Source organism: Akebia trifoliata, chromosome 8 (genome assembly GCF_017979445.1).
Source record: "Akebia trifoliata isolate Shusen 1 chromosome 8, ASM1797944v1, whole genome shotgun sequence".
NCBI lineage: Eukaryota > Viridiplantae > Streptophyta > Magnoliopsida > Ranunculales > Lardizabalaceae > Akebia > Akebia trifoliata.
Genome location: NC_141382.1, coordinates 52,121,601 through 52,238,005, shown reverse-complemented (window position 1 = coordinate 52,238,005; position 116,405 = coordinate 52,121,601). Strand labels below are relative to the sequence as shown.

Sequence of the window (116,405 nt, the reverse complement as noted above, 5' to 3'; positions counted from 1 at the left end):
CAACTAGACAAGTTGTTACATCAAGCTTTTAGTCGATCTTTCCATGTGTTTTTAGGACATAAAATGGGATGGGTTTTATCCGGAATCCGAATGCACTGAATCCAAATTTAACAGGTTTGGTCCCATCAAGTATATCCAAATTAAAATATGGTTCGAATATGGGTTGATGTCCTTTGATCCGAGTCAGACATAGATTCATTCATATATCTGTCAAAATCGGAATGATATATTACTTTGCAAGTTTTATTTTTATATTTTTCAAGTTATCGTTCATCTGCCAACAATAGTTTAGTGTAGTGGTCACAACTTTTCTTTAAAATAGAGAGGTCTTGAGTTTTAGTTACCATTCGATCATATTTTAGAAATTTTATTTAAAATAATCTTAAATGATTTGATATTATTTGATCAGAATCAATTACTTTGATCGGATTGGATCTGGATATGGATTTGATAAAAGTAAAATGGTTTTGATATGATTTTAACTATTAAGATCCAAGTCACATCTGAATATGAATCCAAATGAAATTTTTGAATATGAATATAGACATACTCATATCTAGATCGTATTCAACTTGTGTTTAAGTCGTATGCATTTTAGTTATAAAAAAAACTCGGAAAACAAAAATAGGTGAATTTTAGTTCAACAATAAATAAAAAGGAGTAAGCTCAACAATAAATAAATAAAAGTTGACCTCGACATGAAAATACTGATCTCGACAATAAAAAAAAGTGGTGAGCTCAAAAATAATGATAGATCATTAAGAAATAAAAAATTTACTAAATAGACTATCGAGCCACCATCCAAAATTCAAAGACTATTTAGAAAGAAATCCCTCTGTCAGGGTCTTTTTTAAGTAATTTTTTCGGAAATATATATATATTCCCATATCAAACTGTTTCTGCGGCCACCAATTATTCTGCCTCAAACGTTGAAGAAAATAAGAAATGCTTAGGGCACAGTTGGGATTTAATTGATTTTTAAGGAACTGGGAACGGGAACAAAGAAGTAAGAAGTGAAGCAGTGAAGATTCGATTAGGTCACCAAACAATGTCACGTTATCCACGTGTCCCTACTTTCCCCTCATTTCAGCACTCAACATTTACGTCAACCCTACTATAAAAAAATGCTGATTTAGACTTACCTCTCCACATTTTGCTCTATATTGGAAGAAACCCCAGAAATTGGGTATGATCAAACCTATGACATGACCCCTTTTGACCTAGGTTTTGTATGTAACACTAATGTAAAATGACCTAACTGCACTTGTCGATGTCTATATCTAACATTCAATCCGTCACAATTAACATGTTGAAAACCTCTGGATTTTCTATCCAAAAGTCCATCATTCTACTTATTCAAAATATTATTTTATCTTTGAGATTTGAATATGATAGAATCTTATAATTGAAGACTATTGACCTCTATAATAATTTGTTTTAGTTTATTCAGCTTATCTTCAATCCCCCCACCGTTTTTATTGTTACGCAGGAACCTTCAATTATTATTTTTTAATCCAAATCAATGATTCTTCTTCAAAATTTATTTTTTAAACCTTGGAGAGAAAATCAAGGGGGGCATTTAGGTAATTACATTGATTTGACATATTGCAAAGCAATTTTAAAAACTTTGAAGTTTGAAACACAGGGATGTCTCCAATATTAATCAAAACGTGGAGGGGTTTGTCTAAATCAACCAAAAATAAAGAGAAAAAATCAGACGTCTAAACGCTCGTCAAAATATTCGCAGGTCGGGAAAGACACTGCCCCCACTCTCTATTATTTCCGCATCTGTCATCTGTCATCTGTCATCTGTGTCTCCACCAAACGTCCCCTCGTTTCTTCCGCTGGACTCAGATCTCCGATTTTTTCCCCGAAGCGCACAATAGCATCACCAATCATGGAAGACGAAGAAGAGATCCAATCCCATCCACCACCAAATAAAAAAGGCCGCATATTCATGACGGCCCAACCGGTCACCGTAGCCGCAGCACCACCACCACACACCCTAACCCTAGCCCTCCCAATACAGCAACCCAGAACAGCCGGTGGAGGTGGTGGTGGTGGTGGTGGTCGTGAGGATTGTTGGAGCAAAGGTGCCACGTCAACGCTAATTGACGCCTGGGGTGAACGTTACTTAGAATTAAGTAGAGGAAACCTGAAGCAACAACACTGGAAGGATGTGGCCGATGTCGTTAGCAGCCGTGAAGATAACACCAAGACCCCCAAGACAGACGTACAGTGCAAGAACCGGATCGACACCTTGAAGAAGAAGTACAAGCTCGAAAAGGCCAAGATGATAGCTTCTTCGGGCGAAGTTTCCAGTGATTGGCCCTTTTTTCATCGCCTTGATCTCCTCATCGGTACCAATTCTAAGATCACTGCCCCAACTACTACTAATGCCCCCATGCCCACCATGCCCGTGCCTGGCGCAAAGCTCCCCATGGCAATTCCAGTTGGCGCCCGAAGGCTCCACAAACCCCAACAACAGCAGCAGCAGCAGCAGCAGCAGCAGAAGCAGCAACTGAAGCGGAGGAGACCAGGATCAATGGACTCAATGAACTTGTCTGGATCAGACCCAGCAGCTTCACCAGACTCTACTGATAGCTTCCCACCTGTTACCTTCAATAGAAAGAGGCCACGGTTCGATAATGCCAAGAACCCAATCAGGCCTCAAGGGACGTTTGGAAGGAAGAGATTTGGAAGTGGTGGTTGGGAGAATTCAATTAGGGAGCTAACTGGAGCAATTCTAGAATTTGGAGAGGCGTATGAAAGAGCAAAGACATCGAAGCTGCAACTGGTGGTGGAAATGGAGACGCAGCGGATGAGGTTCGTGAAGGATCTTGAATTGCAGAGAATGCAGTTCTTGATGAAGACTCAATTGGAGCTTACTCAGCTGAAGCATGGGAGGAGGGTTGGAAATAGCCATCACCATAACAATAATAACAGAAATAATAGTGCTTAGCTTTCTCTGTTCAAGGTGTGAAATAACTCCAGATGAGAATTTATAATAAATTAAGATTTGGTAGATATTTGTTTTCTTCTTTTAGGCCCTTTTAAATGTAATTGGGTCCTGAGAGAATTTTTAATTTGGAATCTTGTGAGATATTTGGCTCTGGATTAAGAAATGTTTAATAACAGTTGGGTGTTGGGTGTTCCTATTGCAAGCAAAGTATCTTTTTCTTCTTTTGTTTGTTGACAAAGTAATCAAGAATGACTTCTTTATGATACATAAGCAATTGTGACACTATTTCCATCTTAGAGAAGACCAATTTATAACTACAGATAAAGATAACCAACCTAAGCAAGACAAGAAGCATTATTAGAAGTTAAATCTAAAGAACCACATCTTGCTGATCCTTTGGATCAACTAAATTTCAAAGCTAATTGGACCAGGCTTTGTAATGGTGTAGATATCACTAGGGTCACTCCTAGTAGAAGAGAGCAGTGCATCTTCAAAAGCTTATCTTACAGTGCTATGGATCCTTGACAGAACTTCCATTCTATCCTGACGGCTAATATGGAGATTGAGATCGTTCAAACAAATCTTTGCAACACAATGCACCTTCAAATTATGATGTTGCTCATGTTGATTGTAACTGCACAAACTGTAATATAGCTTCATTAGATCAGGAGAACCATTAAGGAAAACATACCTATACTGAATATCGATGCAGGAGGAAACATATGGTAAATAATACATATGTTGCACAAAAAGCAGCTTCAGATGAATGCCTTCGTCATATGCATCTCATGTACAACAACAGACCCACAGTAATTATAACACTAAAGTATCATTCCCTGCCCTCAATAAATAATAGCACATGGATTAAGAAACAGAGATTAGTGGCTCATGTAAATATATGTCAGGTTTGCACTCTGTAGGAAATAAAAAAGTTAACCAGATTTTTTTCTCATGGATGTTATCATCTATATCGATCATAAGAATATGTAGTTCTTAAGGTTAAACACTCATAAATGCTGCGAGATTGTGCATAAGATTTAAAAAATGTTAGATTATTTAATTTGATCAATGCATCTGGATCACAGCATAAATGACCTGTGCATGAGACGATCATTTAGTACTATCACCTTGACCACCATCCTTCACGCCCTGAGCCAATGGAGGGTGATGAAGGTAATAGTGATGGTGTTTTTTAGTAAACGATAATGGGACTGTTTAAAGGCACTGCAATACGATAATAATTTGCTACACTGAAGAAAACTTTGCTCAACCATCCAGGGCTGAGTAAGTCAGAACTTGACATATGCATCGCCAAACTCAACACTATTGGGTTGGGCCACTTCCTCCGAGAATACCAACCAAAATCCTCTCCAAAAATGTCAACAGTACATCTAAAGGCTGCCAAATACAAGAAAACTGAAAATGAATTTGGCTAACAGAATGCGGCGGTTGCCAATTTTGATGGGCATTCCATAAAGAGAACGGAGACCACTTGAATAAAACTAAACCAGATGTCATGAGCACAACCATCTTTTTCTATTCAAAATCTTTAGAAAGCCATAAGAAATCTAGGAAATAGTCCAAAGGGAAGTTTGTTGCAAGCATTGTTACCATCATAGTGTTGACATTTGACCAAAAATATTTCTTGAGACCTAACAAATACAGACCACCAAATGCTACATGTGGGCCACGTGCACTAATATGCTGATTATAGATAGATATTTCCATCTAAACATGTTCAGAACATTAGATCACCCTTCAACAAGATCATAGGTGTGACATAGGAAGTAGAATAAATCATTAACTCCTATAACATAGCTGAGATTAAAGAATTATGTTTCTTACACAGTACCAATAATCCAACATCTCAATGAGCTAAATTGATCCGGGCATAAACTGATACGGTGGTTACTGACTCATTGTTCTTGTTATTGAAAAGCTTATTGTAGAGGTGGAATCGAGTTTTACCTTGATCGACCCTGCTTTATTGAGCTGAAGTAGCTCCTAAGTCCTTCCTGTAAGCACCGATATGGTACTTGCCAATGATCCTCCGACGCCCAAGTTAGAGTTGTAGAGAAAAACAGTATTTCAATCAAACAGTAATTTTAGCCTTTGTTCACTTAGCCTAAAAGATCCCCTTGTCTTTGTTGATTCCCCTATTTATAGGTTCTCCTCTTAAATCAGGGTTTCTCCCTCAATCGGGATGTGATCATGGCGAATCCCCCGATTGCAAGGATTCTAAATAGAATTGGGATCTCTGAGATTGAGTCCAAGATTTCTAGGAGATCCCTTTTGAGATCTTGTGACTCAATATGCGTGATCCAAAACCATGCTGATATCCGGACTAGGCTTACCCTACTAAGCAAACCTGATCTCTTCTAAAGTTGTATTGCCCCATCAGTCAGACCAGGTGTTACTAACTTGGTCTGCCTTACTGTTGGGGGCAAAATCGGTGTTGTAGTATGTGGCTCATATTGAATGGAACACTTACATAGAGAAAGCAAGTGGATGCAGAAATGAAGTGGAGTGGAGAGAGGGAAGTGTAGCATTCCGAACGGAGTGGAGTGAAACAACAGCATCTGTCTTTTGGGATGTAATTGACTGTTTTATTGTCAGGAATTATTAATATGTTAGGGTTGCGGGGGCAACACTCCCGCAGTACAGTACAAGGGTATTATTGGAGTTCTCTAATATTTATTGTACGGTTAGGGTTTACTATAAATTCATATGATGAAACCCTAATTTGACATATAGTGAAAATTCAGCTCCTCGCTCCTGTGGATGTAGGCACACCGCCGAACCACATTAAATTTGTGTGTTTTTATTTCTTTCTTGTTTTTCTTTTTTCGTACTATTCATCATAATTGCTGTACGTAACACAACAACTGGCTAACTCCATGTACCACTTAATTTGCTAGGACACGTGCACGGTCTAGATAACATACCATTGTTACCCTCTACACTTATAATTACCTTACAGGGCTGATATTCACGAAGTACATACTTTTCTTGGTATGAGTCAATAACACAATTGACAAGAACAATCAATTTCATAGTTAAATAAAAGCAATGTTATCAAAATCGAATTGTTTTATAAAATCATAAAAGTGGGATTAGTATCAATAAAATAGGATTCATAAATGTTTTCTTTGTGGGACAAAATTTTAAGTAATACATGTAGAGGGTAAAAACAGTAAATGATCTGAGCCCTACATATATCTGGATCTGAACATGAGTCAAAGCAGATTAGAGGAGAATCTGTTTAGAGTTAGTAGTGCTTAAACTGGATCTCCAGCTCAGTACCGACTAAGTCCAAATATTAGCTCCGCCCAGATGCAAGTCGGAGTTAATATTGACACCTACCCTACCTGTAGGGCAAACCAAGGTTGAGTGCGTGCATATTCAAGTCTATCTCTTACTCTGCTGGAATAAGGGATAGATCCCAAGAATCTAGGAGTGTTTGGTACGATCAATTTCATTCCTTCTAAATCGGTTTAATTACCTTCCTGGTGAGGAGTTTCCATTATTTGATCCTTGGATAGAAGGGATCAATGAGAAAATCCCTAAAATAAAGGGATCAAAGGGAAATCCTATATAAGGGGGGAAAATCAATAGAGAAAGGACCTTTTTGGCAAGATTAGAGTTTTACTTATAGAAGAGTTTATCTTGGTTCTTGTCTAACTTGGGCGTCAAAGGATTCTTGGCAGGTACCACACCAGTACTACCAGACGGCTGGAGGAGCGTGGTGCCACTATCAGAGCTGCAAATTGAGTAGTTAAAGGTAAGCTCAAAATTACCTCTACAATACCTAAAAAAATAAAAATATATTATATACCTAGTTACTCCATAACTCATCATATATTAAAAGCATTTGTACACAAATAATAATAAAAGCAATCTAACTGTCAATCCTGGTATACATATAGAGACATCACTCTAATCTACCAGCTATGTTTTATGAAGCCAACCAACTCCAATAGATGATAAACTAAGAAAATTCATAATTCACTAAAGTTGGACAAACTCAAACATTACTGAGTCAATGCTCCGTTGATTTAAATGATACCTTGTACATTATACCAATAGCTCATGAACATAGCTAATTCATCTCAGATTTTTCTCAAACCAATTATTTCTTGAACCAAACAACTCAATAGCATTTGAAATTACAATATTTCACTGCTACAGAAAGACAACCTTGACCTAACAATCTAACCAAATGCAAGTTCGTCATTGATATATTTGAGACTTGAGAGGGAAATTGTGGTCTAAAATTTCTCAAAAAATAAACCAATATCACAGATTCCGCCCAACACAATTGGATTTAACTCTGTCAATACACAAGTATGGCTTAAGATGGCAATACACATCCAGTGTAGAACACCAATGAATCAAAGCTAGCCCTTAGATCCAATATTTATCATCATTCATAGACTTTAAGCGGACTTTCAATGAGAAGTGATAGATGTGCAGGCAGAACTATTGCATCCCAGTACCAAATATCATTCCCAAATTCAAATTTTAATCCAAACAACATTAAGGAATACAGTAACTCTCAAATAAAATCCCGATTACTATCAAAGGAAACCATTAACATCAATTACATTATCAGAAAAACAACTATCCTAATATACAATCTGAAGCATAATTATATTATCTACAAATAATGCCAGTAACAGATTACTCCTTAAAACTTACTGCTACCAATTTGAAGACAAAATGCCCGCAATTAATTAAGTTTTCAGAAAAGAAAATCCAAAAAACCTAACAACAGGACCAATTCCTACAAATTCTTCATTGCTCAATGGAAAATTTCGAAACAAAATGGAATTATGCTAAACAAGGAACAATCAAACACTAGAACTGACCACAGTTCACCAGTAATCGATTCCAATTATAAGAAATCAGGTTGAATTGAATTCGAAAACAAAAAGAAAAACACACACACCTGGACCTGAAAATTACTGATTTTTTCTTGAACTTTTGAGAAATCACGGCGACACATCTTCTGCGAACCCTTGATTTCTCGCTGCTCAAGCTTCTCGAACACTGAAAACAAATGAGCTTCGTAGCAGATAATACAACTATAATGGACGTCGAAGAAGTATATCAGTTAGGGTTAGGGTAGTTTCTCGTCTCGCCGTAGCAAGTTGGCAACAAAGGAGAAGAAAAGAAAAACACTTCTCTTTCCATCTTCTACTCTCCGAATGATTTTTGCTCACAGAGTGCTGGGAAAAATTTTGCCCAAAGCCCAACAGACGTTTCACATGTAGAGAAAATGACGTAAGCAATAGAGAGAGAATTTCTCTCTTTTCCGCACGCAAATTTTAATTTTAAGTTTTAGTTGGCCCAAATGGATTAAAATTTATATTAAAAAAAAAATTAGAAAAAAAAAAAAAATTTCAACCTTGACACTAGATGTTGAAAATTGACGGCACCAAAATTTAAAATTCAAATTTAACGGTGAAAAATAATCTTTTTTTTTTTTCTTTTTGGAAGTTCGTAGAATTTTGTCATCTACAACATGTGACGTTAAATTATGTTTTTGAATGCCACAAAGTCATGTTATCAGAAAATTTTGTTTTTCCATGTAGGATAGGAAAGGGAAGTTTTCTCTTTTATTGCTTAGGTCATTTACACCACATGTCAAACTGTTATTAGGTTGCAAGAAAAAATCACTCCCTACTCTCGTATACGATCTTTTTAGGGAGACGGTATGTCAGATTTCAGGATGTGTGTATTTAACTTCTTATCATATGGTAGTATGATTGTAAATGCTTTGAAACTATTGGAGATGACGGTGACGTACGGTAAAACGTTACATGACTTTAAGAACTGGATTTTGGGATAGGATCGATGTTCACCAAGTCCATTGACTTGGTTGATCCGATAAAGTGTGATGAGACTAGGGGTGTCAATGAGTATCCATTTAATCGAAATCGAACCAAAAGTAGAATCGAAAATCTTGATTCCAATTTTCTTTTTTTAGAACATATTATAGTCAAATCTAAAATGGAATTGAATTCATAAAAATCAAAACCATTAGATTCTATTCGATGGGTGTCACAGATACTCAAAATGATTTATTTTGCCATTATACTATACACGATTAAAGGTATTCATTTATTTCAAAATTAATGCATGCTATATAAAGCTCTTCAATTTTTTCACATAAACTATGGATTAGAGCTTAAAATGAGTTATTTCTTCTAAAGATTTATTACTTTTAAAGACAATAAATTTTGATTTTTGAAAAAAATCATTAATGTACATCTTTAGTATAATAAATTATGACTAAGTTAATAATTTTATAGATAATATGTTAATATTTTGAAATGATTTTTTTTTATTAGAATGATTTGAAATAAAATAAAAAATTCTCATTCAATTTTTGAGAATCAAAATCGATGGATACCAATGTTTTTTGGATGTTCTGATTCGAGTTCATGTCCACTTTCAATGATAAGGTTGAATATGTTAGAAATAATTAATCCTAGAGGTACAATAGGTGGGAGATTGCAAAAAAAATTATTGAAATGAGGGAGAGGGGTAGGCTAAAGGTTTTATTAGGTTATTTAGGTCATTCTCTATTAAGTATTCTAATATACATTGTGGTCAAGTGACTTATAAAATTGGTTTGAAAACACGTGGCGATCTCAAATATATTAGCAAAACATGGAGATGGGTTTTTTATATTTCGAAATAAGTTAAAGTTGTTTCAAGGAAAGATGATGTTGCAATTGTGGTAAATATGACAAAATTGTTTTCCTACAAACACAAGAAACCTCGCGTGGGAGAGATGGTTTTCTTGTTAACTCGAGAAAATAAGAAAATAACCTGAAGACCAACCACCCAAAAGTAAATTATTTGACAAGATAGACAATTTCGAATGGTCATGTGGCACATAAGCCTGCTTATCTTTTCAAAGACACATCCTCATGAGTCAATCACTCTCTTCGTATGTTTGAATCACTTTTTGATGGTCTCATGGGCATCATCACCGTTTATACTTTATCTCATTTGATAGCCAGCTGGGTAAGCAACATTAATCATATTTCACCATTTAACTCTATATGAATCATATCTTAATTTTACCATATATAAATATTCTTAGGTTGATAATGCAAGCCTAATTCACGCATAAGTGGAGTTCTAATTAGCTATTATTTGAAAACATATAATGAATATCACTCCAACTTATTATTATTACATTCAATTTATTGTTAAGCTTGCTTTTAATGAGTTCAATAAATTAGTATTGGTATGCGATTCAAATCCAAGTTTATGTGATCTTCATTTAAAGATTTTGCCAACTAAACTAGTTGGCACTTATTATTATTATATTTTAATCACGTACCTTTTCGTTTCTCTTCACTCAGAGTATTATTTTAGGATTTTTCTTGAAGAAGAAGTCGGGGAAAATATATATGGGGTATGTTCAACACCTTACTCTTTACCTTACGCTTTGCCCTGCATGGGTTAAAAGTTTTTGAATGGACTAATTTTTGGCGAGGATGATCTCTATGGTGAAGAGATCATCCTCGTAAAAAATCAGCCCATTCTGAAATTTCTAGCCCCATGTGTATAAGTTGAAGAATTGTGGACCATCCATTTTTTGTAAATCATTTTTTATGGGATTAGAAATTTTAGAATTTGCTGATTTTTGACGAGAATGATCTCCTTACCATAGAGATCATCTTCACCAAAAATTAACCCATTCTAATCGGCCACCATACCTTAGATGCCCTGGTAACTACAAAACCCTTAACAACTACCCCACAACCACTACTAGATGTATCAACATCCAAATCTGCATCTGAAATATATTCAAATACTAAATAATTATCTGAATTCAATCGAATTTTCGACTCTCCATTGACAAACCTATCATTTTCGTCCTAAAAAAAATGGATTTTCGACATCCTAGTCGAGTTTCGGAGACTCCATTATGATGGAAATGATTTGAGATGGAGAGAGAAGCAATTTTCAAGAATTAAAAAATGTACGTAAAAAGTTATAGATTTATTATTATTATTATGAAAATTGACCAAAGATGGTTCTTTTGGCTTGAAATTTTCTACCCAAGTTATGTCAAATTTTTAGTAGATCTTTTTATGTATTTTAGTAAAAAAAATTCGAAAACCCAAAGCGGGTGGGTTTTACCAACGTCAAGCTCACCACTTTTTATTTTCAGGTTCAACATTAAAAAAAAAAAATATTATCGAATTCAACGATAAAAGTGGTGAGCTCGACAATATAAATGTTGAACTCAACAATAAATAAAAAATGGTGAGTTTAATAATAAAAAAGTCGTGAGATAGACATTGCGTGTGTGTATATACATATATATATATATATTTTTTAAATCTTAGTTTCGTTCTTCATTTTTTTTAATAAATCATGGAAATATATATATATATATATATATATCTAAATGTTTATAATTAGAAATATATCATTTTCATTTGTCATTCACGATAATTTATTTTTTTTAGAAAATTATTGATATCATGGTTGGAAAATCTAAGTATGTGAAGAGATGAAAAAGAAGTAACATTTTAAAAATATTATAAACTGGGATGAGATTGAGGGAATGTTAAGAAATAAAAAAAGTATACTAAATGGACTATCAAACAACCGTCCAAAACTCATGAATTAATTATAAAAAAAATCCCTCCGTAGGGCCCTTTAATTAATTTTCGCTATTTTGATAGGTGATCTTTTGGCGTGGAACAATTTTCATGGACTTGAAACCTAAGTAACGCCACGCATGACGCATGAGCTTGGCTTATTATAAAAAATGATAAAAATAGTGCTCAATCAGGTAGATTTTTGTTGGGTGGGCCCAAAAGCATTTGATACATGGTTCGTGTGAGCTATGCTGCGCACGATTCATTTCCACGTGCCTTTAAACTGCACGATCTCACTACGAATTTATTAAAAAGCCCCGCTAAAATCAAAATTTGATTTCGTCGGCTACGTTTTTAGAAGGGAATTTAATTAAACAGCTCAAAAGTACATCTCACTCATTTGAAAATTACCACCCCCTCTCTCAAATTCAAAGGACTTTGTTAGTTAATTGTGCCACAAGGCTATTATTGGACCAAAATGCCCTTCTATAATCATAAATCCCTCCCTCTTAGCATGATTTCTAGATCTACCTAAAAAGTCTTCTCAAGATGATCCTAGTTTGATTTTCCTTTAAATCACAAATATACCTAAAAACCTGTTTGAATACCCTTAAAAAAATTAAAAAAATTAAAAAAAAGCCTGACTTTTAAGAATTGAAGAGTTAAAAAATCTGTTTGAGTTAATTTTAAAAAATAATTTTTACAATATAACAAATATCAAAATTTTAAGATGCAAAATGAAATTACTCTCTCTCTCTCAGATATATGTGTCTCCCATAGTTATTTTTTACTTTGTATCCAAACAAAATCTTAGTTTGCATCACAACAAGATTTTAGGATTTTATTACTTGTTCGTAAGTAATCTTGACATACAAACATCCTGAGTAGTCTTGGAGTTATAAAGTTAGTGCCATGGCTAATTTTCAATGACTTAACCTTATATCGTTTTGTCTTGAAATCCCATAACTAGTGCCTTGGTCTATTTTTAGGGTGTTATTATCCTTCATTTGATTTCCCTTGAGGTTTCATAATTAACATTTGCATGGGTAAAATCTTGAATTTCATTGATTCATCGAGATTTACCCCTAATGATCAATCTTTAATATCCTTCATGTGCACGAATGATCAAAATCGTAAAGAAAGATAATCAAAGGAAAAAAAAAAAGATAAGACAAAATGTAAGATTTGTTCATGGAGTTCGTCTCGAAATTGGATTAAGTCCTCAAGCTCTGAAGAGTCATTCCACTATTCTTGAAGTCTTCTCAAATTTACAAAAATCTCTTTCAAATTTATATGATAGCCCACTCTCTTTATATAGAAAAAAGATGAAACTAAATCATTATGAAATGACTCAATCTCCCCCTCCCCCCTCTCTCAATAAAGAGATTATCAATTAACTATTTAAATCTATCATTGTCAAAAAACACAGATTTCATGTTTTATATTTATAGATAAATTACATTTTTAATTAAATAAAATCTAATTCACAATATACAAATTAACGTCTCGAGATATATATTAAATATAACATGTGATCAATCATTGATATTCACTTTATTTATGTTATGCATCCTGTATCTCTTTTTACCCACACAGTATCTTAATTAATTGCTCAGGGATGTGTCGCCCTCTTCCCAAGTATTTTAGGTGCATCTCAACATGTATTTTGGATAAAGATTTAAGGATTTAACATCCTATCCTCAAGTATTTTCAAGGGCATCTCAACTTGCATTGACGCATTCCTGTTTCTTACCTACACTTAGTATATGATGATAATTAAACTCCAATATATAATATTTTTGTTAATTATTTCATGAAATCATATATTGGATATTTTAGAGTTTAGTATTTAAAATTAGGTAAACAATTAAGTACATCTTACTCAGGGTGTCAAGGGATACCTATTTAACATAACCAAAACTAAAAACCCCAATTCTGATTCACTTGTAATGGGAACGAGTTAGAGTTGGGTCTAAAATGGAACTGAATTAATAGGAATCAAAACTGTTAGGTTATAGTTGATGGATACTTGTAGGTATCCAAAATTGAATTATTTCATCATTTTTAACTATTATATATGATTTAAGATTTTTTTTTTTTAACATTTTAAAAGTAACACATTTTACATTAAAAAAATTCATTTTTTTTTTGTGTGTGTATAAACTATGTATTAAAACTTAAAATGGGTCATTTCTTCTAAAAGTTTATCATCTGTAAAGAAAATAAATTTTGATTTTTGAAGAAATCATTAACTTTTATATCTTTAGCGAAAAAATCAAAATTAAATTGATATGGTCGTAGATTAATGTTAAATCTTTGAAAGGAAAGAAGTTTTACAATGATTTGAAATTAAAATTTTTTATTTGATTCTTGAGAATCAGAATCGACAGGTACGGGCATTTCTTGGTGGTTTTCGTTTTACTTATTTTTAGAATCGGACCAAAAATAATAAAATAATGATTCCAGTTTTAAATACCTTAGGAACCGAACCAGAATCAACCCATGGACACCCCTAATCTTTATTCAACGAACCCCACAAAACTTCACTTGCAAGTTGGGTTGGGTTTGGGTTAACCTCTCCAAAGAGGTTCTCAGGTTGGAGTCCGATTATGTGTTTTTTAGTCATTTCCAACCAAAAATCAGGTAGGTACTCGTAAGTCGTAACTCGTACCGTAGCCAATCTTAATTTACAAATATTTTTAAATGTCTGAAACACCACTCGACAATCGACATCCATTTCTTTCTCTATCTACTGTATCTCAGAGAGAGAGAGAGAGAGAGAGAGAGAGAGAGTAAAGCGATTGCCATTGACAGCTATGACTCCAAGGTAGGGTTCTGTAGAAAAACGAGAGAGCGAGAGAGAACCAAATCGCCCCCTAAAACCATAACTAACGCCCAGAACAAAGACAGAAATACGGAAACCAACCAACAAAGGAACCAGTTTTGGGTGCAGAAGAAATGCAATCGGAGATCTGATCTGAAATCGAAGATCTTGACAGGTAGGTTGAAATCTCAACCGATCCGACTCTCTAACATTTCTAAATCACGCATTTTGTTTTATTTCTGCAACGAATTCGTATTAATGGATGGGGTTTTAAAGCATTCGAGCTCGGAAATTAATGATTTGAGTTCCTCTCATTGAGATTGGCAGATATGGTGAGATTTTTGTCTATTTTGTTCCAATGCTTCTTAGAATCCTCCATTTTTTTTTTGGAGTTCGTAGAGAAACAGTCAAGTTTTGATGCATTTGGTGAGTGTTTCGAATCATCAAACGTCAACATGTTCCCCTTCATCTATGAGTTTCTAGTGTGGGTATTATTTGGGATTTGGAAATAGTAGTTTTTTTTTGTTGTTGGGGGGAGGGGGGGGGGTTTGAAATCAGATCAGAAGCTTTTGAATTTGAAGATTTTCCACACTCTATTAAGATTTCGATACAAAACTTTATAAAATTTGGGGTTTAGCTTGGTTTTGAGATGCAATCTATGGCCAAGTTTATGTGCATTTGGTCAAAATCGAAGTTTTTACCAGCCCATTACTAGGATCCATCTATTTTGTCTTTCTAATTGTGTGATGTAAAATGTGGAGCGTTACAGGAAAATTCTCTGCTATTTGATTCATATTTTCAGAGTATCAGGCACCACATTTCGATATTTCCCTATAATAATTAATATTGATTCTGTCCAAACATCAAAGCTTCAACACACTCCATCTACGAGTTTCTAGTGTGCATGCTAGTTGAGTTTTGATAGTAGTCATTTTTATATTTATATTTATTTTTTTGCATTAGATTGGAAAGCTTTGAATTTGAAGATTTTTTGGAATCATACTAGATTTCGACGCAAATGGTAAGAAGTTATGGTCTTCTATTTCTTTTGAGGCAATGTGTGATCAACTTTATGAAACTTAAAATTTATGTGCATTTGTTCAGAATCGAAGTTTTTACCTTCCTTTCACTGTGAATCTATCTGTTTGTCTTTTTGTTCATCTGATGTAAAATGTGGAGAGGTGTATGAAAATTCTCTGCTTTTTTTGTTTATATTTCTTGAGTATGGGCACAGCTTTTCGGTATTTACCTGGAATAATTAATATCGATTCTGTTCAAACATCAAGGCTTCATCATTTTGAGCATCCTTTACGAGTTTCTAGTGTGCATTCTATTGAGGTTTTAAAGTAGACTTTTTTCTCGTTGCGTTAGATAAGAAGCCTTTGTATTTGAAGATTTTCTAGAATTGCTTTAGATTTTGATGCACATCGTTGACAAAACTTGAATTTATGTGCATTTGGTAAAAATCAAACTTTTTACCTATACTCTATAGGGGATCTTTTATTTATTTATTTTATACTTCCATTCTTATGATCTAAAATGTGGGCATTCATATTTTTTTGCATCTCGGGCATTTCATTTCAGTATTTATGTGGTTCAGTTAGTACTGAGTCTGTCCTAACATCAAAGCTTCATCATTTTGGTGGCATTAGATCTGAAGCATTTGTTTTTCTATATTTTCCAGAATCACTCTAGATTTAGATACACACTTAAAATTATGGGTTTCTCTTGGTTTTGAGTTCAATCTGTGTTTAAGTTTAAGAACTTGAAATTTGTGTGCTTGGTCAAAATCGAAGTTATTTTTTAATTGTGCAACACTAATCATATATTGTAAAATGTGGACCGATTACTGAAAATTCGCTGCTATTTGAATTATGTTTTCAGTGTATCAGGCATTTTTTTTTCTCAGCAGAGTATGGGAAATTGCGTTTCAGTAATTATCTGGAATAATTAGTGTTGCAGAATTAGCATGATAACTTTGTTTGTTGAGATTTTTTTTTTGATAAGCTGTTTGCTGAGATTTTAATGCTTTAATTGTTTCAGATTGTGAGTAGTTGAGTTCTGAACTTTTGTGATCAATCGAGTTGGTCTGAAAAGTTCAAAGAGGAGATAGTGTTTCTATAATTAGCAGAACATGAGATCGGACACTCCTCTTGATAATGCTGTGTTTCAACTGTCACCAAAGTGTTCTCGGTGAGAAAATTATCTAATGTTTTAAGGGTTTTGGTAATCATTCATGTTCCATGCCTGGTTCTTAATATTACTTTCCTTTTCCAGGTGTGAATTGTTTGTTTCAGGCGATGGAAAGACTGAGAAACTTGCTTCAGGACTGCTAAAGCCATTTGTGACTCATTTAACTTTTGCAAAAGAACAGGTTGCTAAAGCGGTTCAATCAATTAAGCTAGAAGTCGAGAAACGTAAAAATGAGGGAACATGGTTCACGAAAGGAACTATTGAAAGGTCAGGTGACATTTTTATTATTTATTTTAATTTTTACCATTTGTATCCTCATTGCAGCCTAAGACCTATGTTTCACCTTTCGATAGCTCAAGTCCATGTCCATGTCAGTTGAAACAATGCTCTTATTGTTTCCTCTAAAAGTGTATTGTCTCAACTCTTCGGTCTTAACTGTGCCATCTGGTTGCAGGTTTGTTCGGTTTGTTAGTACACCTGAGGTGCTGGAACTGGTTGTTACGTTTGACGCAGAGATGTCTCAGTTGGAAGCGGCCCGAAGAATTTATTTGCAGGTATTGGGTTCTATTCTGTTGTTTGTTTCTAGTTTCTGTATTAGTAATGAATAGGCAGCGGAACTTCTTTTAGCATTTACTAAGATCGAAATGCCATGTAATTCAGGGAACAGGAAATCAGCTTTCCAGTGCTTTGGGTATGTTTGATCATCTCACCTTTGTTTTCTTTGAGTAGTTGTCTTCTTACTTCATATGGAAAACTAAAGTAAGAGGATTCACACGTATATTTTATTATTTTTCCTATTTGAAGCTTGAAGCAGTGCATATGACTGATTCTGATGTATGTTTTCCTGGAGGTATTAGTGTTGTCAGTTTTGACATCCCTGATGTTTCCCACTCTTAATTGAGAGTCTTTTCATGGCCTGAGAAGGACTCTTGATCATTTTCAAAGTTCATCATCATCATTGAAATCTTATCCCAAAAATTTGGTGCAAGCTGAATGAAAATGATCAGAAGGTTGACCAAAACAACAAATGAGATCTAATCAGTTGTGCCCATATAATATTGAGAATAAAGTTTACGGTTAACCAACTGAATTTCTGATCCTTCAACTCATAACTCAAGCTCCCCCTGATAGGCTACTTGTACGTGTAATAATGACAAAAAAATGTATCTGCGAACACTTCACAACTTGTGAGTTTTATGTTTGACACCTCCATTACCCAAACTTAGCCTAGATGGTCTGGCCTTGACCTGTCGTATTTGAATGGTGAGGGAGGAAGGAATACAGAAAAAATTGAAATTATGAATGGTTCGTCGGGTAACATGTTTGACTCTTTTTTTCTTTTTAATCTGTATGCATGATTGGATCCTCAAAGCTTGCAATGATGACAATGATGGTGATGATGATGAGGATGATGCATACTGGATCTTCAAAGCTCACTTCTCTCCTGTTATGCATCCCTCATTTGCACCTTGGATCACCAAGACACCTAAAAAACTCCTAACTTTGTCTGTGCCTCATATTTTTTTATTTCAAGGGTGCAGAACTGGATTAATGGGCCAGACCTGGACAGAGGCTTCTTCCTCAAAGGGCCCTTGGAAGCAGTGTTAGGCACATTATAATCACCTGTTGCATGCCCCACCATTTGTCTAGTGAACTATAGCAGATGTATCCACTAGATAGTCTACATAATTGCTAGGAAATTAAATGGCATACTGAATTAAGGAACAATTAAGTGTATTTGGACGAGGATTCTTCATGTTTACCTTCCCTCTTTTATAATAGATTTATACTTACCGAAACAAAACAAAAAAAAAATCTGGATATTTACCTCATTTTGAGTATGCTTAGTTTGACGTTAGTCATTGTTCATGACTGATAGAGCTTCTTATGTTTAGTTTTCTTGTAAATATTCATCTTACCTTTTCTAGACAAAAGCATCCTTTTTTCAGTGATATAATGATAACCATTGTAACTCTAGTATTATGCCCTTGGGCTTCTCAAACTTCTGTTAATACAATTTGAATGCCTTCTTTAGCTGTTAATGTTTGTTAAAGCATTCATTCAACATTGTTTTCTTTATAATTATGCCTCTCTTTATACTTGTATATTCTAGCTTGAAATTTGTTGCATTATGTTATATTACCCAACTATACGTAGCTGGTAGAGCTGAAATATTCCTTGTTTATGTGAAAATGCTTCTTATTTGAACTCAAAATTTGCTCACAAGATACTAAGACGGAACATCTACCAATGAAATAAGCGAAGAAAGAGTGGACACTGTAGGACCAAAGGTCTCCAATTGATATACATCCATCTGTTCTCTAGTCTGTGTTTGAGTTCTGACTTGTGGTTGTTTTGGAGATAAATCAACTTGTATGACATATAAATCAGTAGACCAAGTTTACTACTTGGCCATTTATCTGGAAAATTGAAATAGGGCATGACTGAGGATTTGGCTCCCCCCCGCCCCTTTTTTTTTATTTATTATAAATTTCTGCCTTTACACTGATGCTTCCTCCGCGTTTTGGGTGCCTTGACCATCCAGCTTATGCTACTATTAGTCCATCTAGTCTTTATTTGTTCCATTTCAATCTGCATTTGCACTTGTTGGAGATTGGAGAAAAGCCATAGATCCGTTTGGTGTTCTTGATAAGACATATCTACTAATCCTATGTTCAGAGTGATGTATGTATTGTTACTAGTAAGCTGAAATGACACCATTATACATCTGTAATTTGATGCAGGTGGAGATGAAACAGGAGCTGCAACATCAGCAGACATGACAAAGTACTCTCTCTGTTCTATCCATGACTTTGATTGCTTAACCTATCTTGTCTGGTTCAATTTAATAGTGACTAGTTTATTGAGTTATTTTTGAAAACTTGCATATGTTGTGCCTATTTGTTTTGTAGATATCATAAATGTACCTGAAGGTCTGGAACTTGGGACTCAATTAGGTCAAGTCTGTGTTGACTCAGAACTCAGTTGAGTTTGCTGAGTTTAAAAATCTTATTACTTAAAGTTAATTTTTGAAGTTTCTAATGACCCATGAACAAGTTAACTGACCAAAATTTGTTAATACAAAATCAGAGTTTCTGAGGTTTTGAGTAAACTGGTTTATCCACTTAACCAGCGTTTTGATTAACTCGACATTTTCTATTTTGTAGTATTCATAAGTCTTTTAGACTTTTGTATGAATTGCATTCTTATGAAAAGTCACCATTGCTTATATGTAGTCAAAGTGGCAATAGATACACTGGAAACAATATTTGGTCATCCTAGAAATTGATTGAACAAACGTTATGACAACAAAGAATGTCAGAGAATTTATTTGGTTTTATTCCAGGTAGATCAACCATTGAAGCAATCTTTCCACTTAGAAAAATGATAGAGTAACATACAGAAAAGAGGAAGAATCTTCATATGGTTGTTTTTGACTTAGAGAAAACATAGGAAAAAGTACTTAGAGAGCTAATTTGGTGGGTATTGAAAAAGAAAGGAGTCCTGAATGGTTGTATTAATGTAATTAAGGACATTTACGAGAGGGTCGTGATTAGTATTAGAGCAAATGGAGAGGAGACAATGAGTTCCTAATTGTAATTAGTTTACAACAGGGATTGGCTTTGAGTTCGTATTTGTTTGCCCTAGTTATAGATTTAGTAATAACTCATATTCAAGAGCATGTACCTTGGTCTAATTTCAGATGATGTAGCATTAATTGATGAGATTGGAGGAGTCAACACAAAAATAGAATTATGGAGAGAGTTAGAGTCTAAGGACTTAAGAATAAGTAGAACCAAGACCAATTATGTGGAGTGGAATTCGTTATCTCAGGTCTATTATACATAAAGATGGAGAGATTGAGGAAGATGTTACCGATAGAATTAGAGCTAGGTAGTTACAATAGAGGTGCACTTCTGGACTGCTACGGGCCAGACACATACCAATCAAGTTAAAAGGAAAATTTTATAAGACGTTAACAAGATCAACTATGCTTTATGGAGTTGAGTATTGGGTGATCACGAAGCAACATTTTTTAATAAATGGAGCGTAGTAGAGATGAGGATGTTGAGATGGATGGGTGGAAAGACTAGGAAAGATAATATTAGAAATGAAAAAATTTGAGAAAATGTAGAAGTAGCTCCAATAGGAGATAAACTAAGAGAACATCGACTAAGATGGTTTAGGCATGTTTAATGAGGGCCGATTACAGACCCAATTAGTAGAAATATTCAAGTTGAAGTCCTAAAAGAGCTAAAGGATGACCCAAAAGAACATTGATGGATGCAGTGGGAGCAGATATGAACTCACTTACAATGACAAAAGGCATGGCTCTGGACATAGTGGAATGGAGGAACAATATTTATTTAGCCGACCCTAAATCTTTGGGTAAGGCTTTCTTGTTGTTGTTGTTGGAGGAATATGATTTGTTTAGCCAACCCCAAATATTTGGGATACGGCTTTATTTTTGTGAGGGAACCATGATTTGACACCTGTTAAACAACAGATGTGGTAAACTTTGGACTTACCGCTATTGTGGTAAATGAGAAATACTTCTACAGTGTAAATGAATATGGTGAATTTAATATATGGGCTATTTTATCTGTTAGTATTTTGTTTTGTTTGGTTGTTTTCTAATGTAATTTTTGTTTACCATTTTGTCTGTCTAATCAGAAAAGAACTTCTGAGGGCTATTGATGTGCGGCTTGTTGCTGTTAAGCAAGACCTGACTACTGCTTGTGCCCGTGCATTGGCTGCTGGTTTTACCATTGATACTGTGACAGAACTCCAACTCTTTGCTGATCGTTTTGGTGCTCATCGCTTGAAGTAAGAAATTAGGACAAATGTCATTCAAATACCTCAATTTATTTTCAACGTGTAGAATTCATTGTCAGCCCAGTCCAGAAAATGCACATGTGACAGACTGACAATCTGACTAGTAATAGCAGTTCAAAGGCTGTCTTTGACTAGCTTCTAAGTTGTGTACTCTGGCTTGTGGGTCAGCCTTCTCGACCGCCCTCTTTTTTAATAAAATCTTTTACTCATAAAAAAGAAGGTTGCCTTCAATTACATTTAGTACTCTCACTTTGAGGCTTTGACTATAAAATATATTCCAATGAAATAATGATTGAATTTTCTCTGCAGTGAAGCCTGCACCAAGTTCATCTCTCTAACTCAGAGACGGCCGGACCTGATAAAGCTGTGGAAGGTCAGTGATGACGACCGGGCCATTCGATCCTCTTCTGAGTCTGACATGTCTATAGATGACCCAACCGAAGAAAATGCCCCTGTACCTAGTGGACCCCACCAATCCCAATCCCATTATCATTATCATTATCAGAAAAATCAGCTACAGGGAAGCCAAGAACATGGTGCAAGCCAACATCTTGAGCAACTAAAACCATCTCCGAGTCAACAAACCAAGTCCTTCATTACCTTCCCAATGCAACATTCCTCAAGGGAATCAAGCAGTGATAAGGATGATGGCAGGGAAAGTGATGGGACTGTTGAAAAGGACAGGGAGAAAGCAACTTTGTCATCTCATTCAAGTCAGCCTGCGAGGCGGCTCAGTGTGCAGGACCGGATCAATCTGTTTGAGAACAAACAGAAGGAGCAGTCCCGAAGTGGAGGCAGTAAGGTCGTGGTTGGTAAGTCCGTGGAACTCCGGCGACTGTCTTCCGATGTGTCATTGGCCGGCCAAGCTATGGAGAAGGCTGTATTGAGGAGATGGAGTGACATGAGTGTAGATTTGAGTAGTGAGAGGAAGGAAACTGAGAGCTCTGCATCGACTCCTTGTTCTACTTCAAATTCTCAAATCCCATCCGGCACATTCCCGAGTGTGTCTGAGGAGAAAGATATTGGGGGATTGAAGGATACAATCTCATCTTCTAAGGTCGAGTTCATGGGTCTTCCAGGTGCATTGGAGGATTCGGGATTGAAAGATCAATCTGTTTCTCAGACCCGGGCTGGGGGTTTTTCTGGCAGAGAAGAGGCTCTTGGGTCGAAGGATCGAACATTTTCTGAAATGCATTCAATGGACTTTTCTGGCAAGTTAGAAGGTGTTGGATGGAAGGATCGAACAGATTCTGAAACTCAATCGAGAGGCTCTTTTGGCAGTTCAGAGAGGGTTAGGTTGAAAGATCAACCAACTCCTCAACATCAATTAAACACTTTTTCAGGCAGATCAGAAGACGTTGGGTGGAAAGATCAAGTCCCTTCCGAGACTCAGAACACGTTTAAATTTTCTTCGGGCAGGGCTGAGGCTCTTGATGTGAAGGTTCAAGCAGCTCCTCAGTCCCAATTCCGATCATTTCCATGTGAACCAGAACAGGTAGGTTTGAAAGATCAAGCTGCATGCCAAACCTTGTTTAGAGTTTCTTCAGGTGGGACAGCGCCTGCTGGAATCAAAGAACAAGAATCTTCTCAGGAAAGATCCAGAGATCCTTTGGGCCACGCAGAGGATGTTGGACCGAATGACCGGACTGCTTCTCATACCCATTTAAAACCTTCTGTTGACAGGGCGGGTGGTATTGGATCAGCAGATGAACCTTTTCCAGGGCCATCCAAAGTTTTTCCTAGCAGATTGGAGACTGTTAGATTGAGAGATCAACCGCCTAATCAAGTCCCATTCAGGACTTGCCCGAGTCCTGCACCGGATGTTGGATCAGATTCAAAAGACCAATCGGTCTCTCAGCTTCAGTCCAAAGCATTCAAAGGAAAGTTGGAAGATGACACTGGAACAGAAGACCAGGCAGTCTCTCAGGCACAATACAGAGGTTTTGAAGGTGATTTGTCGGCTTCTCAGTCCAGGTGGAGTTCCTCCCAAGGGAAAATAGAGGAAGTAGGGAAGAAAGAAACATTGTTTTCCCAGATGCAAGTTGAAGGTTTTTCAGGCAGAGAGAAAGATTCTGGCCTCCAGGGAATGAAATTGCAGCGGCAGAGTTCTGCCTCTGAACAGAGCAATAAGTTTCCTGGTGGGAGGAGTGAGACCAACCCCACTTATGGAAATGCTGAGCCAGTTTTTACTTGGAGAAAGGTTATTGCAAGTCCAGAGATTGATTCTGCCTCATCAGCTCCAATCGAGCAAGTTCAGAAGGTTAGGTTGTCAAAAGGAAATCAGGAGCTCAACAACGAGCTGCAGATGAAGGCAAATGAATTGGAAAAGCTTTTTGCTGCTCACAAGCGTCGGGTTCCTGGAGATCAGTCAGGTACTGCTTGGAGAAGCAAGCCAGCTGAATTGCAGGTGGAGCAAGTTGCAAGTGCCCCACACGGGAAACCAGTGGAAGTTACTACTGTTCAATTTCCTGAAAAAACCTCCATAAGGGAGACATTTGGGTCTTCCAGTAATGTGGCTGAGTTTGATGCTAATTCATTATTGAGAGTGGTAGATAATCGGGACTACGGTAATACTCTGCAGCTGAACATTGCTGACCTTGGGTTTTCAGATGATTCCAAAGGAAAATTCTATGATAGGTATATGCAGAAACGTGATGCAAAACTGAGGGAAGAATGGAGCTCGACAAGGGCTCAAAAGGAAGCCAAGATGAAGGCCATGCAGGATAGCCTCGAACGTAGTACAGCCGAACTGAATGCCACATTTTCAGGGTCTGTAGACAGACAGGGTTCAGCTCTTTATGCTCGTCGGCATGCAGAGAAGATGAGATCTTTCAATATTCATTCGGCCACAAAGAACAGAGAGCAGGTATCTTTGACTTTAGTTATGCCATGTGGAAGTAATTGTAATTATTGTCACTAAGAATAGGTGGATTGGAATTTTCATGTTGATAATATGGAAATTAGCAGTCAGAGATTTAATGCTTGAATCAAAATTTTTAGTTAATCCTGTTAAGGTTTTCTTCTTTGGTAACAGCCAATAGAGTCTGTCCAGATAGGAGAGGACGAAGATTTATCTGAAATTCTTGAACAAACTCGATATGGACAAGAGGGATCCTTCAGTGAGACATTTTTGGTGGATGGTTCTTCTAGAAGCATCCAATCCAAGAGGATTTTACCCAATAAAAGCTTAACTTCCTCCTCCCCTCGTACCTCAGCCCCACCGATTCCACGATTATCTGTCAAACCTTCCAACTCCAGTTATGGGAGACGACGGACACAGCCTGAAAATCCTCTTGCGCAGTCGGTTCCCAACTTCTCTGATTTCAGAAAGGAAAACACAAAGCCTTCGTCGGGAATCAGCAAAACAACAACCCGCTCACAGCTTAGGAGCTCTGTCCGCAGTAAGAGCACCAGTGAAGAGTTACCCCTTGTCAAGGAAGATAAGCCACGTCGGTCTCATTCCATGAGAAAGAGCTCCACTGGTCCTGGTGAATCGAGGGACTTATCACCTCTCAATTCTGATGGTGACATTTTGACATCATCAAAATTTGATAAAGAGCAACCTGAGCAGAGCCTCTATAACAAAATTCCGAAGAATGGTGAGTCAAAGCCATTCCTCAGGAAAGGTAATGGTATAGGCCCTGGTGCTGGAGTTGGTGTTGCTAAGCTTAAAGCTTCAATGGCATATGAGAACTTGAAAACAGAAGAAGAATCTGATGAATTGGCAGACCAGCTAGAAGAGTCAGTGGACATGGTTATAGAGGCAGAAGAAGAAGAAGAAGAATATGAGCCAGTGATGGTTGAAGATGATCTTAAGGCTGTAGATTATCCTGCTGATTCCGATGATGAGAAGCCAGGAATAAGCAAGGAATCAGAAAAATCTGGTGATCCTGAGTCGGAAAATGGCGAGGTATTGAAATCGATTTGTCAAGTGGACCCTGACTCAATAGATGAAGTGGCTGCAGCGGTGCCTTCCATGTTCCACTCTTCTATTGGTCCGGTGCAGGATTCACCCGGAGAAAGCCCTGCTTCGTGGAACTCACGCGGGCATCAACCGTTCTCCTATACACAAGAGACTTCTGATATTGATGCCTTTGTGGACTCTCCAATGGGGAGCCCTGCGTCATGGAACTCCCACTCTCTTACTCAGATGGAGGCTGATGCAGCTCGTATGAGGAAGAAATGGGGTAGTACTCAGAAACCAATTCTTGTAGCTAACGTCTCTCAGCATCAATCACGCAAGGATGTCACGAAAGGATTTAAGCGATTATTGAAGTTTGGGAGGAAAAGTAGGGGGACCGAGAGTCTTGTAGACTGGATCTCTGCAACAACTTCTGAAGGGGATGATGATACTGAAGATGGAAGAGATTTGGCAAATCGATCATCAGAGGATCTGAGGAAATCAAGAATGGGGTTCTCACAGGATTCCTACAATGATGGCGAGTTGTTCAACGAACAAGGTACCTTGCTTGTTTCATTCGTTGTGGTGTTAAATTTTTTGCATTATGCTTTACTAGAGAATCCAGTTGGACCAGTTTGCTGCATGGATTATTTTGTTAAATTAAGTTTCTTGGGCATGCTTTTATTATTGAAATTCCATTGCAAAACTTCTGCTAGCTATGAAATCTGATTCTGATAGCGCGTCTAATGAAATCCCTTACCCCTCAGTCTGCCAATTACTTTATTCCTTTATTTATTTGTTATTTATTTCTCATTTCCTTTCTTGGAATGTGAATGCTCATTGATCTTGCCCCCCTGGTTTTTATGTATTGATTAACGGAGGTTTTCTCTGATGACAGCCTACAAGGCAACTTGAGAGAAAAATCTGAGGATAGTATTGTTCTGAAATTATGTTGTCGACTTCTTACACATGTGATCTTATATAACCCCTCCAAAACAATGATGCATATGCTATATATAATAAATGGCTCAGGATCCCTTGACTCCTAAGAACAACTCATGAAAAAAACACATGTTCCCAACCCTTTAAATGCAAAATCCAATGGTTGAGATTTATCCTCGGGATAAGTATCTCCGAGATTTGTGTTATCAATGGTTGAGATGCTCATAAATCTGAACCATTGGATTTTGTGTTTAAAGGGTTGGGATCATGGGTTTTTTTCATGAGTCATTCTTAGGAGTCAACGGATCGCAACCCATAATATATTCTGGGGAGATGGGTGTCAGATATGTGATGAGGTCCAAACACTGGAAACTGACTGCCTCATTTCTGTTGCCCTCTTCCACTTTGAGGGTGAGTTACAATTGATATTGGACTTCTTTCATTATCAATGAATTGGTGGATATAAATGTTTAAGAGTTTGCCTTCTCCATTCTGATGTACTACCTTGTTTGCTAGAGCCCATGTACAAAAGGGACTCATATCTATGACACGGGTTAACCGAGGGGTGCAGCAAAAATCCATAGGGTCAGTGGGTGAAAATGTCTGTCATATGGCATCAAAACATAAACATGTTTTCTATTGCTTGAAGTTTAGGTTTTTGGGTGGGTTCTATGAATTTGAGCATTATAATTCCATAATAGGTGTTTGGAGAATGCAGAGTTAAAAATTTAGGCAGAGATGTATGTCTGAACAACTCTAATTTTCGACCTGTCTTGATTTGGAAATCCAGGACTCAAATTGATTTCGTTTCATTTCCTGGTTTGTTGAACATAATTTGAAATTTACCGACTCTCGAGTTAGTGTTTATTCCCAGATGGATTGACCATCAAAGGCTTTTCTATGCAATCCATGAGTTGACTAGGGAAACTAACCCTCAAATGATCTCACCTTCTTCTTTTCACCTTTTGGGACTTTTGCATTCTCTGTAAAATGAGCTGGGACACTTGGACATCTACATGTGCATCTGGTTTCTCAATTTGATGACAGGGATACCTCTTGTCTCTTGTAGTTCAAGCCTTAGGTAGCTCAATCCCAGCAGCTCCGGCAAACTTCAAACTGAGGGAGGATCATTTATCGGGAAGCTCTCTAAAAGGTAAATTATGCTTTTATCCCTTTATTTTTTATTTCCCTGCAAGTGCAATAGCTCAATAAACTGCCTACACCTAAACATTTGTACTTCTGGATGTGAGTATGCAAAGAAACAATTCCCTTTGCCTGTGGCACTATATGGAGGGGGTTTCACATTGGAGATCTAACAAAGATTGACATTATTGGATGACCCTAGCCATCTAAACTATTAAACTTTTATTCCCCTTCTGCTGGAATATTCTCTGCATCCTTTTTTATTGTAAGGAATAACGCTATTCACTGGATAGGATTTTTTTAAATACTTTTTGGATAAGTACATAGATCTTTTTGGACTATCCCCTAGATGGCACTCATACTTCCAACCATTTGCATCATTGCAAGTGTGCCACTTCTTGGTGTAATTATGTTTTTTGTACTTGCTGTTTTCTTTTTCTCCATGTTTTGCTGTATTCTAGTTTCTGGTTTGGCCCTCTCAGGCATTCCTTTTATCAATAAATTCTTTTACTTATAAAAAAAAATGATCATTTTGAGGCATTTTCTGGCCATTAATTTTGACGGGCCTTTCCTATTATAGATGCCATTACTAAATTTGCACCCCGTATACTCTCTTGGTTCTACTTATTTTAAAGCCTTTGATTTCAAAGTATCTCTCTAGAGTACTAGTTCTTCGTTAGCTAACAGTACATCTTCTACAAATGACAAGACACTTGACTACTCGTAGCTAATTCATCTATAACTATAGCAAACATAAATGGGCTAAGAGCCAATCATTTATGTAAACTGATTGTAATTGGGAACTCATTTGTCTCCTCCCGGTTTATTCTCACACTAATCACAACTTTTTAGAACATGACCTTAATTATGTCAAATATATATACTTGAGAATTCTCTCTTCCCTAATACCCACCAAATTAATTCTACAGATAAGTACTTTATCATATGCTTTCTTTAAATTAAAAAAAAAAATTCATTTGGAGATTTCTCCTCTTCTCCCTAAATATCTTTATCATTTGTTTAATAAAAAGATTGTCTCATTGGCTGTTCTCCTTAGCATAAAACCAAATCCGTTATTTAATATCTTCTTTTTTTTCTTTCATTCTTATCTTTGTTTCATGACTTTTCTGTCAACTTCGTAGTGTGACTCATAAGTTTGACCCTATGATAATGTAACTCAATATCATTTATTTGTTCTTTTATATATAGGTTCTTTGGTACTATTCTCAATTCAGCCAGCATTTTTTTGGTCTGCAAAATAATATTCAACAACTTACTTACCCAATTAAATGTTGGGTAAAATTCTCATAAATGGATGTCTGAGGGTTGTACAATTAGTGTGATTCTAGAAACTCCCAATGTCGGATGTTGGTAGGTCTTTTGTATGTTTGAAACAAAAACCTTTGTTTTAGAGATAAAACACTCGTCATGTTTTCAACCTTAACGATTTGTTCTGTCTTAAATTTGCAGCCCCTCGGTCATCATTCTTTTCACTTTCATCTTTTCGAAGCAAGGGAAGTGAGTCGAAGCCTAGATGACTACCTCTCCTAGAAGCCCACAGCCCAACTTTCGGAATTCTCCAGTAAAATGGTAATAAAGATTACTATATAAATGGTCAGTGATCAATTTGAAATTAGAGGTAGATGTCGGTAGATGTCATACATGCATTCATGCATCAAGATGGGTATATATACAGTTAATGTATTCTTGCATTGCCTATGCGAACTTGTGAGGTTTTCCATAGTATGTATTCTTTCTTACATTACATATCTTTTTGTGATTTAATCTGTTTTTTCTGTTATTAGTGTTGATATCTGTAGTATATGTATTGTGCCAAAAGTAGGCATTACCTTGGTTTTGTTAGAATCAGAATCAAAAGCATTTATATATTTAGAGAGTGATTTGATGTTTCGGATAAAGACTCAATAGCACAAGCCATGTTCTTGTTATTCTTTTTCTGCTTTTGTTCTTTGCTAAGGCTGCAAGCATGGTTCCGAAGGAAAGCAACAAGTCTGCAGCGAGGGACTTTGTTTGGAGCAGTATAATTCAGGCTCATCTATTATTCAATTGTTTGTCAAACCATGGTTTTAAAGATTGGTGATTGTCATTGAATCCTGGCCATAGATTCCCCTGTTTGGATTAGTTCCGAAATGAGCTTCTGGTTTTGACTTGTGGCTGGTAGTCAGAAGCTTGTTTGGCTTTTTGATATAGGCGTCCAGCTCCCCATCTGAGTTGGAGCTCATTTTTATGTAGTAACCCAAGGCTACTTCGAGCTTCCATCTTCGATGAGTAGCTCCTCACCAGAGTCAAAACCCGGAGCTAATCCAAACACGAGGAGCTATAACCAATTTGGTTCAAAATTTGCCTTTATTTTTGAGTCACTGACTGATCTTGTTAAAGATAGAAGCACATTGTCGCAATACCAGAATTTTTTTGCAAGACATGGAATTGGTTATTACTCAATTGCAGTATCAGCATATTCAGAATCAATGGGTTCCATTCTGACTTGATCGAATCAACTAGTCCTTTGAACCTCTTGCTGGGCCTATACATACATAAAAAATCAGCATGATTGGTGATTTCTTGTATTTTTCAAGTGTTTTTCATCGCGTTGGTTAGGCTCTTGAGTAAAACCTAGGGTTCTTTGTCCTACCTGAAAAATGCTGAGGTGATATAAACCAACCTGACACATAATGTAACACCAAGTTCACTTCACTCTTCTTTTTGCCCCCTGGCAACCCTTTCTTTAAGTCATCCTTTCCTGATGATGCCAAATGCTAAATGATATGCATCCAACAATTGCACTAAAAAATATGGGGGCGTTACAATTGTAGTGTTAAGCCATATCTCTCTGGGATCATAATACAAAGGTTGTGTTAAATAAAGATCATTGGGTGGTAAGAGTGTCATGTGGCATTTTGGTACTGTAAAGACCATCCAAGAGTCATGAAACCATAGCCCATAAGCTGTTTTATTTGCTGTGACTATCATACTACTTGGTGTCGTCGATGTTTGGAAGATATTAGCTTAAAGTAAGGAAGGGATACACCAGTGAAGCATTATTGTTGAGGAAAGCGTTCAGCCAAGCGAAGGTGCATAAATAATTAAAACTCTCAGAGGATGGTTTAAGATCAAAAAATTAAATAATTTTTTTCCCCTAAAGCATATTGGAGAATCTTATGTGAACATCACATTCAAAAAATCAAATTTTCTTCTAACTTCAAACGAATATTGATCTATTGTTATATAATTCGAAAACCCACTACAATAGTAATAGCCATTCATCCACTATTTGGCTCATTTCAAGATGAACAATTTTCCAAAAAAGGGGTAGAATTCACCATTTGGTGAGTCCCATCCAAGGGATCTCTTAAGAAAACCAATTATATAAATAGAATTTATAAAATAATTCGTCCTTCATCTTCTATGTATCATGGTATTAAAAGGCGATCCAGTTTTCGGGATGTTTTGTGGTTGTAGCTTATGATATGTGTTAAAAAAAAGAAGACTTAAATTTCAAATTGAAAATCAATTTATGATAATTGATGTGAAATCTCTATGAACCGGTTTAGGAGGGATTGACTGGGCTGGTCCTTACCGGAATGGGCACCGACAGAATCAATCCCAAAACCCTGAGATTGGGATTTGGGACCATGATATGCGTATGCTACTTATTCCACATAATGAAAGGTGACCTTACGTCCTTCATGGCCCCTAATGGACCAAAATACCCATTTGAATAAGTAATACAATCATATATAGAGTAGGGGTAAGTTAGACAAAATGGTGTTAACATACATGATGTCTTGGCTTGAAAGCCAAGAGAACTATGATGTTTACGTGCCTTGAAATGCAAAGCTAAGTGGGAGAGATGTCGAGTTCTCATCTCTAACAAAAGGTCGTACTTCACTATTCCCTCAATTTTTTTTTTTTTTTTTGTTGTCTTTCTTCTCTACCACATTCATTGTTTGTAGCATTTGAGCTTATTCTATCTTCCTCTCTCCCTCTCATGTATTTCTCATTCATTCATAATTTCATATCCCACCTCTCAAATGAAACGTCTTCATCTCTTTACTGACTTCTAAGATTTTATTGCTTTTATGGTAAGATCTTTTGAGTTCATTTCTGGGTTTTCTTTTAATTTTGCATTTATTATTCCAAGTAACTAGTTTTTGTGTGTGTGTGTGTGTGTGTGTGTGTGAGGGAGAGAGGGGTTTGAAAGAAAGGCAACTTATGAAATCTTACTTCATTTTATTGTGGGATTTTTTTTTCAAATAGGGAGATTGGGAAGCCAACATTACCGTGCAAGATATATGTTGTTATTGCATTTAATTTATACTCAAAAGAGTATAGAAGTAAATTTATATAAATGCTAGTAAAACATGTATTTTGTTTGGAAAAAATATTTCATTACCATTCGTGATATGTATTTTGGCTCCTTGGGTGCCCTTTTTAGTACAGTTACATTGTTGAAACGTACAATTCATAACAAAAATGAGTATCATGGTAATTTTATTTTGTTGGTTTTAAAAAATTTGGACCATTTCTCTGTATAGTTCTAATTTTATCAGATGTTTACGAAGAGACGAGGATTATGGTCCATTAAATTCTACGAAGAGACGAGGATTATGGTCCATTAAATTCTGGGGTATAGAAGATAGAGAGAAGATCTTTTATAAGGAATTGGGATCATCATTTCCAGGGATCTGAGATTGGTTTCATTGGGTGATCATTTAAAGGTTGTGAGTTAAGGATTTTGAAGGACAAAAATTGGATTCTTTTATAATTTGATCATTTATATGGTGAATTTCTCGATTTTGATGGTGTCGGCTTGCTACGTTGATAAGGTCTCTGAGTGCTTATAACACCACCTGGGTTCAAAACCCGCCTTCACCTACTAATTTCTGACCATTAACCTGCTTTGCCTATCAAATAAAAATATAATTAAATCTCGATTTTTGACACCCACAAATGTAGCTTCTAATAGTGAACAAGTTATGTATCATGTCCTGTTTTTCGGTTTGTTGATTTTCAAATTCTCTTTTATTTTGCTAGCAAGTGTTGTTGTGGATTACTTGTATTATTCCATTGTAATAGATAAACTCTACTTCAAAAACTCGTATCTGAGCGTGGATGAAATGGTTCTCGAATCTAACAACCAATATTTTTCAGAATTTGATGTAGTACATGACTTTCCTTGATTTGGAGGATCACAACTATATGCTTCTAAACTTCATATTCTGAAGAAGAAAAAGAGGTAAAAAATATGGCATCCCTCACACCAGGAGTTCTATTGAAGCTTCTTCAAAGCATGAATTCCGACGTAAGGGTACGTGGTGAATATCGATCAGTTCTTCTACAAGTGATCAGCATTGTTCCTGCCTTAACAGGATCCGAGTTATTTCCAGACCATGGATTCTTCATAAAGGTCTCAGACTCCTCACATTCAACCTATGTCTCATTGTCTAAGGATGATAACGAGCTTATCTTAACAAATAAATTACAACTTGGTCAATTTATTTACGTTGATCGAGTAGAAGCAGGGACTCCGGTACCTATTCTTGTTGGGGTACGACCCGTTCCTGGACGAAATCCATTTGTCGGGAATCCCAAGGATTTAATGAATATGTTAGTGCCTTCTGATACTCCGGCATCTAATGATCATGAAGGAAGTAATTCTACATTGAGTGAGTTACTAGAAACAAAGGTGGAGAGCCCAAGGCAGAAAATTGTTATCAAAGAGGAGAAAGTGGTTGTTGCATCTAGATACATGCAAAGTGTTACTGTTTCGAATTCGAATTCGAAAAGAAATGGAACCGATTCCACAAACATTGGGAAGATCAATGGGATTGAAAATGGTGGGTCTAGTAAGAAGGTTGGATCATCAAAAACCGTGGAAGAAGCTAAAGGGCAGGTATGATTCTAGCCTGATACATAAATACATTAAATATTTACAAATTTTGTTAGAAAATTTTACATTTATAAGTGTAAACATGATTTAACAATGATACTTAGTATTGCGTGTCACAGACACGGCCAACAACTCCTGTCCGCAATCAATCTGATGCCACCACTAGAACAAAGGTAGACGTCGTTGGAGCCAACATCAAAGAGACATCGATCCTTTCAAAGGGCTTAACTCCCAAGCAAATCACAACGAAACAGGAGAACCTCAACTTGGGTTGTTTCTCAGATAATGGAAACAAAAATAGAACACAAGATACTCTTTCCTGGGGTTCTCTACCTGCCAACCTTGTGAAGCCTGGGAAGGTATGTTGTCTCTTTTCCCATTCTTCATAATTGCAAGGTTAGTTTGTTTACTTGATTTGTTTTATTTTCTTGTTCTAAACCATGATTTGTTCTCTTGACTGAGTGGAAAGATTAGGAAAAATAGAAATAGAATTGAAGCATTTCGGAAAATGTAGGAGTAGCTCCAATATCCAAGTCGATTGAGATGGTTTGGGTAGATGCGACAAAGGCCAACTACAGCCCCATTAAGAAGAAATATTTAAGTTGAACGTTCTAGAAGAGCGAGAGTAAGACCTAAAAGAACATAAATGAAGATAGTAAAAGCAGATATATAATAAACACTCTTTCAATAAATATAACACAGGACTTTAGATAGAGGATTGGGATAACAAGCCTTGGGTTAACCAATCTCAAATCTCTAGGATAAGGCTTTGAGAAGTAAAAATGACCTCTTCCTCCCCTCCCCTCCCTCTCTCTCACACGCACCACCGTACCCACATTTAGTCATGATTCAATTAATTTTCTAATGGTTTAAGTCCATAGTGTTTTGGTATCAAGTGATATTATGAAATGTAACATTTTCAAAATGAAAGAAATAAGAAGAAATCACATAGAAAGAAAAATAAATCTACTCTCACCTTTTCTAATGTATCTTCTTATTATGTCACTAGGGGATGCTTAGAAGAAGAAATTTATCTTCTTTGGTAGTAATGGAAGCTCAGAAAGAAGCATCTACAGCTGCAGCTCTAGTCAGATGCCTTAGGTAAGCACATCTCTTGGATTCAAACACAAAATGCCACTCTTACACATCCTTGAATTCATCAAACACGCATCCTCCTCTGTTTTTTATGACAGATGTCTTTATTAACTTGTATCATCTCTTCCAGACAATTTTCTCATTGTAAGTTTATTTCAGTATGTTTGCAGATCTCTGCACGTCTGCATCAACGGATGAACCCCACCTTTGTCTCACCAAGTTCTTTGCACTTCATAGACTCATTGACCAACCTAACATTACCACAATAATGAAGGACACATCACCTCATCTATCAATTAACTCAATCCCTTCAGAGAAGTCCAGTAAAAGGACTCCTCTAGCTTATAATAAAAATGTACTAAAGTCTCCAAAGCCTTCAATAGAGCTTAGTGTGACTGGAAAACTAGAATGGGCAAGAGGGGATGGTTCAAAAGAGATTCAAGAACTAAGAGAAATTCTCTTCAAGGAATCACAATCTTGGTTTCTAAAATTCTTGGAGAGTGCTTTGGATTCTGGATTTCGCATAGATACCCAAGATAAGAAACTGAAGGACGGTATCAGAGGACGAAGAATGGAATCAGACAATCAGATTGCAGTCACATTATCACAGCTTAAGCATGCTAGTGTTTGGTTGGATCAGCTACGTAGCAAGGTGGTCTTGGATAATGATGGGTTGGCAGAGACCATTGATCGATTGAAGCAGAAGATTTATGCTTGCTTGCTCAGTCATGTGGACTCAGCTGCATCAGCTCTAGAGAATCGATCTGATCGCGTTTGATTAATAGCCTAAGATGTATTTTCTTAAGATTTATTTGATATTTATGAGTAATTTATAAGATTCAAGGTAATGTAAATGGATGGCCAAATTGGATAATTGGAGCTAAACAAGTTGAGAGTTTGGCCAAATATAAGTCTGAATGGGGATTTTGAATCCAAGTTGTGGAATCAAACAAAAGAAATAAGAAAACATTTGAGGGTTCCTTAAAAGAAAAGATTGATGGCTAGAGAGCTTCTTTACTAAATCTGCATCTACTCAATTTGAAATTGTGAAGTATCTTGATGACTGTCTTCTTCGTGTTGCGAAGCTTCCATTGATTGACTGTCTTCTTCGTGGTATGGGTAGCGTTCAATGGCAAACTTTTTGGCAAAACATGAGTTAGAGGTTTTGGAATGAGCTGATTTTTGGTGAGGATGATCTCTATGGTGAGTAGATCATCCTCACCAAAAATCAGACCATTCCAAAACTTCTGACCCATGTTTACAAGCTGAAAAATCGTGGACCGTCCATTTTTTGTAAACTGTTTTTGATGGGGTTAGAAGTTTTGGAATGGGCTGATTTTTGGTGATGATGATCTCCTCACTCACCGTAGAGATCATCCTCACCATAGAGATCATCCTCACCAAAAATCAGCCCATTCGAAAACCTCTAACTCATGTTTTGAAAAATGTTTTGCCAAAAAGTTGGCCCTTGAACGCCCCCCTATATATATATATATATATATATATATATATATAGGGGACGGTTCGGCAGCCCTAAAGTTTGCCAAGTTTGGTGCCAAACATTTTTCAAACTATGGGTTAGAAGCTTTGGAATGAGCTGATTTTTTGTGAGGATGATCTCTATGATGAGGAGATCATCCTCACCAAAAATCAGCCCATTCCAAAACTTCTAACCCCATCAAAAACAGTTTACAAAAAAATGGACGGTCCACAATTTTTCAGCTTGTAAACATGGGTTAGAAGTTTTGGAATGGGCTGATTTTTGGTGAGGATGATCTCCTCACCGTAGAGATCATCCTTAGAAAAAATCAGCCTATTCCAAAACTTCTAACTCCATCAAAAGTGATTTACAAAAAATGTTTGGCACCAAACTTGGCAAACTTTAGGGCTGCCGAACCGCTCCCATATATATATATATATATATATATATATATATATATAGGGTCCCGTTATTTGGCCAACATTTTGGCAAACACTTTTTCAAAACATGGGTTAGAGGTCTTGGAATGGGCTGATTTTTGGTGAGGATGATTTCTACGGTGAGGAGATCATCCTCACCAAAAATCAGCTCATTCCAAAACTTCTAGCCCCAATTTACAAGTTGAAAAATCGTGAACCGTCCATTTTTTGTAAAGCACTTTTGATGGGGTTAGAAGTTTTGGAATGGGCTGATTTTTGGTGAGGATGATCTCCTCACCGCAGAGATCATCCTCACCAAAAATCAGCCCATTCCAAGACCTCTAACCCATGTTTTGAAAAATGTGTTTGCCAAACTGTTGGCCAAATAACGCTACCCTATATATATATATATATATATATAGGGTCAGGTTCCTGCGACACACACATAGACAACGTGTTTGTCTTATATGGGCAAAAATGTTTGGAATGGGCTGATTTTTTGTGAGGATGATCTCTGTGATGAGAGGATCATCTTGGCAAAAAATCATCCCATTCCAAAACTTGTAACCCCATCAAAATTGATTTACAAAAATTGGACGGTCTATAATTTTTCAATAAAAATTGGACGGTCTAGAAGTTTCATAATGAGCTGATTTTTGGCAAGGATGATCTCCTCACAACAGAGATCATCCTCACAAAAAATCAGTCCATTCCAAACATTTTTTCCCATATAAGACAAAACACATTGTCTATATGTGTGTTGAAATGGTTGTCGTTTGAACCTGACCCATATATATATATATATATAGGGTCACGTTCCTAAGACTCATATTGAGACTCACATTGCGACACACCGTTTTGTCTTATATGGGCAAAAATGTTTGGAATGAGCTGATTTTTTGTGAGGATGATCTCTGTGATGAGGGGATCATCCTGGCAAAAAATCATCTCATTCCAAAACTTCTAACCCCATCAAAATTGATTTACAAAAATTGGACGGTTTATAATTTTTCAACAAAAATTGGACGGTCTAGAAGTTTCATAATGAGCTGATTTTTGGCAAGGATGATCTCCTCACCATAGAGATCATCCTCACAAAAAATCAGCCCATTCCAAATATTTTTGCCCATATAAGACAAAATGGTGTGTTGCAATGTGAGTCCCAATATGAGTCTTAGGAACGCTGTTCATATATATATATATATTTGAATATGAGTCTTTTTCATGAAATTTATAAGGATATTGTGTTGGATTTCTAATGGTAATAATCCATCCAACAATCCTTAGTAAGATTTGAAAACTTACTCAGTAAGGCTAGCCTGATTCTTTAATTAATAACTTTTCTTAAATATGTCTCTATCGAAATTCGTAAAAATATAACTAGTGTTTTAAAAGCTGGACCGATTAGGTCCAATTGGAAACTTTAAAGATGTTGGTTTGATTTAATGAGAATCGGACAATGATAGAGAATGGTCGATTTACAAAAATAAAGATTCAACTGTTCAAACGGATTGTTCAAAACACACAATCTTTTCTCTTCCACTAATGGTCCTCACCTTGTGACATAAAAAAAACGTGATCCGATGCTTTACAAATTCTAAGGACTTTAAAAAGAAGAAAGTAATTTTTCGTTATTGAATTTTAATTTTAAAATGTGGAGTTAGGTGGAAGTTTGATAGTCGTTCGTTTGCCAAACCTTTGATTAAGTTCCAAAAAAAAGTTTTTGAAAAATATATATTTTTCAGAGGGCTGTGGACCTATGGTGTTAGATCGCTAAAGTAGTTATCCATTTTACCAAAACAACCTTTAGTAAGAAGGCTTAAAATCTTTACCAAGTTAGTAAAGGAAGTGTTGAAACCTTTAGATCCTTCATTTTTTTTTAAGGAGGTTCAAAACTTGTAAAAATATGGTAGATTTTCTTATGTAAGCCTTTATAAATTAAACATTAATTTTTCAAAATAAAAAATCATTGAATATTTTCTTTCTTGATTGATGTTTATTAGTTTTTAATCTAATTATTATTTATTAAAATAATATCAAAAATTTAAACATTATGTTACTTAGAAAAAAAGTGCAATTCCTTAAATCTTTTTTATTTTTATATATAACAAATATAATTATTATTTAAAAAATAAAAATCATTCCGTCTGAATTGAATCCTGATTAGACTTTGGTTCGGCCTATTAAACAAAAAAAATTTATTTGATTATCGATCTGATTTTTAAAATATTGAATATAACTCATCGATTTTGAAAGATTGACAACTTGATAGAGATAACAATCATACAAGTCTTGATTTGTGGGTCATAAAAGAAATTGATCATTCAATAACTTTATTTTAAAGTTCTGAATGAACTCACAACGTGGGTTTTATAAACTAAAAAGTCAAGTGAACTTTGATGAAAAAATTAATGTGAACCGCGTGGTCACATCTTCCATCAACCTAAAAAGATTCCTTATCCACGGCTTCCCACATTTCACACCGTCCAGGTTCCAAAATGCATGAAAGCCTAATAACTGAGAGACAATGTGATTAGGTAGGACTAAAGTTCATCAAACTTTGATACCATACCCAAAATCAACCAATCAACCCCATTGATCTAAACTGTCAATTAGATCTAAGAGTTGACTGTTTGCCAGCTGATCGATGGTGTGGATGTCATTGGGTGGTGAGGCAACATGGAGGATGATGGACGCTGTGTTTTAACTTATAAGAGAGCATCCAAAACGTGTAATGCACCGTACTTATCTAAAACTGGTTGGAATCTCTAGGAAAAGTTTCTTTATTTTTTTCCTTCCAGCTCAGCCGTACGAACCTTTTCATACATAACCACGTGATTAACGTGAAATCTGTATTATATTCTTCCACCAATGTCAATAGATACGTGTCCGCACAGTAACCACTCCAAAGTCCCCAAAAAACAAACCCACATCATTTATAAATTCCGCATAAATTGAAGATAAACTAGACCAACATTTTCTCTCCTCTAGGTTCCCAGCCATCCCCACAGATCCCATTCTCATCAAGTGATCCAAGGGTCAAGATTTTCCTATCTCTTCAAGCTTTCCTCTTTAAGTTATCCAGTACTCTCAGTTGCAGTACCAAGGCAAAGAAACATGCGTCACAGCTGCATTTGAGAGCTCTCATCTCATCAACCATGGACATCTTGAAGACTCCACTCGAAGCTCTTATCTTCAAATACCTGAGTTTTGGTTTCTTGACTACCATTAACGGTTTGTGGACGTGGGTTGCTGTTATAACTGCTGTAATTAGTTTCTGGAGAATCAGAGCCGTTTGTTTCCACTTCCGTCCCCACAAATCAGATGGTCCACCTTTGTTTGATGAACAGATAACAGATGAGTCTCACGCTACGGAAGATTTAAGACTATGTGAGTCTTCAGAGAAGCCAACTAGAAAGTGTTCGTGCACTTCTTCTGTTCCTGCCGTTGAAGATAACGGAACGGTGAAAGGGAAGTTCACGCTGTATTATTCAGATGACGCTGATGATCACGGTGAGTCAACGTTAATAGAAGGTTGGGTCAACCGGGGTTGCTCTGTTAGGGAGTTTGGGGAGGAAATGATGGCGAGGAGAAGGGCGGATTTGGGTTGGTACCGTGATCAGGATTTAACGGTGCTTAACGGCAGCGTTGTTAGGTTATGGGACGGAGTCAGACGGAGAAGCTCGCAGCGTCACGTGGGGGTTAGATGGTAGATCATGTAGGGGTATTTTGGAAATTTTATAATTAATGTATATATTGTTCTAATCTAACCTTAAGAGTAGGACTATTAAAGTTGCATCTGCATTGTTAAATTTCGATTGTTTAATGTTTATTTTGATCTAAAACTGAAACTATTTAACCAAAATTAATATTTTTGTTTGAGAATAAGTACAAGTATTAGAAATGATAAAAATATTGTGAAAATGTTAATTGGAAAGTTTGAAACTCTACAAATTATAAAAGGGCCGTGAGCGGTGTCCTGTTCGAATAAAATAAACGTATCGACCTCCACGTCATGTCGATAGTGGCTCGGCTAGGAGCCCAATGTGTTTTAAACTTCTACCAAAACATGACACTTAGACACCGTACCTACTCTATTGGAATGGGACATCGAATAATAAAGAATCATCAACATGCAAATGGTTGGGGAGATGGAAGGATCAGGCCTCTCATGATCTGATGGTCTTGAATTTGAATCACCCTTTCCAGACCACACTCAGGGACTTATCTAAGAAACTGTGAATTCAAGGATTAGTTGGTTGCTTTAAGATACTTGGATACCTCTATGCATTATCATGTTAGAGAGCGTACAAAGAGCGTCAATTTATCATTAGGTTAAAGTTTAATATTTGCTTTAGCTCTTTAATTCATTAACTTTCCCTCCTTTTTTAAATAAATAAATTTCATATCAAAAGAGAAATATGAAGATCCCCTCGGAACGAGATGGACTATTAGATATTTAAGAGAGGTCACCGTGTTTGTTTGGTTAAATGAACTAATCTACCATAGGGCCGACTACAATATATTGGGCCAATCATACATGTTCGTTTGGTTTGAGCTGACTTAATCGTCAGCGTCAAATTGCAGGTATACCATTGTAGTTCAGGGGGAAGAACTTGATCATTTCATTATTGATGGTTGGCTAAAAAATTCTTATCACGATTAATTATATATAAATAAAAATCAAAATGATCTTAGCCATCAATTGAAACCCCAGGCTAGAAAGATGACTCATACACTTGGAAAAGAAACACAGATTAAACCAAAGTTTTATTTAGTAGTACTAGCTGGTACATTAGTACTAAGAAAGAGATTAATTAATTAGGTTACTAAAGTATAAGGGCCTGCAATGCAAGTAAGTAGGTTTCCCAGCAGCGACCCAAGTAGGGCTTGAACCACATTAAGCACCACAAGAGGTGCCCTAAGGTTGGCAGTGGGCACAGCGAGATTACAAGCAGTAGGACGTATCTTAACTCGAATGTAACATGTCGAAGGGCCAAAAGTAAGGTGTCGATCAGATTTATGACCAATAAGTAAGTTTCAGATACATCGGTTAACACTGTTTTAATCAGTGTGTCAGTGGTGCCACTCCCACATCGGAGCTCAACAAGTGCCCCCTTCAACCACTTTACACGTCGCATTGATTGGTAAGTTCTGGTTTATGCAGAATACGACTCCCCCTCTCTTAGCACTGGAAATTGTCTACCCATCGAATATAAGGCCGAGTGCCGATGGCAGAGTGGACCAAAAGGAGGATAGAAAAAATGTTGAGGAGTCTAGAGGGAAAGGCCATGGCTACAATTAACTTCTTTTTCTTGTTTTTGTTCTTGTTCTTGTTCTTCCAACGTCTTTGAAATGGTACATTTATGGTATAAGGGAAGAAAACGACTGTCCTTAATGATCTTATGAATAATGACAAGCATGTCCCTGTGGCATTTGCAAGATATATTACTCGGATGGGATGAAAGTTTTGAGTTAAGACTTAAGAGTATGATATAGAGGCCGTTATAACTGAAATTCTCTCACTTCAAATTATTTGACTTTTGGTAATGTAGGACAAAAAAAAAAAGAGTTAACAAAGCAGTGAATTGATGATTCTAATATGTCGAATTGGTAGGATAGCAGTGGGACCCTCGTTCAATTTCCTAGAACCGATTTGCATTTTTACAAGAATATAATTTCTTTATTCTGAAGCAAACAAGCCTTTGATTATATAATATTTATGGGGCTTTCTTCCATCTATCTTTTCTATAGACGTCTATTGGACACATTGGCTCATTGTATTCACTTAAGTGACTTTTGTTAAACAAAAAAAGAGTTAATTGTCATTTTACCATTTCATTTTGGCTCATTGCACACACCACCACTTACTGAAACAAAATGCAAACCCCATTTTCTCTTTCTTCTTCTTCTTCTTCTTCATTTTGTTCTGAATTTTATGAGATGTTGAATAAATGAAGATTAAGTTTTAGGGTTTTTTTTCTTTCTTTCAAGTTATCTTATTTCTTTTACTTTTTTTTACATTTAATCATTAAGGATGATGAAAAAAAAAATACTATTAAAATCTCAAAACGATGATTTTGAATCAAAGAAGTGAAAGATTTTTTGACAATTCTATTTAATAGGTTCAAATCGAACTTGTTTTAACAAATTCCATAGGTGTAGTATCTATTGAATATTACTGAACAGATTCGGTAAGTACCTATCAAACAAAACTTTCAATCGACCATTATAAAATCGATTTGGTAGATATCTACCAAATCTTACAAAACAGTTTTAATAGGTACTTATCGAACATAATTTTCTCATGTGAACAACTTCGAGTTAATTGAAAGTGTTAGAGGTAAAAAAGACAAGAAAGATCAAAACTTAAATCCTCATTGAAATCTTTTAAGATGCAAAGAGAAAAAGAAGAAATGAAAAGGGACATTTTAAAGTTAAGGTGGGTATTGCAAACAAGTGGGTGAAATGAGCACATGATGTAAGAAATATATAAGCTTATATCTTCTTGGTAGATATATAAAATACCCTTTTTACCCCTACTTGCAATTGTTTTTACCTTACGTTCCTCCAGTTTGGAATAGTCCCCCATTAAAAAACGAGGGAGTTAGGAAGCAACTTGTACATAAAAATTGGTCCCAGTAGTCTTACAAGCTTAAGAAAGATGGTGAGGCATGCTCTAATACGCCTGGGGCCCATAGGGAAAATCCAAAGGTTTTTTTTATGGAATTTGGGTCCAAGCCCTGAAAATCAAAGCCCTGTAAAACACACGCACCTCAAATTGTGCCAGGCTTGAGTCTTAATAGCCTGCTATTACTTTAAAAAAAAAATTAATAAATGTTAATAATTGTTTGAGAAATTTATCAAAACTTGATCAACTTTTGACGAAATTAATGCTCACTTTAATTCCCAAACATGAATAATGACAATCTTGGAGGTTTAAAAGTGACAATTTAGCAGGTTTAAAGTGAGAATCTTGAAGGTATCAAGTGACAATCTCGCAGGTTCACTACTTTTGGCGAGATCGTCACTATATAAACCAGCAAGATTAATGTCACTTTATACATGTGATCTTGTTACTTAAAAAACTCGTGATCTCGCACGTTCACGTTTTGGAAATTAAAATGAACAGTTAGCCGGAATGGGAATTTTGGCGTATTAGACTCATTAAATGGTAAGTCACCCTATTTGTTCTCTCCGTTGGATATTTTTTCTTTAAAGAACTCATTGATGTCTCCTTTGTTGAGTCTCTTTTGTTTGTGTCTTTGAACCAATGTAATAGAGGAGCACAAACTTGGGATTTGGTGTCTGGTTGGACAGCCTCATTCTCTCCTATTTAATTCTCTTGAATCATGATCAACTCAAGAACACTGTTTAACCATTTTAGTAAGAATAATGATGACTGCACACGGTTGAATACATGACTGATGAGGCAAGGGCACAGAACCGTGCATCTTTTTCTTGTGTATCCCAATGAAAACGATCTATGGTTCTGTGCCCTTGCCACGTCAGCCGAGTACATAACTGTGTGCATTCATCACGACTCTTTTAGTAAAGTTACTATACATTACTCTTGTGAAAGTTCGTTGTGACATACCAATAGGAAAAATCAGATGTTTCTAGATCATGAGATGAAGAAGATTCCATCGTTATATCTTGGAAAGCAAACACCCAAAGATCTGTGGTACCATAGACGGGGCAGATATTTGTTTTAGGACAATGCACTGGCCTCAACCTTTCTAACAGATAATTAAGCATTTTCTTTTCATACTTAAGAGTTCTCTCTATCTTCGTTAATCACTTTTTCGTAGTAACTAGTGTAGTTTTCTATCACCTAAAAGGGATTAATCGGTTTTGGGTTCACTATTTCTCGGTTCGGTTCTGGATAACCATCGATAAGAATTACATCTCTTTGGCTTGCTAGTAGATTTATTTTCTTTTTAATTATTTATAGAACGTAGTTCTGATTGAATATTAATCAAGAGGTATCTAAATAAAGCAAATGTAATTTTGACTAAAAATTAGAATCAAAAGAGAATGTGTATCTTTATTTCTTACTTTCTTTATACATAAATGTCCGTTAATACCAATAATACAATTGCATCTAATTATCAACCAAATTCAACACCAATTCATCCATATTTTCCTTTCTGATCAAAAACAAAACAAAAGATGAGAAACTCAAGCTGCACCCCACACGAAAGAGCTGGCATGGAAGAAGGCTTGTGCACCTTCAGTAGTACGCGCAATGGTTTCCTCGATGATATATGCTTGAAGGATTCCTCTCTGTGGCAGACCAGCGACCACTGGAAGCTTGAAAATGACACCACAAGTAGAAGGACTAAATTGAGGAACCTCAATTATCTTGAAGTAAAAATCGAAACAACCCAAGTTGTTCATAGTTGTACTCGACACCACCATTCTATTGATATCGCATTGCAGCTCAACAACAACATTACTGAATCTAGGTGTGTCCACACCAATATCCACAATATTCTTATCGAACAAGTACCCTAGTGATCCATTAAGACTAACAGTATTGATGTCGATACCATGCAATGTTAGGCCATGGGTTGATAACCCAGTTATTGCCAAAACTGCAAGAAAGATGAGGAAGCCCTTGTAGAGAACCATGACTTTTTTCCTCTAATGGAGTAACTGAGAATAATGGGATGGCACTCTTTGAGAGCTATATGTGGTTTAAGATAACTTTAAAATTTTGAAGTAAGTTGGAGACTTCTTGGCATGTTAATGACATTTAATAAGCCATGTTCAAAGTCATAAATGTATATTAAAAAACACTAATTTTTTTAGGAGAATTATAGTATATAACATAGTTGGAGACACTGCGTCCTACGAATGCCTAAGATGGAATGACATTCCCTTGAGATACTCAAGCAATTGAATCATGTACTTTGCTGTCCATCTCCAACGACGTTGGACCTTAGAAAAGTCCTCTAAAAAAAATTTGAGAAGTAGATTTAGAGGGATTGTTATGAATACTTGCACATCAAATGAGATCAGATCTGTAATTGAGAATAAACTTCATTTCTTTAATTGTTCAACTTGCTTTCCCCCATTAACAAGAAATAATCTAGGGATTCACCATGGTCAACCATATATTGCAACGTTAAGCATCAGTTTGTAGGGTTAGGCCTTTGTGGTAGACAACTAGACATATGAAATGATGTCACGGGATGTGTGTGGTGTGTTAGTTATCGCAACTTAACTCAATAATTTAATGATATAATGAAGTTCAAGAAGTAGGGATCTGTCAATCTCTTGCTAATCTATTACAAATTTGTTTGGAAAGTTTCGGTATATTTCCCAACAATATTATTGCACATCTATTGATGGGTAAGACAATCTTGGAAGATTATGATAGAAATTCTAGATGATTTTTGCTAAATAGAAAAATGAAGAATTTATCAGTTTAAATAGATGATTGACAAATGGATTGCAATTAATGTCCTTAAAACCAAATTCCATAAGCTCTAGGATGATCTCCTTGATACAACAGGACTTCCAATGCAAGATTTCTATGGGATTCAACAGCTAGACTATTGAAAAGAGACAAAAGACATTTTCTGTTTTTTTAAAAGGAGGAGCAAATTAATTATTGTGGGTTGTGTGTATTTTAATAGATTGGCATCTATTATTATAAATATAAAATATCAATAGGTCACAATGCAACCAACATGATTATTGAGCATCATTAAGCCAAATGAATAAATCTAACTAGTAAACTATCCAAAATTAAAGAAATTTAATGGATTGTTACAAAAAATGAATCCGGTTCTCCCTTGCAACAGATTAAAGACCAAACAAGAAATTTAGAAGAACAACTTTAAATCAAAATTGAGTGACTTAAAGTTAAACGCCCCTCATCTGTAATATCCTTATTATTTCAAATTTGATAAATCCTAGTTTTTACCTGTAGAAAGGATCTTAAGGTCATTTATGTGTTTCGCCATATAAAACTGTTCCTGGCAGTTGCACATCCTTTTATATATATATATATAAGCAAGCAAGATTTTATAAAACTATAAGAAATAATGTATAAAATTTATGATAGGGTCATTTCCCCATTTTTTATTCCCAATATTAAAAAATAATGTGTGTAAGTTTGGCAAAGTTATGGGATCCTTATCTATATATACATACTGAAATATAAAGAAAACATACCATGCTTTCCTCCTCGGGTTATCAAGATCGATATTTGGTTGGATCCACTCTGTAATTATGGCCTACAAATGAAAGGTTCAGAGTCACAGAAAACAAAATATAAAAAGAAAGAAATGCATCAAGTTGGTGCAAATTTGTATTCAAATGTCGATATTATATGAAAGCAAACAAATACAAAACAAAACGAAAAATGAGCCATGTATCATTGAAGATACACCCTTGAATCAGAGCTTTCCAATCAATGGAGACTTGTTAAACGAACATGTGCACATGCCCTGAATATAAAATATCTCCACAGATTATTTGAACTCCCTTCATTTTTTTTTTTCTTCTTGTTTTGGCAAGTGAAGATTCGTGCTCCTTTAATCCAAGATTATCCTGTGCGTTGGGTCTTTCTTTCAATATTGTGTATTCCAATGGATTTTTGCCTCATTTGAACAAAGAGTTCAAGATGGATGGCATGTTGTGTTACTACTTCTAATACATTATTTAAGTGTGATAATTTATAATATAAAAGGGACATATTGAATAAAAATTGTGAGATTTTAGTATTTCCTTCCTTCTAGGGAAGATAATATTGATACGGAGTCGATTCCAATGGACTTATTGGATTGTTTCCATTGGTGTGCATTTGAAAGGAATTGAACGTATAAAATTGCCCATTCTGCCATGGATGCGTAACATGGATCAGTGTACATCGTAAATAACCATTCACTCAAGAATTTGCAAAAAATTGTGAACTAATGAATCTCAATTAATATGGGAATAATTCACATCAAATGTATTGAACTCAAAGTTGCAATGCAATCACGAATCATCCAACTCTTCATTGATGATCTTTCACCAGTAGTTTGACTTGCACCCATCAATTACAGTTCTTAATGGATATGTCTACATGTTCCAAAAAAAGAAAAAAAATTGGAGCCATCCGTTGTCCATCATCAATAGAGAACGTACAGACCATAAAATTTCTCTTTCTAATAAAAAAGTTTTGCAATTCTTGTTCTTATAGTCACGAGTCTGCATATTGGTTAATTCAGCCATCCATTTGAGTTGTTATTTAATCGATGTTTTGTTTGTGAACTATATTTTGACTCAAACTATTATTATATTATATTATATATATATATATATATATATATATATATATATATATATATATATATATATATATATATTTTGCGTTCTTTACTTTTTTTGCCATAACTTATTATGTTGCTAGAGTTTTCCCGTGCCTGTGGTACGGGCATCCTCTTTGGGGTTAAAGGAGTAAAAGATGAAAGATATTAAAATTGGAAGAATGTCATTGAAAAAAAAAAGGGAACAAAAAATGAAAGATAAGTAAACTTTGAGGAATATTTTGTAAAAATGGGGAGAAATAAGAGAGGAAAGACAATAAATTCAAAGGGGTGAAGAGGAAAAGAATAAAGTAGGGTAGTGTCGATCCTATTCTATTGTAGTTAGAGAGGACATTTATCCCCCCCTAAAATTATAATAAAATGGGGTTCACCGTTGTGTTTTATTATATAGATTTAATATGCACTCTAAGGCTCATTAAAATCAAAACTTAGATCTTTACCCTATTAATTCATTTGAAGTAAATAGTATTTACCGTTCAAAATAAAGGCCTTTTCTTTGGATAGAGATTTCTTGTTTTGAAATTTATATGCTAAGCTTATGACCCAATGGCATAACATGTATTAAAAAAGCAAACAAAATCAAGTACTTAAATTTGGAAATTTTTTCTCTACTAACTAATCACTCTTATTTTTTTTTATAATAAACGTGAGGTAATGCCATTGGATCATCAACTTAGCATAGGGCTGTGAATGGGCAGGTTTGGGCCGGGTTTCATTGAGTCCTAGCCCAGTCTTAACAGGCTCGGGCTTGATTCAAGTTGGGTTGGGCCAAATTAAAATGTCTAGAAATCAATTATTTTAGTGGAAGAAAGGTACTTTTTTACAATAATATATTTTGCGTTTGAAAATTATCCAATTGAATTTGCAATTAATATCTTATTAATATATAATTTTAGTAAAAGATGAGAACTAAATTCTAATTACACATGTTTTACTTTTATTATAGGCTCTATGAACATGAATGTGGGTGGATTTGGGCCATTTATGTGAAAATGCCCGGAATTAAATGGATCGGGTAAAAAAACATAAAAAATAAAACAAGCTCTTTCATGGCTTGGAGGTCCAAATAGGTTGGCTAAACTATCATGGATTGTAGGTCCAAAAAAGAGAGCTACGTGATCATATCTTACCTAACAACTGCGTACTAAGGGTCCCACTTTAAAGCCTCGCCAATTATGAACCATCTCTCTCTCTCTCTCTCTCTCTCTGTTTTTTTATCGATCATCCAAAACCTCGATATCAAGACTCGAGAGTGATAGTTTTCCCTCTCCTAGCTCTCCAATTCTCCAGGTACGTTGTTTTCCTCTCAATTTTTTGAATTTTTTAGATTATCGTTGAAATTCTGTTATTCCTAGTGTTCGATATGGCAGATTGAATTCATATCTTCTTCACTATCGAAATGGGTAAAATGCTTCTTTTATACGTGCCAGAGTGCTGTAAAGTTTAGATGGCAAAACTCAACCCTTTGGACGTGCCATGTCATTTATAATGTATAAGTAAATGGTATTTTAGAAACACCGCCTGTTAAATTGGTTATATTAGGTTTACCCCCTTCACCGTAAGTTAACGTTGCTATTTCTAGATGATTTAATGGTGGGATTTTTTTTTTTTTTTTTCAAAATGCTCTTAAAATACTTAAATTACTAAATCAAAATTGTTGAAGAAAAAAACACAATTTCACCGTTCAATCATCAAGAAAAAAAAATAGTGGGGTAAACCTAATATTACCAATTTAACAGGGGGTATTTCTAAAATACCAATAAATAAATGAGTCGTCCTAGAGTTACTACACTGAGTTCGACACTGATCTGATGTGGAGGTGTGCATACTATGCTTCTCTGCAGACTTCCACGTCAGCTCAGTGTTGAATGCAGTGTCCTGCACCGTCACTTTAGCATTTTGCTAAATTAAAAGGCTCATTCCCATCTTTTCTGCCAATTGAGAATTGAGACAATGCTTCAAGGTGGGTAGGTATAGAGTATTGCTTTTGAAAGTTGAAAGCCAATCTACATAATGGAATATACTTATAGGAGAATATTCTATAGGAGGTGAGAGGAGAGATGATGAGAAGCGGATAATGTCTCGTAGTTTTGACAAGGTGGTGCAGACCTTTTGCCTAAACCAAGTCAAAGGCCGTTCTACAATATTGTTGTAGAGGGAAAATAAGAAGTGGAAATGAGCTAGAGAAAGGGGGATTATGGTCTAATCGTTGCAACTTGATGTGTAAATTACAGAAATAAATATTTAAGATATGGACTTTGGGTAAGTCAGATTCGTTCCACGGGGACAATGAAGACTCAAATGTTCATTAGAATTGAGAACTAAAACAGAGTTGAAAATAAATTAGTTTAAAAACAAAACAGATTTGTAACACAATAGAAAATGGAAATTAACTTGTAATTGAAATTAAAACAAAAAATAGAGATTGAAGATATAAGAAAGGGGGCTCAGAGAAGTCAATTCAGCCTTTGCAAATTATCCATAATGCAGATTAATTCTAAGAATAACTCAATCCATTTAGCAAGTCATTGCTCATGGATTGGAAGGTGGAGCAGTTTAATCATCAAAGGTAACCAAAGGTTATTCATGAAAATTCTGATTTAATTGAGATTGCCTAACTTATATTTAAATTCTTAACAGAGCATAGCCATTCTTGAACTTATCTAAGCAATGGTTATCAAAGTTTGAATCAGAAATATAAGTTAGATTATCTAATCATAGAAGAATTTTCAGAATAATTAACATGTAAAACAAGAATATGGAATTAAAACTACATTAGAGGGATGAATTTGCTTTGGCATTCTTGACCTCTCTAAGGAGAGTCTAGCCACTCATTGCAAGGTTCATAGTTGCAGCAATACAAAATGAAGAAGATGATGTAGAATGAAGCTGCACTTTTGATTCCTTCTTTGAATGGTTCTCCAGAGAATTACAAAAATATCTAATGGAGAAAAACTAACACAATCACTCTTGATGTTCTCATTACAATCAAGAGTTCTTTCAAAGAACCAAAGAAACTACAGAAAATTGCAGAGAATTTACACTAAGAGAAAACAGAGATGATCCCCTTCTTTGAAATCAACCCTCTAATTTATAACATTGGTAACCGGGTTATTGGGTCGAATTTTTGGATGATTCGATTCGAGAGGATCAGTTATTTACAACGGCTGAAGCATCTGGAGTATTCAGTGCGAATCTCGAGGCAAGATGGCTCTAGATCACCACGACGCACTAGGGAGACACTGCGGCAGGTGACATGGCAGCTTTTGCTGCTCATTTTCGATCAGATTTCTCCTTTTTGCTCGCACATTGTAACTGACATTGTTACGTCGTTTGGTATGCTTTTTATTTATCTGCAATTAGTAATAATATCTCATTAGCTTCATTAATTTGGAGAAACAATTTAATTTTGGAATTATTTACAGGAACTAACATTTAAAATGTGATAGAATTTGTGACATTATGGTCCCAAAATCAAATTATTGGGATCTTATCATGATCCTTATTTTTTCGTTAGGGATAGAGTTGGAAAATGCTTCAGGAAAGAAAATTTAAAATCATTGAAGGAAAAGGTAAAAGTGTGGAACAAAATAATAAGTAGATCTTGGTGGAGTTCAAGAAGGTGGATGGAAAAGAGGAATATATGGTACTTTTGTGGAAGATAAATTTATGTGAAAATGCCAAAAAATACCAAATATAAGTGGTTGAAGGATGGGGATGATAATACTAAGTTCTTTCATAAAGTGACTAATACACACAAAAGAACAACCATGATCCCTAGGAGTATGACTATGGTAATTTTTAGCAAGAAGTGTGTTAGAAGGTGTGGAAGTTTTTGATTTTTTGCTTTGTTATGCCACGTAGGGGTGGGGGGTGGTCAGGTAGAGACTGAAGTCAGTTTGGGTTTATAATTGTTGAAAAGGTTGATAGAAGATTGGCGATTTGGATGAGTAAATATCTCCCAAAAGGACTTTGATTAATATTAACTAACAGTGTTGTAGCTAGTATTTGGGTGTACATTTTTTGCTTTGTTTATGATGTTGTTGTAAGTAGTTAAAGTCCTGGAAAGGAAAAGTTAGGAATTACTATTGAATGATAAAGTGGAGTTTTTGAAATAGCACCTAGTCAAATGGGAGAAGGTTTGTACCCCCAAAAGAGACATGGGTTGGGGATGATGTGCTAGAGCTCCCTATTGTATTGTCAAGGAGTATGTAATGGGGGTATAGCCCCCCTCTTCCATTCAATAGAAAAGGATCAGTCCGTTTTAGCATGGTTGGAGAATAAGGGATGTGCAAAACTAGAACCTCGGCCTTAGGCAAAACTTGAATGACTGGGAGATGGAGTTGGTATAACTTGATTGTTGGAGAAAATTTTAGCACTTCTGTTATCTTCTACGATGGAAGATAAGCGAAATTGAATTAAGAGTTGGGATGGAAAATTTTGTTTCAAAGCTTTTTATTTGTTTTTATGCCATTCTACATGTCAATCCTTGCCATGAGCATACTCAATTAAATTTTACATCGACGATCTCATTGTTCAGTGAGAATACAATATACATTAGAAATTTAAATGATGGGATTAATGGTCACATACCTTCCTATAGAAGGTTAACAGTGGAATGGTAATTTTCGATAGATTTCACACTGTGGCTATGAAGCAGTTAATTCCTTGAGTGAAATAGTAGAACGGACATCAAATAGTTGAGAGGCTTGGATGAGGCTTTGGTTTATTAACTGAAATTATTGAATTGTCACGCTTTTCAGGAAAATGGCCATTGAACCAGTTAACATAAGGGAATATCAAGAATTGGCTAGGCAAGCTCTTCCAAAGATGTACTACGACTTCTTTGCGGGAGGAGCGGAGGATCAGCACACACTGAGAGAAAACATGGAAGCATTTCATAGAATTACGTAATTTGTCAAATCTATCTTGCTTAACGTAACAAATGGGGCTCACCATTTTAATTTTAGGTTATGTTTGTTCTCAGGTTTCAGCCAAGGGTTCTTGTAGATGTAAGCAGAATAAATCTATCAACTACCCTATTGGGTTACAACATCTCGTCTCCCATCATTATTGCCCCCACTGCATTGCATAAGTTAGCACATCCCGAAGGTCTGGATCTCCTTCAAAGTGTTGCTACGTGAGTTATACGTGTAATTTTGATCATCAATTGCAGTTTTGTGTTCCAGGGGAGATTGCGACGGCCAGAGCTGCAGCAGCATGTAATGTAATCATGGTAATAAGAAAATATAATTTTTTAGGTAATTTATTATTATGCCTGCTTGAATACCAAGGCTGTTTTGTTTGTAGGTATTATCTTTTACGTCTACTTGCACTTTGGAGGAGGTTGCTTCTAGCTGCAATGCTATTCGTTTCTTTCAGTTATATGTATGCTATCCTTGACATTCTCATATTTAATTTATTTTTATTTTTCGGTTTGCTTCATAATATGTTTTATTTTTCTAGACCAATTTTTTTATCTAATGATTTATGTTTTAACGAGTAAGAATGAACTCAGTGGTTTCTTGTCTCTTAATTGATAGGTATTCAAAAGAAGGGATATTTCCGCTCAGCTAGTGCAGAGAGCTGAAAGAAATGGATACAAGGCTATTGTTCTAACAGTTGACACTCCCAGGCTTGGTAGAAGAGAGGCAGACATAAAGAACAAGTGAGATAGATCTATACCATCTTCTATTCTATTTTCATAATTGCCAAATATACGCTCCTATTATCTTCACAGTTTAATTGTATGCTTAATCTTTTTTTCCATCTGACGCTAATGCACAAACATAAGTATAAGAAGGTCAGATTTTAGGCATCAATTTAAGACAGTACACTGGTACTTTCTGCAGAATGATTTCACCTCAATTGAAGAACCTTGAAGGTCTTTTGTCAACTGAAGTTGTTTCCGTGAGTAATTTTCCTCTTTTTCCCATCTATTCAAGCCCATATTATAAATTCCCATGGAATAAGTATTATGAGTTAAGTTGCCTCTAATTCTAATGTAATGTGCTTTTTTGCCAAAAAATTTTATTGCTTGCAAAGCATCTAGTTTTAGTAGAAAACTTTCTCACCTTATTCACCTTCCACAGCTCAAATCAAATAAAAAACCAGTCCACACATTTGGAGTTGTTTTGGTCAAGCAAGGATTCATAGCAAAGTTGAACATACACACCACTCACAGATCTGACCAAGTTGACACCCACTAAAATATTTGGTGTTTCCACCATGTTCAACAATTTTAGAGATTTCCTTAAAATGTTATTGTGACACCTCCTTTTGCTGATATTTTGAGTTTATTCTGATGACGAATGGAAGGCAAAGAAAGGCACTACTTTGAATTGTTGGTTCTTGTCAATTCCATTCTTTTATTTATATGAACTAATATCCATATTGGAAATTATAGTCAATAATTTCAATTAACTGCTTATGAAATTTTTCTTTATTGTCATCAATTCATGAAAGAAACCGGAGCAACCACTTTGAGTTGTTGTTACTTGTCCTAAATATCATTGAGAAAACATAAATTGATACTTTCCTTCTATTGCATTTCTTTTATTTTTGCAGGATAATGGTTCTAACCTTGAAGCTTTTGCCTCTCAAACTCTCGACCGTTCTTTGAGTTGGAAGGTATGAAACTATCAACAACCTTTGTTATCTTTTATAATATCACTTTCACAAAAACTGTTGCCAACTCAGAGCTAGCTTACCTTTGAAGGTTGTTTTTCAATGGTGAAGTGGTGATTTTCGTTTACAGCAATGACAAAAATGCCTAATCCCAAAGTATAGAATGAAACAGTTGTTGTACCAAACAATGCATACTGGGGTCAGTCTAGAATTATCAGACTAGTGTGATGTTATAGATTTTCATGTTTGACTGAATTGCACACTGAAACTACAGTTTAAAACTGCAAGTTATTAAAACCTAAATCCAAGTGACTCTTCAACCATCTTCCTCTCTGAAGTGGCATAGCTAAGGAGCTGAAAGTAGATCTTGTTTTAGAGAGTAATTGTGCAAAACTAATATAAAATGCAGCTCAAGAATATTGTATTGGTTGACAACCTGTGAAACCTCTTCTTCCTGATCCTTTACCAAGGTTAACTTACACCAAAGCCATCTTTTTTACTTGCCAATTCTGTGCAATTTTTAAAGGACATTGGATGGTTGCAATCTCTAACAAGCTTGCCAATTCTGATCAAGGGGGTGCTCACTGCAGAAGATGGTAAGTTTAAGGCTCCTGTTGCTCCATTTTGACTTTATTCTTTTCCTCTTCTTTTAAAAACATTTATTGAATTAAAAATGACCCTCTTTGAAATACTTTTTGAAACAATGTTTAAGGGAATAACAAAAGAAGCCTCAATATCTTAGAGGAGGTCCTTTGTTTATTGAAGTTTTTTTCTTTTTTTGTCTTCTTAATGATTCTTCATTTGTCCCTATAAAACTTTTTTCGTAATTCCTTTCTAATTTTGGAATTGGAAGATACTCTTCATTTGGTTATTTTTATGTGGCCTTTCTCTGTTTTTTTGCTTCATCTCTAATGTTTCTCTATTCTTTTAAATCCAAGTTGTATAAAACGTGACTAGCTCCAACACTGAATTGTTGAGTTGCTGATGACTTGATGTCCTTACTATTGGCAGCTATAAAAGCTGTGGAAGCAGGGATTGCTGGGGTAATTGTATCAAACCATGGGGGTCGCCAGCTTGATTATGTTCCGGCCACTATTTCTGTTCTGGAGGAGGTGATGCTTTGCTCCCTCCCTACTTAAACCTCATAGTTTCTTAAACTAGTCCTCACTAATTCCATTTGATTTTCTGTTGATCAACGTCTATCTATAACTTGGTTTGGGTGTAAAACATGCCACCTTCGATGTGTGGATATAGCCAAAGTCCAAGCTATCGCATTTAAATAAACTATCGACATTTTGTTCAAAACATAGCACCATTAGTTTTCATAAAAAGGGTAATATATATGAAGGTTATCAAAGAGTGAGAAGATCCAAAAGAACGTGGATTGAGATGATGAAAGTAACATAAGATCTCAGGACAAAATTGAATGGAGGAACAGGATTCGTTTGTACATTGAACATACATCATTTCGATCTTTCCTATGACTTTTCTGTTATACTATGTCAACTTTTAAAATTGCTTTTGAACTTTAGTTATTTGTGCTGTTATAAACAGTGAACATGTGTAAGTATAATTTGTTTACGTATGGAACTTGAGATTTAAACTCACATATTGTGGTTAAGACCATGAAGAGATCACTGTTTAATTATAAATAATAGTTGAAAACTAGAAGAAAAGAATGTCTTGGCATAGGCCTGTCACAGTAGGAAAACTTTTCTTTTACTTAAAACTGCCATACTTATGTTCCTCAATTGCATGTAACGGAGTTTTTCGCTTTGAAACATTTTGATTATTACAGTCATTGTCAAGAAAAAATTCCTAAGGATTGAAAACATACCTTAATGAGCAATTTTTGTGGATGCTTGAGTTGCAGGTGGTTCAAGCTGTTAGAGGAAGAGTTCCTGTCCTCTTTGACGGAGGAATCCGGCGTGGAACAGATGTTTTCAAAGCCTTAGCTCTTGGTGCCCAAGCTGTTCTTGTAAGCTATCTTCTATATTTTTTGGGTAATTTAGACATGTCTTTTGCTTTCAAACTGATCACTTGCCCCCTTGACTAACTGAAAATAACCATATACCCCCACGCTCAATGTTTTGCGAAAAATCCTTGAATTTCAAACTGTGTGAACATCTTATGAGTAAAAGGTGAAAAGAAGTACAGTGGAGTATCCCGTTGTCTCTTATTGTATGCACAAAGCTTTCGAGTGATATTCAGTTCCATATAAATGGGCCACTAGTTTTCTTTCCGTTACATGTAGTGCGATACACTTACTGGGTCACATTGTGCTAACTGATTATGTAATTTCTATGTAGAAACATTGAATCTTCTTTTTTTGTTACTTCCTTTCCTTCCCACTTAACATTTAGTTATGTTTACTTTTTATTGCAGATTGGAAGGCCAGTGATCTATGGCCTAGCAGCGAAAGGAGAATATGGGGCAACACATGTCATCAAGATGCTGAAAGATGAGCTTGAGCTCACCATGGCCCTTTGTGGGTGTTGTTCCGTGAAGGATATTACTAGGAGCAATGTACGGACAGAGCGTGACAGATTACGATCCTTGCTCTAGTTTCGGTTAAAAACTTACATGATTGGGATACAGTTTGTTGTCTTGTATTTGTTTTAGAGTATCCTAAGTGTATTTTCATAAGATCGGATGGTTACAATCTTCTGTTAAAGTACATGTGTGTGCAACTTCTTTTAAGGGATTGTGTTGGACCTGGATCTGATTCAATAAGAATTGCATTGGACACTTTCAGGATTGGATATTTTTATCAGATCTTAATACCCATGTCTTCAACTTATGATAAAATACTGTGAATTTTCTGTCCAAACTCAGTAATCTTAAAGATTTTCAAAATCTATGGTGAATGATTTTTAATCGATTAAACCTTGTCTTTCAGTACGTCATTTTCAATCTCATCATATTCCTTGTAGATTATTTATTTTCATTTTCTAGGACAATTTCATCATAGTCTCTTTCAAAAATTCTATCTCGTATGTTGGATTTGAAATAGATAATATCTTGAGGTCAAAGAGCAACTCCTAAGCAACTAGACATATCTGCTAGGCATTTTATTGTTGAGAGTCATTTTGCCTTTTTAAGGATCTTCACTCCAACCATTTAGCCAAAAATGACTCCTCAAATTCAGTTACAATAAAATGTTTTGCAATGCCATCATTTTTACTGTTGATATGTTGAGAAAGAGAAACTCATAGGGCTTAAAATGGTATGGATTTTAATCCGAAATTTGAGTGATCCAAATTTGAATTTAGTAGGTTTGATTTCATCAAGTATATCCGAATTAAAATATGATTCGGATATGGATTGATGTCCCTTGACTCGAATCGGATCTAGGATCAGTATGGTTCCATCCCTATATCTATCAAGACTTGAATGATATATTACTTTGCAAGTTGTATTGTTATATTTTTTTTTAAGTCATCTTTCAACAAGTAACAACAGTTGAGTATATTAGTCAAGGTCCCTCTTTTAAAATAGAGAGGTCTGGAGTTTAAATCACCATTTAGTTACATTTTAGTAAAAATAATTTGACATTATCCGACTTGATCGACTCGAATCAATTAATTCAATCGGATCAAATTCGGATATGATTTTAATGGAAGTAAAATGATTCAAATATGGTCTTAGAGTAAAATGATTCAAATATGGTCTTAGTTAATATGATTTGAGTCAGATTCAGATATAGATATGTACACACTCATATTCGGCATGAACCCGACCCGTTTTATGTCCTACAAATTCACTCTCTTTCTTTGCCTCTCATATTTTCTCTGTCTAAAAAACATTTCAAATTAGAGAACCCCAACTTGAATGCATTGGAGTGTTTTCGAAGAGCTCTAACTATGTAAAATGGCATTTAGGAGAGGATATGGAATCCTAACCCAAGTGCATTGGAGTTGATAGTATAGTAAGGAATTTTAAATGTTACTAGAGACGTTGAAGATGACCAGTTTTAGGTAGAAAAAATTAAGAGGTTTTAATCAATGATGATTGTTGACGAGGGTATTTATTATGTTTATAAGAGAGAGGAGACAGGTAAGGGGTATGGGTATGCCATCAGTTTGAAAATACAAGGATAACTTAAGTATCAACCAAAACATACATAGAGGGCTATGTTTAATAGTTTAAAAATTATAAGGCAATCTGAGCTGGCAGCCCTATGGCTGTCAATGGATCGGGTCTGAATTAGATCAAGGTTGATTTGATATCAATCCAATAAAGTTTGGATTGGATCTAGTACTGTTCTGATAAGTATCGGATCAGATGCTTATCGGATCAGATTTATTTTTGAAACTCAATAATAACCCAATCATTAATAATTGGATTGGATCCGGATCGGGTCAAGTCCAACTTTATATACAAAATCTAAATAAACCTCACACATCTCAACAAAAGTAAAAATTCTAAAATATTATCAGATTGGGACATGGTTGGTCCTATCCAATCCAATAAGATATCAGATTGAAACCTTATCGGAATCCAAACATCGATCCAAACCCGAAGTTAGAGGATTGGATTTCGGGTCTGATCCGATCCATGACCCAATCATCTCTCTCTTTGTCTTCTCGGTCTTTCATAACCATTCCATACCACAAAAACTTTTCCGATCTTCGCAGTGATATTTTTCATCTCCAGCCAGGTAAATTTTTTTTATTTTTTTTGGTTGATTTATTTAATATTATTGTTGAAAAATCTGTTTTCCTATTGTTGCAAATGCCTATTTTTCTCCACGTCTCATTTTCCTTTTTTTTTTTTTTTGTTTCCAATTTATTTCTGGCTCTGCTAGCTAGGAGAGGAAAAAAAAACATGATGGTGTGTCACATGCATGTAGGGCATAAAATTTTATTATTTATAAATAAAAAATTGGATTTCAACAAATTTTTGCAAAAAGAGTATTTTTTTTTTTAATAATTAAGAGTGTCTTAGCTAGTATTCCAGTGTACATTTTTTTTGTTTTTTTTGTTTATAAGGTTGAAGCAGCAGATGTTTTAAGTCTTAGAAAGGAAAGTGAGAAATTTCTTATGAAATGCTAAGAAATATCACTTGTCAAATGAGAAAAAGGTTTGCACCATCAAAAGGGATGTTGGGTTGGGGATAAGCGCTTCCTATGGTCAAGGAGTATTTTAAATGCTAGAAATGTTTTTAATAATGGCGTTGGCGTTAAGGTTGTGAGGGGTATGGGGTACTATTTTGAGGAGTCGTGATAATCTGACTCCGTTTTTGTATGCTCTTTGTACTCTCCCTTCACGGAACCATATATCTTTTGCTTCGGGACACCTAAGTTCAGATCTTTATGGTTTTGTATATTCTGTGAAGAGAGCATACAAAAAAAGAGAATCAGATTATCAGGACTCTATTTTGAGTCATAACTTTTTATTTGTTTTATCGCATTCTACATATTAATACTTGGCATGAGCTCTATCTAGGGAGCAATTTTTTTTAATTTATTTTTTTCAAAACTGGTATTTTGATTTGTATTCTTGATTAAATTTTAATTATCAACCATTTCAATGTCTAGAGAAAATTCATTGTTGGTTTCTTTGTCATGTGTGAGGAGAGTGGTGAGAATGTCAATCATAACTTTTTATTGTCCTGGATGGGGCTTTATTTGTTCAAATGTTGCATTTAAAACTAGAGAATTCCTTTGTGGTCTTCCTTCATTTGCAATTTAGGAAGGGAATGCCATAGTTTTATTGGTTAAGGAGAGAGGGGGTGGGGGTACAATGTTGGATCTTAAAGCAAGAGGACTTTAAGGGGGTCTTATTTGAATACTTTGTGTTTTAGATGAATTTCTGACATCTTGTGAGAGTGAGTGAGGTGGTCCCTTTTGTATCTTTGGTGGTAATCTCATTTTGGTGGTTTTTCATGTTTTTCCTTTGTTGCATTCTTTGGATTGCTACTTTGATGGTCTTCTTGACATCCATTTATGATCCCTTTTTTTTTTGTTGGGCAAGCATATGTGGCTAGTAGTCAAAGTAAAGGTAAGCAATGAGATCATCGAGTTTTGAACCTAGGTCGTGGGATCAACACTTAACACACCTTTTCCAAGTTAGCCAAGTTAGCACCTTCGACATCAGTTTATTGATTATTCTCTTTGTATCTTTTTTAATTATTACTTATTTTCTGTGTATCCAAAAAAAAGTGATGGTCCTTGAGGTTATGTGCAAGAGAGAGTGAGAGTTTAGGGCTTAGTGTGCTCGTGTTCTTTATTTCTGTAGAGGTGATTCCGAGCTTACCTCCAATAACTCGATCTGCAACTCTGATGGCGTCTCCTTGCTCCTTCAATCTTATGGTGGCACCGGTGTGGTACATGTCAAGAATCCTCCGACGCCCAAGTTAGATATAAAAAAAAAAAAGAATAATCTCTTCCCTAATTCGCCCCAAAAGGATCCCCTCTCTATTGATCTCCCCCCCACCCCTTTTATAGGATTTCCCATCAATCCCCTCAAAATAGGGATTCTCTCCATGATTCCTTCAATCAAGGGATCGAATCAGGAAATTCCTTCCATCGGAAAGGAAACTAAACTGAAATATAGTTTTAGCTCCATCAGTCATCCCTAAACTCTTGGGATCTAACTCTAAATTATGAAAACAAAAGATAGAGTTGGATTTCTGCCTTATTCAGTAGTTTTACCTTGCCCTTCAGGCTGGGTAGACCTTTGACTTCATTTTGTCCTGTACCTGAGTAGGGTAGGGCTACTGATTTCTCCTTGGTACCACATACTTAGAGAAAGTTCCCTTGCTTTAAGTCTAGTTTAGATCTCGACACATGGAGGGCCTAGATGGATTATTGATGTAGGACGGTGAGGGGAGAAGTTTAGATCTCGACACGTGTAGGGCTAGATGGATTACTGATGTAGGACGGTAAGGGGAGAAAAATAAATAAGAGAGTTTCGGAAAATATGGTTGGGGTTTGGGTTAAGGATTTGAGCGACAATAAGAAAAGGGTTTCCAAAATCTCAATTAACTATATGTTGAAATGTAAAACACAAAGTCTTCCAATTACCACATTTTGAAATTATGATTAGGGTATTTAGTTATGACCTTATGCAAGTCTGACCACAATCCCAATGAAAATGATTAAAGGTTTGTAGGATAGGGAAATGATTAAGAGTTAAAGATTTAGAAAAGAGATTAATGAAATAAGGGTTAAAGAAAATGGGAAAATGATTAAGAGTAGAGGATTGGAGGTTTTAAGAATCAAGAATCAAGAAAATTAAGAACAAGGAACTAAAAGAAAATCAAGAAAAACAAAAGAATAGAAAAGAAAAATAAAGATTAGAAGAAAAAAAATATTATATTGGACTTACTCCAAAATGGTCTCACACCACACCCATTGTTAGGAAGATCAAGCTCAAGCTCTCTTTTTATTCATCATTCTTCTTTGAAAAAGAAAACTAATACAATTTACGTAAAGAGAATAAATCTAAGAGTCCTAATCAAACTAAAACACCAAATAAATAACCTAATTTTTGTAACTTTCTCTCTCCTAATTTTTCAATCATAATGATACTTAAATAAAAGATATACTAAAATTACTAAACTACCTCTAAATATTATACTAAGATCATGGGTCAATAAAACATCAAAATAAGTGCGAAAAACATAAAATTGAAGTTCTAAAAAAGAAAACTAAGTAAATAACTAATTTGAAATGACCCTGAACGATAAAATGATAAATCTAGACCTAAATAAGTGAAAACCTAGATAATTACAAATTTTTCGTTGGAACCCTTGACTTGATTTGCGTTTAGCATTAATTACAACTTTATCCTCTACAATTTTCATTATTGTCATTGTTTTTCTTGTTGATTGTCTTATACCTTTTCATCATGCCAAGAGACCTCTACGTATAGGTAGATCCGGAGAGCAAGGAAAAAAGTGATATTCCAATATAGTTTATTAGTGTTAGGACATGGGTGATGTAAGAAGACGAGAATGCTCCTTTTGTAACAAAATGCGTCATGTATATTAAATTATGCTCCAATATCCAGTACAAGTGTCAGAACTTTCCAAAAGCAATCAGTTGTTAGTTATTACATGATATGCTCTTCTTCGTGTGCCTTCTTGTTGTAGCAGTGCCTTTCTGGCCTTGAAGGTATAGTAGATGCCAACAAAAACTTCTCTCCATGACGGCAAAAACTCTCGACTCTTGATGCCCTTCCCCCAGTTAGTGAAGTAGCATTCACTTCAATGCCACTAGGTTCAACAGGAATGGAGAGGGTACGGTGACACCAGGCTCCCTAACGTGATTAACATTTTGTTTCCAGTGTGGCCATGATGATGCTTGCATGGATTTCTAGTGCCACATGCTTCCCATAGATGCCTCTACGTGGTAGCTTAACTGGCACCACTACACCTTGTAAATATTTATGATGACACTTTGGTGGAGTGTTTTCGATTAAACCGTCGGTGGTAACTGTTGAGTAAGTTCCATTCCAAGCTATTGAACAACTAATGAAGGACCATGCAACTTCTGCACAATCTGCGAAAATATAATTCACGTTAGAGGGTTCATAGTTGGACAGAAATTTGGGTAAATTTCCCAGTGGCTATGAGGCTGTTAATTCCTAAAGTGGAATGGTAGAACATACATCATATAGTTGAGAGGCTCGAATAAGGCTCTAGTTGATAAACTGAAATGATTGAATTGTCGTGCTTTTCAGGAAAATGGCCAATGAGCCAGTTAACGTAAATGAATATCAAGAATTGGCTAGGCAAGCTCTTCCAAAAATGTACTACGATTACTTTACGGAAGGAGCGGAGGATCAGTACACGCTGAAGGAAAACATGGATGCATTTCGTAGAATCACGTAATTTTTCAAATCTACCGTGTTAAATGAAACAAATGGGGGGCTCACCTTTTTACTGTTAGCTTATGCTTGTTCACAGGCTTCAGCCAAGGGTTCTTGTAGACGTGAGCCAAATAAATCTTTCAACTACCATATTGGGTTACAACATCTCGTCTCCCATTATAATTGCCCCCACTGCAAGGCATGGGTTAGCCCATCCTGAAGGTCTGGATATCCTTTGAACAGCTGTTACATGCGTTTTGTGTGCGGTTTTGATCATCAATTGCAGTTGTTTTCCAGGGGAGATCGCGACAGCCAGAGCTGCAGCAACTTGTAACACAATCATGGTAGTAAGATAACATTGTGTTTTTTTTTTTCCAGCTTATTTACAGGATAAGCCTACTTGAATGCGTTGGGTGTTCGGTTTGTAGGTATTATCTTCCAGGTGTACCTGCACTGTGGAGGAGGTTGCTTCTAGCTGTAATGCTATTCGTTTCTTTCAGTTATATGTATGCTACCCTCAGAAGTTTCTCTTATTTAATATGTGTGTTCTTATTTTCTTCATTATGTGGTTTATTTCTATTTACCAAGATCTTTATCAAACGGTTTTATATTTAACTAGTAAGAACGAACTCAGTGGTTTCTTGCCCCTCAATTAATAGGTGTTCAAAAGAAGGGATATTTCTGCTCAGCTAGTGCAGAGAGCTGAAAGAAATGGATACAAGGCTATCGTTCTAACAGCTGACACTCCTTGGTTTGGTAGAAGAGAACCAAGCATAAAGAACAAGTGAGATATATACATCTATCATCTTCTGTTCTATTTTTCAACTTCACAAAATATACACTCCTATCATCTTCCCAGTTTAATTGGATGCTCAAATCTTTTTTTTCCCCATCCGAGGATAATACACTATCATAAGTTTACGAGGTCTGAATTTAAGCACCGATTTGAAACATTACACTCATACTCTGTAGAATGGTTTCACCTGAATCGAAGAATTTTGAAGGTCTTTTTCCAACCAAAGATGGTACTGTGAGTATAATGCTTTTTCCTATTAATTTACTTTTTCTACCATTCACTTGGCCATATTGCATATAGAATGCATATTGTGAGTTAATTTTCATCTAATACTGTTTTCAGAAATTCTGATTGAAGAATGGAAGGAAAAGGAAGCAACTATCATGAATTGTTGTTACTTGTCAATTCTTTTCTTTTATTTATATGAGCTGATACCTATTGTAAATTATAATTTTGATACTTTCAATTAACTGTTTGTGGAAATTTTCTTTGTTCTCGTTAACTAATGAAAGAGAATGGAGCCACCACTTTGAGTTGTTACTTTACTTGTCATACTTACAATTGAGAAAACAGAGATTGGTACTTTTCATTCTGTTGCATTTCTTTTATTTATTGCAGGAAAAGGGTCTAACTCTTGGAGCTTTTGTCTCTAAAATTTTTGACTCTTCTTTGAGTTGGAAGGTATGAAACTATCGACAACCTTAGTGGTTATCTTTTATAATATCTGACTTTCTCGAAAACTGTTGTTAACACGGCTATGGTTTACTTTTGAAAGCTGTTGTTCAATGGTAAATTAGTGATTTTTTTTTTTTACAGCAACAACAACAAGGCCTTTTCCCAAGGATTTTGGGTAGGCTTTTAAAACAACAGTGATTTTCTATTAAGTGTGTGAATGTCATTTAAAACATTGGCCGAGTCTTTTCAGCTCAGCATATTCATAATGGTTTTGGTGACATACAAATGAGTCCCAAGTGATCAGCTGTTGTACCAAACAACGCACACAGAGTCAACCTAGAGTTACCAGAGTAGTGTGAACTTATAGATTTCCATGTTTGACTGAATTGCACACTGAAACTATGGTTTAAAATTTTAAGTTATTAAAACCTAAACTCAAGTGACTCTTTAACATTCTTCTTCTCTGTTGTGGCAGAGCTAATTAGCTAATAAGTAGCTCTTGTTTTGGAAAGTAGTTTGTGTGACAGCTCAAGAATATTCTTTATTGTCACAACCTAGGGGACCTATTGTTCCCATCTTTATTTACTTACCAACTTTGTTTGATTTTCGAAGGACATTGGATGGTTGAAATCTATAACAAGCTTGCCAATTCTGATCAAGGGGGTGCTCAATGCGGAAGATGGTAAGTTTGAGGTTCCCGTTGCTCCATTTTGATTTTATTATTTTCTCCATAGAACATATATCCGAAAATGTTAAAAAGAAAACTTTTTGACCAAGAGTTTTTTCTAATTTTCTTAAATATTTGCAAATAGTTTCTATAACCTGGCAACAATTTAAACTTTAAATCCCATCATAACCTGACTGCAGACTTGAAAAGAAGACCGGGCGACCCCAGCCACCCAGTTAAATGAAGCCAGTGCACTAACCAGTTTGATATCAAAACAATGCTTTCTAATTACCCTTGCAAGCCTAAATTTAGTTGCCATCTTAGCATTTTAAAGTGATGAACTCAACGTCATTGAACACTGAATTGTTTGCGTTGTTGATGAGACATCTTAGACTCTTTTTTGAAGAAAAAAATTCCTTTTGTTTTTTCTTTTATCTTCCACTGGAACAAGATTGTTGATGACTGGATGTGCTTACCATTGGCAGCTATAAAAGCTGTGGAAGCAGGGGTTGCTGGGGTAATTGTATCAAACCATGGGGGTCGCCAGCTTGATTATGTTCCCGCCACTATTTCTGTTCTGGAGGAGGTGATGCTTTGCTCCCTTCCTACTTAAGCCTCATAGCTTCTTAAACTAGTCCTCACTAATTCCATTTTTTTTTCTGTTGATCAACGTCTATCTATGACTTGGTTTGGGTGTAAAACATATGTCACCTTCAATGTGTCGAAAGTCCAAACTATTGCATTTAAATTAACAATCCAGATTTTGTACAAAACATAGTACCATTAGCAAATGATAAGGGTAGTGTATATGAAGGTTGTCAAAGAGCAAGAAGAAGATCCAAAAAAACGTGGATTGAGATGGTGAAAGCGAATATGAATATAGTTGAGTGTATATTTTCCTCCACTCTCGGGTGTGTCATACGCCAGTTAGGTCCCATGACCCTCTTATATTCATAGTTCTCCCCCTCTCCACCAGATCGGATTTTTGGAGTAGTTGGTTGGTTAACATAGTATCGGAGTGCTAGGTTGGTATAGGTCATGGTTTCAATTCTTTCCACCCTTATGGGTGAGGGGGAGTATTGATTGTATTTTTTCCTCCACTCTCGGGGGTGCCATAACCCAGTTAAGTCTTGTCACCCTCGTATATTCATAGTTCTCTCCCTCTCCAACAGATCAGTCTTTCGAAGTAGTTGGTTGGTTAACAAATACACGTTCAATAACATAAGATGTGGATTAGGACAGAATTGGAGAAACGGGATTCATTTATATTATCTAAAATACATCGTACAACGAACATACGTTATTTTTTATCTTTCCTTTGTCTTCTCTTTTATACCATGTCCAATTTTTAAAATTACTTTTTAACTATTTACAATTTATCTTGTACAACGAACATACATCATTTTATAGCTTTCCTTTGCCTTCTCTTTTATACCATGTCCAATTTTTAAAATTACTTTGAACTATTTAAAATTTATCTCGTAACTTAAACTTTTGTTATTTATGCTGTTATATGCAGCGAACATGTTTTAAGTAGAATTTGTCTACATGAGGAACTTGACATCTAAACTCACATCTAGAGATCACGAAGGACAGTCCAATCAGTTAGTATTCTAGCCTGTAAGTTAAATATAATAGTTGAAAACAACAAGAAAAGAATGCCGACTAAGGAAAACCTTTTTCTTTTACTTAACATCTTAACCGCCATACTTATGTTCCTCAATTGCATATAAAGGAGTTTTCTTTTAGAAACATTTTGATTATTAGGGTCATTGTCAAGAAAACTTCCGAATGATTGAAAACAAGCCTTGATAAACGTTTTTGTGGATGCTTGAGTGCAGGTGGTTCAAGCTGTTGGAGGAAGAGTTCCTGTCCTCCTTGATGGAGGAGTCCGGCGTGGAACAGATGTTTTCAAAGCCTTAGCTCTTGGTGCCCAAGTTGTTCTTGTAAGCTATCTTCAGCTTCACCTAAGAAAAGTTGTTATAGTTCCTTATATTTTTGGGTAATTTAGACATACCCCTTTGGATATTAGTGAATATTTGAGATTCCCCTGCATTTTCAAGTTGATTTTCCCCTCTTGACCCATGGTTTTCTACGAGTGACTAATCGAAAATGACCATATTGCTCTCATCCCCCCCGGCGGCCCCCGCCACGTCTCCAACCTCTTGTGAAAAATCCTTGAATGTCTAGCACTGTGAACATCATACAAGAAAAGAATTATAGGGGAAAATATCCTTTATTTTATGAACAGAGCTTGATAGTTGTAAGCCTGAGTAATGGTTTGCAGTGAACAAGTGACTGTGAGATGTTCCATATAAACAGGATGCTAGTTTTCTTTTCTTTATATGCAGTTTGCTCATATTGTAGTAACTGATGATCTTTCTTCTTAGGTAAAATTCTACATATAAACATTGGTTCAAGCAATCTTCTATTTCTATGTTTAGAGTTGCCTTTGGTTGGATGCCCATGTTGATGATTTGATTAGGCTTCCTAGCCTCCTTTCACACTTGTACTCTACTCTTTATCCCTTTATAAAATCCTTGCTTGTTTAGCAAAAATAATAATAATGTTCATTTTTTTAATCTCAGGTTGGAAGACCAGTGATCTATGGCCTAGCAGCAAAAGGAGAATACGGGGCAAGACATGTCATCGAGATGCTGAGGGATGAGCTTGAGCTCACCATGGCCCTTTGTGGGTGTTGTTCCGTGAAGGATATTACTAGGAGCAATGTACGGACAGAGCGTGACAGATTACGATCCTTGCTCTAATTTCAGTTTAAAAACTTATAGGGTTGGGATACAGTTTGTTGTATTGTATTTGTTTTAGAGTATCCTAAATGTATTTTCATAAGGTCGGATGGCTACAATCATCCGTCAAATTACGTGTGTGTGTGTGTGTGTGTAACTTCTTTTAAGAGCTGTCAATGGATCACCGGATAAGGGATTGTGTTGGATCTGGATCTGATTCGATAAGAATTGCATTGGACCCTTTCAGGATTGGATATTTTTATCGGGTTTTAATACCCTTGTCTTCAACTTATGATAAAATACTGTGAATTTTCTTTCTAAAACCAGTAATCTTAAAGATTTTCAAAATCTATGGTGAATGATTTTTAATCAATTAAACCTTGTCATTTTCAATTGCATCATATTCATGGTAGATTATTTATTTATTTATTTTCATTTTCTATGACAATTTCATCATAGTCCCTTTCAAAAATTCTATCTCTTATGATAGATTTGAAATGGATAAAATCTTTCGGTCTAAGAGCAACTCCGAAGCAATTAGATATATCTGTTAGGCATTTTATTGTGGAGAGTCATTTTGCCTTTTCAAGGGGTCTTCACTTCAATCGTTTAGCCAAAATGACTCTCCAAATTCAGTTACAGTAAAATGTTTCACAATGCTATCGTTTTTACTGGCGGTATGTTGAAAAAGAGAAACTCATAGGGTTTAAAATGGTATGAATTTTAATCCAAAATTTGAGTGATCCGAATCTGAATTTAGCGGGTTTTGTTTCATCAAATATATCCAAATTAAAATATGGTTTGGATATGGGTTAATGTCCCTTGACCCAAGGCGGATCCGGATCGGATACGATTTCATCCTTATATCTACCAAGATTTGAATGATATATTATTTTGTAAGTTGTATTGTTATATTTTTTTTAAGTCATTTTTCATCAAACAATAATGGTTGGGTGTTATAGTCAATGTACATCTCTTCCAAAATAGAGATGTTTGAAGTTCAAATCACCATTTAGTCACATTTTAGTATAAATAATTTGACATTATTCAATCCGACCGACTCGAATATATTAATTCGGTCGGATCGAATCTGATTATGATTTTAATGAAAGTAAAATGATTTAAATATGGTCTTAGTTAGTATGATCCGAATTTAATTCAGATATGAATTTGATTATGGATACGTATACACTTATATTCGGCTTGAACTTGATCCGTTTTATGCTCTACAAACTCATTCTCTTCCTTTGTCTCTCATACTTTCTTTGTTAAAATATTTTAAATTAAAGAACTCTAACCTGAATGCGTTGGAGTGCTTTCAAAGGGTTCTGACTATGTAAAATGACATTTGGAGTTGCTAGTATGGTAAATAATTTTAAATTTTTCTAGAGAGGTTGAAGACGACTAGTTTCAGGTAGAAAAAATCAGGAGTTTTTAGTTAATGATAATTGTGTAGGCAAGGGCATTTATTACGTTTATAAGAGAGGAGACAGGTAAGGGCTTTGCATATGTCATCAGTTTGAAAAATACTAAGATAAATTAAGTATTAACCAAAAAATAGAGGGGGTATGTTTGATAGTTTAAAAATTAGGTTCTGTTCAGCACCAAACATTTTGGCCAACATTTTAGCCGACTGATTTTTTATTAGAATGATCTCTACAGTGAGGAGATCATCCTCACCAAAAATTAGCCCATTTCAAAATTTCTAGCCCCATGTTTACAAGTTGAAAAATTGTGAATCGTCCATTTTTTGTAAATCATTTTTGATGGGGTTAGAAGTTTTGGAATGGGCTGATTTTTGGTGATGATGATCTCCTTACCGTAGAGATCATCCTCACCAAAAATCAGCCCATTCCAAAACTTCTAACCCATGTTTTGCCGAAATGTTTGTCAAAATGTTTGGTGCTGAACATTTCCCTAAAAATTATATGCCAACATGGATCAGGTCTGGTTTCGATCAAGGTTGATTTGGTACCGATCCAATAAAGCTCGGATTGGATCTAGAACTGTTCCGATAAGTATCAGATCAGATTTATTATCACAACTCAATAATAAGATTTCTACCCGATCCATTAATAATCGGATTGGATCCGGATCGGGCCAAGTCCAATTTTATGTACGAAATTTAAATAAATCTTGCACATCTCAACAAATGTATACATTCTAAAATATTATCGGCTCGAGACATGGTTAATCCTGATCTAATCCAATAAGATATTAGATCAAAATCTTATCGGAATCCAAAACATCAATCCAAACCCGAAATTAGCGGATCGGACTCCAAATTATCCCAAAAAAGTGGCGTTCAAAGGAGTCATGGAGTAGCTAACTACCCAACTACTGGGAGTACAGATCATCCCTTTAAAGCTCCAACCGTACGTAAGCATGCTCAATCATCTTTCTCTTTGTCTTGTCGGTCTTTCGTTCAGAAAATTTTTCCTATCTTCATAGTGATATTTTTCATCTCCAGCCAGGTAACTGTTTTTTTATTTTTTTATTTTTGGTATCAGTTTTGGTTAATTTATTTAATATTATTGTTGAAAAATCTGTTTTCCTAATGTTGCAAATGTCTATTTTTCTCCACGTCACATTTTTCCTTTTTTTTTTCGATTTTTTTCTGGCTCTGCTACCTAGGAGAGGAAAAAAACATGATGGTGTGTCACATTCATGTAAGGCATAAAATTTTATTATTTATAAATAAAAAATTAAATTTCAATAAATTTTTGCAAAAAGAGTTTTTTTAATTTTTTAAATAAAAAAAAATAGTTTAAGTTATGAACTTGGAGGGTTGAGGTGTCATTTGAACCAACGTGATAGTGACCTTTATTGAAAAGGCGATAAAAGATTGGTGTCTTGGACGAGAAATATTTGCTAAACAGTGGTCGATTAATATTAATTAAGAGTGTCTTAGGTAGTATTCCAGTGTACATTTTTCTTTGTTTATACGGTTGATGCAGCAGATGGTTTAAGTCTTGGAAAGGAAAGTGAGAAATTTCTTATGAAATGATAAGAAATATCACTTGTGCTAGAGATGTTTTTAATAATGGTGTCGGGTTTAAGGTTGTGAGGGGTATGGGGTACTATTTTGAGGAGTCGTGGTAATTTGACTCCATTTTTGTACGTTCTTTGTACTCTCCCTTCATAGAATCGTAGATCATTTTCTTTGGGATACTAAGTTCAGATCTTTATGATTTTGTATATTCTGTGAAGAGAGCGTACAAAAAAAGAGAACTAGCTTATCGGGATTCTATTTTGAGTCGTAGCTTTTTATTTGTTTTATCCCATTCTACATGTTAATACTTGGCATGAGCTCTATCTGGGGAGCAAATTTTTTTTTTTTTTTTTCAAAACTGGTATTTTGATGTGTATTCTTGATTAAATTTTAATTATCAACCATTTCAATGTCCAGAGAAAATTCATTGTTAGTTTCTTTGTCATGTGTGAGGAGAGTGATGAGAATGTCAATCATATCTTTTTATTGTCCTGGATAGGGCTTTGTTTGTTCAAATGTTGCATTTAAAACTAGAGAATTCCTTTGTGGTCTTCCTTCATTTGCAATTTAGCAAGGGAACACCAGAGCTTTATTGGTTAAGGAGAGAGGGGGCAATGTTGGATCTTAAAGCAAGAGGACTTCAAGGAGGTCTTATTTGAATACTATGTGTTTTAGACGAATTTCTGACATCTTGTGAGAATGAGGGAGGTAGTTCCTTTTGTATCTTTGGTGGTAATCTCATTTTGGTGGCTTTTCATGTTTTTCCTTTGTTGCATACTTTGGATTGCTACTTTGATGGTCTTCTTGACATCCATTCATGATTTCTTTTTCTTTTTTTGTTGGGCAAGCATATGTGGCTAGTGGTCAAAGTGAAGGTGAGCAGTGAGTTTTGAACCTACGTTGTGGGATCAACACTCTACACACCTTTGCCAACTTAGCTAAGTTAGCACCTTCGACATGAGTTTATTAATTATTCCCTTTGTATATTTTTTACTTATTAATTATTTTCTGTGTGTCTAAAAAAAAGGGATGGCCTTTGAGGTTATGAGCGAGAGAATGAGAGTTCAGGACTTAGGGTGCTCGTGTTCTTTATTTTTGCAGAGGTGATTCTAAGCTTACCTCCAACAACTCGATCCTTAACTCTAATGGTGTCTCCTTGCTCCTCTAATCTTATGGTGGCACCAGTGTAGTACTTGTCAAGAATCCTTTAACGCCCAAATTAGATAAGAAAAATAGAATAATCTCTTCCCTAATTCGTCGAAAAAGGATCCCTTCTCTATTGATCTCTCCCCCTCTTATAGGATTTCCCATCAATCCCCCCAAAATAGGGATTCTCTCCATGATTCCTTCAATCAAGGGATCTAATCAGGAAATTCCCTCTATCGGAAATGAAACTAGACTGATTTAGAAGGAATACAGTTTTAGCTCCATCAATCATCCCTAGATTCTTGAGATTTAACTCTAAATTACGGGGAAAAAAAAAGATAGAGTTGGATGTGCGCTTTACTCAGTAGTTTTACGCTGCTCTTCAAGCTGGGTAGACCTTTGACTTCACTTTGTCCTGCAGCTGAGTAGGGCAAAGCTATTGATTTCGCCTTGGTACCACATAGAGCAGGTTCCCTTGCTCTAAGTTTCATTTAGATCTTGACACGTGTAGGGCCCAGATGGATTATTGATGCAGGACAGTGAGGGGAGAAGTTTAAATCTCGACACGTGTACGGCCAGATGGTTTACTGATGTAGAACGGTAAGGGGAGAAAAAAAAAAGAGGGTTTCAAAAAATTTGGTTGGGGGTTGAGTTAAGGATTTGGGCAACATAGGAAAAGAGTTTCCAAAATCTCAATTGACTATGTGTTGAAATGTAAAACACGAAGTTTTCCGATTACTACATTTTGAAATTACGATTAGGGTATTTAATTATGACCTTATGCAAGTATGACCATAATCCCAATGAAAATGGTTAAAGGTTTGTAGGGTAAGAAAATGATTAAAGGTTAAAGATTTGGAAAAGAGATTAATGAAATAAGGGTTAAAGAAAATGGCAAAAGGATTAAGGGTAGAGGTTTGAAGGTTTCAAGAATCAAGAATCAAGAAAATCAAGAACAAAGAACTAAAAGAAAATTAAAAAAAACAGAAAAATAAATATTAGAAGAAAAGAATATTATATTGGACTCACTCAAAAATGGTCTCACACCACACCTATTGTTAGGAAGATCAAACTCAGGCTCTTTTTTTATTCATCATTCTTCTTTTAAAAAAAAACCTAATACAATTAATGTAAAGAGAATAAATCTAAGAGTCCTAATCAAACTAAAATACTAAATAAATAACCTAATTTTTGTAATTTTCTCTCTCCTAATTTTTCAATCATAATAATACTTAAATAAAAGATAAACTAAAATTACTAAATTGCCCCTAAATATTATACTAAGACCATGGGTCAATAAAACATCAAAATAAGTCCAAAAAATATATAATTAAAGTCTTAAAATAGAAAACTAAATAAATAACTAATCTAAAATTACCCTGAACGATAAAATGATAAATCTAGACCCGAATAAGTTGAAACCTAAATAATTACAAATTTTTTGTCGGAACCTTTGACCATTGATTTGATTTGCGTTCCGCATTAATTACAACTTTATCCTCTACAATTTTCGTTATTGTCATTATTTTTCTTGTTGACTGTCTTATACCTTTTCATCATGCCAAGAGACCTCCAGTGAGCAAGGACAAAAGTGATATTCCAATCTAGTCTATTAGTGTCAAGACGTGGGTGATGTAAGAAGACGAGAATGCTCCTTTTGTAACAAAATGCGTCGTGTATATTAAATTATGCTCCAATATCCAATACAAGTGTCAGAACTTTCCAAAAGCAATCAGTTGTTACTTGTTACATGACATGCTTCATGTGCCCTCTTGTTGTAGTAGTGCCTTTCTGGCCATGAAGGTATTTTATAAGTAGAGCCAACAAACTCTCCTCTCCATGACGGCAAAAACTCACGACTCTTGATGCCCCTCCCCCAGTTAGTGAAGTATCATTCACTTCAATGCCACTAGGTTCAACAGGAATAGAGTGGGGTACGGTGACACCAGGCTCCCTAACGTGATTAACATTTTGTTTCCAGCGTGGCCATGATGATGCTTGCACGGATTTCTAGTGCCACATGCTTCCCATAGATGCCTCTACGTGGCTGCTTAACTGGCACCACTACACCTTGTAAATATTTTATAATGACACTTTGGTGGAGAGTTTTCGATCAAACCGTCAGTGGTAACTGTTGAGTAAGTTCCATTCCAAGCTATTGAACAACTAATGAAGGATCATGCAACTTCTGCACAATCTGCAAAAATATAATTCACGTTAGGGTTCATAGTTGGACAGAAATTTGGGTAAATTTTCCAGTGGCTATGAGGCTGTTAATTCCTAAAGTGGAATGGTAGAACAGACATCATATAGTTGAGAGGCTCGAATAAGGCTCTAGTTGATAAACTGAAATGATTGAATTGTTGTGCTTTTCAGGAAAATGGCCAATGAGCCAGTTAACGTAAATGAATATCAAGAATTGGCTAGGCAAGCTCTTCCAAAAATGTACTACGATTACTTTACGGAAGGAGCGGAGGATCAGTACACACTGAAGGAAAACATGGAAGCATTTCGTAGAATCACGTAATTTTTCAAATCTACCGTGTTAAATGAAACAAATGGGGGGGAAAACATGGAAGCATTTTGTAGAATTATGTAATTTCTCAAATCTACCGTGTTAAATGAAACAAATGGGGGGGTCACCTTTTTACCGTTAGCTTATACTTGTTCACAGGCTTCAGCCAAGGGTTCTTGTAGACGTGAGCCGAATAAATCTTTCTACTACCATATTGGGTTACAACATCTCGTCTCCCATTATAATTGCCCCCACTGGAATGCATGGGTTAGCCCATCCTGAAGGTCTGGATATCCTTCGAGCAGTTGTTACGTGAGTTTTGTATGCGGTTTTGATAATCAATTCAGTTGTTTTCCAGGGGAGATCGCGACAGCAAGAGCTGCAGCAGCTTGTAACACAATCATGGTAGTAAGATAACATTGCTTTTTTTATTTTTATTCCAGCTTATTTCCAGAATAAGCCTACTTGAATGCCTTGGCTGTTCTGTTTGTAGGTATTATCTTCCGGGTGTACCTGCACTGTGGAGGAGGTTGCTTCTAGCTGCAATGCTATTCGTTTCTTTCAGTTATATGTATGCTACCCTCAGAAGTTTCTCTTATTTAATATGTGTGTTCTTATTTGCTTCTGTTGGGTTATGTCTTCTATTCTTGTATATGGAGATTGTCGTGGATTCAAATCGGATCTTTTGATGATCCGTTAATGACCCGCATGACTTGCATGAAACCCTAAAGGGTGTGGGAGATATACGAGAGACAGAGAGAAATTGTAACCTAGTTCTTCTTTGGTTAATATAGTGAAATCGCCGTTTTTTGCCCGTGGACGTAGGTCGATGCTTTGACCGAACCACGTATATCTTGTGTCTTGTGTGATTCTTGTGTTCTTGTTGATTTTATACTTCGGATCATAGGGTTATTTTCTAACAGCTTCGTTATGTGGTTTATTTTTATTTACCAAGATCTTTATCTAACGGTTTTATATTTAACTAGTAAGAACGAACTCAGTGGTTTCTTTCCCCTCAATTAATAGGTGTTCAAAAGAAGGGATATTTCTGCTCAGCTAGTGCAGAGAGCTGAAAGAAATGGATACAAGGCTATCGTTCTAACAGCTGACACTCCTTGGCTTGGTAAAAGAGAACCAAGCATAAAGAATAAGTGAGATATATACATCTATCATCTTCTGTTCTATTTTTCAACTTCACAAAATATACACTCCTGTCATCTTCCCAGTTTAATTGGATGCTCAAAATTTTTTTTTTCCCCGTACCGAGGATAATACACAATAACAAGTTTATGAGGTCTGAATTTAAGCACCGATTTGAAACATTTCACTCATACTCTGTAGAATGGTTTTATCTGCATCGAAGAATTTTGAAGGTCTTTTTCCAACCCAAGATGTTACTGTGAGTATAATGCTTTTTCCTATTAATTTACTTTACTCGTCAAACTTACAATTGAGAAAGCAGAGATTTGTACTTTTCATTCTGTTGCATTTCTTTTATTTATTGCAGGAAAATGGTCCAAGTCTTGGAGCTTTTGTCTCTAAAATTTTTGACTCTTCTTTGAATTGGAAGGTATGAAACTATCGAGAACCTTAGTGGTTATCTTTTATAATATCTGACTTCCTTGCAAACTGTTGTTAACTCGGCTATGGTTTACCTCTGAAAGCTGGATTTTTTTTTTTTTACAGCAACAACAAAAAGGCCTTTTCCCAAGGATTTGGGGTAGGCTTTTAAAACAACAGTGATTTTCTTTCAAGTGTGTGAATGTCATTTAAAACATTGGCCAAGTCTTTTCAGCTCACCATATTCATAATGGTTTTGGTGACGTACAAATGAGTCACTTGGGAAGTAATCAGCTGTAGTACCAAACAACGCACATAGGGTCATCCTAGAGTTACCAGAATAGTGTGAACTTATAGATTTCCATGTGACTGAATTGCACACTGAAACTATGGTTTAAAATTTTAAGTTATTAAAACCTAAACCCAAGTGACTCTTCAACATTCTTCTTCTCTGTTGTGGCAGAGCTAATTAGCTAATCAGTAGCCCTTGTTTTGGAAAGTAGTTTGTGTGACAGCTCAAGAATATTCTTTCTTGTCACAACCTAGGAGACCTCTTGTTCCCATCTTTTTTTACTTACCAACTTTGTTTTATTTTCAAAGGACATTGGATGGTTGAAATCTATAACAAGCTTGCCAATTCTGATCAAGGGGGTGCTCAATGCGGAAGATGGTAAGTTTAAGGTTCTCGTTGCTCCATTTTGACTTTATTCTTTTCTCCATACAATATATATCAGAAAATGTTAAAAAGAAAACTTTTTCACCAAGATTTATTTTCTAATTTTCTTAAATATTTGCAAATAGTTTCTTTAACTTGGCAACAATTTAAACTCTAAATCCCATCATAGCCTGAACACAGACTTGAAAAGAAGACCGGGTGACCCCGGTCTACCAGTTAAATGAAGCCAGTGCACTAACCAGTTTGTTATCAAAACAATGCTTTCTAGTTACCCTTGCAAGCCTAAATTTAGTTGCCATCTTAGCATTTTAAAGTGATGAACACAGCTTCGTTGAACACTGAATTGTTTGAGTTGTTGATGAGACATCTTGGACTCTTTTTTGAAGAAAAAAATTCCTGTTGTTTTTTCTTCTATCTTCCACTGGAACAAGATTGTTGATGACTGGATGTGCTTATTATTGGCAGCTATAAAAGCTGTGGAAGCAGGGGTTGCTGGGGTAATTGTATCAAACCATGGGGGTCGCCAGCTTGATTATGTTCCTGCCACTATTTCTGTTCTGGAGGAGGTGATTCTTTGCTCCCTCCCTACTTAAGCCTCATAGCTTCTTAAACTAGTCCTCACCAATTCCATTTGTTTTTCTGTTGATCAACGTCTATCTATGACTTGGTTTGGGTGTAGAACATATGTCACCTTCAATGCATTGAAAGTCCAAACTACTGCATTTAAATTAACAATCCAGATTTTGTACAAAACATGGTACCATTAGAAATGATAAGGGTAGTGTATATGAAGGTTGTCAAAGAGCAAGAAGAATATCCAAAAAATGTGGATTGAGATGGTGAAAGCGAATATGAATATAGTTGAGTGTATATTTTCCTCTACTCTCGGATGTATCATACCCCAGTTAGGTCCCATGACCCTCTTATATTCATAATTCTCCCCCTCTCCAACAGATCGGTCTTTTGGAGTAGTTGGTTGGTTAACATGGTATTGGAGTGCTAGGTTCGTATAGGTCACGGTTTCAATTCTTTACACCCTTATGGGTGAGGGGGAGTATTGATTGTATTTTTTCCTCCACTCTCAGGAGTGTCATAACCCAGTTAAGTCTTGTTACCCTCGTATATTCATAGTTCTCTCCCTCTCCAACAGATCAGTCTTTCGAAGTAGTTGGTTGGTTAACAAATACGAGTTCAATAACATAAGATGTGGATAAGGACAGAATTGGAGGAACAGGATTCATTTATATTATCTAAAATACATCATACAACGAACGTACATCATTTTTTATCTTTCCTTTGTCTTCTCTTTTATACCATGTCCAATTTTTAAAATTACTTTTAACTATTTAAAATTTATCTTGTAACTTAAACTTTGGTTTTTTATGCTGTTATATGCAGCGAACATGTTTTAAGTAGAATTTCTCTACATAAGGAACTTGACATCTAAACTCACATCTAGAGATCACGAGGGACAGTCCAATCAGTTAGTATTCTAGCCTGTAAATTAAATATAATAGTTGAAAACAACAGGAAAAGAATGCCGACTAAGGAAAACCTTTTTCTTTTACTTAACATCTTAACCGCCATACTTGTGTTCCTCAATTGCATATAAAGGAATTTCTCTTTTAGAAACATTTTGATTATTAGGGTCATTGTCAAGAAAACTTCCGAATGATTGAAAACAAGCCTTGATAAGCTTTTTTGTGGATGCTTGAGTGCAGGTGGTTCAAGCTGTTGGAGGAAGAGTTCCTGTCCTCCTTGATGGAGGAGTCCGGCGTGGAACAGATGTTTTCAAAGCCTTAGCTCTTGGTGCCCAAGTTGTTCTTGTAAGTTATCTTCAGCTTCACCTAAGAAAAGTTGTTATAGTTCCTTATATTTTTGGGCGATTTAGACATACCGCTTTGGATATTGGTGAATATTTGAGATGCCCCTGCATTTTTAAAACTGATTTTCCCCTCTTGACCCATGGTTTTCTACGAGTGACTAATCGAAAATGACCATATTACTCTCTCCCCCCGCCCCACGTCTCTAACCTCTTGTGAAAAATCCTTGAATTTCTAGTACTGTGAACATCATACAAGAAAAGGAAGTTTAGGGGAAAATATCCCTCTTATTGTATGAACAGAGCTTTGATAGTTGTAAGCCTGAGTAACGGTTTGCAGTGAACAAGTGACTGTGAGATGTTCCATATCAACAGGACGCCAGTTTTCTTTCCTTTATATGCAGTTTGTTCATATTATGGTAACTGTTGATCTTTCTTCTTAGGTAAAATTCTACATATAAACATTGGTTCAAGCAATCTTCTATTTCTATGTTAAGAGTTGCCCTTGGTTGTATAGGCAGCCCATGTTGATGTTTTGATTAGTCTTCCTAGCCTCCTTTCACACTTGTACTCTACTCTTTATCCCTTTATAAAATCCTTGCTTGTTTAGCAAAAGTAATAATAATGTTCATTTTTTTTAAATCTCAGATTGGAAGGCCAGTGATCTACGGCCTAGCAGCGAAAGGAGAATACGGAGCAAGACATGTCATCGAGATGCTGAGGGATGAGCTTGAGCTCACCATGGCCCTTTGTGGGTGTTGTTCCGTGAAGGATATTACTAGGAGCAATGTACAGACAGAGCGTGACAGATTACGATCCTTGCTCTAATTGACAGGATATGCATATAGTTTGTCGTAATATATTTGTTTCTGAGGATCCAAACTCCAAAGTGTATTTTCTAAAAGATTGGATGGTTGCAACCATCTCATACATTGTGCATCATTTACCGTTGGCCCATAACATAACCAGAATGTTGGCACTATTTATTTAGTAAAATGGATTGTGTTAAGAGAATAAATTATTTCCTTTGGTTGGAGAGGCAGAAAGAAGATCGATCTGATAAGGTTTACTGAGCAATTATCCGATCCAGGTTTTATTGGATCTCAATTGACTGACTCTATTGGAATCTAAATCCGATCTGAAAAACAATCAGAATGGATCCAATTTGGAACAAATCATATTTGATACTACAAATATAAATGAACTTCTTGTATTTAAGCAAAATATAATTTTATTGGAGTCATGGATCCAGAAAATATCCGATAGGTTAATGAATCGGATCCTTATAACATCATTATTTGAGGTAATCTTGTAATTAATAGAAGTTACCTTTGTGATTATTTACCATCAAGTTAATTTATATTAGAAACAAATGCACATTCAAGAAAATGTGGTTGATCTAATACTGGATAAATTAAGAGAAAATTGATTGAGAATGGAAGCTAATTAGGTTTTAGTTATAAGTGTTATACAAGTTGAAAGCTCTAGAAGAAAGAAAATGAATTGAGAATCTAAACACACTTCCATGGCTTTGGGCATAATTAAATGGAGCAAAATAATATTGACCCTAAATCTTTTGAAGTAGAATTCAATAAGAAAAATGCTTAAAGTGACTTGAAATAAAACTTGAAGAAGCACTGAGAATGTATGTGAGTGTGCAGAAAACCATCAAGATACTTTATTACAATCCAATATATATCTTTAATTTTAATTTTGGAAATTTTCATAATGGTTTGCCATGCAAATTCTATGGTTACAAGGTGTTATTTGAGATATTTACATCGATACTTGTAGATGCGAAAATTTGTACTACCTCAAGATTTCCACTGATTGATTGGAATTAACATGGAATAAGGAGGAGATTCATTCCTAATAAGAGGGAATTACTAAAACATTTAGGAGAAGGAATTTATGAAGAAAATCGGGGAAGATTCTAGGATTAAAATCCTATAAATACAAGGATAATGGGCACTAAAAGGTAAGCAATCTCCCCTAAATTCTACACTATTTTTGCACTAAGATCCTGACAAGGGCGTTGGAGATGTGTTTTTGCAGACACATTCGGGAGCACAAGATGAGAAAATCAATTAATCGGTGGGAATCTCAAGGTAGTGCAAGTTTTTATATCTACAATACTCATATTAAATATTGGGTCAGCATCCCTTGATTACTAAGAATGACTCATGAAAAAAACACATGATCTCAACCCTTAAATGCAAAATCCAATGATTGACATTTATACTCAAGATAAGTATCTCTGATATTTGCATTATCAAGACACTCATTAATCTCAATCATTGGATTTTCATGTTTAAAGGGTTGGGATCATGTGTTTTCTTCACGAGTCATTCTCAGAATTAATGTACATTTCAATGTTACTCCAACGTGACTTTATAAATTATTACGTCTTGTTGACGTGTCCCCTAAGGGCACATGTTAAAGTGCAATAAAACACTTTGAAAATTGGATTTTGTACCGAAAATGCCCTTAAAGAATTATTTCTTATCAAAATACCTTGGGATTTCAATTTTCATAATGTATTTATTGCACTTTAACGTGTGGCACACATTAACAAAACCCTAAATTATTATACTTGTTTATAACAAAATTAACTAGACAAAACTATTCAACATTTCTACCTCCTTATTTATTTTTCTTAAAAATTTATTATTTTTAAGTGAAAATTTAATTATTCTACTGCAAATACATTCTCCCAAATGAAAATTTCATCCTTTCCTTGCAATGCCGTACAGATGGTCTCACAATCTTTAAAGCTCTGGGTCCTATCAACACGTTGGTGAATCACCCACGCTGATGAGCCCACATCCACAAACAAAATTGACGGTTGAGATCTATTCAAGTCACTAATAAAAGTGGCGAGATGGCGGCTTCTGGTCTGTTTTTATTTTGGGCCCACTAAACGACTTATGCAACACCGAACAACATCACATGGCCCATAGCTTATTAAATGGAGTCGGCCCACATGGAGCCTGGTTGCATTGGGCCCTGATGTGAGCAATCAGTCCTGTAGAATGTCGGCAAATTAAATGAACTTCCGTACGTCCTCGCTTCTATTGCTCTAATAAGTTGGTATGTCATAGATCATGACCGTCTAATTGACTGACCACATACTTGATTATTTGAAAATCCAGAAAAACTATATTGGATGGAAGATCTTAACCATCTGATAATGTAATTATTGTTATCTAATCTATTTACTTGTATTTGTGCGGATTTCACAATTGTTGGTTAAACCATCAATTTCTGATCTAAAATTAATAAATACTATTGTCCAAATCATCAGATTACTAAATGGTAAAATGAAATTAAAATTAAATAAAATTAGTATAATCATTTGGAAAAATATTACATTCTCAGTGCTATGATAACTGCTACACCTTCTCTCTCGATCACAATCACTTCAAAATGATAACGTCTCATTACTATTCGATCATCTCCTCTAGACATCGTTGTGATACTTACCAAAGAATTTCCGATTTCAATTTTTATTTATTTATTATAATTAGTTTGTAAGAAAGAGCATCCAATTCAAAGTAGGACAAAATATCTAGTATTTATAAATTTACTGTTACCCTTTGTGGTTGTTGGTGTAATTGTATAACGTATAATAACAATAGTAAAATCTTATCCCTATGATTTAGCGTCGACTAAGAGTATAAGACATCATGATGTGTCCCACATCGTGAATCCCAATTGAATGGATTGTGATTGCAACCATCACCATCATCCTTATCGATATGTTAAGATTGTAATTAATTTCTTATCATCTTTGTTCATTTATTTAATACTCTAGTATTGCTTGATACAACAACATAACTATAACTTAAAGGGTTGATATTATCATGTCAGTTTTTACTAACGCCACACCAATGGTACGCAATATTTATATAGGAATTGATGTGACAATAGTAGCTCTCAAAATTTAATATTACATAATAGTCGCTTTCCACGTGAAGCCAATAATGGTACGTGAAGTAGTAAAATATATAAAGCAAGTTTAAAATTATTTCAAGTTTTGAGTGTTAGCTACTCCCTTATTTATTATATTTTTGCCAACTTTAGCCCTAAAACACGGGGGGAGGAAGCGACGTGGGAGACAATTAATCATGCATGTGGATTTCCTTAACCTCGGACACATTTCAAAATTCAAAACTGTTCCCTGCAACCACATTTAAACTGAGAATCTCGATATTTACCAAAGGTTCTAGGGTTACAGAACCCCATCAATTAGCTCATCATCTCATGTGTTTTTGAGATAGGAGAGCAAGTCTACTACATAATTTTAATAATGTAGTTGGTCATATTTTTAACTACCTAATCCTCTAGTTGAACTCAATGATTATGGACTCATTTGGCTAATCACTAAAATATATGAAAATATTGGTGTTGTCGTCAATCCTTTAGAATTCACCCCTGACAATCATAAATTTTATTCTAAGTATCGATCCAAAACTCATGCCTTAACTGTCATAGTCTCAATTATTTCAATTGTTCAATGTAGGTATCGTTATTTTTGAGGTTTGAGTTATGCTCTGTCAAAAACTCAATTAATCTGCATGCGTGTGTCTCAAACGCATAGGTTACCTCGTGGTTAAAGAGATGTTTTGAATGTATTTGTTAATTGGTTCTTGGCTTTAAAATTGGACAGCTTCCCAACTAAGGAATTAGCTATCTTCCAATTAGGGGTTATGTCGTTAGGACCTAGGTTTATGCAAATCCTCTCAAGAATCTTACTTGTTCGATGCACATATCATGAGATGCAACATTTCTGACCTAGAGTAGTATATTTTGTTGCACATTCAAACACTAATAATAGATAATATTTTTTGAGTTCAAATTGTGTATACCTGAGTGGAGGATTGAATTCCTTTTCCACACCTCAATACGTACCACATGTGCCATAATCCAAGGAAATTATGAAAAAAGGGGATATTTTGGACTTTAATTTTTAAAATTGTGACTTAGGTGACATGTGTCCAGGTGTCGAAGGAGGGTTTCAATCCTCCACTCTAGGTGTATAAGATTGGGACTCATATTTTTTAGTTATTTAAAATTTTAAAAACATCTTCATTAATATTTGTTATTGAAAAAATATACTTCACACTACCCAACTGCATTTATTGGAAAAAAAATGTTGAACTAACTCAAAATTGAAGCAACATGTGCATAGAGTCATAGAATTTTTTTTTTTCCTTCAAGATACAAGGAAAGAAAGAGTGTTGATTTTTTAACTCAACTTGACAAACTAACTCAAAAACTCACTGATGTAGTATGTGCAAGAATAGTAGATTTTTTCCCTCAGGATACACAACTGCACATGTTTATGGGGATGTGCAGTTGTGTATCCCAAGGAAAAAAAATCTGCAATTCTTGCACATGGATTAGTGAGTTTTTGAGTTAGTCCATCAGAGTTGAGTTAGAAAATCAGTACCCGAAAAAAAAAATCTATGGTTTTGTGCTTATTGCCATATTAGTTGAGTATCTTTTTGAGTCAACTTTTAGACCGACTCTTTATATTATGGCTCAACCAATTTCCAAGTCACAACAGGAAAATTCAATAAATCCATCCTTTCTGAGTTCCTTATGCCACCTGGATAAATCTCAACTGTTGGATTTTGTGTTCAAATGGTTGGGATCATGTGGTTTTTTCCTGATTCATTTCTCATAAGACATAGGAATATGAGTCATATTTATTATGAATAATGTTGAAGTCACCTCAAGATTGTACCTCATATCGCACAAATGAAGGACTCCCTCCCCCTTTAATTGTTGGATTGACCCCATGGTCCCAATTGCATTCTTATTGCTTAAAAAGAGAATTTTTTTTTTTTTTTTTTGAGTCGTGATTTTCTAACTCTCTTCTTTGACATACTCTCCCGCTATGGCATGTGACAAAATCGTAGATTTTCTTTTCTCAAGATGCCCAATTGCACATCTTCATAAACATGTGCAATTGTATATCTCAAGGAAGAAAATCTATGATTGTGTCACATGTCGCATCCGGCGAGTATGTAGAGGGAGAGTAAAAAAATCATTATTCTCTTTTTTAACTCTTCTTTTGCGAGTTCTGTCTTAAATTAGAAGATTCTCACGATAATACCCATTTCTTTGTTTTTTTTAATCTTTATCTCCTTTATCATAAAGGTAAAAGAGTAAATTGATTGATTGAACCCCACCTCAGTCAAGTAGTAATGGGAGAAGATAAACCTTCCTTTTATTTTTTATTTTTTTCATTAAATCTTTTCTTTGTTAAGTGGTCCAAGCAATAGAAGTTTCTACTCAATTCAGATAGAATTTTCTCACCAGGATCGATGGAGACCCTTAGTGCCTCCATCATGTCAAAACTTAACTCAATACGTCCCCCCATCCTCTCTTTCTCACAAGCACAAATACAAAGGCATGTGCACACATATCATCTCTGGATCGCCACTATCACCAGCCACATATCTTTAAGTTTGTGAGGACAAATCTAAGTAATCCATGGTGGAAGATACATTACAACTCTACAAGCAATTCTAACTGGAGAAGAAAAACAAAAACATATAAAAGCAATGGAACCCACCATCATTTACCTGTCAAATAAGTATACTTTTTCTCTCTTGAATACTGCCTTTAGTAGTGTAGGGACCATATCTAGTGGTGGGTGGATATATAAAAGAGATATGCATGTCATGTCATTATCTCTGGATATGCTATCACCTAGTAAAAATCCAAGGGAGAGCTTATTAGGTTGTAATGTGGGGACTAATTTATATATATCATCATTGTCATCATTGTCATTATAACTTTATCTTAGAATTTTGGGGGTCTTAAGATATATATATTTTTTCATTTATTTAATTTTATCTAAATTAGGGTCCCGTTCAGGTGCCAATTATTTGGCCAACATGTTTTGTCTTGCATGGGTAAGAAGTTTAGAAATTGGCTGATTTTTGGTAATGATGAGTTGAAGAATTGTGCACCATCCATTTTTTTATAAATCACTTTTGATAAGGTTAGAAGTTTTAGAATTAGCTGATTTTTGGTGAGGATGATCTTCGCATCATAGAGATCATTCTCACAAAAAATCAGCACATTCTGAAACTTTTAACCCATGTAGGACAATATGGTGGCCAAATAGTTGGCACACAAACAACTCCCATACATATAGGGGAACATTTAGAGGCCCTAAAGAGAGCAAAACATTTTTCAAAGAGGCCCTAAATAGTTGGCACAATGTTTGGCTCTCTTTAGGCCTTCGAACACCACCCATACATATTATAATTCTAAGGGAATCTATTTCGCTACCTCAATTTACATTCTTTTTTATATTCTTGTTGTTCTTTTTAAAATGTTCTACTTGCTTATTAGTTTTGATTGGAATTGTAATCGGTCTTTGTTGTATATGATTAAATCGTTTTAATAGATATTTTTTCTTGATGTATCACTATGGCCTGACTAATTTAAAAGGGCAATAACTAGATATATGCCTACATTAAAATATCTCTAGGGTAATGTTTTTGTTAGAATAAGTAGTGATCAAGATTAAAAAGATGTCGGTTAGAGAGTCAATGGAAATATTAAATCAGACACAATAGGGGTATTTAGTGCTTGTTTCTTTTACACCAGATAGAGTGGGATATTAACAATATCATGCTCTGAGTCTTTTGGGTCTGTAGTTAATTTTCCTTTGATAATCCGAAAGGCCTTTGTTGAAGATCAAATGGATCTCCCAAGTACATGTAATTTGTTTTACTTATTAATGCAAAACCTTTCTTGATTGGGGAAAAAAGTGTAGGCGTATTTGGATGTTTTTCAGAGTTTTCCTCTTTTAGAGCCTTCGACTTGAATATTTATGTTGTTGGATATAATTATCAATCTTTGTTGAACATGCCCATACAATCTCAATTGATTTATCTTAGTTTATCCTTTATTAGAGTAACTCTTTCATTCATATTCCAAATGCCTTTGCTTTTACATGATTATTCCATGAGTTTGAAAAAACAAAGATGTAAATATTGAATGATTCAATTTGTGAATTGGTTAATATGACCTTGTCATGTTTCACATGATACGATCTAGCAAGAAAGAACTTGAAAATAATATTTGATAATCTAAAAGAGTCGTGATAATATAACGCCCCCTTATGACAAATGTCCCCTACGCCTCTATTATAGAACCATAGATCATTTACCTCAGGATACATAGAATCATAAATCTTTTTCTTGTGTATTTCAAAGCATTTGATCTACGGTTTTGTGATGGAAGCGTTTGTCAAAGGGAGCATCCTATTATCATGGTTCAATCCAAAATCACAAATACAAACCAAACACCCCTTCAACAAAAGAAAAGAGTTAAGTGCTCGAGCCATCGTGATGGCAAATGCAAAACATTTTCACTCAAACCTTGATATGGAAATGAGATCCATTTGAGATATCCACTGTTTGATAAGATGTAGATAATGACGGTGATCGAATGGCTGAAACTTTAATATATCTAAAGAGGTAGAATTATTAGATCCATGTAATCATTTCGATCATGGTCGGTTGGCTATGGTGCTGCAGCCATCATCTTGTTTGATTAGTCATTAATTTAGCTTTATTAACACTTAAACCATCACATAAGCTCTGTTTCCCACGCCAAAATTTGCAACTACTGTACGAGAACGTCCCTTCCAATTGATCAAATTACGAGTTTGCCCATGTAATTTTTTTTTTCTTTTAATGTCAGAATATAAATGGACTTTTCTATGGTGCGACAAAAGCTGCAAGGGATCACATGGTTTCCGTAGTCCCATCTCTCAAGACTCATGACGTGAATCTAATTTCTCGATATTCTCAGCTAAATTTAGTCCAACTTTTGTACCATATATCTGTCGTTAAAAAGCGATATGTGATCACCCATTGCACTCTAGTACTAGAGAAGATACACTGCTGCCATCAGATCCATTTTCTTAAACCAAGGACCCCACATTCGTACGGTGTGATCCTCATTGATATTGGATGCATTTTAAGAAATGCCAGCAATAAAATTATAATATACTTGATGATGTCATGTGCACACGCCAATGTATCAAAACAAAAAAAAAAAAAAAATTATTTGTAATTTAAGATATTGATTAAATGATTCGTAAAGGTGACATAGTAAAAAAGAATATTTCTATAATTTTAAAAATTGACTGACGGATTATACCTTTGTGGATATTGTAATTATCTTGAAATTTTTTTATAATATAAATAATCTTGATTATATTAAATTTAAATATAAAGGTGAGAATATTAATGAGATCCAAAATTTGATGTGAATTAGTGGTGTCGACGAGTCGATTTCACATATATCCATAATTGGAACCTAAATAAAATTTTAGGTTTAATTGTTCTTGATTTTGATTTCAGATATGAGATTCTTGGAATCACTATATTTACCTTACGAATACTTGATACCCATCAAGTTTATTAATGCAACAAATATTAAGATTATTTTTATATAAATTCTATGATGATGCATAGTAAGTTAAAATTGTTTTTAATTTTTATTTTAATAAGAAATTATTGTAAAAATATTTTGCTTGGCAAAATATCAAGCAGATACAAAAATAATTTTGTAAGAGATTTTCCGATGCCTTCCAAACAATTGTAAAATGTTTAGATTTTACATAATTCAATCATTCAACAACTTTAACTGTCTAGAATACAAAATTTTGATATTTTCTTTTTGCCATATTTAATTTTTTTTTTTATTTAAAGAAGAAGACAATCTAGTCTTATTAATGGAAATTTCCTTTAATTATCAAATAATAGTAAAATAAGAATGATAATTTAGATAAAAATCATAAATATTTTTTATACTTCTCATATCTACAAAATCATTGGCTTAGTTCTTAAATATTTTTTAAATCAACTGATATTCATAATTTCTGATCCTAAAAATAGGTCTATTTAGTTACACAGCATGATAATACCGTAGTAGGGTTTTCACATGATCATCCACCATAATTGATTAGTGAAATGGGTTTACTTTTAACTAAATAAACAACACATCTGGAGGGGGTTAGGGCATGTGTAAGGTTCCGGTTTTTTCGGCAGAATAATGGCGATTCCCGCGTTTTTTTAATCGGTAGAACATAAATGAAATAAGAAAATGTGAATTTAGATGAAATTTGAGATGAATTTGGGAGGAGAATTTGAGGGAAAGTTTTGTCTGCACAGAGCCAAGCACGACTTCTTTTTAAACCTTCTCTAGTCTCTTTCATGTCGGCTCGTAACCTAAAAAGCTGGTTTCGGTGTTGGCGTCTCGGCTGAGAAGTGTCAGATTCTTGTGACTGTCAGATCGTAATAACTTGCCGGAAATCTTACTCACAGTTCGTGTTTCTGAAGTCTCGCAGAGAGAGCTGAGTTGTTCTCCACAGGGCGAGGGTTTGATCCTTTCTAGGTCCTAGAATCTCCGGCGATTGTGTTAGATTTCCCGACGATAATTAGCTGTAATTCCGGTGAGAGGTGTTAGATTTCCGGCTGAAACGTATCGGAGCTCTCACTGAACCGATTTGGAATCTCTCTGATAGAATCTGAGTGGTTTTCTTCATCAGGAGAGAAATCGATAGTTTTATCTCGAGAAACTAGTAGTTGGAACACTCGTTGGAAGTTGCAGAGGGTTCGTCTTGTGGATTCCAGAAGTTCCGGATTGGTGTTTTTGTTTTTTAGCGAGAATTCTAGCTGATCGAATCTGTTGTTTTGCCGCGTTTGGTGGGAGTTTCAGACAAATTAAATATATTATTCGAAGCTTGCTTGGATTGAGAATTTCAATCAGAGAGGTCTGGTTTTCATGGGAGGAATTTTTTGGTTTCCTGCGAGTGATGATTGAAGGTGTAGATATTTTTTCCCCCCATATCTGCTAAATGTGGAGTTTCGTCTGTAATTTCTAGTTGGAGAAAAGGTTGCTGAGACAGAGAGGAATTTGATTATGTGGAGAATTTCCTGTACAAGAAAAAATTGGTGACTGGTTTACTTAGAAATGTTCACAGGATCTGTTACAATGAAGGCTCCAACGAATGGGTTTTCGACAAATTCAGGAGAAGGTTTAGTTTTCTTAAGTCTTTTTTATTTTTTCTTCCTTCCTGTTATATTAAACTGAACTTTCAATTGATATAGTTGTAATATATGATTTTCCAATTTTCTTTCATGGGTTCGTTCTCAATTTTCCAAATTCATCCAACTGTACCTTAAGTTAACTATTTGGCTCTGGCAACATAAATCCTATTTCGCCATTTAATTGCATCTAGAAATGACAACTATATTTTCTGCTAAGGTATATGTTTTCAGATCATTTCCTTCTCAGTTTTTCCCTGCACATCCCCCATTTCGAGCTTTCTACCCGAAAGCTATCCTTCTCATAAAGGCTTTTTAGAACCATGGATCATTTAGGTCGAAGTGATCACTAAACTGGCAACTATGCTTGTAATTCTCCATTAGCTCAGAAATTTCTGCTGTGAAATTTAACTTCTATATTTTGCTCGAGGACAAACAGGGTTGAGGGGAAAATAAAACCTCATCATATGACCTTGAAATGATAATCTGTTGAATTATAACTTCAATAGTGATCTAAACCATCATTTTGGAAGCTAGATTTTTTGCATGAGTCGCTCATGATTTGATTTGTAAATGGGATTTCAACAGTTAAACCGTCTGATCTATGATTCTGAAACAAACCCTTTTTTTTCTGCAAATTTTCGAGATTGTGGGATTATGCAAGTCATGTCCATTCTATTCTCCCTAGTCCTAGTAACATAGAGTTTAGAGATTCATATTGTTGATGTTTTCATCACTTTTACAAACTTAATTTCTTGTTTGAAAATCCTAAGGAATTCTACTTGGTATGGAAGCAGATGAAAGAAAGAGCATCAATTCAGAGTTATGGCACGCTTGTGCAGGACCATTGGTATCTTTGCCTCCAGTTGGTAGTCTTGTGGTTTACTTCCCACAAGGTCACAGCGAACAGGTGTGTACCGTACCTTATCGTTAGTCAGTTTGAGATGAGTATCCATCTGTTAATACTGGTTTCCTAAAAGTTTTATTCGGTTAATTCTATCTCAGGTTGCGGCTTCAATGCAAAAGGATACTGACAGCATCCCAAGCTACCCCAACCTTCCTTCGAAATTGATTTGTGTGCTTCATAATGTCACTTTACATGTACGATAGTTTCTACACAGTTTTTGCATTTTTGATTTTGTATATTGAAGGGGAAATGACTTGTGTGTGAAGAGCTAAATGTTAAGAGTTCATCGTCCTATACTGTACTCATGGACCACCTTTTACATGTTCAACTACTCGTTTATTAAGCACGATCAAGCTAGTTGATTAGTGTGAGTTTTGGGCTATGGTTCACTCAGAGATGGCAAATGCTCTAGTTTGATGCCTAGACAGGCTAGTTCTATTGTATGGTTTGAAGGAAAATTTATTTTTATGATGTTCAAGATAGAACAAATGTAATGCTGTAAGATTTGCTTAAATCGCTGTGTTTTCTATCAGGCTGATGCTGAAACTGATGAAGTTTATGCACAGATGACTCTTCAACCTGTAAATAAAGTAGGTCAGGATATTCCATTTGATTTCTTTGGTGATGTTTGTCTTGATTTTATTTTCTATGTTTCACTCAAGAGAACGAAAGAAAAAGAAGAAAAAAACTAAGTCTTCTTTCCTATAGTGTGGTAAGGAAGCATTATTGGCATCCGATATGGACTTCAAGCAAAGCAAGCAACCAAATGAATTCTTCTGCAAAACACTTACGGCTAGTGACACGAGCACTCATGGTGGATTTTCTGTACCCCGTCGAGCGGCTGAGAAGATCTTCCCACCTCTGGTATGCTCAATTTCTTGCTTGTTTATAAGTTTTTTTGTTCTTTTATTATTTATTTATTTATTCCTTGCCTGAAGTAAAGTTTGAGCATCATGGCATACATTATATCTACACATTCCAGGCCTTACTAGGAAAGATGTTTGATAGGATTTTTCGATGCAACCCCCAGCTCAGGAGCTAGTAGCTAGAGACTTGCATGATGTTGCTTGGACATTCAGACATATCTATCGTGGTACGTGCCTTTCTCAGACCTTTTCCTGCTCTTTCATTCTTTCTATTTTTCATTTTTTAAGTATTGGTTGGTGCTTGCATTGAGATCCTCCCATTCATAGCAAATTGGATTTCTTCGTTTTAGTGAAATTCATGTCTTTCCTTTTCTTACATCAAATACTGCTTGCCTCTAGGTGGTTTCTTGCGCATTTTTTTCCCTTAGAAAGACAATTATCTTTCACAACTCGAATATTTGAGTACTTTATTACTCTCCTAGGAAGATGGGAACTTTTTCTTAGTTATTTTGCCTTCCCAGTCATGGTTCCAGGGTGGTAAAATGTGAAGATAGTCTGGATTTGAATATGCCGAGGATTTAACCCTTCAAATGATTGAAAATTGTTTAAAGTAAAACAATGAAATGGTTGGCTCTTCTATTTTGTATGGTTGCCAGTTCAACCTCCGATTTGGTTCTTTATTCGTCGCATTCCTGTGCCTTATACTGGGACTGGTGCTAAATTCCTAAAATTAATTTCCCCAGTGTGTGGATATGATAATATTTTTTGAAGTTTATTGAAAATTATAGTTTTTAAATTTATCTGTTGAAATCCCTCCTTGAAATGATGGAAACCATATTTCAATTTGGAACCGACATGGGTCAAGTAAATCATCTTAAAAGATTCTGTAATACGGGTTTACAAAAACTGAGGTAAAGTTTTAAAGCTTTATTCTTTCTTTATGCTAGGTCAACCAAAAAGGCACCTGTTGACTACAGGTTGGAGTGTGTTTGTTAGTACAAAACGACTTTTTGCTGGTGATGCAGTCCTTTTTATAAGGTATGCAAAGAGAAATGAGAAGGAAAATCTTCATTATGTTTTTAAGTTCGTCCTTGCTTAATACATTCAAAATAATCTGCTTGTTTGTAGAGATGAGAAGTCACAGCTTCTCTTGGGTATAAGGCGTGCTAATAAACAGCAGTCGGCACTCTCTTCTTCAGTCATATCCAGTGATAGCATGCATATTGGAATTCTTGCTGCTGCAGCTCATGCTGCCGCAAGCAATAGCCCATTTACTATATTTTATAACCCAAGGTACTAGTTCTGGTTCTTTATAAATCATTATTCCTATTAATATGTGATCAACATTGCACTATATTATTCAGGTTGAGTGGCCTAATGAAATTTGTTTGATTCGACAGGACCAGTCCTTCAGAGTTTGTGATTCCCTTGGCCAAATATAATAAAGCGATGTACACCCAAGTTTCCCTTGGGATGCGTTTTAGGATGTTGTTTGAGACCGAGGAGTCAGGTGTCCGCAGATACATGGGCACAATCACGGGTATCAGTGATCTGGATCAAGTGCGATGGAAAAATTCACAATGGCGCAATCTTCAGGTTCAATTTTATCCCTCATGAAGGATTATGTAAAAGAATCTAAATTGGGCTAAGTTGAACTATTGATACTGTGGCTGGTGCATCCCAATTCCATTATCTTATCCAGTAATTATCAATTTGTGTACTGTATAGGTTGGGTGGGATGAATCTGCAGCTGGTGATCGGCCCATCAGAGTTTCAATTTGGGAGATTGAGCCTGTTGTAACTCCTTTCTACATATGCCCACCACCATTTTTTAGACCCAAGTTTTCAAAACAACCAGGGATGCCAGGTATTCTATGGTTTACATTGACATCTTATGTAAAACTATCAGAGAAAACTGTGTATTTAGAAATACTATAATGTATTTTGGCTAGAACTATTACTTTTGTGGCCAGGTAAGGAGTCTTGACTGAGTTTGTAAGATCTCAGGGGTTGACAAAAAATGATTGATGTTCCTGAAGGACCTTATAGTTTTATGTCCTTCCTGTAGTGTACACTCGATCCATCCATGAATCAGTGTTGAGGAATTCAGCACTGGGCCACCTCTTGAATGAGTGATATAATTGGCAATCTAAATCTTACTAGCTTCCTAATGTATTTTTTTTCCCTTTTAGTGCTAACACATTTCATGATCACAATCCAAGAGGTGGTCCACTGCCCACCAAGAAATCATTGATGCATGGACCGGCCACATTTATGGCCCAATGGAACAAATCTTTTTGTGCTTGACACTAGACACCCAAGAGTACTACATGGGGTGGGGTGGGGTATTTGATTCTACTTTCTCCAATTATTAGTTTCTTACCAGTGGTCCATAGGAGTGCCTTTGCAGATGATGAGTCTGATGTAGAGAATGCTTTCAAGAGGGCAATGCCCTGGCTTGGAGATGACCTTGGCATCAAGGATGTTCAAAGCCCAATCTTCCCAGGCTTGAGTCTGGTCCAGTGGATGAACATGCAGCAGAACCCTCAATTCTCTGCTGCCCAGTCAGGATTTTTCCCATCCATGTCTTCTTCGGCTTCCCTTCACAGTAACCTTAGCACTGATGACCCATCTAAGATGCTGAACTTTCAATCTCCTGCTACGAATTCACAGATCACTGTTCCCAAAACAAATCAACAGCTTGACCAGTTTCATCAGTCACCTCTCACGTGGCTCCAGCAGCAGCAGCAACATAATCTTACTAATCCACTACATCAGCAACAGCAGCAGCTTCAACAACAGCAGCAACAACTTCAACAACAGCAGCACCAACATCAACAAAGGCAACAGCAGCAGCAGCAACGGCTGCAACAGAAGCATCCGCTACAATCTGATATTATTAATAATGCAGTTTCTCCAGCCCAGATTCTCAACCAAAATTTTCAGCAACCAATTGTCCACTCTCAGCTTCAGCAAGATCAGTTACCCATACCAAACACCCACACCCAACAAAACGTGCACCCCTCCAACCAGAATCCTCTACTATCGGCTTCATTACTGCAAGACTTGCAGTTCCAGCATCAAGCGGAACAGCAACAAAGCCTCTTGCAGAGGCAGTTCCAGCAGCAGCAGCTGCCACAGCTCCAACAGTTGCCACTAACATCTCCACAGCTTCAGCTACAGTTCTTGCAGAAGTTGCAGCAGCAGAAACAGTTACTCTCTCAGGTTATCCCACATTTGCAGCCTCAGCTGCCACTTCAACAGCAATCCCATCTACAGAACCAGCAATTTCAACAACAGCAGCCTTTGCAACAGCAGCAGCAGCAGCAACCACCACCACAACCACAACCACAACCACAACCACCACCACCACCGCCTTGCAACCCCACCAACTTTTCTCCATCTCTGCTAAACCAACCACAACAGTTTGCCTCAAATCATATTCTAGGCCAGCAAAAACCACCCATCCCCATCAAAGCTCATTCTGGTCTCACAGATGGAGATGCACCATCATGTTCGACCTCGCCTTCCACTAATAACTTCCAGGTTCCTATGAACAGAACCCATCAAGGTCCGGCTATATTGGTAGAGGATACGGTAGTTCAACCTGCAAGTAATATGGTTCAAGAGTTTCAAAGCAAATCTGATGTCCGGATCAAACATGAACTGCCCAATTCAAAAGAACTAGACCAAGTAGCATACAGGGGTATCATTACTGATCCATTGGAAGCATCCTCTTCGGCAACTTCGTATTGTTTGGATGGCAGTAGCATCAATCATAATTTCTCACTACCAAACTTCTGTTTAGATGGGGAAGTTCAGGCAGATCCTCCGAATAATCTTCTCTTTGGAGTTAATATTGATGGCTTGACACCAGACACTTTGTTGTCAAGGAGGTTTGGATCTGGGAAAGATCTTCAAAACTTGCTTTCTAGTTATGGTGCTACTCAAAGGGATATTGAGACAGAATTATCTACTGCAGCAATCAGTCCGCAGTCGTTTGGTGTGCCAGACATGTCATTCAGGCCTGGTTGTTCAAGTGATGCTCCCATCAATGAGAGTGGTGTTATGAATAGGGGATTGTGGTCTAATCAAACACAGCGTATGCGAACATTCACAAAGGTTTGTTACTTTACCTACAGTCTTTTCTTTTGCTTTATGAACTCTAATTGGAAAACTAGGTTAGCTTTTTTTTTTGATAAATATAACTTTTATAAATGAAGAAAAGGAGTAAAGGAGGCTGAGATAGTCCCCAAACAACAAAACACCAGCAACAAAAAAGAAAGAAATAAACAACGGAAAAGAAAACACGTCTGACGGGGAACTATGAATCACAAATGCTTCCCCAATTAAACACAAAATCTTGAAAGCACACTCCCTCAAAGTCCGTACTCATCCTCGACCAAAGGAAAATCAGCCCCAAAATTTCTAAGATCACTTGTTGAGATGAGCTTTCCTTGCTGTGGAATATACTGTTGTTGCGTTCTTTCCAGAGAACCCAAGCAATGGCGGATGAAAACTAGGTTAGCTTTAACCATTTGTTACTTATCAAAAAAAAAAACCATTTGTAACTTTGTAATGGGTGTATGCCAAGCATGAATATTAATTATCTGCACAACTCTTAGGAGAATATCATATGTTTAATATGAACCACTGATTTTAATGACAGATTGTGGTAGAAAAACAAAACCTTAAAAATCTAGATGACCATATTCTGTCTTATGTCAAGGTAGCTTGACCTTTAGTAGAATTGCACTTTTAACTTCCTTTTGGTTCTCTTTGACGGTGAATGCCTGCTACATGTTTTAAACCATGAAGGTTCGAAAAAGAGGTTCTGTGGGAAGAACTGTGGATGTCACCCGTTATATGGGTTATGATGAGCTTAGGCAGGATCTGGCACGTATGTTTGGGATTGAAGGGCAGCTAGAAGATCCGCACAGGACTGAGTGGAAACTGGTGTACGTGGATCATGAAAATGACATTTTACTAGTCGGGGATGATCCCTGGGAGTAAGTCCGGAACCTTATCATAGTTATAGAATTGTGTTGTGTTTCTTTGTTGGTCTTCATCATTATTATCCCTCATTTTTCCAATTGTGCAGAGAGTTCATAAGTTGTGTTCAGAGCATCAAGATATTGTCATCAGCTGAAGTTCAACAGATGAGTTTAGATGGGGATCTTGGGAATTTTGGGAATGTGCAGTTACATAATCCAGCCTGCAGTGGATCCGGCAGTGGAAATTTGTGGAAGGGAAACTATGATGACAATTCAGGTGCCTCTTTTGATCGATGAGTATTGATGCCTCTGTTGGGATCCTTCTATCAAGAAACTTGATCTGGGCACAACTTTTCCACTAGAAATGATTTTTGTTGAACAATTGGAGGAACGATTGTTTATAGATTTGACTTCCCCCTCTACGAATTATAGTTTGTACAAGTTATTGTGTGGTGATCAGGGATGAAGTCAAAAAAAAAAAAAAAAATTGAAGGCCTGGTTCTGTTATAATCAAATAGCATTTGAGTTATTTCCATCCTAAACCTCTTAATTATACTATTTATTATTATTATTATTATTTTTTTTTTTATGAGTAAGCTGAACTTGAATCCACGACCTCAAAGTTGCTTTGCAAAGTGTCGAACCAAACAACCTATGGGTCTAAAGCCCAATCTCTTAATTATATTCCCCATGAATATTTCTCACACGAAGCTTATAATCACGTTCATGCACAATTATGTTGCTTACAGTTCTCTCGTGGATTTCAAATACTTGGGATTGCTTCATTATTATAATCACAGTCCTCTATCAAAAATTAAAGGATTATTTTGATCATGTTAATTCAAATCTATTGTACTAGTTGGTTCGAAAATTAGTATGAAATTTACCTTTATAGACAATTTCAAAGGTGATTTAAAACTTCCAAATAAATGATCAACTGATATAAAATGTTTTATTTAATGTAAAACTGAGTAAAATTACTATCTCCCAAGTCCCAACCAAATCTAGTCAGCTAATTTCTAAAATTGCAAAAATAACTTTTTATTGTAGCTATCTTCGAAATCTGTTTAATTGGTATTGTAAACTAACCATTTTAATTAATTTTTAAATTTACAAAGTAACCTTTTAATATGTTATCTTCAAAATCTTTATTTATTTATTTATTTTTATAATAGTTAAGATGTACTCGTAAATATATTCACTGTCTCAACCAACCAACCAATGTGCTTTTGGAATTGTTTTGCTCTTCAAAGAATTTTAAACTCTGGAACTGACCCTCATTGGTATGGATAAGGGTTCCATTACAGGCACTTCGAATCTTTGAAATGATACCCAAAGGTCTGACTTTGGAGTCACACTTTACTGTGTGAGCCATGGATGCACTCCTCCTTGGAGGGTAAGGAGGCAAGCTGATGCTATCAAGTCCACTATGTCATATTATTTGAAGAAATTTAGATATCTTTTGCTCTTTATATTTCTAATGGGGCTGGTTACTTTAAAAGCGACACAATTTTTTTTTTTTTTTTTTTGGTCAAACAAGTGTTGAAATTTTAGTTTCTCCCACAAGAAGGGATACGCATGTCAAGATGGACTTTCAACTATAAGGAGTGGTTGAAATTTGAAATAGTTAGTGCCTTGGCTTTTGATTATTTTTAAATTAATTTAGTCAATACTTCATCAATACCTAATTAATGGAGTCCGACTAGCAAATGTTGAATTTTTTTGCTTGTACACACCAAGTGAGAAAGGTACTGTGAATCACCTGTCACGTTGACCTGTCGAAGATCAAAGATAAATCATCCACTATTTTGAAAATCAATCTTAACCAAGTTTTCGAGTCAATTAGGTTTTATTTTTGAGGATATAAAATTATCAAATTTTAATAGTTTCAATATTTTGTTGATCTATATAAAATAAGATTTGTGACTGAGGATTGACAAATCAATATTACAATATAAAAAATATTATTATTTAAATATTAAAGTCTTATAACTGATATACTGAGAGAATGTCTTCATTAAATTACAATAATACCCAAGTTATAAAAGTTAAGATTATCCAGGGTTGACGATAAAACCAAAAAAAAAAAAAAAAAGGCCACACTATCTATTAGAAAATTTTAAAACAATCTCTCAAATTAATAAAGACAATTCTAATCTTATACAAATTCAAAAATTTTAACTAATGTGCAAAGTCCAAACCAATTATTCACCCATTAGCATTTGTTAAAATAAATAAATTAATTAATTAATAGACTGGTTTAAAGATTTTGACTTGTCTCACAAGATCACAAGATGCAAAAACCATGAAATACATCATATATTGGAACAAATCTATAATGTAACTTTCATATTTTCTCAAATGTCATGGGTACAATTGCTCCAAAACCAATTCGATAATATATATCAAATAAAACCTTATCCGAGTGGGTACTATCGGATTCCATATCCTTGATCCAAATATTTAAGTTATCAGATTAGAAAGGTTTTGACAAATCATGAACAAAGGTTTGAAAAATTCAGAGACTGTTATAATTAAAGTTACCATGGAGAGAAACTGAGAACAAAGCAAAGCCCAGACCTTTCATTATAGTTGAGCCCCATAACTTACATATTGAATCCAAGTAATATTTGATCACACACTTGTGTCTTGCGAGATCCACTTAATAGTTTGGTCCAGGTGGACCATCTACATACTTTGTTTATAACTGAACATAACTACCTTAGCTTACTTATCTTCAATTTGTTGACTTTCAAACTACTCCCAATCTTCTACAAATAATATTTAGAAAAACAGTAGCACATTTTAATTATAAGAGACCTTACTAATTAATTTGTTTCGGATCAGATAATACCTAGCAAGTCACTGGGTACTGATCAAGGCAATCGAGCCATGGGTTTTTACGGGGCTTCTTGACCCGACGAAGTGCTACCCAAACTGCACTGTTACACTTGAACCCAGACCCGAATGCTAACTGCCACACACGGTCACCTCGCTTTACCCTCTCTTTTGCCTCTAAATAGGCCAATTCATACCAAATACTGCTACTTGACGTGTTACCAAAACGATGCAATGTCATTCGAGATGCTTCGATGTTCTTATCACTCAGTTCTAGGTTCTTTTGTAGCTCCTCTAGTACAGTTTTACTAGCCGCGTGCACACAGAAGTGCTCAAAGGCGAGCTTGAAATCAGGAATGTATGGTTTTGATGCCTTTGAGCCACCGGATAGGTACTTTCGAGTGAGAGTGGTTAAGAAGAGGAGTTGCTCAGAGAAGGGGAGCACAAGCGGTCCAAGGGTGGTGATGTTTGTCTTTAGAGCGTCTCCGCCTACTTCCACGAGATCCCGGCTGACGGATAGCCCCTTGAATCTCTGCTCATCCTCCTCCTGATAAACGCATCTAATACACAGTCGCTTACACAATTAATTGTTTGATTGAGTTATTTATCACACTTTATGGGCATGTAAGGTAATTTAGAGCCTGATCGGATACACAATATTTTTTTTTTTTTTTTTTTTTACTTTTGAAAGTTAAAATGTCCGTTGGATTCATTTTAGAAAATTATTTTAAAAAAATAAAGAGATCCTAATTTTTTTTAAGGCAAAAAAAAAAGTTACTTCGTACTTTTCTAAAAGTTATTTTCTCCCAAAACTACTTTCTACTTTATATTCAAACATACTCGTAATGAGTCCGTATAAACTACTTCAAATGCATTAATGGATCTAGCATATTTTCATAATTATAAAAAAATATTATCTGATGTGGATTCTCAACAATAAGAGAAACCCTTCCCTCATTATAATAGAAAAATAGATAAGGCATTGAGTGCAAACCTGAAGCTCCGATCATCGGCACCCTTGTGAGTACGAACTATGTGCTCAAGTCGATACTTAGCTCGTCGGAAGTCAAACCTCCTGTTCGAGAGGAGCACAGCTGAGCAGCCCATGCGGAAGTAACAATTTGGTATAAGCATTGAACGGTTGCGGCCGGGGTACCAATTATATGACACAATCTCAGTGCTAACCACAACTGCAAAGTTATTTGGGTTAGCTTGGAGCATGTCTCGGCCCAAGTCTAATGCAATAATGCCCGCGCTGCACCCCATGCCACCAATGTTGAAGCTAAGGATGTTTCCCCTCATCTTGTAGTGATTTATAATCATGGCCGAGAGCGATGGCGTTGGGTTGAATAGGCTGCAATTCACAACAAGGATGCCCACATCCTTTGGTCGAATTCGACATTTTTCAAAAAGCTCATCAAGGGCACCTATGATGACCATCAAGGCTTCGGCGCGACCTTCTTTCATGGTTGCACAGTTCTCGGGTGACATGACCGCTTTAGGAATGTAGGTCTCATCACCAATTCCAGATGATTGTAGAATGTGCTTTTGGAAGGCCAGACTTGCCTCGTCAAATTTGCCAGATTTTCGAGCTTTGTCAATGAAATCCTCCTTGGAAACCTTACAAACGGGGTAGTATTCTTGTTGTAAGGTGATTAGAAAAGTTAACAAATTATAATTATTTAAACATAAAAATTTATTAATAGATTGTTATAAATTGATTTAAACGATTTGATTTGTCCAAGACGATATGCCTCTCACTTCTATAATCAGCGAGATCACCACTTTTACAATAAATACCGATGATTTTACTGTCAAATGTCAAATTGACTTTAAAAGTTTCAATATATCTGATTTATTAAGTCACGATATTGCCACCCGTATTTTATTTTTTATCATCATCACTTTTTGAATAAATACCTGTGATCTTGCTACCTCATGTTCTAATTTTTATCAGCAAGATTGTCACTTTAAAATTAGAATAAATATTGATCTTGCCATACCTCATGTTCATATATGTTTTGGAAATAAAAATGAACAATGTACTGAAATGGAAATTTTTATCAAATATTGTGTATTTTTGGGAATTTTTTCTCTTCCTCTCTCTCCCTTTTTCTTTTTCTTTAAAAATAAAATTAATCTAGTCTTTATCCTAGTTTTTTATTTTTTTATTTAGATAAATTGCACTTTGACCCCTTGTAATTTGGTATAATTCTATTTTGACCTCCTAATATTTTGATAATTGCGCTTACCTCCCTTTTCAGTGACATGATTAAAATTAATAGGTTATTTTACTATTTTACCCTCTTATTTTATATTATTTTTATTAAAAAATATATATTTTTTAAAACAACAATTAAAATGTTCTTGTCTAATTGAACCCATTTTTTCACATGTATATTTTTGTTTATAAAAAAAAAAAAAAACATTTTTAGAAGGGAAAATGGTCTTTATAAAAGGAATTTAACGGTTAGGTTGACGGCAATTTGATGAAAGTCGTTAAGTGAACCCCTTAGATAACTATAAGGGAGGTAGTGCAATTATCAAAAAATTAGGGGGTCAAAATGGAATTATGCCAGTCAAATTGCATTTTACCTTTTTTATTTTTATGACAGGGTGTCTGGACCGACTAACAGGAGTAAGACAACTAGCCTCTTAAAGTATCATATCTTGCCTAAATCCCTTGGGTACAAGAAAGACCCCACCAACCACACATACTAGAAAGACATGATAAATCCCTTTGGGTGACCTACGAGGGGGCTTGATCTCAAAATCTCATGAGAAGGTAATTCTGTTGCATATACTATTTCAAAAAGAGGGCTGATTTTGTAACTCAACTTGACAGGGTAACTCAAAAACTCACTGACGTGATAGGGGCAAGAACTGTAGATTTTTTCCCTCGGGATACACAACCACACATGTTTTATGGAGATGTTGAGTTACCTATTAGGTTGAGTTACAAAATCATTACACTTTTAAAAAAATTCTCTTTCACCTTTGGTTATATTGTTCCTAAATCACCTCCCTTAAGCTTGGAAACAATTTAGGTTGGGATTTCATGGATCTTTTTATTTTTCCAATCTTTGTAAGCAATGGGTATGCCCCTTCGTTTATTGTATATTTTTTGACTTCTTATTTATAAAAGCTCTCTTATCTAGCCGAAAAAAAAAAAAATTGTAATAAATTTATAGATCTATGATTCGCTTACGTGAATCCTTAATTATCAAACATTTCATCGACTTTGGATGGAGTTGAATAGTAGGATCCAAATCTTTGATATAAGCGTTGTTGTCGTACATTTAAAAAAAAAAATCTTTCAAAGTTTTATTGGGGTTAAAATGTTTGTTATCACTACAAAATTAAACACAAATACTTGCATGCATGCATAATCACAACCAAAAAAAATCAAATTACCTTGAGCTCATCATCAGGGCGATAACATGCAAAATCAATTAGATATATCGGCCGAGGCTTAGACATGAAGTAGACCGACACCGTAAACACCAACACACCAAAGAAAGCAAGTAATGAAGCGAGGCCATATTGGGTATCCTCCCATAGCTTCCTCCATAGATCCTCCCGACTAATACTCCCCACCTCGGCACTAAATACTAGCACCAACACGGGTATGGTCGCAAGGTAGATTGCATGGTTTATGAGGTAATGGTATCCTAATTTTACATACTTGAGGTTCACTGATTGCAGGAAGTCAGGCAAGCGTCGTACCCTCACTGAGTATGTTTGGGATCCCGCATCAGGGCCCGATGATTCGATACCACGGTTGACAATCTCTGTAGAGAGGAGAGCCTGCTCTCCAGACATATTGATCTATGTAGGTAGATCTACAAGAGAGACGACGACGACGATGATGATGATGATGATGATGATGGGTAAGGGTGTTGGTTATATATATAAGGGTAGTGGGTGTAGGATAGTTAATGTGTGCACCCACCTAAGCTTTGTGCAGTTGGAACTGCCATGAATTTTTCATTGAATTGGAATGGGTTAAATCAGAACTTGTCCTTTTCACGAGTGAAAGGGAGTGTGTAAAATGACGATTTACCCCTTTGCCTTGTGATGATAAAGTATGAATCTAGTCAACGCGTCGGTTCCACATTTACCCAAAATTAGAACCTAAATAAAATCTCAATGCCCGTGGGTATGTTTTACATGTAATAATTCAACTTGTAATTCCTTAATTGAAAGTTAAGATCAATGATGAAGTCTCAAAAAAAAAAAAAAAAAAAACTTTCAAGAATAAAATTTTAGAAAAGTATGGTATGGACTATTTTCATATTGAAATTATATAAAAATGTGTAAAATGAATTGGACATTCAAGTAAATAAAAAGTACAAAAATTAAAGAATTCACATTCTTTTTTATTTTAATTTAATTCAAGTACATTTACATCAAGATATTTATTTGTTAGTTTAAATTAGATTACTAATTTTATTATAAATGCTATGAATAAAATAAATTTATTAATCAGATATCCGAAGGAGGCTCAATTCCTATTGAGTACTTAAGATAGTTACCCTGAACCAGATCCAAAAATGATGAGTCCATAATGGTAGATCCAAATTGACTAATCAGTTTTAGGTAATTGGATACCCATTGAAATCTAAAATAATAATTTATTTATTATTATTATTTTTTTTATTACTATTACTATTTTTATTTTATTTTTGGATGGGGGAGCAAGGACTCTCAAAGGTAAAGAAATTAAATGACTATAGCATACTCAATTTACTTGTAAGGCATAGTTTTAAAACACAAAATTAATGATCAAGGATCCATCGATCAACCATTCTGAATGTTATTGGATTTGCAAAACTTAGTCTTCATCCAAAAAAAAAAAATCTTTAAGAGTAATGATAAAATGACTCTTCATCCCGAGGGAGTACAAATCTACGATTTTAGCACATGTCACATCAGGGAGAGTTGATTGAGTGTGCCAAGTGGGGGAGTCATTTTGTAACAATTAATTACGAAAAATTAGTTGGCGGTTGTGGAGAAAAAAATAATTTTTTTTCTAGAAAATGAATATATGACACATATAGGTCAATATAATCAAAGATCATGACTTGTGAACAAGATGGGATTTTTTTTGGAATTTCAAGTAGGATGGGATCATGAAGATTTGCTAGCGATTATTATTCAATATAAATTATTAAAGTCAAAACAAATGACACCCAATTAAATTAAAAAACTCTAATACTCAGAACTCAAAAGGCTAAATAAAAATTCTCAATCTCATTGTAAAGAATCTTAGAAATGTATTATAAGAGATTAACTCTACGAAAATATAAAAAAATATCTATTGGAATTTTAGAGAGAGTACCTTTTAGTCGTAGTGGAGATCCAAACTTTGAATCGATCGTCAGAAATCAAAAATTCAAATACTCGTTACGTCGATGCTTCTAGATCAATTATTGTTTCCACGCCTTAAGCCCTAGGTTCTTTTAATAGAAACCCAGAAAACTACCTATATAGAGAAAAGAAAAAAACATTGAGAGAATATGATATTCTTTTATTGTATTTCACGTCCCCTCTTCTTATTTATTTATAGAAATAAATATAAGAAAATAAGATTGCAGTCTCTTATTACAATAGAGACTTAATCTTATTATGATTTTGGCTTCAAGAGGAATCCTAATACGTGATAATCATGGATTAGGTCCATATGAAAGTCCAAACAACCAACAAAATGATATATAGGAAATAAAAAATAAATAGAGAAACAGTTACCCTAATTACACTAAAATAATTTGACTATGATTTGAGTGTTAGAGTGTAATAATTGACATCTAATGTGAAGATTGAGCGAATAAAGATAAGAGTTTAAATAATAATGTCTTACCACTTAAATTTATGTTGCCACGATATTGTTCTATGAAAACGGATGGATAGTTTTTTATGATAAAAATTCGGTTAGAGCCTAGGAAATCATCAATACTATCAATAGAGTTGGTTCTCCTTGAACAAAAATGATTTTATATCATATTTCATGAATATGTTTATCAGAATTGTAGTTGAGGCAACTTAATGATGGTTGGGTCCATTGTCATGTGTTTGATGGCACTGAGGGTAATTTTGTGATTGTACCAAGTTCACTGACCACGATTGATGATTCATGAATAGCAAAGGGAGGGAGTATTGTAATTAAAACAATAGCGGGGCGATGATTTGGTCTTTTCAGGTAAATGAATCATGGTCGCATTGAAGAAGAGCGGTTGGTAGTTGAACTCCAGTGACTCGAAACCACCAGCTCGCCCTGCAGTGGACTTTAGCAGTGTAACTACCTTGTGTTAGTCTTAATAGTGATATCAACATCAGCTAGGCTTGTACGAGTGAGCTATTTTTTCGGCTATCAAGAAGTATCTATAGAACTTATGTACAAGAAGGGTGATTTGTTGGGGTGTAGGGATGGCAATTTTGCTCCGGTGCCCCGTTCTTATAGGGTCGGGTTTTTCTCATTTATAAATGATTATGAGAAATGAAAAATTCATTCGATTTTGGCACTATTGATATACCTTACCCCACCAAGCCAACTCACGCCAATCTGATTATATTTATAAATATTTGAGTTGCTAGCAAGAAGTACCATTTAATGAAGAGGTAAGACACGTATAAAGTAGTCCCCACTTTTTAAGTTCAAACCCCATCAACCCAACATTTACTTATTATACCTAATTTCTTAAATTATTTATCACACTCAATTAAAAATTACAACACACCACTCAAACATTAAATAGGGGCGGCTCGAGTCAGGATCAAGGAAGGTTCAGGGTAACTAATAATAATTGGAGCCAATGTCGAGTATTAAAATGTGGGTTCCTCAGATTTAAAGTTTAATTGGAATGCAAGTTTTTTTGTATATATATAATAGAAATTCCTTCCATTCTTGATATAAATCGCAAATGTGTATAGGGTATGAAACAAAAAGTTTCCAAATACAATGAAGTCTAGATCTTTGTTACAAGTTTGGATCTTGTAGTTCATTTATTTTTTTTATACAGAGCAGTCCTTATTAAAATAGTAGATGATGCCCAAGAAGGGTTAAACATACATAGCTCAAATGATTATTTTTATTCTTAAAAAATTTCTATCAGAATTTTATCCCAAAAAAAAAAAAAAAAAAAAAAAAATCAATGAAAACTCTAGGTTCAAGTCACATCAACATAACCTTTATTTTATTTAATTATTTTAACATATGTGTTTAAGCCAGATACCGTGTGAAATAGACACTCCATCAAGAGAGTTGACTACTCCATTGATCACTACTGTAGAGGGTAAAATCAATGTTAGACATGTGATATAAACAAGACGAATATTAACCACATGATAGTTTCAATACATATCTCGATGCTTTAATAGGTATATTTTGAAGTTGATGAAGAATCCCTTGATTGGAGGAGATTGACTTATTTCATTAAGGTTTAATTTTATCTTTTGCATCTATACAAGGAAAGCTACTATGTAAATGAGAGGGGATTCTTAGAAGGAGAAAAAAAGGAAGAGGAGGTTAAGTTTTATAGATTTTGTAATGACTTCAAAAATGGAGGAATGACTCTTTGGAGTCTGGGGACGAATCTCATAAATAAATCTTATGTTTTGTCTTTTCTCTCTTTTTCTCTTTTCTTTAATTATTTTTATGTGTAATTTTTTATCGTTCATGTGCATCAAATAACAGTGAAGATTGATTGTTATTAGTAAATCTCAACGAATCAAATGTTACAGTATTCAAGAGTTTACCTTTACAATTACAAACAAAAGATAACGTACCACTTTGTGAAAATGGGGTAAATTTAATATTAAGATCCGTTGAATTTTTTTTTTTTGGATTAAACCAAATTCGATAAACCTTGAAGTCAAATTCTTTTTGTTTTTCACATACTCATTATGCTACAAAATGAAAATGAATGGGAAAATGTTGGATGACACAAAGGTGACTAAAATGATGTGGTGGCGTGCACATAACCGTAGATGCTTCTTACTCATATCTTGTGGAAAAGCGTCTACAATTATGTGCACGTCACCACGAGTTTTTGTCACCTTCATGTCTCCGTTTGTGTCACCCTAGCATGACTCGTATGAATACAAAGAATAAGGAGCACGGCTCAGCCAGCCAAGGGACGAGCTCATATATAATTATATAATATACAATACACATCTAGAAGAAACTTATCATTAGCCCCGGCTTTCTCCCATCTGTATCTGAAAAAGAAACGAAATGACTTTTGTAGTCAACTAGTGGTAAACCAAAGTTTTCTTACGTTTCCCATTTGTCCTTCCACGTATTTAAGTTAAAGTCTCAGATTCTACGGTTCAGTCCCTTTCATGCCAGTGTATGATGCTCTTTATTTGAGACTTACGTCTACATTTCTCTTACCTAAAATGGTTTGGGCATCGATTATATATAAACTTAATTTAAAAAAATCATTCAAATTTAATTTGATAATCTTAAAAACAAATGTTAAGGAAACACGTAAGAAACGTGAATGAAAATAATGGAAGTAGATATGAACTCTCTCTTAATGATAATAGATTATTTATCTTTAAACATGATGAAATAGAGTAGCAAGAATCGTTTAACCATCTCCAATAATTTGGGACAAAGCTTTGTTGTCGTGGTTCTTGTTGTTGTTAATATACCCCTCTTCGGGATGTCTCTTTCTTATGGCCAATTTATTTGTTTGAGAAAATATTTCATAGGATAATATTTTGCTCATAAATCATTTGGGACGTATAGGATTTAAAATAAAAATTATGCACATTTGATTGTGCACGATGATCCAATTCCAAAGAAAGATTGATTGGAGTTGGGTGGTTACTAGTGTGAGAGTCGATCTCAAAATTTATAGAAGTAGTTTTCTAGTGAGAAAATACTTATGATCCACAAAACTAAGTTTTGATAGAAAATCAATCTCTCCATTAAATACCAGAACAAATGTGAATAAATAAACAATTTTCAAACAAACTAAGAAATCCTCAAGGTTCGTTTGAATGAAAATGGGTGGGAGAGCAGTTTTCCCTGGAAAATGTGAATTTCATGTATAAGATTAGACATTTTCCTTTGAAAACTATACGGGTCCCTAACTATTTTACCACCCAAAGTGATTTTCCCCAAAATAGGAAAATGTCCTCCCACCCCACCCCTCAGGAAAAATGATTTTGCCGCTTTTAATGTTATTCACTCTTATCTCTAAAACTAAAAATCAGCTCAAATTTTAATATTTTCCTTGGTGCCTATAAGCATTGGAATTCATTTTTTTTTTTAATACAAGCCCTTGAAGATATTCTCAAACTCTTAGGGCACACGTTAAAGTGCAATAAATAAACTATGAAAATCAGAGGGTATTTTGATAAAAAGTAATTTTTTAAAAGGAATTTTCAGTACAAAATTAAATTTCTAAAGTGTATTTATTGCATTTTAACATGTGTCCTCAGGGCACACATTAACAAGACCTATATAAGAAAACATAAATGTAGGCCCTGTTGTGCTACAATTATGTGGGGATAGACGTCTCATCTACAACAATTTTGTGTGGGATAAACATTTCATCAAGTTACAATTTTGTAGGGTCTCTTTTATTGTCTTTATTTTCCTCCTCCTCTAACTTTATTATATTTCTATTATTTATCCCTTAACTCACTTTATTATGTTTCATTTTTTATCTTTTTATCCTTTAACCTCAATTTTTTTTAATAATAATCTTTCAATTTTATTTTTTCTCACTTTTAATGGTTTAACCCCAAAGAGGATGCTAGCACTGTTTGCATAGGCAAACTCAAGTAATAATATATAATGCAATAAGCCAAAGCTTACTAAAACATTTCTCTCTCTCTCTTGATATATATATATATATATATATATATATATATATATATATACTAGAGATCCTGTGCTCCCTCGACTTAGCTAATTAAGCAATTTAATTTAGGTTTCTTTTGTTTTTCCTTATGCTAGATTGTACACAAAAGTCAAGATGAATAGTGATTCATAGTTATTTGGATTTGAAATTGTTAAATTAGACAATAAGAAATCTCCCATTAAGCTGATACATGGTGTATAGGCAAAAATTTCACGGAACACTACGAAATAGCTTGGCATACATGGTTGGTCTGGACTTTGGATTCTGGCCTTGATTAAAATGTAGCTCACCTACTGAAAAAAAAAAGTCAATTCAAAATTTCATTGAATCCTAGATTGACTAATTACAAGATGTTGTGTGTATTGAGGACTTTCCTAATATTGATAATTTTTATTTTTTAATTGAGAAAGCTCTCAATACACATGGCATCTTGAGATTGGTTCATCCTAAATTTTTAAATTTTCAAATTGACTTTTTTGTAAGCAAAATTATTCTCATCCACTATATTGAAAAAGAAAAACACTTTCCTGAAGTTCGTCAAAAGAGGCCCTTTTGGGGTTGGATCTTTATCCAATCCCAAAATCTCATTTAAAACACAAATAGGTCTATAATAGATCTAATATCTAATTGGATAGTATTTTTATGAATTTCAAAACATGATGCAAACCCTAAATTAGCATATCAGATCTATTGACAGCCCTACCATAAAAAAAAAAGGGGGGGGGGGGGGGGGGGGGACAGAGACAGAGAGAGAGAGAGAGTTGTGAACGTGGCTAATGCAGATGTTCACAATAAATTAAGGATTCGTGCTGGAATGATCTCAGCTGGGACACATGCATATCCGTAGATGTGTTTTACTCATATCTTGGAGAAAATGTATCTACGGGCATGCATGCACCACCATGTTAAGATGTTCCCTGTGTGTCTCCCACAGAGGTCACTCCATCATTAATCTAAACAACTAAGTGAGGCCTTTGCAACCAAATCAAAACTCTGACCCTTGGGTCTGTGAATTAGGTTGGCCCACATCTATTTTCTTTGGGCCTACTTATCCATTGGGCTTCAATAGATAAGCGCCTGTCAGCCTATCAGGCATAATATAAAATATAAAGCACTAAAACAACGTGTGTAGTTAAAGAATCAATCCAACCACCCAAAAGTATTTTAAGTCGAAGTTTTACCTAAAACTAAGATACGCGTTTGACCGCCACTTAGTTTTGAATACTAAAGTTAACATGGACAAATAGCTTATTATATATCCTTATTTAATGTATAAACAAAGGATGGTCAACTAGCTAACTCTAAATGTAATTAAATTTTACAATTAAACCAAATGGGCCCATCCATGGATATAGTATTTTAGGGCAAATGGATGCAATATATCTCATACTCATATGTGAAACAAAAATATTATTATACCATAGGAAGTAGAAGGATTGTTTTTTTATATGAAACTTAGGGTTTGGATTGATGATTTAGCTTCTTCTAATATTGAATGGAATTATTGGATTTGTTTTGGACCAATCATATATTTGCTTCTATGACGATCCCATCTTATAATATGTAAGCAAATATAAGTTATATCATATATTTTGTTTAGAAACATGATGTATATCTATATTTTAAATATGAATTGTGTTGGAGTGACCTCAAGATTGGATCTCATATTGTACACCTTGACGTGAAAGTGAATAGAAATCATAGTTACTTTTTCACTCCTATCTTTAAGAAAGGTATTTATGATTCCCATACACTTTCATGTCGGTATGTGTGATGTGAGGTTCAATCTTGAGGTCACTTCAGTATTATTCTTTAAATATTGAAACGGATTTGATTTGATAGTAATTACTCTGTATTCTAAAGAGTTGTGAAAATCTGATTTAGGCATGTGGCATATTCAATCGACACCCTTAACATGAAGGCTCAAAAATCGTAGAGCTGTTCTTCTTGAGATATAAAATTGTATTTTTTTATTATGAAAAATTATAATTTTGTATCCCAATGAAAGTAGATCTACCATTCCCAAATCTGTCACATGACACCGGTGTCAATTGAATATGCCACATAGGTAAGTTAGATTATATGATTCTATTTTTTTTAACTTGTTACTCATTTGGATCATACATATAGAACTTAGTTGGAATAGAGGGGTAAAAGCTAGAAAGGCTTGTATGGGCGTATCTCATGAAGGGAAAATTGACTACGACTAGTGACTCGTGTGGATAATTACTTATAGCAGATTTTCTCTCCGCGTGTCACGTGTGTAAACTTTATGTCTTAATTACACTCTTAGCCTGACTAATAGTCATAGTAGATTTTTCAAAATTGAACCTCTAATAGTAAGGACAAAAACCTTCTAGAGCAGACAAAGGGCACAGATACCCTTTCGGAAGTGAAGAGCTCAATTTTGACAATATGTTGACAAAGACGAGTGTATATAAGTCAATTCAGATGGCTGTGCCAGTCTAATGTAATTTAGATACATTTTAGGTTGCAAAGTGGTCCCTAGTCTACTTCATGTGCCACGTGGCAAATTCATTTGCATCTTTTTCATCTATAATTAAAATAAACTTATTATTATTATTATTTCAAATACAGATTCATCATATTACCCGCTAAAATAAACCATTATCTATGACCCTCAAAAAAATAAACAAAATAATTGCTTAAATTATTTGATAATCATAAAAATTAATTAAAATAAACGATTAAAATTTTAAATTATCCATTAATTTTTCTTAGTATTATTCTCTTTCCAAAAAAAAAAATCTTTTTTTATTTTTTTATCACTATTATTTTGAAAAATTGGGATTTGGAGTTGATTTACATTAAAAATAAAACCATCATAGATGTATAGCTATCAAGGAGAAAATGGACACGCCTATCATCGGCGTAGTTCATTTAAGAGGCACCTAGTTTGATTCATCTTATAAAAACTTTTTAAAATAATAAAAATAATGATTTTATTTATAAAAGAAAAATCATTATCTTCAAATCCTTTTCCCAATCAAAATTTGAAATCAAGGGTATCCAGGCTTTTTACAATACTTGACTAATCCTTAAGGCACATGTACCCGTCACATGGACCACATAACTTCTAGATAAAAAGAGCCAGTCAAACATTACTTCCACATAACTCTAGAATTGAAAAATGAAATTCAATGATGAAAAATAATCTTAAATTTTTTTTTTTTAAATACATTGAATTTCGTTCGGATCATATTTTTAGATGCCACGATGTAATTTCAAAGAGGGTGAAATCCTTACTAATTAACTTAGTGAATGATTTGAGCATCTAATAACCACTAACATGCTTGCTTAAAGAAAAAGGGTCCACACTTATAATTGTCACATGTCCCTCTCCTTGTTCATTCTAACACCTAAACATATAAAAATGGCAACAGCAAATTTTTGCTCGTCCACCAACTTGTTCTCCTTGTCAACTCCCGTCCCTCCTTTGCGAAAGAGAGAGAAGACACGAGAAAAACAACACTATCACAGAAAAATACACGTGCGGACATCAACAACAACACCTCCGCGTATGCCACGTCACTCTCAAGTCTCTTACAATGCCAGGTGTCCTTTCCTACGCTTTACTAGACTTGTAAATTTCAAACAACACGCTTGGTGCGACTTAGTTGTGACTCTTCGTGACAAACACCAACATATAAATGGAGAGAGCCGACATTCATCTCCCGCCAAACACCAACAACGCCACCAGAGATCAAGTTTATCACCACGTATCAAAATCCTAACCATCAGATCAATTACAAATTCTATCAAATATGGTGAAACCAACATCAGAAAAATCTGCAGAGAGAAGCGATTCCCAATATAAGGGTGTCCGAAAGCGTAAATGGGGAAAATGGGTGTCAGAAATCCGACTACCAAATAGCCGGGAAAGAATATGGTTAGGATCTTACGACACACCGGAAAAAGCTGCTCGGGCTTTCGATGCCGCGCTTTTTTGCTTACGTGGCAGGAATGCGAGCTTCAATTTCCCTGATAATCCACCGGATATTCCTGGTGGTGAGTCACTCACACCACCGGAAATTCAAACAGCGGCAGCTCGTTTTGCAAATGAAGAACAACAGAACGATCCATCGGAACGTGTACGTTCTGAAGTACCGTTGGAGTATCCGTCACTGTCGTCAGTTTCCGATGGGGCAGTTACGGTAGATAGAGATCCAACGATGGATTGGGGGTTATTGGATTTGTTAACAACGACAGGTCCTGAGAACTCTGCGTCAGATTTCGGTGTTTTTTCCGGGATTAACGATTTCCCCGGTGAGTTTTTGCCTCCACCGCCGGAAGTTGATTATAATGAGGAATATGATGGGGTTTCGTCTCAGCAGTCATTCCTTTGGAATTTTTGAAGTGTAATGGCCTGAAGTGACTGAGGGTCAGATTCTGGTTAGTTTTAATTGCCGGAGTTTTTGACCCTTTTTTCGGGATCGTTGATTCCGGATGTGGATGGCCCAGTTTTTTACCACGTCATCCTTCTTCTTTTTTTAAAAATCTGATAATATTTTTTTATTTTTTATTTTTTATTTATCAAAATGTAATCAACGAACTACCTCTATTTCCGTCGGATACATGGGTCATTTGTTAAATTGAATAAATAAGTGTTGGAAAACTATAATTGTTAATACTATATAAGCGTTGAATTTAAGTGTTGAAAATATTGTCTGTTTATCTATTTGAATTATGTTGAACTGATTCAAATTAATCATTGTAATCACATAATATTATTTGTTAGTCATTGTTGAAAGTTAATAAAATAATTATATTACCCTTTTCAATAACCATATATTCTATATTACTGTTTTAACGGTTAATTCACATCACACATAATAAAAAGAGCATAAATATAAAAGATAATATATTTTGATATTCTAAATTAAGTACATAATTTATTGTACCCAAATTTTAAATTACAAGATAATAACTTTCTCATCCAAATTTAAATATGTTCATATAATACGCATGATCTTCTCTTTTGTAGTCACAGTTGGAGCATACCATCATCTTATTTCAAAAATGAAATAACTTAATTTTGGATGGAAATGAATGATGGGTAATTATAAAAGCACCCCACAAATTAATAAGGGCAACCACACCACAATCAATTTTTTTTTTGTCTTATATGGGCTAAATTTTATAGAATGAGCCTATTTTTTGTGAGGATGATCTATATGATCAGGAGATTATTCTCATAAAACTGGTTTTCAAAAAAAAAAAAAAACGGATGATTTACGATTCTTGAACTTGTTTTGATGGGGTTAGAAGTTTCGGGATGAGCAGATTTTTGGTGAGGATGATCTCCTCATTGTAAATAAAACAATTCAGCTATGGTGTGGGTTATCTTATTAATTTGTGGGGTGCTTATATAATTATCTACGGGACATAAGAGGTAATATCCTTTGAAATATAAGGGCATACTTGTCCATGCCGAAAAAGACCAGTACTTATCGCTTCAGCAAAAAAATTAAGTGACCTAACTTCACTTAATTTTTAGCTATAAGTGTTGAAAATATGGAGTAAACAAACATGCTGATTTGACAAAAAATGTTGAATTTTTTTTTTCCAGCATTAAGTATTAAAAATAAGAGCAAACAAACAGCCCCTTAGTCAATACAAATCTCAAGATAAACCCAAATTGTTAGGGTTTTCTCCCAAAATCGTACCAACAACCACCTTCTTCTCTATAACGTGGATCAAGCTCCAACAAACGAAAAATCAAGCTTCGATGATAGAAACAAATCAATTTTAGGATTCTCTCTCAAACCTTAACCGAAACAATAATCCCTTTCTTCCTCCGTCGATCGTCGATCAAGTTTCAATGAACGGAATTTGAAACTCGACAATATCAACAATAAAATTCCTAAATCAAGATTCTCTCTCTCATCTGGTTTGGAACTCAAACACCATACATTTCTTCTTGAAGGGTATGAAGATCTCCGAGTTTTTTTAGATTGAATTGAAGATGATGTTTTTGTATGAATTAATGTTTCTACTCTGTTTTATTATTATTATTTTTTTTTCTGGCTTTGCTTGTGGAGTTATATATATGTTGGGAAATTTTTTGTGTTCTTTCTTACTTGATTATTAAACTTTATAGACTTAAAACTTCATAAATTTAAGTCTAAGAACCAAACAGACCCTAAAATCAGTCTATGAATGGATGATTGAGCCTTTTCAATTTTTCAATTTTCCAAAGAGTAATTATAAAAGCACCCTACAAATTAATAAGGGCAACCCTCACCATTACCGAATTATTGTCTTATTTTGGTTAAATTTTTTGGAATTAGTTGGTTTTTGGTGAGGATGATCTCTATGATGAGGAGATCATCCTCACCAAAAATCATCTCATTTTGAAACTTCTAACCCCATCAAAACATGTTCAAGAACCTTAAATCATCTAATTTTTTTTGTAAACAAGTTTTGATGGGGTTAAAAGTTTCAAAATGGGCTGATTTTTTGTGAGGATGATCTCCTTATCATAGAGATCATCACCACCAAAAATCAGCTCATTCCAAAACTTTTAACCCTTATAAGATAAAATAATTCGGCTATGTGTGGGTTGTCCTTATTAATTCATGGGGTGCTTTTATAATTACCCTTTTCCAAATCCCTTCCTCAATGAATCTATTGTGGTGTAAGTATTAAAATGGCAATAGTGTTTGAATCATGGATGACCTCTATTGGCACCCCAACTTTTAATTGAGGCGTAATAAGAAAAATTTGGGGTGCAACTTTCTTATATTACGAAAATAACTTTGCTAACTAACTTAGATAGAATTAAATATTATTAAGGGTTGAGCCTACATGGATTACCATATTGGCAACCCAAACTAAGATTTTTTAAAAAAAATCAATTTTTTTTAGATTGATCTAAGGTGTTGAGAATGCACAATCACCAAACTCCCAAAATATAAAATTAAAAATCAACGATGAGAAATAATATTTATTTTTTATATAATTTGTTTTCTTTCAAAGTTCTTAGATTTTTGTCCTCTACTAACCTGTGACATCGGATCATGTTTTTGGAGGCCAACACGTGAGCTCTTGACCCTTAATGAGATTTGAAATCTTACTAAGTTAATTAGGCTAGACTGACTCTTCTTTTATCATTAAATTGT

The 116,405-nt window shown here is 35.2% G+C and overlaps 10 protein-coding genes across 24 annotated transcripts; 9 read left to right on the top strand and 1 right to left on the bottom strand.

Moving 5' to 3' along the window:
- Positions 1 to 1,736: 1,736 nt before the first annotated feature.
- Positions 1,737 to 3,182, top strand: ASIL2 (sequence-specific DNA binding transcription factor). Its single transcript, XM_086449635.1, has one exon. The coding sequence runs from the start codon at positions 1,898 to 1,900 to the stop codon at positions 2,960 to 2,962; it is 1,065 nt and encodes a 354-aa protein (XP_086305761.1). The 5' UTR covers positions 1,737 to 1,897; the 3' UTR covers positions 2,963 to 3,182.
- Positions 3,183 to 14,305: 11,123 nt separating this feature from the next.
- LOC147397730 (uncharacterized) lies at positions 14,306 to 29,320 on the top strand. 2 transcript variants are annotated; one of them, XM_086449631.1, is made up of 11 exons: positions 14,306 to 14,591; positions 16,460 to 16,609; positions 16,694 to 16,876; positions 17,064 to 17,163; positions 17,270 to 17,300; positions 19,354 to 19,396; positions 21,284 to 21,436; positions 21,755 to 24,311; positions 24,480 to 25,905; positions 27,358 to 27,441; positions 28,641 to 28,849. In XM_086449631.1, exons 2-11 carry the CDS (start codon positions 16,551 to 16,553, stop codon positions 28,691 to 28,693), a joined length of 4,689 nt encoding a protein of 1,562 aa, XP_086305757.1. In that variant the 5' UTR covers positions 14,306 to 14,591; positions 16,460 to 16,550; the 3' UTR covers positions 28,694 to 28,849. The 2 variants fall into 2 exon arrangements, with proteins under 2 accessions (XP_086305757.1, XP_086305756.1); XM_086449630.1 differs by lacking the exon at positions 28,641 to 28,849 and adding an exon at positions 28,902 to 29,320 and having other exon boundaries at positions 14,308 to 14,591.
- Positions 29,321 to 29,493: 173 nt separating this feature from the next.
- Positions 29,494 to 35,459, top strand: LOC147397729 (protein CORTICAL MICROTUBULE DISORDERING 1). Of its 3 annotated transcripts, none has more exons than XM_086449633.1 (5): positions 29,494 to 31,329; positions 32,604 to 33,345; positions 33,462 to 33,701; positions 34,352 to 34,443; positions 34,597 to 35,459. In XM_086449633.1, exons 2-5 carry the CDS (start codon positions 32,698 to 32,700, stop codon positions 35,213 to 35,215), a joined length of 1,599 nt encoding a protein of 532 aa, XP_086305759.1. In that variant the 5' UTR covers positions 29,494 to 31,329; positions 32,604 to 32,697; the 3' UTR covers positions 35,216 to 35,459. The 3 variants fall into 3 exon arrangements, with proteins under 3 accessions (XP_086305759.1, XP_086305758.1, XP_086305760.1); XM_086449632.1 differs by lacking the exon at positions 29,494 to 31,329 and adding an exon at positions 31,363 to 31,534; XM_086449634.1 differs by lacking the exon at positions 29,494 to 31,329 and adding an exon at positions 31,624 to 32,170.
- A 4,035-nt stretch (positions 35,460 to 39,494) lies between these two features.
- LOC147397728 (uncharacterized) lies at positions 39,495 to 40,049 on the top strand. Its single transcript, XM_086450220.1, has one exon. It carries the CDS (start codon positions 39,495 to 39,497, stop codon positions 40,047 to 40,049), a length of 555 nt encoding a protein of 184 aa, XP_086306346.1.
- Positions 40,050 to 48,786: 8,737 nt separating this feature from the next.
- LOC147397727 (peroxisomal (S)-2-hydroxyacid oxidase GLO4-like) lies at positions 48,787 to 57,049 on the top strand. Its single transcript, XM_086449629.1, has 12 exons — positions 48,787 to 48,950; positions 52,424 to 52,570; positions 52,648 to 52,772; positions 52,850 to 52,896; positions 52,971 to 53,048; positions 53,204 to 53,328; positions 53,513 to 53,570; positions 54,228 to 54,290; positions 54,814 to 54,883; positions 55,299 to 55,399; positions 56,161 to 56,265; positions 56,673 to 57,049. The coding sequence occupies exons 2-12, from the start codon at positions 52,428 to 52,430 to the stop codon at positions 56,850 to 56,852; spliced, it is 1,095 nt and encodes a 364-aa protein (XP_086305755.1). The 5' UTR covers positions 48,787 to 48,950; positions 52,424 to 52,427; the 3' UTR covers positions 56,853 to 57,049.
- A 1,745-nt stretch (positions 57,050 to 58,794) lies between these two features.
- Positions 58,795 to 68,244, top strand: LOC147397726 (peroxisomal (S)-2-hydroxyacid oxidase GLO3-like). Of its 4 annotated transcripts, none has more exons than XM_086449625.1 (12): positions 58,795 to 58,947; positions 62,975 to 63,121; positions 63,201 to 63,325; positions 63,401 to 63,447; positions 63,532 to 63,609; positions 63,763 to 63,887; positions 64,076 to 64,133; positions 64,518 to 64,580; positions 65,187 to 65,256; positions 65,727 to 65,827; positions 67,083 to 67,187; positions 67,830 to 68,244. In XM_086449625.1, exons 2-12 carry the CDS (start codon positions 62,979 to 62,981, stop codon positions 68,007 to 68,009), a joined length of 1,095 nt encoding a protein of 364 aa, XP_086305751.1. In that variant the 5' UTR covers positions 58,795 to 58,947; positions 62,975 to 62,978; the 3' UTR covers positions 68,010 to 68,244. The 4 variants fall into 4 exon arrangements, with proteins under 4 accessions (XP_086305751.1, XP_086305750.1, XP_086305753.1 ...); XM_086449624.1 differs by lacking the exon at positions 58,795 to 58,947 and adding an exon at positions 59,227 to 59,473; XM_086449627.1 differs by lacking the exon at positions 58,795 to 58,947 and adding an exon at positions 59,509 to 62,734.
- A 2,067-nt stretch (positions 68,245 to 70,311) lies between these two features.
- On the top strand, positions 70,312 to 79,748 carry LOC147397725 (peroxisomal (S)-2-hydroxyacid oxidase GLO3-like). 7 transcript variants are annotated; one of them, XM_086449618.1, is made up of 13 exons: positions 70,401 to 70,462; positions 71,552 to 71,688; positions 74,503 to 74,649; positions 74,801 to 74,925; positions 75,000 to 75,046; positions 75,135 to 75,212; positions 75,668 to 75,792; positions 75,983 to 76,040; positions 76,149 to 76,211; positions 76,802 to 76,871; positions 77,343 to 77,443; positions 78,599 to 78,703; positions 79,348 to 79,748. In XM_086449618.1, exons 3-13 carry the CDS (start codon positions 74,507 to 74,509, stop codon positions 79,525 to 79,527), a joined length of 1,095 nt encoding a protein of 364 aa, XP_086305744.1. In that variant the 5' UTR covers positions 70,401 to 70,462; positions 71,552 to 71,688; positions 74,503 to 74,506; the 3' UTR covers positions 79,528 to 79,748. The 7 variants fall into 7 exon arrangements, with proteins under 7 accessions (XP_086305748.1, XP_086305743.1, XP_086305744.1 ...); XM_086449619.1 differs by having other exon boundaries at positions 71,552 to 71,712; XM_086449622.1 differs by lacking the exon at positions 71,552 to 71,688 and having other exon boundaries at positions 70,312 to 70,462; positions 78,599 to 78,788.
- Positions 79,749 to 88,785: 9,037 nt separating this feature from the next.
- On the top strand, positions 88,786 to 97,085 carry LOC147397724 (auxin response factor 19-like). Of its 3 annotated transcripts, XM_086449613.1 has the most exons (13): positions 88,786 to 89,773; positions 90,581 to 90,693; positions 90,789 to 90,884; positions 91,224 to 91,280; positions 91,399 to 91,554; positions 91,699 to 91,783; positions 92,504 to 92,594; positions 92,685 to 92,849; positions 92,957 to 93,152; positions 93,285 to 93,423; positions 93,967 to 95,678; positions 96,375 to 96,565; positions 96,658 to 97,085. In XM_086449613.1, exons 1-13 carry the CDS (start codon positions 89,710 to 89,712, stop codon positions 96,845 to 96,847), a joined length of 3,255 nt encoding a protein of 1,084 aa, XP_086305739.1. In that variant the 5' UTR covers positions 88,786 to 89,709; the 3' UTR covers positions 96,848 to 97,085. The 3 variants fall into 3 exon arrangements, with proteins under 3 accessions (XP_086305739.1, XP_086305741.1, XP_086305742.1); XM_086449615.1 differs by lacking the exons at positions 88,786 to 89,773; positions 90,581 to 90,693; positions 90,789 to 90,884 and having other exon boundaries at positions 91,224 to 91,284; XM_086449616.1 differs by lacking the exons at positions 88,786 to 89,773; positions 90,581 to 90,693; positions 90,789 to 90,884; positions 91,224 to 91,280 and having other exon boundaries at positions 91,415 to 91,554; positions 91,673 to 91,783.
- Positions 97,086 to 99,107: 2,022 nt separating this feature from the next.
- LOC147397723 (3-ketoacyl-CoA synthase 10-like) lies at positions 99,108 to 103,280 on the bottom strand. Its single transcript, XM_086449612.1, has 3 exons — positions 102,803 to 103,280; positions 100,383 to 101,008; positions 99,108 to 99,948 (listed from the first exon to the last, which is right to left on the bottom strand). The coding sequence occupies exons 1-3, from the start codon at positions 103,208 to 103,210 to the stop codon at positions 99,405 to 99,407; spliced, it is 1,578 nt and encodes a 525-aa protein (XP_086305738.1). The 5' UTR covers positions 103,211 to 103,280; the 3' UTR covers positions 99,108 to 99,404.
- A 9,660-nt stretch (positions 103,281 to 112,940) lies between these two features.
- Positions 112,941 to 113,987, top strand: LOC147397722 (ethylene-responsive transcription factor ERF017-like). Its single transcript, XM_086449611.1, has one exon. It carries the CDS (start codon positions 113,049 to 113,051, stop codon positions 113,637 to 113,639), a length of 591 nt encoding a protein of 196 aa, XP_086305737.1. The 5' UTR covers positions 112,941 to 113,048; the 3' UTR covers positions 113,640 to 113,987.
- Positions 113,988 to 116,405: the final 2,418 nt, after the last annotated feature.

Bases quoted from the DNA above. Each gene is read 5' to 3' on its own strand.
- LOC147397728 (XM_086450220.1), top strand. From the start codon at position 39,495: ATGGACATCTTGAAGACTCCACTCGAAGCTCTTATCTTCAAATACCTG.
- LOC147397730 (XM_086449630.1), top strand. From the start codon at position 16,551: ATGAGATCGGACACTCCTCTTGATAATGCTGTGTTTCAACTGTCACCA. The intron at 16,877-17,063 runs GTCAGGTGACAT...ATCTGGTTGCAG, and splicing joins ACGAAAGGAACTATTGAAAG to GTTTGTTCGGTTTGTTAGTA. The intron at 21,437-21,754 runs GTAAGAAATTAG...TTTTCTCTGCAG, and splicing joins TTTGGTGCTCATCGCTTGAA to TGAAGCCTGCACCAAGTTCA.
- LOC147397725 (XM_086449617.1), top strand. From the start codon at position 74,507: ATGGCCAATGAGCCAGTTAACGTAAATGAATATCAAGAATTGGCTAGG. The intron at 75,047-75,134 runs GTAGTAAGATAA...TTCTGTTTGTAG, and splicing joins CAGCTTGTAACACAATCATG to GTATTATCTTCCGGGTGTAC. The intron at 75,213-75,667 runs GTATGCTACCCT...CTCAATTAATAG, and splicing joins TTCGTTTCTTTCAGTTATAT to GTGTTCAAAAGAAGGGATAT.
- LOC147397726 (XM_086449624.1), top strand. From the start codon at position 59,436: ATGCTAGAAATGTTTTTAATAATGGCGTTGGCGTTAAG. The intron at 63,326-63,400 runs GTCTGGATATCC...GTTGTTTTCCAG, and splicing joins TGGGTTAGCCCATCCTGAAG to GGGAGATCGCGACAGCCAGA. The intron at 67,188-67,829 runs GTAAGCTATCTT...TTTTAATCTCAG, and splicing joins TTGGTGCCCAAGTTGTTCTT to GTTGGAAGACCAGTGATCTA.
- LOC147397722 (XM_086449611.1), top strand. From the start codon at position 113,049: ATGGTGAAACCAACATCAGAAAAATCTGCAGAGAGAAGCGATTCCCAA.
- LOC147397723 (XM_086449612.1), bottom strand. From the start codon at position 103,210: ATGTCTGGAGAGCAGGCTCTCCTCTCTACAGAGATTGTCAACCGTGGT. The intron at 101,009-102,802 runs GTAATTTGATTT...CCCGTTTGTAAG, and splicing joins GCCCTGATGATGAGCTCAAG to GTTTCCAAGGAGGATTTCAT. The intron at 99,949-100,382 runs GTTTGCACTCAA...ACTGTGTATTAG, and splicing joins GCCGATGATCGGAGCTTCAG to ATGCGTTTATCAGGAGGAGG.
- LOC147397727 (XM_086449629.1), top strand. From the start codon at position 52,428: ATGGCCATTGAACCAGTTAACATAAGGGAATATCAAGAATTGGCTAGG. The intron at 53,049-53,203 runs GTATGCTATCCT...CTTAATTGATAG, and splicing joins TTCGTTTCTTTCAGTTATAT to GTATTCAAAAGAAGGGATAT. The intron at 55,400-56,160 runs GTGATGCTTTGC...CTTGAGTTGCAG, and splicing joins CTATTTCTGTTCTGGAGGAG to GTGGTTCAAGCTGTTAGAGG.
- LOC147397729 (XM_086449633.1), top strand. From the start codon at position 32,698: ATGGCATCCCTCACACCAGGAGTTCTATTGAAGCTTCTTCAAAGCATG. The intron at 33,346-33,461 runs GTATGATTCTAG...TGCGTGTCACAG, and splicing joins TGGAAGAAGCTAAAGGGCAG to ACACGGCCAACAACTCCTGT. The intron at 34,444-34,596 runs GTAAGCACATCT...AGTTTATTTCAG, and splicing joins GCTCTAGTCAGATGCCTTAG to TATGTTTGCAGATCTCTGCA.
- ASIL2 (XM_086449635.1), top strand. From the start codon at position 1,898: ATGGAAGACGAAGAAGAGATCCAATCCCATCCACCACCAAATAAAAAA.
- LOC147397724 (XM_086449613.1), top strand. From the start codon at position 89,710: ATGTTCACAGGATCTGTTACAATGAAGGCTCCAACGAATGGGTTTTCG. The intron at 90,694-90,788 runs GTGTGTACCGTA...ATTCTATCTCAG, and splicing joins CACAAGGTCACAGCGAACAG to GTTGCGGCTTCAATGCAAAA. The intron at 96,566-96,657 runs GTAAGTCCGGAA...CCAATTGTGCAG, and splicing joins GTCGGGGATGATCCCTGGGA to AGAGTTCATAAGTTGTGTTC.